General features: G+C 37.8%; 1 protein-coding gene across 4 annotated transcripts; it reads right to left on the bottom strand.

Annotated features, from left to right (window-relative positions):
* Window positions 1–32116: 32116 nt before the first annotated feature.
* On the bottom strand, window positions 32117–112429 carry MECOM (MDS1 and EVI1 complex locus). Of its 4 annotated transcripts, XM_070946486.1 has the most exons (16): window positions 112400–112429; window positions 109166–109300; window positions 85718–85820; window positions 85379–85595; window positions 81515–81662; window positions 78106–78262; window positions 57879–59241; window positions 54494–54581; window positions 51494–51520; window positions 43340–43506; window positions 41972–42049; window positions 39630–39799; window positions 38370–38499; window positions 34443–34679; window positions 33513–33699; window positions 32117–32815 (listed from the first exon to the last, which is right to left on the bottom strand). In XM_070946486.1, exons 3-16 carry the CDS (start codon window positions 85764–85766, stop codon window positions 32693–32695), a joined length of 3141 nt encoding a protein of 1046 aa, XP_070802587.1. In that variant the 5' UTR covers window positions 85767–85820; window positions 109166–109300; window positions 112400–112429; the 3' UTR covers window positions 32117–32692. The 4 variants fall into 4 exon arrangements, with proteins under 4 accessions (XP_070802587.1, XP_070802585.1, XP_070802586.1 ...); XM_070946484.1 differs by lacking the exon at window positions 112400–112429 and having other exon boundaries at window positions 78106–78259; window positions 109166–109263; XM_070946485.1 differs by lacking the exons at window positions 51494–51520; window positions 112400–112429 and having other exon boundaries at window positions 78106–78259; window positions 109166–109263.
* Window positions 112430–144179: the final 31750 nt, after the last annotated feature.

Here is a 144179-nt window from a genome sequence, read left to right as displayed (position 1 = left end):
TAAGGCTGGAAGGCACCTTGGAGGTCTTCTAATCCAACCCCTTGCCCAAGGTCTTTATCAGGGGTGGGCTGATGTAGGTTCGCAGGGGTTCAGAAGAACCTCTAGCTAAAATTCTGTGCAGTTCGGAGAACCCCCAAATCCCACTTCTGCCTGGCCCCACCCTCCCCTCCCAGGAGTCCCCATGTGGCCCGTTTTGGATGCAGGTAAGTGCAGGGCACGCACGGAGGCTTGGGGAGGGTGGAAGCCTGGGGAGGCCGTTTTCGCCCTCCTGGAGGCTGGAAAAAAGCCTCCAGAGCCCGGGGAGGACAAAAATGTCCCCCCTATCACCACCATGGTGCAGGAGTCCTATTAGGCGACACCCTCCACGGCCATGCCCGCCCAGCAACTGGGCAGAGAACTCCTTGCTAAAATTTTTGAAGCCCACCCCTTGGTCTTTATACCATCTTGGACAAATGAAAGTCCCATCTTTTCTTGAAAATGTCCAGTGATGGAGTATCCACAACTCCAGAAGGCAAGCTGTTCTCATTGTCAGGAAATTTCTCCTTACTTCCAGGTTGGACCTGTCTCTGAGGAGATTCCACAGATTCTTGACCTGCTCTCAGGTGCTTTGGGGAGCAAATCAACCCCCTTTTCTTTGTGACTACCCTTAAATACTGGAAGATAGCTTCATGTCACCCCTAAATCTTCTCTTCCTTAGGCTAAACATGCCTAGTTTCCTTAGGCATTGATCCAGGGGTGAGATGCTCCCAGTTCGGACCGGATCAGGTGATCTGGTGGCAATTGTGACAGGTTTGGAGAACCGGTAGCGAGAGTGGCGCAAGGCTCCGCCCACCCACCCGGGTATCGTTACTTCCTCCTTTTAAAAGGTTAAAAAAAAGGCTCTGACAATCGCGCACCATAGCTGTGATCGTCAGAGCCTTTTTTTTAACCTTTTAAAAGCATTTTTTACAACCTAATTGTCCAAAATAAAAAAAATGCTTTAAAAAACTAGGGGAAAAAAGTTGGCCATGCCCACCCAGTCATATTACCCCCCCACACACCAAGCCACGCCCAGAGAACTGGTAGTAACAAATTTTACATTTCACCACTGCATTAATCATACCTAATTCAGCCTGATCATCTTGATTACTTTTCTCTGCATTCTTTCTAGGACCCTATAGCATCTTTTTTTGCATCATGACAGCCAAAGGTTTCAGTATGTTGACATTTTATGGGGGAGAAAATCTGTAATAATATTGCATAGTCCTAGGATATACAAGGTAGTCCTCAATTTACGACCACAATTGAGCCCAGAATTTCTGTTGCTAAGCGAAACATTTGTTAAGTGAGTTTTTTGCCCCATTTTACAACTTTCCTTTGCACAGTTGTTAAGTGAATCACTGCAGTGCAGTGGTGGGTTCCTCCCGGTTCCGCCCTGTTCTGCTGAGCTGGTAGCGGTGACAATATGACATCACCAAACCGGTTCTGCGCCCCCCGCGCCCCCCACCCACTGCCCGCGTTATTCTTACCTTTTATTTGGCCCCACCCCCAATCTATTGCTGCCTTCTGAGTCCCAGCTGATGGCTAGAGGGAAAAAAACTGTTTAAACTCTTGCTGTGGGGCTTCAAAGGGCCGCCCTACAGCTGATCAGTGTTAAAAGAAAACAAATGAGTAGACCGGTACCTGCAAAAATGAATGGGTAGACCAGTGCCTGCAAAAATAAATGGGTAGACCAGTGCCTGCAAAAATAAATGGGTAGACCGGTACATCTCTGCAAGCAGTTAAAAGCCTGGTAGACCAGGACCTCTGCTAAATCCTAAAGAATTGTCCCATCACTATCAAGCCACGCCCACAAAATAAGCCACGCCCACAGAACCAGTAGTAAAAAAATTTAGAACCCACCCCTGCTGCAGTGGGTAAATTAGTAGCATGGAGGTTAAGTGAAACTCGTTTCCCCATTGACTTTGCGTGTCAGAAGTTCGCAAAAAGTGATGACGTGACCCCTGGACACTGCAACTGTCATAAATATGAGTCAGTTGCTAAACATCTGAATTTTGATCTTGTGACCATGGGGATGCTGCAACATTCGTAAGGGTGAAAAACGGTCATAAGTCACTTCTTTTCAGTGATGTTGTAACTTTGAATGGTCACTAAATGAACTGTTGTAAGTTGAGAACTACCTGTATTTGCATAGATCACACAACAGCTTCTCAAAGACCTGTAACACTAATGAGCTCTGTCTATTTTTTCTCTTAGTATTCATAATTGCCCGTCTCTTCTTATATGCAATCTAGAGCTTTCCATCCTGTTTCTATCCCATCATTCAGATCAAAAATAATAGCTCACAAAAAGCAGGAAGCATAGCCTTCTAAATAATCAAACAGACCCCGAGGATTTCCACACTAGCAATTTATAGCTTTGTCCACCCCCTGCTTGGATGCTACATCACTAATATGGACAGGATTTATATCATCCCAGCAATGGGTGACTCTATAAATCATTACCCTGGAAGGTCTCAAAGTACTAAAGCTGCAACAGCAGGCATCACATTAGATCACTAAGCAGCTCTCTCTATGAAAATAATTTTATTTACTTTTTCAAATGTCAAATTTGGATTAGTTTTCTTGAAGAAAGAGTTCCATAGTATTGAAAGCATATCAATCTACTTTCTTCTGTTAATGCACAAGTTTGGCCTACAAGATGGTTTGTTCTGCTGTTTCATGCTCTCTCTGCTTCAATAATTTGATGATGATGATGATGATGATGATGATGATGATGATGATGATGACGATGATGATGTAGCTATTAAGGTGGGCATCTGTGGGAAAAAGTATCAAGATGTTGGTAAAATGATTGAAGCCCTCTGTCCTTTTGTATGTGCATCAAGGTCACAGAAAGGTCAGGGCTTTGCTCACACAGTTGTGACCGCCATCTTGATTTTTCTCCAGATTAAGGCCTCCAGATTAACAGAGTTGGAAGGAACCTTGTAGGTCATCTAGTCCAACCCGCCACCCAAGTAGGAGACCCTACATAGTTTCTGACAAATGGCAAATCTCTTCTTGAAAGCCTCCAGTGATGAAGCTCCCACAACTTCCAAAGGCAACTTATGTTCCATTGGTTGATTGTTCTCACTGACAGAAAATTTCTCCTTATTTCTAGGTTGAATCTCTCCTTGATCAGTTTCCATCCATTTTTCCTTGTCTGGCCTTCAGGTGCCTTGGAAAATAGCTTGATCCCTTCCTCTCTGTGGCAGCCCCTCAAATATTGGAAGACTGCTATCATGTCTCCCCTGGTCCTTCTCTTCACTAGACTAGCCATGCCCAGTCCCTGTAACCGTTCTTCATATGTTTTAGTTTCCAGTCCCCTAATCATCCTGGTTGCTCTTTGCACTTTTTCTAGAGTTTCAACATCTTTTTTATAATATGGTGGCCAAAACTGGCTGCAGTATTCTAGGTGCGGTCTTACTAAGGCTTTATAGACTGGTATAGACCACATAAAATAGTGGTTTCTCTTTTAACCACCCACTCCCCTTCATGAATAATCCTGAATAAACAGAAGGTGCCCAGCCTAGCCTCACCATCTCTATGGCATCTAGTTTTGGATGTGAGGAATGTTTTTCTATGGCAAACTATTCAGGACATATTAAGTGTAGCTCGAAGTGGAGAAATTTGTGGTGACCATTCAACTGGATTTTTATTGAAAACTCTGATTTTTTTTTAAAGTTGGGCTGAGGTTAATTGCTTCCATTATTTGCCACTTGTCACATGAAGAGCTACTGAGTGAGGCATCTGCAGGTTCTAGATCTTTCCTCAAAGTGATGGAGGTGGCATAACTGGGTCTTAATGCAAGCTCTGCCCTTTTGTATATGTATACAATGTGACAAGTCCCCTATTGAGCTTGCTTTGCATGGACCCAACCTTACATTCATCATTCTCTCCCCTGTAACCTCCCATCCTACCCCGAAAAGACAACTGGAGGATCTGACCTTCAGTTCTTTGATTGCTTCTTTTCTTGGTCTCTTCTCTGGGCTGATGAGAAGCAATGAAATCAAATGGCTGTTAAATCATCTTCAGTTGGAAATGAGATAGCCTCTCCTATGTTTGACTCCTCCTATTTATTTATTTATCTATTGTATTTATTTTGCTAGTTGTATATGAGCTTGTCGATCGAAAGGTCGGCAGTTCAGCGGTTCGAATTCCTTCTGCCAACCTAGCAGTTCAAAAGCACGTAAAAAATGCAAGTAGAAAAATAGGGACCAAAATTGGAAACAAAAAAAATGTACCCTCAGATGAAACAGTAATTAGGAAAATTCTAGAATGCGCAGAAATGGATAAAATAACTATGGAGTGGAAAGAGAGAGAAGATTCGGAATATTATGAAATATGGAATGAAATGTACAGCTGGCTCGAAAATAGAAATTAGAACAAGAAATGTTTAACTTAATATTGATGAAACTTAAAGTAACTGAACAACATTAAATAAAGAGATGTAAACATAAACGAATACAAATGTGTAGATAAGAACAATGAATATTATAATGTGTGTATATATATATGTTGGAGTAATGTGATTATCCTACTATTGAGTAGTAAATAGTAATGATGGAATAAAGTACTACAAAAGCAAAATACGTAAGTCGATACGAAATGCTGTAAAATTACCGTTAATGTTATGTAATATTCAATACGTTATGTCTTGACATGTTTTGTTTTTATATGTGTGTGATTGTTTTTTGTGTTGTTTTTAAAGACAAACTGTTTAATAAAAATTATTTTAAAAAAGAGAAAAAAAAGAAAAATAGGGACAACCTTTGGTGGGAAGGTAACAGCGCTCCATGCACCTTTGGCATTTAGTCATGTCGGCCACATGACCACGGAGACGTCTTCGGACCGCACTGGCTCTTCGGCTTTGAAACGGAGATGAGCACTGCCCCCTAGAGTCAGGAACGACTAACGCATATGTGTGAGGGGAACCTTTACCTTTATCTTATATGTTGCTTCTACCAGATCTGACTCTGGGTGACTACAGACCTTCAGAACAGTAAGAAGATTAAAAGTAAAAATGATAAATTAAATGTAACACTACATTCAATTATATCAAGAGCTAAAGAACGACCAAAACACTGCATCCAGTAGAGAATAAGAATATCCCTTTAGACCAGAGGGGAAATGCTCCCGGTTCGGACTGGTTCAGCCAAACCAGTAGCAATGGTGGCCGGTGGTTCGGAGAACCAGTAGCGATGGTGGCACAAGGCTCCTCCCACCCACCCGGTCATTGTTACGTCCTGGTTTTAACCTGTTTTTTTACCCTCTGGGTATATGCAGAAGGATTGCGCACACGCAGAGGGTCCAAGCGTGCACGTGATGCGCATGAGTGCACTTCCGAACCAGTTGGGAAGGTAAGTAGATTTCACCCCTGCTTTAGACCTCAGTGTCACTTTGAAACAACCGAGTCTTAATGGCTTTCTGAAACATTAACAACAAGCAGACAAAAGCCGTTCAGGGGAAACCCATACAGGAAAGGACGAGAAAATATGGGACCTATCAACACCTCATCTTTTCAGAATTTCTCTGAAGGGATGAGGTTAAGAAGTGTAGTTCTCCCTCTGTATTTTGTTAGTGGAGGGCCAAGTGGGTTTCTTGGATCTCACAAACTCTGAAGATACCCAATTTATTCAATCAGAATAGATCTGGAAGGGACCTTGAAGGTCTTTTAGTCCAAGCCTCTGCTCAAGCAGGAGACCTTATGCCATTTCAGGCAAGTGGCTGTCCAGTCTCTTCTTAAAAACTTCCAGTGATGAAGCACCCACAACTTCTGAAGGCAAGCTGTTCCACTGGTTAATTCTTCTCACTGTTAGGAAGTTTCTCCTTAATTCCAGTTGCTTCTCTCCTTGATTAGTTTCAATCCATTGTTTCTTGTTTTGCCTTCTGGTGGTTTGGAAAATAAGTTGACCCCCTCTTCTTTGTGGCAGCCGCTCAAATACTGGAATACTGCTATCATGTCCCCCCTCCCTAGTCTGCCTCTTCTATAGACTACTCCATAACCCTCTCCCCAAATGTTGCCAAAATAAGGTCCTGGCCCTGCCCAACTTTGACAGGGCATCTCTCAACAAGATGACGCTGATATGGCATTTGATCCAATAGAAAATGCACTTAGACCGGGGTGAAATGCTCCCGGTTCAGACCAGATCACCCGATCCGGTAGCGATGGCGGCTGGTTCAGAGAACCGATAGCAAAAATCCCTGTGCCCCCCCCCCCATGCCCAGCTGAGCTGCACAATCATCAGAGGCTTTTTTTTTTTTTTTACTTTTAAAAGCATTTTTTCTACAACCTCTTCCGATGAAAAAATGCTTTTAAAAGTAAAAAAAAAAGCCTCTGATGATCCCGCAGCTCAGCTGGGATCGTCAAAGGCTTTTCAAAGCATTTTTTTCTGCAATCTCTTGGCCGAAGAGGTGGTAAAAAATTGCTTTGAAAAGCCTCTGATGATCCCAGCTGAGTTGCCTGATCAGCAGAGATGCATTTTTTAAAAAGCCTCTCTGACGATCCCAGCTCAGTTGCCTGATCGTCAGAGAGGCTTTTCAAAGCATTAGAAAAAAAATGCTTTGAAAAGTTAAAAAAAAAAAGTTGGCCACGCCCACCCAGTCACATTACCCACCACCACCAAGCCACGCCCACAGAACCGATAGTAACAAATTTTACATTTCACCCCTGACTTAGACCCAGTGTAATGAATATGTTTAGGATTGTTGTTTTGGGGCAGAAGGAGAAGAAGGGAGCTCATGGCTTCAAACTGATTGCCTGAGAGGATTTACTTTATGTTTGCCCACCTCTTCCTCTTTAGGGCTCATTTCATTGGAGCACATTTTAACTGATTACTGTTTCATTTGTTTGCGGCATTGACTGTTTCAAGAAAAATATCTTGCAATTTCTGAAATGCAAAAATGTGCTAGCTTTAGCTAGCAGAGGAAAAGTTTTCCATAAACTTTCATTTTTGACAAAAGAGTGAGATATTGGTCTGATTTATTCTCATTGCCCCAACAGTCCCAGGGTGGAGTGGACTCGGAGACAATGTTAATTCACAAGAAAAAACTTAAGCCATTTAAGTGATTTAATGAATAGCAAAAGCTTGTACTCCTGCTTAACCCTAATCTTACAAAATAGCCGAAATGTGTCTTTTGGTTTTTCCCACCCACTAATTTTGCTGTATAACTAAACCACAAAGTCTTTAAAACAGCTGCTGGGGTCCCAGAACACAGCCTGGCGCTCACTTTCAGCAGGAGGTGATATATACTGCCCCCTAGTGGTTAGGAAAAGTTTGGGAAAGGATCATATTGAAAATCAAGTGGTTCATATAACCCAATGGATTTGACACAAATGCTTAGTAGCCAATCAGGCTACTCTGTTTTTCCTTGACTACTTTAAACTATTAGAACTTGGACTTTTGAAAACCACATTAGCAACTTTACTTGCTAAATCGCACGTTAAGCTGATCCTTAAGGGACATTCTTCATGAATGAATCCTTCTCTTTTTAGTTAACACCTTCCTCCGACTTTCAATACCGAAGAACTTAATGTGTTTTTTTTTAAATTCAACAAATATAGATGCAGCCACTGAGTTTCCTTTTCCTGCTATCATCTCTTCACAACAGCAACATTAGGAGAAGATCCACTTACTGGATTTACAAAGTAGATTTCGCCCCGCCACACACACTTTCTCTCATACTGAAATGCAGATTCAATAAAATGAGCTGTCACTCAATTAAGATGTGGTAATAAAACAAGTAAACTCTCTAGGAGCACAACTCCCCGAAACTGTATAAGCATTCCCATGCAGTTCTTATTGGCATATTCTGCAACTTTTTAAAAAACCTTCAAGTCTAGTCTACCAAAACTTTATTTTTTTCCCCTGAAGTTCCCCACCCAAGATTGTCCCTGCTTTGCTTCTAAACCCAGATAAGGTTAGCCAGATCCTGCTACTTGCTGAGGCTATGTAGTAGTTTAAAAGGCAATATCCTTTAAACAAACACTTGAAATAATAGACATTAAGAGCTAAGGATTAGTATCCAAATGTAATATATCTTTGTGTAATAAATCCACAGACTTCACAAGAGGCATGTGATGGTTTCCACTGAGTATTTGGACACAATACATCTGGTCCATTAGGAGGTATGGATTAGGTTTTGTGACACTTTTCTGAGGTTGCATAAATAATATTTTTATAAAGTAAGTTGCTTGGTGTGTTTATGTGTGTGTATCACCAAAAAAGAAAAAGAAAACACTGATGGACTAACCACAGGAACTTCCAGACTTTAAAAAGCCAGAAACTTAGCCAGGATTCAGAGTGATTTCCTAACTATGAATCAACCTACAGACAATGAATCACACATACTGGAGAAGAATGCCAAAGCAAATAAACCATCATATTTAGTTTGTATAGAACAGCTTATGGAAAACCCTTTGATTCACTCCACTAAAACTGCATGAGCGAAGGAAATAAAAAAAAAGGAAAAGAATGAAAGAATCCTAAACCACATCTATGAATAGTGTGACAGTTAAATCTGACAAAGATTAAAGAGAACAAGGCAAAGCAAAATGGTCTTTTGCAAGAAGAAGTCATTTTTGTGGGGGCGGGAAAAATATTTGTCTTTTGAGTGGCTTCCAAGGAGGGGGGGAAAAAAACCCAAAATGTTGACAAGCTGACATTAAAGGACACCTTGTTTAAAATGGCTAAATCTTTAATCTTGAAAATAGCTATGTCTGTGTCTTGAAAACCATCCTACCTTGATAAAATTCTGCAGCTATGTAGTATTTGGGATTCTGGAAGTATTTAGGTGTTCCCATTGCACCAATAAGCATGGAAACACCAGATTATTCCCTTTCATCATAACCTTTTTAAGCAGCCCTATCTTTGTGCAGGTTAAATTGCAATGCAATAGGTTAAATTTAGAAAGAGAACTTAGTCTATAGACAGGGATGCAGAAAATCAATAGGTATTGTAAAGGATCTGTTTCTGGGCATTAATTTTTTTTTAATTTATTTTTCACACTTCTGAACCTCCCATGTCCCTCAAAGAGAGACTCTTTAACTAAATTAGTAAAACTTGAACCATGGACTCAATAGATAACCATTGGCAAAAAATATCTTGGTGACTGCTGCTCTAGTTATTGAAACAATAATACCCAATTGGTTAAATATGTGAGTTTATAGCAGTGAAAGCCTGTTTGGTCTAGAGGTTAAAAACCAGGAGACTGTGAGTTCTAGTCCTGCTTCAGGTATGAAAGGTGGTGGGTGATCTTGGGCCAGTCATATTCTCAGCCCGAACCACCTCACAGGGTTGTTGTCATGGGTAAGGTCTTTAAGATTGAATGTTAACCTCTGTATTTGTTGACTTCTGTCCAGGGTGAACACCAGTGGTGGAATTCAGCCGGTTCTATCTGTTTGAGCGAACCGGGAAGCTCCGCCGACCCGCCTGGATGTCATCACGTCCCGTTTTTTACTCTCTGTGCATGCGTGGAAGGATCTGTGATGTGCATTTACATTTGCGAACCAGTAACAAAGGTAATGCCACCCCTGGTAAACACATCTCCAAGAAGGCAACACCCTTCAACAGAGAACTGGTAGTGGAAATTTTGAGTAGTTCAGAGAACTGGCAAATACCACCTGTGGCTGGAACCAGAGTGGGGTGGGAATGGAGATTTTGCAATATCCTTCCCCTGCCATGCCCACCAAGCCACACCCACCAAGCCACACCACGCCCACCACGCCACACCCACAGAACCGGTAGTAAAAAAATTTGGATTTCACCACTGGGCGGGCGGGTGGGCCCAGCTGATCGTCAGAGCTACCAGTTTGCCTGAACCAGTCTGAACCGGTAGAATCTCACCCCTGGACTGAGCACAGTGGCATATTGAATACATAACTGATCTGCTTTCCCATACACATCATATCAGCATTGGGGCAGCAACCAATGCTGCAGTTGGTCCTTCCCACTTACACAGTCCTTTTGCTGCATGATTATGGTAGAAGCAGTCATCCTATACCCTTTTAATTTTAAAATACTCAAGTGTTTCCTTAGTAGAATGGGGGAAATTCCAAATTCCATATTCCAAAACTAGGAGTCAAGCAGAGATGTAATTGATATTCATCCCTAAAGATCTTACTGGGTTGGGTCCACCACTCAGAAGCCAACCTATCTTCAGTATGCATTTTAAATATTATTTTTAAATGTGAAATGCATTGTGCTTCATTTGTGCAGTAGGCAACTGATTGTCACCACAATACAAAAAAAGATGTTGAGACCCTAGAAAAAGGCATAGAGGAACAGCAGAGATGATAAGGGGTCTTATCATATGATGAACAATTGAGAGAATTAAGTATGTCTAGTCCAACAAAAAGAAGGAGCAGGGGTGATATGATAGCAGTCTTCCAGTACTTGAGGGCCATCACAGAGAAGAAGGAGTCTGTTGTGGTCCGCCAGCAGTCTGCAAAGCTGGCAAAGGAGTCAGACAGTGAGGAGGCTGGGGAGGAACATGGGCCAGTCCTGGAGTCTGGGGAAGGCCCAGATGAGGGCTCTGCATCAGAGGCAGAGATGGGGCCAGGGCCATCTGGGAGTGATGCGCAGACTCCGGAGCTCCCAGAGTCGGACAGCAGAGAGGCAGAGGAACAGGAGGAGCCTGTTACTAGTGCACTCATGCGCAAAGCTGCCAGAAGGCAAGAGCAGCTAAAGCAAAAGGGACGATTCGGGAGTAAGGCCAGGAGATGATTGGCCCCTCCCATAAGGCTTAAAAGAGAAACAAAGGCACTTGGGCCTTTTTGCAGGAAAGCAACGTTGCTAACTCTGTTTCCAGTTGGCATCTCTTGTTTATTTCTGAACTTTGTGGGGCTTTGCCAAGTAAAGCCTTTGGCAGGGTGTCAAAGAAGATAAAGGTTGGTGATTATCCCGAAGGACTTCTTCCAAAGGACTTGTTTCGCAACTAATTAGGACTCAGCTGGGAATGAATGTAATTCTTAGCTGTTACAATAAAATAGGTTTGTTTGGGACTAATTGGGTCTTGTAATGACTCAGTAAGCCTAGGTCACAACAGAGTCAACTTATTCTTTAAAGCACCTGAGGCCAGTACAAGAAGAAACAGGTGGAAGATCCTTAAAGAAAGATCCAACTTAGAACTCATGAGAAATTTCCTGACAGTGAGACTGATTAGTCAGTGAAATGGTTGACCTCTGGAAGTTGTGGGTGCTCCATCACTGGAGATTTTCAAGAAGAGTTTGGACAGCTATTTGTCCGGAATGGTATTGGATCTCCTGCCCTGGGTAGCAGGTTGGACTAGAAGAGCTCCAAGATCCCTTTCAATCCTATTATTCTATGTTCTACATCTCCAGCTGTAGGTCTCACAAGGTTTCAATCTGCATCTTATGGTACCTCTGTAATGTTCAGATTTAATTTCTAAGGCCTTTTACATGTTTTAACTTTTGAGATTTTTCTCCTAAAAGTTCTATTTCACTTTCCCTCTGAATGGCCTGGGCATTCCAAGTTTAAAGGTACTTTTTATTCTCTTTGAAATACCTGAATATTCATTTTCACCATTAAGGTGAAGCTATGTGTAGTTCTTGCAAGTCACCACAAGAGTGCATTAGGAAACAAAAACTGAGAACGCAACTCAAATTCCCTGGGTGGATTGTTTGGAAGCCTCTTGAGGGAAAAAAGGCAAAGCAGATGGGGAGTAGACTTGCCTTAAATCAAACCGAAGCAAGGAAAACAATCTCGAACTGATAAAACCGATAAACAATTCGGACAGTAGGGATTCTGATTTTCCCATTGCACCAGTATCTTTATTTCTGTTTATTTTTAGTAATTATTTTCCAATGCTAAAGATGGAGAAAGTGATTAATTATACAAATAACAGTGGCTCACTGTGTCAACAGTCATAAAAAATTGCAAAATAGGGAACTTTGTTTCAGACCTTTGACTTTATGTCCAGGGCAGATTAATGAGGGAGGGCTTAGGGATGCCGCAGGACCACAATTCCATTCCCAGGGGACAGTTGGACATCATGTGAATTGAAACAGTCATCAAAATGTCAGACCTCTTCAAATGTGTATGCAGCACTCCCACTCATTTCCTGGTATGTCACCAAGAAAAAGTCATCATCTAGCACTCTCTCCCTCCATTAAGGGCTACAAATAAACCAAAATCCAAAAAGTCATGAATGGGAAGCTATGCAGTTTGAGGAGTCCTACATATCCCACCGTCAGTTTGGGGAAGAGGCCAAATTCTTAACTATGTACGGGTTATAGGTATGAATGATGGCATCAGGCAACTTCATCTTTGAAACTTATCTTAGTCAATTCGTAATACAATTTTAGCATGATTCGAGATGTATTTCAGAAGAGCCCTGGTGGTGCAGTAGTTAAAATGCAGCAGTATTGCAAGCTAACTCTGCCCACTGCCAGAAGTTCAATCCTCATCAGTTCAAGGTTGACTCAGCCTTCCATCCTTCTAAAGTCAGTAAAATGAGGACCCAGATTGTTGAGGGCAATATGCTGATTCTGTAAACCACTTAGAGAGGGCTGTAGAGCACTATGAAGCAGTATATTTATTTATTTATTTATTTTATTAGTTTGTCAAACATGTACAAGATAGCAGGTGTAAGTATGAACATGGACATGAACGAAGGGATGAATACAAATAAATGGGGACAGTAGGACATGGACGGTAGGCATGCTGGTACACTTATGCACGTCCCCTTTACGGATCTCTTATGAATGGCATGAGGTCCACGGTAGACAGTTTGAGGTTGAAGCTGTGGGGGTTTGAGGATGTAACAATGGAGTCGGGTAGATCATTCCATGCATTGATCACTCTGTTGCTGAAGTCATATTTTCTGCAATCGAATTTGGAGTGGTTTACCTTGAGTTTGTATCGATTGTTTGCCTGTGTATTATTGAGGTTGAAGCTGAAGTAGTCGTTGACAGGTAAGACATTGTAGCAGACAATTTTGTGTACTATGCTTAGATGGTGGCGCAGTTCCAGATTGTCCAAGCCCAAAATTTCAAGTCTAAGTGCTATTCTTATTGCTATTTCATCTTTTGTTTTTGTTTTCAGTGACACTTCGATGAATACATTACAAAGGTGTGCAGTTGGGGTAACCTAGATAAATTACTGAATTATCCAAACACTTTGAAACTTCAAAAGTGAGTAATGTTAAGTCACCCATGCTAATTACTCTGAAAAAAAAAACTATCCAGTCTTTTATTTTAGATAAAGACTTCAAAAACTAAACCGATATTAAAAAATAACAACAGCAGCAATGAATTAGAGAACATGATCTAACACCAGTTTTACCGAACATTAATTGCTTTGATAAAAGTATTGGCCTGGCAAGAAGCTTTGAAAAGGAGCCTTCCAAATTTGAGGTTCCACCACTAAATTGCTCCTTTCCTACTACATTCACTTGACAATTTTCAAGAAATTTTAACAAACAGACAAATTTTGGGGGGAGCATATAGTCCATTCTAAACTTGTGTAAATCTGTTGATAAATATTTATTGTGGTAAATATTTGTTTTTCATTGTTGGTTGTGTTTTTGTTTGCCAGCAGAAGAGAGTGAGAGTACTCTGTGTAGAGACAGATAAAGAAAAATTGTATGAATTATGCTTTAGCTCAGTGGTAGGTTGCTCCCGGTTCGGGTGAATCGGTAGAGGCGGTGGCAGGAGGCTCCGCCCACCCGTCAGACCTCATCAAAAATGCTTGCGCCCACACACTATCAATAGCGAAACGGTAGGACCTGGATTTGAAACCCACTATTGCTTTAGTTGAACCTATTTCCCTAGTAAACACTTTCTAGCAGTGGGAATGAAAAAGAAAAAGGTTCATCAAAGACCGGTCTCATATCTCACAATGCACATTCATGGAAGATACTTGTTGATGGGGTCCATAACTCTCATACTTTTTACTGATCATTTAAAAACAAAAACAAAAAACAGACCATGATTGCTTATTAGTATCCTATAACTATCACTAAGTGTTGTATCTTTTGATTCTTGATGAATATATTTTATTTTTTCTTTATGTACACTGAGATCATATGCACCAAAGACAAATTCCTTGTGTGTCCAATCACACGGACCAATAAAGAATTCTATTCTGATTCTATTCTATTCTGATTTAAGTGGCCTGATTTTAGATAGACCATTCCTCTGATCCATTAACTCTATGTTTTTATTGAATGTCATTAGACTATTAACATCACTAATAACTTGCAATAGCAACAGACAGTGAATACATAGTATATCAATCATAACCACAATGCAAACTGAAAATCAGTTGAAAAGGTGTGAAATAAGGAAATGAGCTTGATACACTGAGTTTCAATTGGGATCTATTAAAACATAATCCAGATCAAAATCTATATTGTTTCATCAAAACTGCTGCTTTGCAAAATTATTTCAGAACATCCCTTGCATCTAGTTTACTGAGATTTATTTTGGGGTGTGATTGCACAGAACTTTACCTGTCAAGACATAAATGATCCAGCTATAATTATTTTTAAAAGAAGGTTTTTCTCTTAAAGTTTATTCTTACAGTTTTCTTTACTTTTAATAATGACCGTATATTTTAAAACCATCAGTAACAGTCAACTAAAATGTGAATTCAAGTATTCTCTGGGCTGCAAAGACACTATGTTGTGTAGGGTTTCATGCCTAAGCAGGGGGCTGGACTAGAAGACCTCCAAGGTCCCTTCCAACTCTGTTATTATTCTATTCTAAGTCTAACTAAATATATTTGCACCAATCATTTCATAATAGCTTTTCCTTCCACTGTATTTTCAGCCAAAATGTTCTTTCTTTCCTAAATTCATACATTCTACCCTGTCTGGTTTGTATAGCTATATACACTTGTAACAAGGAAAACAAGAATAAAACCAAAAATGTTATCTCAAGATACTGAAATCTCTGCCTGGACCTTGTTTGTTGGTATAATGTTTGTTTGTTTGTTTGTATAATGTTTGTTTAGCCATAGGCTAACTAAACCTGTAGATTTTTGGCCATTCGTCTAGTTAATGAATCTCCCCTATAAGAAAGAGTCTGCAAGCAAACAATATGAAGAACCAACTATTGTTAAGCCCTTTCTTGTGCATTGTGTTGTAAGAATTAGCCCATAAATGATCTCATATCCCCAAAATGCTGTCACTAGCTATCTGATAAGGGGCCCGGTTTCTTTACCACAACTTAGAATGGAGGTGGACATCCTTGAATGACCACTTTCCACTGTGAGAGTGAGAGGTGACAATGAATCACCTCCATTATATTGCTGATTTATACTTGTGGAAACATGAGCAATAGCGAATCTGGGCCCCTCAAACCAAAAACTTTCCAATGCAGTAAAAGGCATGTTTATAAGAACAAACAATTTAAACACCCTTAAGGTTCCTGCGTGCTTTTGTTTGAGGCACCCTGCTGCTGAGACAATCTGGCTCCAGAAATGTGAGCGGTTTCCTATGATTTGACTTCACAATGAAACAAAAGCACAACTTTTTGCTTGGCCTAAATAAAGAGTTGATTGCGCTACGGAGGTTTAGGCTGAGAGGGCCGCTCTTGAAAGAAAGGTTTTATTTTGTTTTTAAGGACTGAAGAAAAAGTTCTCAGCATAGCAGCTCTGACTTGTTACATGGTTGGTCTATGCCTCTATGGTCATCTAAATATTCTCTTGGATGAGACTAAATTATTCTAAATGACTTTGTCCATTGTGATTCCATTGTAACAATCCATCTAGTGCATTGTTCACCTCAGCAACTTTTTTCTTCCTGGGGAAGAGAATTCCAGGAATAGATATATGTGGGATTTCCTGCTTGGGAAATCCATTGAAAAGCTGAAGACCTTAGGAGTGGAATTGTCCTACCTAATAAATATTCTCACAGAGTAACTTCCAGTCCAGCTATCTTCATGTTTGAATTTGGGAGCATCCATGGCTAGGTTTTTCTTAATTATAGGAGAATAAACCTTAAGCAAAGCTCTAGTAGCAGCCATTGTGTGAAAGCTGAAGGAAAAAAACATTATGAGGGCCTGAGATAGCTCTGTTACTTTGAACATAAAGAGCTTTCCAAGAAAGTGTAAAATCAAACTATCTTGGCAATCTGTTTTGCAGTGCATGTCTCTGATCTTTCAAAAGCCCTGGCACTTGTTTATATTTCAAAAGATGTTGGCAATCAAGAGAGAACATAAATGTCACCATATAAAAACAAAGGATAAGAAGAGGTTTGTTGGTTCACACCAAATGCTTGTCTGGCCCAGTTATTCTGTTTTCACAATGGCAAGGAGATGTTTTCACAAAGCCACAAGTTTAACTCTGCAGTAGTTCCACAGTTTAACTATGCCTTGTTTGAAATGTTTCCACCCAGTGGCTTATCCTGTGGCCAAATTTGAAAAAAAAAAATCATTAAAGCAGTAACAATTTACTACTGGTTATTACTAGCCTTTTTGGCTTAAAAAGTACTCAAGATGACTGATGCTAGTTAAGTTTCACATCAGCTTCCAGTCCAACTATAGGTAATGTCTTCAAATGTGTGTTATTGCCCTGAAAACTAAATTATGGGGAGGACTAAGGGCAGCCAGTAGAGAGTTAAGGTTCCATATCAGGCATATTGTTTGTTTCCCTTTCTATACAGTGTCCTGAATGAACAATTTCCCATGAAATTTACAGCACTTCATTATCTTGAACCATTCTCCACTAGTTTAAGATCTCGCAGTGAGTTATTTAGTAACAGTAGGTAAAGGTTCCCCTCGCACATATGTGCTAGTCATTCCCGACTAATAGGGACAAAGGTGGTCCCTATTTTTCTACTTGCATTTTTTACGTGCTTTCTAACTGCTATGTTGGCAGAAGCTGGGACAAGTAATGGGAGCTCACCCCGTTACATGGCACTAGGGATTCAAACCGCTGAACTGCCGACCTTTCAATCGACAAGCTCAGAGTCTTAGCCACTCAGCCACCGCATCCCTTTTAGTAACAATAAAATTAAATAAATAAAAAATAACTCATAATAATAATAATAATAATAATAATAATAATAATAATAATAGGATTCAGTAAGCGGACAAAAATGTCAAAATCAGTCTGAACATCTGGCTGACTATGTGATGAATCATAAAAGCTAAAATCTCACTCTCAGGCTGGAAATAGGCTACCATTCATTTAGGAACCTAGTATTATGCAAATATGTTGCCTGGAATTTGAAACACAGGGCATCCTTAAAGCAAAAAATGATTTCAAGATCATTACAACCCTTTGAACATAACAGGCCACCGGCTGTTCCCATTCCATTATAAAATGCCATGCCATGCTAAATGTTCTGCTATTTTAACATTAGCATTAGATCTTCCCATATCAGGTAGCAATTAGTCTTCTGCATGCAACGATGTTATGTAATTTGCAGGAGAAACTCTTTTGGAGCACTTCATTAGTAACATGGTCAAAATAATGAATCTTTAGGATTTGGCGAAGGGCTTCTCTGTTGGAAGTCGTCAAGTTTTTTGTTAATACTCACTGAGGTCTATGTAACAATTTCTTTTTTCCCGCCATACCCTAGTCCCAAATCCTTCCAAGTAGCTTGCGAACAGGGCAATAGGCATTAATCCCCAATTACTATTGCTTCCCGATACCCATAATTTTGTAGCATTTTTCTTCTGCTCTCAAAGGGTCTCCTTATCCAGATACCTTATCCAGATTACAAAATTAATTCATTCAGAATTAAAATTAAGGAAATAGTCATGATTGTGCTTGAGGTCATGAGAACGTCTTCCAGCACTGTTGTTCCATGGATCAGTCTTCTAAAATAAGTGAAAATATAACTGGATATAACTGGAAGGACCTTTTCTTCAAGGGGCTACGGAGCATATGCAAAGCTGTAAAAGAAGGTAGACATAAATTACTTTGAATCATTTGTATTGGTCTCAGTGGACTTCCTTCAAGCCTGTCATTTAATTCAAATTACTACATAAGCAGGAATGGTGTTTTTGCCTGTACTTCTTTTATTACATGAGCCAAAGGGCAGGGAAAACTCTGTATTTTTTAAAATGAAAAAAAAAAAGTAAATATATTTATCTGGCAGAACTAGCTATTACAATTTACACCAGATGCCAAAAATAAGGTGCTTTGAACATCTTTGAAAAAGACAAGTGATGGGGAAAGGAATAATTCTTAAGTGAAACATTTAATATTTTGGTGCTCCTGCATAATAAGGTTTTCTGTTTCTTTAAAATGATTCATTTCATTATTGATTGCTAACAAGGGTCCTATCTTGATGTCCAAGTTGATCACCTGACAATTGATTTTTAAAAAAATCTCATCTTTTCATCTTTTGTGTTTGATCATCTTTAAGTGTTTTCAGAAGTTGGACACTGCCTTGTATGATGTCTTCTGTACATTATGTTTATATCAACTGTAAACAGACCTTTGGCAAATCTGTAAAATTAATGCTTTAAGAACAGCTAAACAAAAATAATCATTGCAACTAGTATTTTAGACAAAACTGAGCTCCAGGCCTAAGCCATATTTGAGTGATGGCAGCTGACAGTCAGATCATTCAAAACCCTTTCTGGATTTGCTTTAAGAAGTGCATATTAATGACTATCACAATAAACAGAGAAATTAAAGGCCTGTGGTGAAAAGGGATATTTCATTTCACTCATGACACATTTATTTTACTCACTATAGTTGATTCTGTAACACCATACAGTCTTTGTTTCGGTTTATTATTTTTCAGCATCTTATGCTTACAGCATTAGATAATTACAATGTTAAGGTTTTGTTAGTTTTTAAAACTTGGACCATGAAGAAAAATTAATGTATAGTTTAATCTCTGCTGGACTTTTCTATACATTTGGGAAAGGAGCTGAAAATAACTGAAGCTGAAGTAAGCACCTATAAAATGGGCCAAACAGAGGGACATCTGTAGGAAAGAATAAAATAAAAAATCAAGATGGCCAGGACTCATAAATTCCTGCTCTTTTTAAACATGTCTTGTGTGTGCAATGCATGTAAGAAAAGGTGTGGGGTTTCCATCATATACTTACAATGATTTCCTGTCATCATTGTCAGGGGAACACTTAGTGAACCTTGCAGTGTATTGTTGTGTTGTTGTTGAATGTCTCATCTAAGCACCTAACAGAAACAGGAATCCTATAAGTAGAGTTCCAATGCATGTGGCAATTATCGCTTTACTAGCTAATGCAGCAACTTTTTTTAACTGCCTACAAAATACTCAGCTGAATTATAATAAACTAGGCAGTTTATGATTGTTACATGTTCAATGGTGTACAAGGTTTCCCAAATAAATCCTTGAGCATTGACTCACTTTGATTGAGAAAGTCTTCCAGAGACCACATTTTGATAAAACAAGACTGATGGGGGGAAGAATGAAGAAGGTATGTTAGATTGAGGTGATAGGGCCTCTTTTGATAAGTTAAGATGTGCAATCAGATGCTAAAGAGTGGTCTACAAAGGCATGAAATGAGACTTGTACATGGGTCTATACAACTGCAGAATTCACAATTCCATAATCATGTTTTAAATACTAATTTCCGGGAGAAGAAGGAACACTTCGCTAGGAAGACAAAAAAAGAGACAAAAAGTTGTCTTGGTTGACGATGTTTTTGGAGAAAAAAAGATAGAATCAGGAGTTTACATTTTTTTTTTTTTGGTTGATTTTACGCAAGGGTGCATTAAAGATTCATTCTTTCCATACTTCCATCCATCCAGCTAGATGTGATAATCCATTCCGGATCTTGTCAACAAATTCAGATGATAATATAGAACACCACTCTATCCTAGCATTGTGTGATCTCTAGTCTGAGCACCCCTCTGTAGCATTCTGCTGCCTTCCCTACTTTTCCACTCTAGACAGCTGTCAACTGGGTAAAATATATATTGTGAAATGGGTGAAGCTGCATACAAAGCAGACTAACAGAACAGAACAAAATAATAGAGTTGGAAGGGACCTTGGAGGTCTTCTAGTCCAACCCCCTGCTCAAGCAAGAGACCATACAATTTCAGACAAATGGTTGTTCAATCTCTTCTTAAAAACCTCTAGTTCTGGAGTACCTACAACTTCTGGAGGCAAGTCGTTCTACTGATTAATTGTTCTCCCTGTCAGGAAATTTCTACTTAGTTCTAGGTTCCTTCTCTCCTTGATTAGTTTCCATCCATTACTTCTTGCCCTGCCTTCAATTGCTTTGATTAGATTAGATTAGATCAGATTAGACTAGATTACTATAAAATGAAGAACCGGCAGATGACAAATGAATCAGATAAATTGCAAGTCACTACAGATGATTCGTTTAGAGACAGTTTGATCAACTCACTTATTTCTCTCCTTCAGAATTCTTATTCATGTTTGATTTCTGGGACTGGTCTTTTTTAAAAATGCTTTTTTTTATTTTACAATCTTACTGTATTTTAAAGAGCACCAAAATGTAGCTGAGAGAATGGCTATTGGAGTTTTACTTCAAGGTTTGTTGAAAACTGTAAATGCTGAAAAATACTATGCAAGCAAAATATTGTACATTTTTTATGGGAAGTGAAAAGTATATCATGGACTTTTCTTGGAAGCAAGTAGATATCTGATTCCTATAATGATTTTGAGCCATGCTTTCCTATTAACCTTTTCCTCATTTCCCTGAGAAGTGCCAGCAGTCAGACTGCATGATTTTTGAAGGGTTATATCAATAGTTGACTAACAATGCACATTTATATTTTTTTAAAACAAAAAACAAAAATATAGAAACAAATTGTTTGTTCTGAGATATATTTAGAGGGCATTCTTATTGTTCAGGGTCTTAAGGAACATTTTGGAACAATCATCAGAAGCGTGTCATTTGGGTATTGTTAGCTGAGTGCTTTTCTATTGAATTTTCAAGATGTTGTAAAATGAGATTATGTGAGTAGCACCTCTGGACACTTTTTCCCATCATTGTGTTGGTATCAATCGCTGACTTCCACTGTTTCTCATGGTATTAAATAGAAATGTTGTTTCCCACTGTTCTGATTGGATAATTTATAATGCATGACATAACTGATAACCCTTAGGAGGGTAGGCATTGTAGAGTTTGCTAAGAAAGCTGGACAACTGGCTTAAGGGACCTTTTGGCTTGAAAGCCATAGTTTGAGACCGCTGGTTAAAATAAATCTTCCTGTTCAAATGCTATGAAACCTGTCTAAGTGATCTTATTTATGGAGTTTTAATTGGATGGGCAGCAGGAAGTGGGGGGGGGAGAGAAACTATTTCAGTTTTGGTCATGGGGAAATTGAGTCAAGGATATTCTATCAGCCAACAAGACTTTGGCCAGTTTCCAAGTGCCCTTTTGAGAAAGCCAGATCAAAGCTGGATCTCACATTTTCCCAAAGACTACAGATATTTTCCTGTGATAAACTGGAGGTGAAGAAAATGCGGTGCTCAGAAAGTAACAGTGGTTTGAGGAGGCCAGATTTTGATCTGATATATGCACTGAAAACAATAGGTAGCTTTCAGCTCAGTTCTGTGTTATCTAAAATGCCAGAGTCTGGGGGATGTGAAAGTTTCAACGTTGGGTGTTTCTTTCTACTGTCTCTAGGAGGCATGAGACAGGATGAACTTTCTTGTTCTTGACCTAACTCTTATAGTCCGTGTGTGCCTCTGTGAGTGTGTTTGCCTGTGCATGAGAGGGGGATTTGGCAGATTGCCATTAGTTGTTCATGCACTCATTCCCACTGCTGTTTTTAACTAAGCCTGATTGTGTGTCCAAATTAATTTATGTTCTTTATTACTTGATCCTATTCATAGACAGGCAGTACATGTTTCAATCACATTTCATTGAACTTACAGGAGGAGAACTGTTGGTCTATGATGGCAAAAAACCCAAAGGTAGTAGCATCTGAGATGCAGCCCACAAAGCTGATTTTTTTTTTTTGTAAAGTTATACATGAACTGTAGAGAGAATTATACCATTCTCCAAAGTCCAAAGTTTCCAATCTTTGGAAAGTATGACCAAACCTTCCTATCTAGACTTGCTTGGTCATCTTCTCAACCTAATATAGAAGAAGGTGTAAAAAAAGATGTGGAGACTCTAGAAAGAGTGCAGAGAAGAGCAACAAAGATGATTAGGGGACTGGAGGCTAAAACATATGAAGAAAGGTTGCAGGAACTGGGTATGTCTAGTTTGATGAAAAGAAGAACTAGGAGAGACATGATAGCAGTGTTCCAATATCTCAGGGGCTGCCACAAAGAAGAGGGAGTCAAGCTATTCTCCAAAGCAGCTGAGGTAGGACAAGAAGCAATGGGTGGAAACTAATCAAGGAGAGAAGCAACTTAGAACTAAGGAGAAATTTCCTGACAGTTAGAACAATTAATAAGTGGAACAACTTGCCTCCAGAAGTTATGAATGCTCCAACACTGGAAGTTTTTAAGAAGATGTTGGATAACCATTTGTCTGAAGTGTTGTAGGGTTTCCTGCCTACGCAGGGGGTTGGACTAGAAGACCTCCAAGGTCCCTTCCAACTCTGTTATTCTAATGCCAGAGGGAATATAATTAATCTGGAGAAAAATGGATACAGGCAATTATATAACTGATAGAAGAAAGATAAATAATATTGATCTCGAAACTCAACTCAACTACATAGACATTAAATAACATTAGGTTATTCTCTCACCTTCGTTACCTGTTCCATTTGTATAATAAAAAAGTTTGAATTTTTTTCACTTTATTTGGACAGGGGTGACTACTCATTAGCTACAGAAGCGATATTTTGGGTTCTGGTATGACATGGACTTACAATAACCCCATTGTGCTACACTTTCAGCTTCCAGACAGGGGCTGCAGAGTTGTGTTCATAACATTCACTTCACAACAAGATGTCTTCTTCAAATCTGAGTAGCTATTATGACATGGTGTTAGACATACAAGGCTATTCCAAGCCTTGCGTGAAAAATATGCTTTTGACAGATATTTGGCACTTGTAACACCATTACTACATGAACCTGTATTACCAGGTTCCCTTTGTATTTCCAGGTCCAATTCAAGGTACTTATCATCTTTAAAGCCCTTCATGGCTTGGGACTAGGATGCCAAAGATACTGTCTTCTCCCAGTGGTCCAATTCAATCCCGCAAGTTGGACTCACTACAGGTTCCACCAGACAAGGAATGTTGACTGGTGGATGCTACAAGACATGCCTTCTCTGCCATAGCCCCTGCCCTCTGGAACATTCTCTCCTCAGGATTGAGGATGACTCTGACCCTGTTGGCCTTTCATAAAGTCTTAAAGATTTGGCTTTTTGTCCAGATCGAGGGCCCCAAGAATATGAAGGGTCTTTTTTCTTGTCTAAATTGAGATCTATAGAGATTTTTTTCTTGGCTGCCATATATATTTAATTTGCAATTGTTTATTATTATGTTCACAGCCTTGCTTGAGATGGGCCACTATAGAAATGGAATAAATAAACAAACAATTATAACATAACATCATGGGTCTGTAAGATGAATAAAGTTGTTCTAGATATGAGTTTGTTTAGAAACATTAGAAAACTCAGAATCTTTTGGGTCAAAGATAAATAAATTTATGTAGTATACTGTTCATGTTGCTCTATTCTACTGATTTATTCCTGCAGTTATTTAAGAATTAGAGGATATTGATCATCAAGGCTTTAGACTGAACCAAATTGTTTACCCACAAATTAATCATCAGAGGTAGATTTGGTTGGTACTTGGATGGGAGGTAACTCTGGATAGACCGGGAAATCAAAAACATATGGTAGAAGTCAATGATAAACTATACTGTTGTTAAAAAAACTACATGGACATGACCCCCAATGTTATATGAGTCAAGTTCAGTTCAAATGAACTTAGAGTTGGCTTGTTGATCATGAAAGCATTTTCATTGCATTGCATTCAAAAACTACCATTCTTTATTTTTTCACGAGGCCAAACTTTACTGACTCTATCATTATAACAAATGATCCATACGATATGAACTAAATAAGAATAGCACTCTAATGTACATTTCTTAGGATAATTTTGATTCTAACTCTGTTTGGTCTTTCCAAAAACAAAGGGAATAATGGACCATACCTATACTCATATCACTATCATATAAATGAGAGAAGGAACTCAAATGAAGTCAGTAATTTACATATCCATGTAAAAACCAGGGAGACTGAATGAGATGTTCATCCCGCCACAAATGGAAATGTGTGAATTGGGATGTGTGAACTCTGGCTAGGGTATATCAATTGTATACCCTCCTTATATTGCAATTGTATGTTTTTAATGTTAGAGAAAAAATATTTTGGTTTACGCCAAGTGATTTGTGTGGTCTATAAGAATAAATGAATTAATGAGTAAGTCAGCAAGCTTGTCACATGTTTTGAAATTGTTTTTAACAGTGAAGATTTAAGATAAACATTAAATAAACAAATGTGACTATTTTCCATTCACTTTTACCTTAAAGGTTGACCATTATCACAAACTGAACTTATCACCAGCTTTATTTGAAGTCCATGGATCTACAACCACAGCATTGGCAACCTTTTGGAAATGTGAATTTTACAAAGTTTAACGTCTGTAGAGATTCCCAATCATCCAGGTCATGGTTGTCCCAAAGGTCCTTTTTCAAAAGATAACAGGACTTTCTTTGGTTTTTCTTGAAGACATTTCGCTTCTCATCCAAGCAGCTTCTTCCAAGCTTCCAAACTTGTTTCTTCAAGGAAAACCAAAGAAAGACCCGTTATCTTTTGAAAAAGCACCTTTGGGATTTACAAAATTTAGCCTCTCAGAGTATCATGAATTATTAACTGGAGGCAGAGTAGCCATCTTTCCTTTCTCCTTTCCCTTCCTTTTTCCATTCGTGTGTTTGGGTGTTTAGAGTCAGGTGAAGGAAAAAATGCATTATTTCTTATTTTGTCCTGGATGCTAGGATTTTTTCCCTCCTCCTCACACTTCATTTTCCTCCCCAAAGTGTTCATGTTGTTTCCTTCCCACTTAAACAGAATTTTTTAGCCATCATGGTCTCAGAAATGTTTTCACCTTAATACTCTGTTCCTGTTTCCAAGACAAAATTACAGTTTAACAAGTTTGTTTCTTGGTCCTCTCCAAGCACTTGGCAGAGTATCTTATCAGATTTCCTTTAAATTGATGAAACTAGTTTTCTGTCCTTTCCTTCTGTCACACCACCCAAGCAAAGGCAAAATATATCCTAGGCTTGGAAGGGTGGGGGAGGCTGGGGAGAAAATCCTAGCATCTGAGACAAAAGCATCTTTACTCCAGAACAAAGGCAGGCCCTTTAGCTCTTACATGCAAACCTTTACAAGGGGCACAGTCTGACTCAATGGCTGCTTTATGCTGCTACAAAAGTCCTAATAATTAGTCTATCTTTCTATGGATTAAATTAGGTCTGACATATGCCTGTTTGAAGGGTTCCCCAGGAATTAAACAACTACTTCCATCAGTTGACTTGGACAGCCGTAGGAAACTCGACACGATGTTGAGAATTTTCTGCACTTAGCCATGAAACAAATCTGCTACAGGTATCAAGTGGGCGTCTGTTTTGCTTTTGGGTGCCCCCTCCTCTTTTCTCCCCTTGGTGGTGTAATCAGATTACAAATTGAACATTTCCATATGTGCAAGCCGGCAGGTCTGTCGCCTGCTATCTCATCTTTGGCTGCCCTCAAAGTATGGGGCGGGGCGGGTGGTAATATTGATGTGGAATACTGGAGCTGCGATATGTAATAATGCATGTCTCTCACCTTGTGTGAGTCTGTGATGCTCAGAGTTAGAATTCCAGAGAAGCAGCTGGAAGGACATCATCATCTTCTTAGTAAGCAATAACCTAATAAACATGATCGATATAAGTAGTCCCCTGAAATATGAACAACGTTAAATTTTAGGAGCATTTGGGTCAAGAACATTCACTTTCAAGGAATCCATTAACAATAGCAATATCCTTTAAATTCATAGTAGCTCCACAGTGCTTTACAGCACTCTCTGGATGGTTTACAATGTCAGCATATTACTCCCAACAATCTGGGTCCTCATTTTACCAACCTCAGAAGGATGGAAGGCTGAGCCAGCCTTAAATCCACCAGGATTTAAGTCCACCTTTGTCCTGGGTGGGGGGAGAAATTGTCCCCTTCAGAACAGGCTTGCAATCTGGGTGTCCTCCTAGACTCACAGCTAAGATTGGAACAACATCTGACAGCTGTGGCTTGGGGGACCTTTGCACAGGTTCGCCTGGTGCACCAATTGTGATCCGACTTGGATCAGGAGGCTCTCCTCACAGTCACTCATGCCCTTGTCACCTCACGGTTGGATTATTGCAACGCGCTCTACATGGGGCTACCCTTGAAAAATATTCGGAGACTACAGTTGGTCTAGAATGCCGCCACACGAGCTATTGTGGGTACACCTAGATACACCCACATTACACCAATTCTCTGCGAGCTGCATTGGCTCCCTATTGTCTCTGGACGCAATTCCAGGTGTTGGTTATTACCTTTAAAGCCCTACATGGCTCAGGGCCAGACTATCTTCGAGACCGCCATCTACTGCATAGCTCCCATTGACCGGTAAGATCCCACAGAGTTGGTCTCCTCCGGGTCCCATCAGCTAAACAATGTCAGTTGGTGGGCCCGTGGGGGAGGACCTTCTCTGTGGCTGCCCCAGCTCTCTGGAACCAATTACCTCCTGAGGTCCGGACCGCCCCCACCCTATTGGCCTTCTAGAAAGCAGTGAAGACCTGGCTTTTCCGGCAGGCCTGGGGCCGTTGATCTCGCTACGGCGATCTTGCGAGACCCGGCCATGGAATGGAGTATATGGGTTTTTAATGTTCTTTTAAAAATTTTACGGGATATTGTTTTTTTTTGCTGTAAGCCGCCCAGAGTGCCTTGGGAGTTGGGCAGCATAGAAATGCGACTAATAAATAATAATAATAATAATAATAATAATAATAATAATAATAATAATAATAATAATAGGATTGAACTCCAGGCCATGGGCAGTTAGCCTGCAATACTGCATTCTAACTGCTGTGCCACCATTAGGGTGTCCAAGCAACTAAAGCAAAAATAACAACAGGCAAGACAATGAATTTAGGCAAGTAGGCATATTATATACAAAATACATAAATATGTCAACATTAGAAGCATACAGCTATAGTATAGGAACAATTCAGAATAAGTAAAAGCTTAGTTTTTAACAATTGAGAGTGTTGACTTGACAGGTGTAAGTGATATTCAAGAGATAGCATGGCATCTGTGACTTCAACTTCAACCTCAATAATACCCAGGCAAACAATCAATACAAACTCAAGGTAAACCACTCTAAACTCGATTGCAGAAAATACGACTTCAGCAACAGAGTGGTCAATGCCTGGAATGCTCTACCTGACTCCATTGTTACATCCTCAAACTGTCACAGCTTCAACCTTAAACTGTCTACCGTGGACCTCACCCCATTTCTAAGAGCTCTGTAAGGGCTGTGCATAAATGCACCAGCGTGCCTACCGTCCCTGTCGTAATGTCCCCACTTATTTGTATTCATCCCTTCGTTCATGTCCATGTTCATACTTATACCTGCTATCTTGTACATGTTTGACAAACTAATAAATAAATAAATAAATTTCAGCTAGGTGACTTTCAGACAGTCTTTCTCTCTCAGTCATAGTAAGAAGGAAATGGTTAACAACTTTCAGAAACGTTGCCAAGAAATTTCAGGCAGTCCCTAGGAGTCAAAACTGATTTGAAGGCAACTTTCTCCCCCGCAAAAAACCTTGCTTCATTTCTTTATTATCACAGAATAGCCTCAAACTAGGATTGTACCCTTGAGCAGTCAGATTAACTTCTTGTCTTTCTCCTAACATGGTTCTCTTGCTTCTATTCCTAGAGCTATTCAGAAGCGAAGGAAACCCTCCAGGATACAAATGGAGAGACCACCTGAAGGCTATCTTATTGAGAGCTAGAAACCATCCAGCCTGGCAGAAATTCTCCATAGCCATCAGGTATCTCAAGTGGACATTCTTAATGGATACTTCAGTGGTTAGAATGCAGTATTGCAGGCTAACTTTGCCCACTGCCAGCAGTTCAATCCTGACAGGCTCAAGGTTGACTCAGCCTTCCATCCTTCTGAGGCTGGTAAAATGAGGACCCAGATTGGTGGGGGCCATAGGCTGACTCTATAAATTGCTTAGAGAGGGCTGTAAAGCCCTGTGTAGCGGCATATAAGTCTATATTACTATTGCTATTCTCACTGGCTCAAAGTTAACTCAGCCTTCCATCCTTCCAAGGTTGGTAAAATGAGGACCAAGATTGTTGGGGGCCCATAGGCTGACTCTGTACACCTCTTAGAGAGGGCTGTAAAGCCCTGTGAAGTGGCATATAAATCTAAGTGCTATTGCTAGTCAGCCATGCAGAGATTCCTGGTGGCAGTCAACCTCAACTGAAACAGGTGATTCAACTGAGAATCAGTTGAATGACTGTGGGTTATCATCAGTTATGCTATATTCTCTTCTGTGTTTTAGGCTTTTAAGGTTTCCATCCTATGTTAGTCACCCAAAGGTGCCCTATCAATTGATGACATAAACAAGGAAGGATCTGACCATGTAAATGGGTTAAATGCAATGCTCTCCTTATCCAGAGCACCCAAGTGGTGGTAGCTTACAGGGCAAGCAATATACTATACACTGTTTGCTATTGGAGCCACTGGCTATCTAATATAGCAGCAACTTTATCTTACCTGCCTTCTTTAATAGCAACAGGCTGCACTGCATCTGCTACCTGGATAGGAAGAGTTCTTCCTTGGCCATCTAGCCTAGAACATCGGACAAGATGGGTAGGATGCTGAGCTCAAAACTAGAGCAAGCCACAACTATGGGCTGGGCCTTATAGAATTGTAGAGCCCTACAATTGTATGTGTGTCAGAGAGAGGGGGAAGGAGGGGGAGAGGAGGGGAGGGTAGAAGGAAGAGGGGAGGGGGAGAGGGGGAGGGGGAGAGAGAGAGAGAGAGAGAGAGAGAGAGAGGGAGAGAGAGAGAGAGAGAGAGAGAGAGAGAGAGAGACTAGGCTAAGGGTCTCTTCTTCTTTCAGGACCTGGATGATAGGAGGTCTAGGGCTACTTCTGAGGTGAGAGTCTGGAATACTTACCTACCAGTTAAACTCCCAGTTTAATGCTTTTTCCTCTTTGAGTGGAATTATTATTTATTATTTTTAATATTTATTGGCTGTCCATCTTACCATAAGGTAACTGTGGGTGGCTCTCAAACAAAAAAAAATACATCTATATTAAAACCTGAATAAATTAAAACCAACAATTAAAATCAAAGACACATGGGGGGGGGAGGCAAAATGGAGGGAGATGGGATCTGTTGTTACTTGACAGAACCACCTCCATTCTGCTGTGGGAGCCCCAGTCCAACTGGCAGAGCCTTTAGGCCATTATGAAACAATAGGAGGGCTAACATGGTTGGGCTATCAAGGATAGAAGGGGGTCAACCCTCCTATCCTTGGTGGCCCAGCCGTGGTTGTAGGTTTTTAAAGAAAAATCTCTAGTACTCAGAAATGACCTAGTAAAATTAATTGAACAGCAAATGTTGTCTTTCCATGTCAATGTTAGATAACCATTTAGCAGTACGCTTTGCCTTTGAATGCGAGAGGTAGGAAAAAGAGGAGGTCAAGGTTGTTTTCTGGCCACAGACTCCTTGCTTTTTATTTGTTGGGCTCCATTAAGACTTTATATTTAGAGTTTGTTTTTTTATGCTGCATAAAATCTCTCTCCCCACACCACCAATGAGCAACTGCAACTAAATCAGACTTGCTGTCAATTTGTTTCCACAATCGGTTCTACTGAGATAATGAATGCCAAAGACATTTTGATCTGTTCTAGCAAATAATTAATCAAAGAAAATGTGAAAGGAAGGAAAGAAACAAGGGATAATTAGGAGTGTTTCACTCGCCTGTGCTTCACGCAGGGATAAATGATTGTGCAAGTAAATGGGCATTCTTTTGGATAAACATAAAGGTTTAATGTTCAGAATGCACTAAAAGCAAAGGGTGGCTGGCTGGTCAGAGGCAGTTTGGCGAAAATATCCTGCTGGCATATAAATGGTCAGGTGATTTATGACAACAATAAATTCCAAATATTCTGAATTGCTAGTGATGGTGAAACATGTCCAGTTCATGCATCTGAACCGAATGGCAGCAAAAGACCCCAATCTCCTGCACACACCGAAGCATCCAGAGCAAGGGTGTCAAATTCACGTCATCATGGCATTGTCACATAACTTTTTTCCCTTTTGCTAAACCGGGCGTGGCTGTGGCCAGCGTGAGACACATCCATCCCGCAGGCTGCGAGATTGACAGCCCTGATCCAGAGCAAAACATTTTGTCATGATGACACAGTAGATATCATGCAATAACACAAGTATTAAAAAAGCAGGATTTTAAGCACTGTTTTACCTCTCGCCTCCCAAATTCTGTATCTGTAGGGTTCTGTTAGGAGCAAAAGATCAGGTCCACAAATTAAGGTCCACAGAAACTGATTTACTGCTACTCCTGCCTATGCCCAGAAATATTCTCAACTCAACTATTAGAGAATACACATTCCAGTAGAGAGAAGTTCCCATGAAAATGAGCTCCAGCACAAGTCCAAAAGCTTGAAAGACTAAAACTTCTGGTCCTGGTGACTGATCCAGATTGGATCCTGCAACATTACCCTGGGACATGTATATTTGTTTTCATTTGTCAACTGTTAGCACCTGCTTGGAATTAGATAAAGTTCAATGGAACTTAAGGGAGGTTGGATTTACTGTGGCTCACTTGTGGCTATGTAGGGATTCTGATCTGATCCCTCTTTTAACTCTGCCCTCAAGTTCTGCCACACCTTCTACAGGTTCAATGGATAACTGATGGATTTAGTTTAGAGTTGATAAATGTTATCAACTTATTTCCTAGATAAGGACATATCTAGGAAAAAATATTATTGACAGGTCCAAGCTCAATAGATGTGCCATTCTACAGAAGAAAAAGGAGGCCATGAAAACAATGCCCTCATTTCAATAATCTTTTATTTTTTAAATTTGATCCTCCCATAATAATGTACTGAAATGCATAACAGTTACATTGTACAAAGCATTTAAGGAAAGTACCTTGACTTGCTGGTTATTTCAAAATGAGATAATAAACAAAAGGAAAGTAAAATCTGGCCCCTTACCAAAAAGGCAAAATACAGCCCCCCCTCCCTATCCCGTCCCGAAAATAACAGAATACAGTTAATCATTTATTTATTGGGGTTTTTTTCCTTTTTAAACATAACTTTGGAACACTTCATTTTACAAATAGGATTAACATGAACATAACATCACATAGCTCGCAGACAACCAGCATAAAATATTGGGTACAATTTTCTTTTTCTTTACCAGAAGAATCATGCTTTCATGAAGAAAAAAAATTAGAATGCTTTATACATTTGAATCATTTTGCTTTATTACAAAAAAAAAAAAAAATCTCTAAATTGCCTCTATTCATTATTTAATTTCAGTAAAATGGAAAACAAGGATAGTAAAAGAGGAATGTAAGACTTTTTTTTTCAAACAGAGTTTGCACGCCGATATATGCAGATCAGTTCGCCTCCCTTTTTTCTTTTGAAGTTCATGGGTTCCCAGAAAAATGATAGTGGGGGGTTTTGGGGGGAAACTGGACCAGTGCTATTGATTTCATATCAACAGTGCTATATTTAGCAAGAGTGCTTTTCTACTTAACCCACCAACAACTCTTTGCCAACAAATAAATACATGGTACGAGCAACATCAAAAAAGAAGAGGAAGGGGAGGAAGAAGAAATAATCAAAAGCAAAAAATAAACACGAACAAGACAAAAACAAGCAATGACATGATTGTCTAAAATTAAAAATGCCTTTACAATAATAGGGGAAGCATTCGTTGAATTATAGTGGTATGTTTAATGACCATGGTCCATCATAAGTAAGATGGTGGAAGATTCACTTCCTAGGATTACTGAATATCCAGATTTTTGTGTGTGGTTTTTTTTTTTTTTACAATATACACAGACGTCTTACATTGTCATCTCCTGTGACTCTCTATATTCAATTTATTTTTATAGTGTAATTCAGAAGGCAAAAATTAAAGAGAGGACAAGATATTGCCACTAAGTTCTAGTTTAATGGCTGGGGTCCAAAAGCTTTGTCTTCCTCTGTGGCTTGAAATGCATGAAGCAAAAATGAGGTGGACTGTATAGAAAAGCCCACCTCCAACTGCTCTATAAGAAAACAGAACAATCCCTTCCCCCCAATGAATGAAACCATTTTTGTAGTTGAGTGAAGTGCTCATGAGTATGTAGCAATAGAATCTTAACCCCTAAGTCCCTTCCCGAACAGGTGGAGTGGAAGACACATATTTCCCATTAAGGTCTATTTGATCCATCTTTTCTGAATGTCGCATTGATCCTCAAAATGTCAGCAGCTGCCTTCACTGTGCAAAACAAAATATTGAGAATAAATAGTTTTTTTCTTCTTCTTCTTTTTCTTCTTTTAAATCATTGAGTTTAAGGTCACCTGACTTTAAATGTGACCTGTCAGATTTCTAAGGCATTCTGCTCTGCAGTCTTTTTAGTCATTAGTCTTCTAGCAAAGAGCCTTGTTGCTAGTTCGGACTTAGTCCCAATCCAGTTAACGATTGACAGGGTCATACGTGACTAATGGACTGGATGGCACCAGATTCCGCAGCAGCTCTAGCCATACTGTGCCACATGCTGGACGAAGAGTGTAGAGAGTCCTTGTCGGAGAGTGAAAGCATCATAGCGTAAGCCTAGGTCAATGAGAAATGAGAAAATAATTCTAAAAGTTAATAATAATGATGATGTGTAGATCCACAATTTTGTCATTAATAGCAATTCAAATCAAATCAATCTTTGATCTGTCATAGACCAGAAAATAAAACACAATAGTCACAGTTAACACTATGGTACCACAGTACTTGGCTGTGGTCAATGAAATAAAATCAGGTTGGTATGACAATAATATCTTGAGATAAAACAAACTGGAATGATTAGGATATTTAATAATGAATGAAAATAAGAATTCCTGGTGAGCATCTGCATAGACAGATCCATAGAGAATAATGTGTTCCATCAATTCAATTATTAGTAACTATTAAGCATTACAAAAGGACGGTTTGAAACCTATGGCTAAAATGTTTTCAGATTGTGTGGTTTAGCAAACATCAGAATTAATGCTGATGCTAAACTAGGGATATTTTTTTTCCTGCAAAAGAAAGGGCCAAGGAAAGAAGACCCCTATATTCCTATGATTTACATTTATAAAGTCAGTACTGTCAAACCCACAAGAGTCCCTAATCAGTTGAATTTGGAGATGGACAAGATACTTGGCTGTTTATTATCATACATTCCTTATTCTCAGCCTCAATGTTTTGATTTCATCTGGATTAGGCTGCTAATTGCATTTCCTTAGTTGTTCATCTTTTGCATTTCCCAAAGGACTTTTACCTGGGATTTGGACTTGCGATGCAATGGCTGTTTTAAGTCTTCTGGCAAATGGGAGGTGGTGAATGCCGCCAATTCAGTTTCATTGAACTGGTTTTCTTCTAATTTCCTCACTTTGAGACTATCAGTGAAGTGCCTTATATGGTCCAAAGCAGAAAGTCCAGTTTTATTAAACTCATCTTCCTTATACCTATAAAAAAGATGTTGAGATGAGATAGAACTGGGGAAAAGTCAATGATCGTATTTATCATATGTTTAAACATAACACTGATTTCAATAAAATTAAATATAGGTCCTAGAACAGACTCACTTCTTGGAACATTCTTTTGTTACGTATTGTACACATTTCTCTTTTCCAAGCCTTTGTGCAAATTGACAAATAATAGTTAGCAAACATAATGTAGTCATGGGTTCATGGCTAGCAACACAAGTCAGTGTTTGTATACTCAAGGCTAAGACCCTTTCATGTTAAAAAATGTATTTAACAATTGCAATCCAGATCCTGAAAACTGTGTCTTGTAGATTTCCAAGAAGTCCCTCCATGAAGACCTTTATACTCCCTCTTTCAGTTAATTTCCCACTGTTACACTGCACATTGTTGACTTCATTCACTGATTGAGAATCACTGTTTTATATATTGCCATATATTTATGGGCTGCCTTCTGGACAAAGTGTTTGAAAGGCAGGTAATAATAAGAAAAGAATGTGTGCATTATGGGTTCCTTGGTGCTCTCTTGGTTGTTTACTTGCAGACGTTTCATTACCAAACTAGGTAACATTATCAGAGCACCAAGGAACCCACAGTTCAATCCTGAGCTAATATTCTCATCTACATGCAATAATATCCAGATATTTTCTGGGTACTTCTGGGTCTCACCTACCCCACATTCTGCTGCTGCCATGTTTGACTCTATCATCGAGATAAGTACCTACCTCTCAGGAGAGGATTTGCAATTTATTTCCAATGCATTTGCTTCTTCAAAATCACCCTCTGTGGGCTCTTCACATATGCTGCTTGTTGCAAGTTCTTTAGCTGACTTCCCTGTTATTTCACTTTCTTCATCTTCCTCATCCATCATTACTTCATCTTCTGCTTCTTCATCTTCCAATAGGTTTGAATTCTGCCTTACTACTGGGGTCTTTTCATCCTTAAAGTGACTTCCATTCATTCTTTTAAAAAGTAAGAATGAACAGTCAACACAAAATGAACTGTAGGGAGTTTTAGATATAAAGTCTTTGTTTTCCTTAATTCTTTTGCAGAAGTAATAAGTCTGCTATAATTAAAATCCACACTATTCAACCTCATTCATTAAGGTGTCAGCATTTCTTTGAAATTTAATTCATACCTGAACAGAATTTACAATTGTGATATTAACACTGAGGAAAATTAGATTAGATTTAGATTCAATTCGATTGATAGACTATTTTTTAAAATTACTATATTCTTCAAATAAGAATTTATATCCTATTCAGCACTATCTTAAGGAAGAAATTATTCATTTCATATCTTGTCTGATACTGCCTTGTTTCCCACATAAAAATGCTTAAAACAATTTATGCAGACTGCTGAACAACAGTACTGTCAAAAGAGGATAATTATATTCTAGTTGTTGAGTCATGAAAAAACCATGAATTATGGCTCTGGTGTCTTCAAGGAAGGGAAGACATTTCTGTGGAGTGAAGGGCTGAAATTAATTTAGTGAGATTTTGGATGGAGACACCCTTGTTTTTAACTGCAATATCTCCATTTTAGGTCTTCTATTTGCTTTCTATCTGACATAGCAGATAGACAATCTTGACAATCGTAGAGGGCCACAAAAAATGAATTGCTGTAGAAGAATAGCATGTGATTTTTCCACTAATGGCAGTATTATACATTATAATATTACTATTATAACATCATTTATATTTGTATGAAGGACTTCTCATTTAAAATCTTTCCATACAGGAATCAGCAATGTCCATTGTGTTGAGGCAGTGAAGTACATTTAAATATTTTGACATTAAAATGGAATTAATAATCTTAAACACATTATATTCCAAAATGGATTGGAGAAACAACCACATGAATTGTTGACATTGTTTAATATTACACCATAAGAATTTAATTATTTGGTTGTATGAATCATTCTCTGTCGTTTTCCTCAGAGATAAGTTCTGATTAGCCTTACTTCATTTAAACTTAAATATGTAAATAAACAGTCAAGCCGGAGTCTACAGGCCTACCCAACCTATTCCCTAGAACCAAATTCTTCTTTTGAAATGTAAAAAGAATGTTATTTCTCTTGTGACTATGTTCAGTTTTCTCTATAACTGGTCTTTTTCGCAAAAGAGAATGAAATCACATAAGAAGTTATCTCATCATTGTCAAAATCATGTAGCCCTGCCCACAATTAAGTTTAGAAACTTTTAGAAAGTTTGTATCTTCATGGCTATTCCTTAATTTATAGCATAGAAGAAAAATAATCAGTCAGAAATTAACCAATAGCCAGTAATAATACAAGAGCTACAAAGCATATAGAAATCACAATGGAAAGATCAGCAATAACTGGTCACTTTATAGTAGAGAATATTCTTAGCATGTTTTGTCAAAGTGCCGTGCTTAGTATGTTTTGGGTAATCAAAAGAATTATGAGTCATAAATCAGGGATTGCCAGACGGGAAATTTCAACAGTTGGAGAATATTTGTTGTGAAAAGTACTTGGATTTAAATCAAACTAATGAAAACCATATGATTAAAAAAAAGCCAGATTTACTAATTACATTTTATATGCCCTAATTCCCCAAGAATGAATATCTTTTAAATATTATGTAAAAATGATACATTTTAAAAGAAAACAGTGAAAGATGCACTGTTTTCTTCTTGTAAAATCTTCCTACATAAGGGTATCTTGAAACCAGATGTGAAACATACTAAAACATGGCCATGATATGAGAACAAAATTTCAATATGCATGTAATGTACAAAGACTTGTCTTCGTTAATATAGGCCTGTATAGTTTTGATCCCAGCATTAAAATAAGCAAGAAACATGAAAAGGGAATCATGGCATGCAGTAGCTATTTTTGTAGTGAAAACTACACTGACATAGTCACACTAATTTATTAAAGATAAACATTTTTTATAGACATTTAACCAATTACATCAAAAATTTTGGTAGACAAGGGTCACACTTGATCTCTGAATGATTTGCTGTGGGTTACTTTAAAAAAAAATAAATAAACAGGGCCAGAGCAAACATAGGCCTGAGGCCAAGACAAAACTGAACTATGAAACATGATACAAATTAAATTAACCAAGCAGAGTTAATCAAACATAGTTTAACTCCCCCTTCTGTCCCTTTAAAATTTACAAATTTCACAGAATTTCTAAAAATCTCCAAAAGCTGTTTGGGAAGTCAAGACCATGTCCTTATGATCTCAGTTACCCATCTGTGAATACATATCTGTTTGAAAGACTACAATTTGATTTAATACTCTGCTTGCATTGTGATCATGTTGTTACAAATCTGTAAGTAAGAATGGTGAAAAGTTTCCTATATTATTATTATTATACTGAGGTCAGGAATTAATATGAGTATTTAAGCATGCATGATTGATACATTATTTAGAAAGAACTGAGGTATATATTTTCATTTGTGTGAAATAATTGTTTATTAGTGATGTGTCTTTGCCTTCAGCAGTTGTAGGTGCTCCACCACTGGAGGCTTTTAAGAAGAGACTGGACAGTCATTTGTCTGAAATGGTATAGGGTCTCCTGTTTCAACAGGGAGTTGGATTAGAAGACCTCCTTCCAACCCTTTTATTTTGTATTGTTTTCAGAACATAAGGCAACCACCAAAAGTTCAGCCTGATAATCATACTTCAGGAAGCTGTTTTAATATTCTGCTTTTTTAAGAAATCAAGCGCCTTATTAAAGATATATTGCCTTCTTCAGCAATGTTTCTAGAGATACTGAGGTAGGTATTGTAAGGAATGATGGCTGTGAACAGAGTCTGTTATATCAAGGAGGAGAAAAATCTTTGTAAAATAACTATTTCAGCCTATCATTTCATAAAATCTGCAGTTGAAATTTTGTGGGGTGAGATTATGTTGTCCACATTAGGTGTTACAAATATCTCCCTACTTTTTATATGATCCAAAACAATTTCTAATTCCTGGATCCGATGTGCAAAACTAAGTGAAAACTGAAAATGTGATGCAAATTTTAGAAAGACTAAGCAACATGCATAGAAGCCCATTCAATAGCCAAATATTGTGAAGACATTGTTAATTTTAACCCCAATTCTCAATTTGGGGGGGGGGGAACTGTAAACCTCTCTCATATTAAGATAATTTGAAAATTAAACAGTTCAAAGTTGTTGATATATTTTGATACTCCTTGTCAGAATACCAGATTTTGATTTGTAATTTAACAGTTTTGGTTATGCTAATGTCATTACATTTTTCTTTGATAACCATCAAGCAGATCCAAATTTACATCCAAGTTGTATATTGGGAATGTCACATCAGAACATATTGTTTTGACTACGTAGAAAACACAACAAAAGAACAAAAAGCTTAAATTAATTTGTTCTACATGTTTCAAATTATAAAAGAAAGGTTGATGAAATGTTTTGAATAACACAAAGTTTTGAGAGTTCAAGTTTATAATGGAAGAACAATAATGTATAGTTTATATTAATAGGCACATTTTATTTATAAAGTTTGTGTAATCAGCCCAATGAAACTATGTCTGTTACTCCAGCATCTTTAAAGTGAAACTTAGTTTTGCCCAATTATTAAAAAAAATGAGCTGGAAAAAACAGTCAGAAAAAGACTGCCATTGATTGAGTCCAGCAATAGTAAAAGGACACCTTACCTTTCCTCTGAATTATTGTGACTGCTATTCCCAATAAAATTCCGAATTTCTGTAAAATATGAGTCTTCTTTATCATCTAAGATAGCCCCTGTGCTTTCAAGTTCAGAGTGAGGTGAAGATGTAGCAGTACCTTTAAAAAAAAAAAGAAGGCAAATATATAGATTAATAGATAGATAAAATAAATTTTTGAGGAGGAAGAAGATGCATAATTTTTGTAAGCTTGAATGACAGGTTAAAGATTGTACTTCAAAAATTACCAGGGCCAGGGCCAGTCCTGGGTCATGTCTGGAAGTTTTATGACATGCATGTTTTGTTTCTTAATCCTAAAAAAAACCAACAAGCACCCAACATGCAGTGGGGGGGGGAGGAAAATATTTACACACTTTGGAAGAATTACGGGGTCCACAAAATGGATGTTAACATCTCTAACATAAATATAATAGTCCTTGTTTAACTGTCAAGTCATCTTAGGGACAGCTCACATACTAACAGCATAATACCCACATTTCACTGAAGTTTTTAGACATCATTAAGGGTCTACTTATAACTGTGAACATTTGATACTGATACATGTATCTGATATTTGTGTGTTCAAATTCCTTTCTCTATACAAAGTTCCATGCCTATTTAATAATACCCAAATGACTTGACTCTGCTGGCGATGTCTTCATAATAGTACTTATTCTTGCATATAGCAATCTACATAGTTGGTAGGTAAAAAAAAAAAATCAGGCTATTAGTTCTTACTAGGAGGAAACTCTAGGCTAGGTTTTGGGGCTGTACCCAAAGCTTTTGGGTGCCATGTACAACTCCAATCTCACGGTTTACTTTTTTTTTTTTGTTTATTAAATTTATATGACACCAATATCACTGCCAAGCAATATAAAAACATAACATAAAACAATAAGAACAGTAAAACATTAAAATATTCAATATTAAGTGTTAAAACAATTACATTAAAATCAACCAAGAACTAGATACAACAGAACCAATATGTAAACATGATGGAGGCATACTTTTCCTAATCTACTAACCTTGTTTTAACTTTAGGGTGAAAATCTAAAGACTGAACATTTTTATCTTAACTACATAACAGTGTGAGGGTGGAATTCTTTTTCTAGCATTTTTTAAAAAACTGAAAATTATTGCAGTTATATTGAATGAAAGGGATCCAATATAATTAAAATGCTACTGGTAATTTCTTTGTAATCATGAAATTCAGTAAGTAGTTTGGTATTAAAAGGGAAGGTAGTTACATACCAGACATGTTGCCGTTTTCATGTTTTTTGAGATGTCTGTCTAAGTTAGTTTGTTGACCAAAGCACCTATCACATAAATGACATTTAAAGGGCTTCTCCTTGTTGTGGATATTCCGGACATGCCTCTGCAGATTAGATGATATGCTGAAAGACCTGTCACAGTATTTGCATCTGAAAACAAATATCAAATATGGAAGGATATATAACTAATCCAGCAATACTCTACTGATATAAAAATAGAAGTTTTCAAAAAAAATGTTATTTCCAGTTACCAACAATTTCTTGACCAATTTCTTCTTGTTCAATTTCTTGACCCTGCAATTCATCATTTTGCTTTATTCTAATAAATCTGGATACAGTGATAGCGCCTGAACACCAAATGGTTTGAATATTTTATCCTGCTGGAACCTACTCTCATCGGAAAGGGAAATGTTGGAGGAATGTACTCCTTCTTTTCCTTCATACCAATGCAAGTAACAGCCCTGATGGATCTTATGCAAGCATTTTGTTTCTCAAGTGGCCAGCCAGATGTCCCAGCCAGATGCCTGACCCATAGCAAAGGCAACTGAGTCTTCAAGACTAATGGACCTCGAATGATCTATTTGCTATGAATTTATTCAATACTTTTTTTAAAGCCATTCATTCAAGGTTAATATTGTGTGAGCTGTTTTTGTTTGTTTGTTTATTGTTGTTGTTCTACAGAAAATGCTTTATTGGATGACACAAAACAAAGTTTTGAAAGAGAGAGAAAAATCCATTTTTTCATCCGTTTTTCACACCCATCCATTTTTGATATTCTGCTGTTCCCAAATAGGTCTGTAATCCACTTGTGGGATATTATATCCAGACCAGACCCCACATCTCATGAAGCGTTGCTGGAAATATTTCCAATAACTTTAGGCAAATAATGTCTCTCCAACGTCCCTTTTTTAAACACATATACACACGTATGTAGAAAGTTCATAAAAATGTTTTTCAGTTTAACATAAATGAAGTAACACTGTATTTTAGCATTAAAAATCTATAATTTATGAAATAATATATTTCCTTTGTATATGTTAAAAAGCATAGTACCAAAGTTTTGAATGTACAAAGAAACATGAGATTTTCGTTTCAAGTCATTGTCAATATGATAAAGCTAAACAGTTGGAAAAGAAAACTTGAAACTTCTAAGATTAAGGAGGCATGGCACTCTTTTCCCCATTCAATGTTATACTGTGTGAAAAAAAATCTCCCTTGAAGAATTAGCTTTTTTCAATGGCTAATCCTGAAGGAAATACAGTTATCTCCCCAAATGTAGAAATAAACAATGCAAATCTTAATCTTTCCAAAATGAGAAGTTTAGTCTATCTCTTGGGTACTAGAGGCATCAATTTTCATATTCTGCAGTGATTTGAAATCCCCAAAGCCTTTACTGCATTGCTCTTTAAGCCATTACTAAGACATACTATAACTATTCTAAATTGTTTAGCTGGCACCTGGCCCACAGGCTACATCAACATCATCCTCTCCCTCCTCCAATCGTCTATTTTTCCTGTACTTCAAAACATCTCTGCATTAAGTCAATTATTGAAGGAAGAAATTATGCATTACATGCATTAATTGTTTCTGGCTGTTAGGTAGAAGACGCATATAACAGATTTTAAGACGTTATTTAAAACATGAATTAAATTACATGAAAGACGACTTCTCAAATAAATTCAGGACTAAGGAAAATCAACCAATGTACTTTTTCTTCTTTCTTTGTAAGACAAAATGTATAACAATATATTTTGTTTGTTTAGAACTGGGGATGAGTTCCTTCCCAGTGATTTCATGAAATAGAATTTCAGTACAATTAACTTTTTTTTTTCATTTCAATAAATGAAGAGTATCCATATGTCTTATTTTCATGAGGTCTCCTGATTAAGCTCCATAGAGATTGATAGAATTTACCAACAGAGATAAAGGATAAAGACATGATGCTAAACAATAAACAATAGGAACCATTTTGGAAAGCTTGCTTGCTCTCCTGCTGTTTGATAAGATTTGCTAATATTCCATAAAATTTTGTTGAAGTACCCTGGAATCATTCCAAAACTTTGATTAACTTGTATTAGGTAGTGAGTTTTGGTGGTCAAAGGCTGAAGAAGCAAATCTAATATCAAATACTGACAATAATCTTTCTCAAATTTATTTATTTATTATTTATTTATTTATTTAATTTTTTATACCGCCCTTCTCCCGAAGGACTCAGGGCGGTGAACAGTCAAAATAAACATATATATAAGAATGTGAATAGAAGCACATGGTTATTTCTGTCTCCACATCTGCCAAATCTACACCAATTCATTTATATTGTACCTGTATGGCTGTTCTCCAGTGTGTGTCCTCAGATGCCGAGTTAGATTTGCAGATCTTGGAAAAATCTTGCCACAGTATCTATTATTGAAAGTAATTAATAATAATTTATTTTACGTTATGTAAAGAAATTGCTGGTTTAGATATCATTTCAAACAAATCTTCAACAGAAAAATTTCTAGGATATTTTAAAATTTCTGAAAACAGGCATGATAAATAAATTACCTTTAAAAATTTACAGAATGAAGTAGCAATTTACGAAAGTATCTATGCACAAAATCTGATAAACAAGTTTTCAATTTAATATTCACTTTATTAAAATAATCTAGATAACGGATTAGAAATATATTTTTAAGGGGCTCAGAATTTAGATTGATGGAAACTTATCTTAAATTATATACTGGCTGAGTCACAGTGTATGAGATGAGAAGCCATATACATTTTACAAATAAATGCATTTCACAAGGCCACATTATAAATGTGAATCATTTTACACATGTAAAATCTCTCTCACTCTCTGTAACAGTGGCACATCTCTGAAAAAAAGTACTATTCATTGTTCTTTCTTTTAAAATGGTACCTTGAATGGTTATATACAGATGTTTCCATATATTTAAAAAATGTCCAAACACTTAAAATTGTTCCAGACAGGGTGAGTGGAAACTTTGTAACTTGTCAAGAGCATTACTGGATTATTCACTCCTTAAATTCTGACCAATTTTGAAATTCAAATTTGCACTATAATGAGCTGTGAAACTCATGAAATTTAGAGGTCAAGAAAAAAGCTCCTTTTTAAGTTAGCAAATGGTTTTCCACTTAGGGCCTAAGAGACTGCAGATATCTGTATGCTTGATCCAACTCTGAGACAAAACTTCCATTGATTTCTTTTAGGAAGATGTTGATTTGAGCTAAAAGATTTGCAGTGAGAACTTTGTTTTTTTTCTCACATCTCCTAATCATTCACAGATCTTATGAACTTTGCCTTCTTGCATTATCAAAGGGGGAAAAAAAACAAGCGGAAAACAGTCTTGCAATTCATGATCAGGGGAAAAAAATGATGAGGGAAAAGATCAACATTAATATAAAGGTGACAAGGAAATTTTGGAACACACTTGTGTATGAAATGTTTTGGCCTCATTTATCAAGCTCTCAGTAATGTAGGACAAAATTCCTCCTGTAATTGCAAACAAACACAAAATCAAGCCCTGTGCCCATATCTTGCTGAAGAAAGAACCTTTTAAAATGCCAGTGACCCACCATCATTCCTATTAATCATCTGATTTTGAATAGTTTCTAAAGTAAACTGCTGCTTGCAAGGGAAAAGAGACTTTAAGGGAGAAAATGTTGAGGTAATTAGGAGGCAGAAATTACCTGCAGGTATAACGTTCCTTCCCCTTACGAAGAAGATTCTCAGGCAAGGTGTTGGGAGGGGCTCTGAAGTTGAACATGGAAGGAACAGACTGAATGAGGTCACCTGCATCTGGTTTCAAGCTGCTGAAGCTTTCCAGCTTTTCGGCCATGTTTTCTATGGCAGACATCTGTAAAATGGGAAAGATAAGATAAGTGCAAATTCTTAGACATCCAGTATAATATAGGAAAGTTAAAGATTATAGGTAGTCTTCGACTTAAAACCATTCACTTAGTGACCATTTGAAATTACAACAGCTCTGAAAAAAGTGACTCATGACAAGTCTTTGCACTTCAGACCTTCGTGGCATCCTCACAGTCATATAAGGAAAATTCAGGCAGTTGCCAATTAGCATTGCAGAGTCATAAGATCACCATTTTTGATCTTCCTTCCGACGAACAAAGTCAACGGGAGAAATCTGGATTCATTTAACAACTGCATGATTCACTTCACCAACCTATGGTTAGAATGCAGTACTGCAGGCTAACTCACTAGCAGTCTAGGAGTTTGATTTTCAATGGCTCAAGGTTGACTCAGCCTTCCATCTTTCTGAGGTCAGTAAAAATGAGAACCCAGATTGTTGGGGGGCAATATATTGACTCTGTAAACCACTTAGAGAGGACTGTAAAGCACCTTGAAGCGGTATATAAGTCTAGGTGCTATTGCTGTTGCTATTAACAACTGAAGCGATTTATTTAGCAATCATGGCAAAAAAAATAATAAAATCAGGTGTGACTCCCTTAACAAAGCATCTTGCTTAGAAATGTGAACTGTGGTCCCAATTATGGTTATAAATTGAGGACTACCTGTACTCCAAAGTTTTCATTTTTTAGAATAGCATATCATATTACTTAAATCTCTTGAAAATTAGAAACTGGGTTTTCGTGTCAGAAGAAAGTTAAGATTTCCATTTAATGACAAGTAATCTTATATTTCTTTCGTGCATGTTTCTTTACTATAATACTGATACAGGGAATACTAGATCTGATCCAACTAAATGGATCAGAATAAGTTTCCTTAAATGAAATGAATAAATGCAGTGCAACTTATTTCTTAGTAAACTTGGACTGTCTATCCCTAAAATGAAAAACTGCAGAGGAGACCCAAACTGACCAATAATAAAGAAGAAGGGAATACCAAGTGCTACCAGATGTGATAATCCATAATGGAATGTTAAAAGGCACAATTATGCCCTACAGCATAATGTGATAAAAAAATACATCACACTGCTGGAAACAATTCTACATAAAGTAGCATTCCATTAAGTCAAGAATTAATGCATATCATGATTCAACTTCACAATTCATGTTAAATAGTCATAACATTTTCTTATGTATTTTTTTAATCACTACCGTTCACCAAAACATTATCTAACTGCAGTGAAGCTGTAAAATCACACCCTTTGCTCTAAAGGATTGCTGAATTGGCCTCAGAGAAGGCTTCTGTTCACAAAACCACGGGTGGCAATGAGAAAATAAAGATGGCTGCTTGCAAATCTGATTTGCTTTTCTCTTATTTGCTTTTCACAAAAACTCCAACTTTACTTAGCACTGAGAGAAAGTTACATGGAAAAAAGATTATTTCACTTCTATATTCAAAATAAGATACAAAGCGATTTGGATAATTTGGATGGTGCTGTTTTTTCCCCCCGAGTTGCTTTGTTGAATGATTATTCATATTTGCTAGCACTAATATTTTTCCCTCTTTTGCCCGTAGTCTATCTTCTCATTTCATGCTCAGATTTCCAACACCTAGTACAAATTGTGTTGTACAGAGTACCACTGCCAATTTACCAAATGTCTTTCATCAAACATCATGCAAAAGGAGAAAAAAAAATCTCAGAGGCAAGTCAAGATACATTTACTTGTCAGGAGACAAATGGGAAAGCAGAGGGAAGCAGTGAGGGCTCAAAACTCTGTGGTTTGATTCATAATTACTCAGCTGCTAAAACATTCTCCAGAGGTGGAAGTGGGCATTTGTCAATATGAAGCGTTTTGATGGGTACTGATCGTAGGGCCAATGATGATGGTACGTCAGGATAGAAGGTAATGCCATCCTAATAGAGCATGCTCATTCTTGGCCCACAGAGTTTTCCATTATCATAGCATTTTTCACCCATTCCTATTTTTCCTTCCAGAATCAATTGCAGTTATGTTTCCCACTGCATTTAAACCCTTCTAATTGTTAGTGAGATAACAATTTGTACCAATGACTTACAAACTAATCCTTGACTTACAACCATTTGTGTAGTGACTATTTGAAGTTACAACAGCACTGAAAAAGGTACTTATGACCAATCTTTGCAGTTATAACTTTGCAGCATTCCCATGGTCACAAGATCAAAATTCAGGTGTTTCCAAAACCAGCATGTATTTGTGATGATTAAAGCATCAGAGGTCATGTAATACCCATTTATGACTTCCCAGTTTGCTTCCAAGAAAAATCAGTGGGTGAAGCCAAATTCATTTATTGATCGTGTGATTCATGGAACAACTGGGGCAAGAATTGTGGTCACAAAATCAGCTTAGCAATAGAAATTCTGATCTCAATTATGGTTGTAAGAGGAGGAATACCTGTATGTTTAGGCCTAGGCAGATATTCTTTCTTCCTACAGATTCCAGTAATAATAGTTTAACTCATTCTCTTCCTGTAAAGGTTTAATTCACCAATTATTATAGTGGATTTATGAAGTTATAAACTTGGTTCTGTTCTATCCAATGGCATGTATGCCATTTTTTGTTAACACAAATTAGTGCAGATTTAATTATTTCTCCGCTTCCATGGGTCAACAGAAACTTAACTTGCAGTGACTGCTCTGATCCTAACATCCCTTTACTCGGGTTCTAATAGACATTATATAGCCATACCTAACTCTCCCATTTTCTGTTTCTTTATGAATTTCAATACTGATCTGTTGCATTAGTTGAAATTCACAAAGCAATTCATGTGGAAAGTAAAAAAGCAAACATGCAGCTCAAAATAAAACAGCCCACTAAGTTAAAATATATAATATCTAACAAACAATCCAGCCAGTTATAGCATTCTAATAGCATTCCAGCAATCTGGGCATAGAAAAGATGTTATAAAAAGTGGAAGCCTCCATTGGTGGTGAAAAAGAAAAAATGAAGTAGTATTATAGAAGGTAGTATTAGTGGCACAATGGAGAGAGCTAACATACTCTTCCAAGTTCTCATCTTTTACTTCTATAGGAAGAATATAAGAGCCTCATAAGAGCCTCGGTGGTGCAGCAGACTAAAGTGCTGTTAAGTGCTAGCACTTAGCTGCCAGCTGCCTGCAATTAGTGCAAGTTTGAATCTCACCAGGCTCAAGGTTGACTCAGCCTTCCATCCTTTCGAGGTAGGTAAATTGAGGAACCGGATTGTGGGGCAATAAGCCAACTTTGTATAGAACAACACCGCTTAGGGGAGGCTGAAAGCCCTAATAAGCAGGTATATACAAAAAGGTATGCAGGCTATTGCTATAATGCATTGTAAGCCGCCCTGAGTCTACAGAAAAGAGCGGCATATAAATTGGACTAATAAATAAATAAAATATGAAATAGATGTACTTTATAAATCTAAGGGCAGAGGGAGATAACCATAGTAAGTGGCATTCTTTAAGGTTCATGTGAAGTTTAAATATAGTGGTTTAACCATGGTAATTTTATGAAATTTTATTATATGGTTCTGAAATGTCTGATATGATGTCAGAAATAATGGCAGTGAAACAGGAAACTAAGATAGAAACACACAACCTCAGGCTACCTGTTCAACATTTCATCAACATGAATAAAACAAATTAGCTTTCTGCCTTAGTTGTGGAGAATCACCTCGCATCAGGATGCCAGAGTAAGGAGTAGTATATTTGACGTTCAATAAGAAAATAAAAGTTAATATGGGCTTCTATTTTTAGTAGAAACCCCATATTTTTCCTAATTTTCCCATTTCTTTAAGTAGCTCCATGAGAATGAGATATTTTACTTTTGAATTAATCCACCTTGGAATAAGATAAAAATGAATGAAAGAACTGAAAGGAACATAGAAAGATGCTAATATGGAGCTGCTGGATCACTAATCTAGTGACGTCCATCTTATCAATATCAATTGATTCCAGGATAACAGGCAAGGATTTTCCCATCTCTATCTATAGAGTAGAACTTGATTGTTTCTCTCCCTTCCCTACTGCCCAGCTGAGAGCCTTTGTACCAATTTGTATTCTCTTGTGTTATTGCTGAGAATCACTAGAGCAGGATGAAAGCTATCTGGGCAGCCTTTCTTTAATCTCCTCTAGACTTGGTAGAGTAGCTCTTTGCCTCACTTCAGGTCAAAGGTCATAGTTTCCCCATTGGAACAGATGTTCTCAGACAAAGAAAATCAAAGGAAGGCTGTTGAGGCAGAACTCAAGTATAGAGGGCATATCAGCAATTGAAGGGAAGGAAACCTTACAAGATTGTCATCACTATAACAATGACAGCTCACAAAAACTCAGAACTGTTCAGAATGGGAATATCTCTATCCATAGTTTCTAAAAACAGAAGTGCAGGCAGCTGAGCACTCCTTAAGAAGTATATATTTTGACCAGGATTTCTGCTCGGCATTTATCCAGTATTTGATCACTGGTTAACGTACTTTATCTTCGTTATTTCATCTAAGTACCAATTTAGTAGTGTCTGTCAGCTATCAATATTCCACATAACCGATGGCAGTAATGGCTTTGCTATGTTTAAAGCGTACATAGTTATGTCTTGAATTTGAGTCAGATTATAAATGTTGCTTCAGTGTGAAAAAAAGATTATGGCACTTCATTTTCATTTTGAAAGAGTTTAGGCTATTGGAGCAGAGAATAGAATAAACAGAATCTTTATTATGGTCACTGACTAGAATTCTAGAAATAAACAAATAAACAAACAGTTTTTATTTCAAATAAAATAAGACAACATAAAACTGTAGGTAGGGTTACTGGTTGATCAGACCATGTCAAGTTTCACAGAGAGTGTTACAAAATTTAGCCACTTCAAGAAAGCAAGAAGTTTTATCTGATAAAAGTAACCATACATGGAATAAATCAGAATTCGTTGGTATTTCATCAGATAGATGAAGCAAGATTCCAGTTCCTTGTCACAGGTAAAGAATGACAGGATATGAGTGATAGATTCAACAGAAAGTTTTCCAAAAGCCACTGTCTTGACTTATAATAATTTGTTTTACAATTTGCAATCAAGAAAAGCTGATAGGTAGACATTTAAATGTGCTAATGTTTGGCCTCTTTAAAGCTTAGGGACAGATATTTAAATAGAAAATAGATGTAATTTTTAGCTGGGCAGGATTGGTGTGCCCCTTAGTCAATGAGTCCTAATCTGCAGGAAATAGTAATCATGTAAGAAGATGATTTATTTGATATTTATTTATTATACAACACATTAAATTGTAGATCAGACCTCTAGTATTTGCAATAGAATTCTCTCTCTCTCTCTCTCTCTCTCTCTCTCTCTTTATCTCATCTCATCTCATCTCATCTCATCTCATCTCATCTCATCTCATCTCATGGAAAGATTATTGTCCATCCACTGATTAATGGTAGCTCTTTAGGAATTTTGGCAAGAATTCTTTCCTGTTCAATTCTTTGTTCTCTTATTCTTGGAATGTGAATTTATATATTTAGAAGATGTGTAATTGGAACTTTTTAGTTTGGAAAAGTGCCTAACAGAGATGTATAAATCTTTCGATACTGTGGTGACATTTCAGGTTTCAGATATTCTCTGTATCACCTTTGAAACATTTTTCAAAGGCCATGCAGAAAAAAAAAACAGAAATAAAGAAAACTGCTTTTCTTCACTTTTAAACCAGCATTGTTGTTGTTGTTTTAAAAAAATATCCAATAATATATCTCTGGGGATGGACAACAACCCTTGTACTTTCACAAAATGCGGGAAATTATGTCTATAAATAGATATATAGACTGAGAAGTTAGAACAAACTTTCATATTTAGTACCTACAATTAGTACCTACCTACCTACCTACAATTATCAGGACATGGGAACAAGCTACAAGCTGCATCTCTTAAGCAGCACTTGCAAAGCTACTGTTGCATTTCTACCAAAAAATAATCTAAATAAATCTCTATTGTTTCAATAAACCCCAAAAGACTCCCAAACTTTTGTGGACTTGAGATAGTTTTAAGAAGCAAGAAAAATATAAGAAATAATTTAGAGTTACAGAGCAAAGAAAACAGGCTAAAGGACTAATATCTGTAGTTGTCCTCTTTATCTCATGTATATCTCCGACATGAGTAATTGCAACAGAGGATCCAAAATATCAAGAAACAAGATTCGCCCCACTACATGCTTCTGAAATTATAGGAAATTCAGAGAAAATAATGGCATTTTATCTAAGATTTTATCTTATGAATGATATATGATGGAAAAAAGGTGGCAGGAAAGATTTTAATTCCCCCCCCCCGCGGCCATATTATGAAGCTATCTCTACTCCTAATCTGTATTTAGTGATTTTTTTTAAAAAAAAGTATACATTATGCAACATTATAATTTTGATTAACCAAATAAAGAGTTGATTGTATCTGCACCCAAATGTTTAGAAAAGGAAGTGCTCTGCATTTCTATTTCCCTTTTAATCCCTAAGAGACCATAAATAGCTGGGTGACGCAAATCTATATGGATTCTCATTCACTCCCACTACTGAGCACCCAAAAAAAGCAGACATTGCTGTAATTAAAGGTAGGAAACTTGTTTATATTTGTTTGGCTCTCAGAAATCAGGTTGGATACTATCAACATTGTATCCAACATTCATATTAGAATTTATTTTAAAGGCATAGAAACCCCCCGATGGACATCAAGGGCAAATAGCCTGTGAAATACAAAAATAATTTAACACTGTTTTGCAAGCTATGGTTCACACTGTATGATCCTAAGATTTTATTTATGCTAAGGCATGCTTGGATCACAAAAAGGTTGAGCTTCCTAATTCATGAGAAAGGAAAACCTCTTCTTTGTCAAAGAAATGAAGAAGAATTATATGGGTAAATGAAGATGTGTTTATTCATGCAAATGGGACCTGATACAAGAGATTCAGTTGGCATTTTGTTTATATTTTATTTTAAATTTCAAACCTGTAAATGCAAAGAACATCTGATTGCCAATTAAGGCATAAGGTGGCTAGCAGGGTTACAATGGTGCTTTATAAAATGTTTTCACTGTGTTTGTCAAATAGCAGTTTTATTTGAAATGTTTTTTCCTCCCCTGCAATAGAGTATTTGACTGTATGATTTCCTATCTAAGGTGAGAGCCTCTGATGTTATAATGTGGTAGCACATATAATCAAGGAGAAAAGCAATCTAAAACTAAGGAGAAATGTCTGAACGGTGAGTGCAATCGACCAATGGAATAGCTTGCCTTTTGAAGCTGTGGGTGCTCCATCATTGGAGGCTTTCAAAAACAGACTAGATGATCTGAAATGGTATAGGGTCTCCTGCTTGAGCAGGGGGTTGGACTAGAAGACCTCCAAGGTCCCTTCACTCTCTGGCAAATTTTGAATTTGGAAAATTTTATAAAACTCTTTATGACAAATATTATCATAATACAAAATGTCATAAAACATTTCCTGTGATGACTTTGACTGTTTACCAATTTTTTTCAGTGAAGGCAGTACATTAGAAGCTCTGTCAATGTTGAAGTTTTTGAGAAATCTAGTAAGAAAATTTTGCTAGAAGTCATGTTAGGTTGATTGTAACCAACCATCAATGGAAGTTTTCTTTTTATTTAATCTTAATACAGAACATAATATCATGTATAACTAAGACTGCTATAAGCAAAGGGCTTTGGATAGTTTTGTAGCTCAACAAATCTATCTGGAAAAAAATCTATAATAGAAAAATCTATTTCATGTACAGTATTTTGTAGTAAATGTCCTTTTATTAGAATTTACAATTAATTAAAAATTGAGTAATTTGATGAAAATTAAAACAAATCTCTGCTATTATTTAAGAGAGTTAAAATCATTAATGAGGACATTGCATGGAGCAGATTATTACTTGTGTTGTATTGTCTAATGCAATTTTGTTTATAGTATTTAAATTGAATAAATAAATAACAAACTTACCCAAGTTCTTTGATCAGGCATTTGGAACTGGGAGCAAAATTGAAACAGAAACAACAGATTATTCCTGCACTTGGATTCATTATTGCATTTAATGCATTGTTCATGCCACAGTAAATATGACTTTCAGGTGTTAAAATTCTTTGTTTTTTCTACAGGGACTAACATGGTCACCCTTCTAGCAAAGGTTACTTACAATCTGCAGAGAAATTAGCTGTCATGCATCAGCAATAACCATGATGAGGATTCTCTAAAGCAGATGAGGGAAATTTGGTTCACAAAAAGAGGATAACTGGGTGAAAGAGGAAGCTATAACAAAAATGACCACTTTTAAAATCTACTTGTGATTTGAAATCTAAAGCTCATGCTTTTCTTTTAAACTCTGTTCTTTTAAACTCTAACCTCTCTGTTCAAATAATTTTCTTTTTTATATATTTTTAATAAAAGTTTTAGCTGTAACAGTAAAAGATATTACAAATTAAGCTAACTGTTTAGTTCTAACAATTACATGGTATAAACATTGGCGCAATGGGGCGATTGTTTAGCAAAAGAATCCACCTTTACATCTGTGAATGTGCATTATTAAATAGATCTTAATATATCTATGTATATTATCATACTATCCAAACACTGACCCTCCCTCCAGACAAATTATTTCCTGAAATGAAAAATAAGATGTTATCTGCTCCCACCATGCAATCAACATTCCAATTAGCTTAGAAGACCCAGGATAAACCAAGTGTAGTAATAGTTTTGTCTTCCGTTGGTATTCTGAATACCACAGCAAAAGAAATGCTACTTGAAGCCAATGCTAATAGTAGAGATGATTAAAATAAACACTGGGAGAAATTCTCTCTTTTCAACCAGCAATAATCTCAATGTACTCACACTATACTCTACCAGGAGAAGATAGACAGAGGCAAACAATTTGACAATTATTATAAGAATGGATAATGGAATGGTGTATTTTCTTCCATGCTTTCTGTTTGTTCCCCTTCTCCCAAATAGTCATCCAATTAGAGTGAACTAATCACAATTTTTGGTTTCTCTGGGTTTTTTTTCCCACTGATAAACAAACTAGCAAATCTAGATTTGTATTAAAGACTTATTTTCTGACATATTCTGACTTATTTTCACCTCAATCCCAATTCAACCCATCAACTGCTTGTGACAATTCCCTAACTTTGCAAATGTTTTATTTGCATCCTGTATTTTATTCTGCCAAGTGCTAAACAATGCAAGGCGGCTTTATAGAATGTGAGTTGAAAAGAGGTAAAGCAGAAGAGCAGATATATAAAAAGCTCCAAGTGCTTATGCAGAAAAAGAATGCAGGCAAATGGATACCAAAAATATCAGGAATTAGGACCAGGAAAAAGCCTGAAAACTTAATACAGTATAATAAGTCATTTACAGAGGAAGTTATTTTATTACCATTTGATTAGCTTCTCATGTTGTGGGGTAACTTTTTCCCAGAACAGTGAGGAATCACATGTATGTTTTATAATGTGGTAAGAGAGACTGTGAATGCTTTAAAATGATTTTTTTCACAGTTGCTATTGTGCATAAAATAATCCTAATGGGAAAAGAAAAGGTCCAAAACAATTTGGTTAAGAGATGAGGCTCCAGGTCAAAACACTTCAAGGAGATGACACACCCTGTCTCTAATGCAAAATCAAATACAATGCATCATGGCTTACTGCGATCAAAGAATCCATTCTTACATTTAATTGTCACACTTAAAATGTTTATCTTACTGCATTACCCATTTGTCAAAAGTATGATTGTAGAAGCAACAGTTTTTGTATACAATATTTTTCTACAAACAGTACAAAATGGGACTTTGATTGGCAACTATAGAAATGAGAGGAAAGAGAAATACCTATAAAGAATCCTTCATTTTATCTATATGCTACCTTTCTCAAAGCATTGGTTACTGAACATTTCAAATTCATTTAATTCAATGGTTATTTCTGTCTTGGTTACCTTAGGCCAGAATTCTGGAAGAAAGTATGAATTTTTCTTTAATCATCTACCCATTACTAAGTTTAGATCTAAGTCATTATCTACTTACAGCCAATAAGTGTGAAAGGAAATTTGAGTATCAAGCTGTACAACTTTTCATAATATTAAATGGTACAACTTGCTGAAGTCTACCGTTGATGGAAACCTGACTCAGTTCAGTCTGATAACTATGGCTCTGATTTTAAATCTTAAAAAATCTAATTCTTTTGCTAGGCTGCTACATTAATGCAGTCCAGAAGTAGCGATATCAACCTAATCAGACAAAAAGATGCAAATTTACAGCAATACAAGATTGTATAAGATGCACAAGGATTTAATAGATAAAAGCTAAATACAGTACTGTTTTTTAAAATACAGGACACAGAAGCAGAATAGCAGATCATGGTTTATGTCTAAATTGATGTATCTGCTTATGACAAAGCTGCCTTCCAATTTTTATTCCTTAGAAAGTGCAACAACATCAAATACAGAATTGATTCACTATTCCAGGATCTGAGACTTGATCTAACTTTGCAAAATCATAGGAGGTGCAAACATAACATGGTATAGATTCTAACTTTAAAGACTTTGAGAAACAAGGACGATTATAGAAGCATTTAAAGGCTGGCTAATGCCTAATGTGGTTTTGAATTTTTTTTCTTATAATTTTTTTAAGTCCAACAAAATACATATTTGGGTACAATCTAAATGACAGGGTGTTTTAGAGAGAACAGCTGCTATTTAGCCAAATCATGACACCGAGTATACACAGGCATTTGACAGTTGTCTAAATTATGTTTGTTGTAATCTTCCTGCAAAAACATCATGAAGATTAAAACAATGCTACATGAAAGGGTTTTGTTTGTCTCGAGTCATTAAAAATTGCCTTTTAGGAAATCTGACCTTGAGTAAAATTCCAGTTGTTCCTGTGCACCTGCGCCTGTGAATCAACATGTTTGTTTACAATCTTAATACTTTAATTATATTATAAAAAATACTTACTTGTGGATGAAATAAAAACCCTGGAGATGGTCTCAAATACTTTTCCTTTAAAGCTTCAAGTGGATCAGTTAACTTTCTTTTCTCTACTCTGCAAACATTAAAATGAAAATGATCTTGTCATGATTCAATCAAGATGGATAAATATTGGATGACAGACCAGATTTTTTAGTGCCGCAGATGAAAGATAAAGAGGAATAATTTTTTGTCAACACAAGTTTATTGCAGGTAGTTCTTGACTTAGGACCACAATAGAGACCAACATTTCTGTTGCTAAGCAAGGCAGTTGTTAAATGAGTTTTGCCCCATTTTTGACCTTTTTTGCCAAGCTGTTAAACAAATCATGAGATCTTTAAACAAATCCAGTTCCGCCCATTGACTTTGCTTGCTGGAAGCCAGCTGGGAAGGCTATAAATAGTGATCACATGACACCAGGACAGTGCAACTGTCATAAATACATGCCTGTTGCCAAGTGCCCAAATTTTGATCACGTGACCACGAGGATGCTGAAATTGTCACGGTGTGAAACCAGTCATAAGTCTCTTTTTTAAAAATGCTGTTGTAACTTTGAATGGTCACTAAATGGTTGGTTGTAAGTCAAGGACTACCTATATAACAAATAAATGGATAGTGAGCACCCAGGCTCTCCACACATGTGAAGGGCAGAAGGCTGCTTTAATTTACAATGAAATTTTGACACCTGCAATTTTATATATACATATAAGAAATTGGAACTGAGCATAATTTAAAGATGGCAATTATATTATTAAATTATAGAGCTTAGCAGGATACTTTTTTATGAAATAACCTTCATAACTGAAACCAAAGGAAAACTAGATTGATCCCTTATTTTTATCATCATCATCACACCCAATTCTGAGATACTCAAGGAGTATTCTGAATATATCCCACTCAATTGAATAAAGACTCAACTACCAGTCACATTGTTTTCCTCCAGACAAAATAATTAATTCACCACACAGTTCTTCCAAGCTTTGCTAATCATTTACAGAGTAAGAAAAAATTAATGTTGCCAGATTTTGATTACAGTTAAACGATTAAACAATAAACACCACTGTAACCAACACCTACAAGTGCTATGTTACGGAAATAAAGGGACTGATGGAAGGAACATAACTAATTTCACTGGCATGCTATTTAGAAATTAGGTCTGAATTCCCTGAATAAATATCTAAAGATTTGAAAACAACAAGTGTAGAGACTATTCATAATTTCAGGTTAAAGTGAAGGAAGATAGATAGATAGATAGATAGATAGATAGATAGATAGATAGATAGATAGATAGACAGACAGACAGACAGACAGACAGATGATGGATGGATGGATGGATGGATGGATGGATGGATGGAGAAATTAAACCATTCCAACAAATCATGCAGTAGACAACCTTCTCTGATTTTTAAGGATATAATTAAAAGTGTCATTGCACTAAGGTGTCAACATGAAGACCTCTCAAACTGTAATTCTTTGCATTAGAAATCAGCTTCTTCATCTGCTGCTTCCTTTGGGTTATGAAGGAAGAACAGATAGTGTTGCCTGTTTATTTACTGAGGACCATTAAGCAAGTGAAACCAGGTTGAAGAAAAGATGAGCAGCAGGAGTGGGTAAGAAGTCTGTTGCACTGAAAAACACTGATCATAATTTGCAGAGGGGCCTTCCAGATATACAGTAGAGCTAATATTGAATAGCTTACATCCTTTGCTTTACTTCTTATAGTATGCTAGGATGGGCCAAATGTCTATGGAGATTCTCAGTCATCCATTTTCAGACAATCAGGATGTGCCAGCACATTATTTGAAACTAGCTAATATCTTTCAGATTTATTTTTATTTCCTCCTCTCTAGATCTCTGTTTTTCCTCTTTTGTTCATTAATATACATATATGCAAATACATGTAGATTTTTCATAAGTAGATCCCCATTTTTGAAATGGGATACATCCAGCTTGATTTATTATTTATAAAATAGGAAGTATCTTATACTTATACTGAGTATCTATACTCAGTATAAGTATACTATACTTATACTGAGTATCTTATACTCAGCCTTTGCAATGGCAAACCTGGAAGGACAAAATTCATTTTCTTGTATGAAAAAAAACATGGAAAAAATGAAAACATTTAAATTCTACATTGGAAACCGCAAAAAAACTCTAAACCAGAGGTGAAATTCAGCAGGTTCTGACAGGTTCTGGGGAACTGGTAGCAGAAATTTTGAGTAGTTTGGAGAACAGGCAAATACCACCTCTGGCTGGCCCCAGAATGGGGTGGGAATGGAGATTTTGCAATATCCTTCCCCTGGAGTGGGGTGGGAATGGAGATTTTGCAGTATCCTTCCCCTGCCAGGTCCACCAAGCCATGCCCACAGAACTGGTAGGGAAAGATTTTAAATTTCACCCCTGCTCTAAACTGTGATATCAGTTGAATCTTTCTGGAAGTGCTTGGGGAATTTTTCCCACTGTCTACGCTTCTTATGCTTAGGGAGAGTAACTCCCAGAATTGCTAGCCATTATGGGCAGAAGGAATTCTGAGAGTTGTAGTCCCAAATCATCTAGGTAGCATAATGTTGGTGAATGACGTCCAGTGAGATAGATGGATGGATAGATGGGAGGGAGGGAAGGAGGGACAACAAGACAGAGAAAGGGAGAATAAAGAGAAACAGATGATATGATTAAATCCTAAACAGTTGAATAAATGAAAAGTTCAAAATTTTAAAAAAGTGACCCGCAAGGTCTATGCATATTATTGAAATACAGTCAGCACTATATAAATTGACCCAGTTTATAAGTAAAATCCCTTTGTTAACAATTTTAAAAGGAAATCAGAGGAAAATCCATATGTAAATAATCAGCCATTCTGTTTAGGAGATTCTGCATTTCCTTATATATTCTTGGAGTTCAAACTGATTTTAGCACAATAAACAATATTACTATGAAATTTCATTAGAATTGTCATGCAGATTCTTCTGACATCAGCTGTATATTCTGCATAGCAGATGGGGACAAATACTTTCCAATAACTACAAACAAATAAAGACAGAATTTTACCCTTGGTTTCCACGTTGGGTTGCTATGGTACAATGTGTTTTGAGTTCTTGGGTGAAACGCCTTTGATTGCAGTGAAGGTTGACATTTCTAGTTTGCAAACAAAAGCAGAATTTGACTGCCAATTTTTAAACACATTCTTTTTCCGAAAATTATTTTTTTAAAAAAAAAAAACATTAACTTGTACTAAGGTAAGAAATATCTAAGATTCATTTCAATTAGCAACTATTTCCTCAATTTTATGATAATTAAATGACTTGAGGAACCCCGGCCATTTTGACAATGTGAGACTTCAGAAACCAAACAATCCTTACAAGTGGATTACCTGTAAATGGGATCCATAAAGAAAGGCGTAGGTCTTGCATGTTGTAAGGAAATATCAGAGGATTTCCTTGATTCGAGATCCTGATCTCCCTTCTTTCCCCCAAAAATGTGGTTCTTCCGAGGCTCGGTCTGTTTTGTGCCAGAGGCTCGACTTCTGGTGCCCATGCTCAAGTCTAGAGGTTGGTCCTGGCTGGCCACTGATGAAACTGATGTTTTTGAAGTTACAGGAGTAAGTGGTTTCTCTTCCTTACGTTTAGTGGTAAGGTCAAAGGGAGACTCGGAAGTTCCCTTCAAAGTCTTCTTCCCTTCTCCTGGAGATTGGGGTTCCATTTTCAAAGGTAACGATCTCAAGTCTCTATCAGGAAATGGATACATTGACTGAGAGAATGCTGGAAAAAATGGGAGGGGAAACATGGAAGGGTAAGGTAAGGCTCCGACTTTTTTGTCCTGCAGCCCCACAAGTCCTGTCGAACCAAAGTATTTTTCAGCAATAGAGGCAATGGCTTTTATAGAATCATTCACAGCTCCTGACACCGCAGTTTGTTCCTCTAAAGATGGTGAGAAGGTGGAATGATTGCTGTATTCTTTCTTATTATTTACGGAAGCCAAATTCTGCAGAGAGTTTACTTTGTCTTTGAACAGTTTACCATTTTCTTTACATTTCTCTTTATCGCTTTCAAGGTCACTTTCGAGATCAGAGCCAGAGGTGGTCTCCAGGTCACTCCCACTGGGGGTACTGACATCATCAAGGTCACTACTCTCTGACTGGTCACTGATCTTTTCATGTGGCCTCTCTTCAGAAGACCTCTCTGGTTGAAGCTCCAGTGGCTTATTTTCACTTAGGTTAGATGGGTGCTTATTTAGTGCCTTCAGAATCTCCTGGGTAGCTGGCAATGCCTGAGGATGTGTCATGAGGGGACTTTGATTTTTGATTGTTTGATCTGTGCTTGGAAGTCCTTTAACAGGAGAACTAGCAGGTATCAAAGGTGGCCTGTGATACAAGCCTGAAGAAAACAGGCCAGGGAAGCTAAAAGAAAATCCAGGAGCTGTTGGAAAGGTAAGACCAGCAGGATGTCTATTGGCGCCAAAATAGTCAGAAAGGCCTGGATTTGCATGAGTCATATTAACCATGGAAGATTTATCCATAGCTGGGGTTCCAGGAAGTGATATGCCTTGGCCAAAAAATCCTCCTGCAGCAAAATGGTTCTTGCCCTCACAAAACCTCCTGTGCTTATTTAAGGAAGATGTAGTGCTGAACATTTGTCCACAGTCTTTGCACTTGATTTGGGTTCTGCAATCAGCATGCATACGCTTATGACGGCAAAGGTTTGAAAACTGAGTATAGGATTTATGGCAGACCTCACCTGTGTGTAAACAACAACAACAACATATCTCAGGATTGATGGTAATTTTACTCTTCCCTTCACCCAGACATTTTTAATCCCATCCCTCTGCTTTTACCTCAGCATCTGAAAAAGTTTTATGCTTCCAGAGGTCACTAGAGCTCAATCCTACACTTGCTTATTCAGAACTAAGATCAATTATGGAATTTATTACCTACATGCAAGGACAGCTATTGCAGTATTTGGGCTGTAATTTTAGAGAGTTGTCTAAGTAAAAATTCCACTAAGCTCAAGGTATGATTAAACATAACATAAGATTGTGCTATTAGTAAATACTCGGTAGATGAATCTAAGAGCAGATAACCTATCAAAACTAGTCCCAAACTCCAAAAAAACAGAGAATATGGTTAGGCTAAATACAGTGAAAAGCATAATAAAACATCAACTCCAATAAAGAAATGGTATTCACAGCTATTGATTTGCAGAAAAATCTCTGCATACTGTAACCTGGTGCAATCTGGTTATGGCATCTTTTTATATATATTGTAACATATTGTTTACAGTATGACTGAACAAAATGTTTGTAAATTCACAAGTACATTGAGCTTTGCATGATCACCAATGCCTTAAAATATGTTACTATTATATAGAACAGGTTTTGAACAAGACATAGTTGCAGAACAAGATTTTATTTTTATCCATGCTTGCAGATTGCATGAATGGCTCTCTTATTTAATCCATTAATCTGCATATGCAATGAAGCTGTTTTTTACCCATGATGCATAGTTCTATTACTTGTCCCATTCATTTGCATATGTAATGAATCTGATTTTTACCCATGAAAATAGGCATCGGACTGTCATCCTCCCACAAGAATATACAATTCTTATACCACTGCTTTAGTTATCCAATATAAGCACTATCCTACATGATTGAGAAATATATATTAATGCACATTATAACATTAGAAGATTTTCTGTGCTCATGTACCAAAGCTAATTTTTAGAACACCAGGAAATATGAATGGTTAGTAACCTTGAAACTTGGAGTTGACTTCAAAATTTATTTTAAACAATGCCAGCAAGATTTGCACAGAATATTGTAACATGGAATTACATTGTTCAGGGTGCTAGTGATTCCACTTCTCTCCTCTTGGCTTCTGTCCTTCCCCCAATACTTAACTAACCCCCTGTCACTACTCAGATTGCTCAGTCTCAATTGGCCCTGTTCTTCTTTGTTTATATTTTATTCTGTGTATTGCACAGTGCCCTTCTGGTGCATGGATGGCAGCAGTGTGACCAAATGCAAACAAGGACAACATTTAGAAAGGCCTTTTCACCTCATCTAGCATTAAACCAACTACAATGTGGATCAGTAAAAAATTTTCAGGAATAAAGGAATGGGAGTTGTTACTCTTCAGCATGTACGGATGAATAGCAATAGCATAAGACTTACATACTGCCCCATACTTTACAACATTCTCTCAGCAGTTTCCAATCTCAGCATATTTACACCAACAATCTGGGACTACATTTTAACTGATCTCAGAAGGATGGAAGGCTGAATCAACCTTGAGCCCTATCAGGATTGAACTGGCTGTGGGCAGAATTTGCCTGCAATACTGCATTCTAACCACCGCGCAACCAGGGCTCAAGCTAGAAAGCAAGGGAATTCAGGTTGCAATGTTATGCTTACTTACATAGAGCCTCAGTGGTGCAGTGGTTAGAGTGCAGTACTGCAGGCTACTTCTGCTGACTACCGGTTGCCTGCAATTTGGCAGTTCAAATCTCACCAGGCTCAAGGTTGACTCAGCCTTCCAGTCAGACTGACATAATTTACCCGAGGTGGATAAAATGAAGACCCAAATTGTTGGGGGCAATATGCTGACTCTGTAAACCGCTTAGAGAGGGCTGTAAAGTGGTATATAAGTCTAAGTGCTATTGCTTCTATTACTACATAGGAGTAAGACTCACACTACTCAATGAGTGGTGCTTCTTAGGATTGTACTGTCACCATCTCGGCATCAGAAGCAGGGAGAATTATTTTCCTTTGATATTAAAAATCCAACAACTTCCAGCAAAGAAGAACTGGGCAGAGTAAATTTTTTAGCAAACTGCCTACATTAGAGGCTCTTGCCCTTCACACATCAAAGCCACATAACAATGCACATTGTGCATTCCAAGACGCTCTTAACAATTATTTTTGTGGTTTCAGTCAGACTGACATAATTTACAATGGCTCTATTTTAAGCCTGTAAAGGAAACTGAATTGAATGTATCTCATCCTGAACTCTTGGTTCCCATGAACTATAATCACGTCCTCTCACTTCCACTCACCACTGATGCAGATACTAACCTTCCTGCTCTTATAATGCTTACGCTTGAGAACCTGCCTGCTTGTTGTCTGTCTTAAATGTTTATCCGTAGAGCTATCTGTTCCCATCATAACAAGAAAGATATCTATTGTTTGAGAAACTTCTGATTCCACCTGTCTGGCTCAGATGGGCTGCCTTGGCAATCCACATCAGACAACAACCATGGCAACAATTGCACATTGGCTGCAGGCCAACAAAAACGTATAATTCAGGAAAAATGCTATTCCGATTTGTCAGCCAGTGTTCCTGTATTATATCTTTCATTCATGAGGAATACTCTAATTAAAGAGTGCTTCCTTAAATCTTATTTGCATGAAGATTGCAAAAGGACGAGAGATGTTTCTTTTACTCTGGGGGAAAAAAAAACCCCATCGTGGCAAAAGTTCTGGGATTTATCTTAAATTATATTTGTTGGACCAGTGAGTTTACATTGATTGCTTTGGAAACCTAGTGCCCAGTATACTTTACACAAATGGACTTCCATTAGGAATAGTAACCTGAACTGTCAATTCAAGATTGCAATTGCTTTTTATGGCACTAATTCAGGCATATAAATAAAGACATTTGGCTAAAGGCACTTACACTATTGAAATTAGGTAGATCTCAGTCAGGGTTATTTGTGCACAGGATTCCCACTATATCCTGATTTCCTTACTTCTTACCTTTCTAATTTAAAGAGCCAGTGCTAATTTACATACAAAAAATCATTAACAGCATGTAAATATGTAATTGCCTTTATACCCAACAATGGGGGAATAAGCCTAGAACTAACTATAGCAATGTAACTTGTTCCAGTAAATAGTCCTAACAACTTCCACAGGAAGAGAAAATCAATTAGTAACACAAGTATTGCTACATTAATGGCCTTAAAGTCTGTTGCCCAATTAGCAGCTCACTGATGTGAGAGGAGAAGAATGGGGCCTCTTAGAGCTTCCATGAGTAATCTCCAATTGTTTCATATGAAGGAAGCCTCTGACAAATAATTATGTTTTTCTAGTAGTGAAAGAAAAAGGATGGGAGAATTAGTATGCAACGCTACTTTGGTTGTTTGTCATTCCTATTTTTGTCATCTTGCATCTGAACTACTGCAATGTGCTCTGCGTGGGGCTGCCCTTGAAGACTATTCAGAAGCTGTAGATGAAATCCAGAATCCAGCAACAGAGGCAGTTTTGGGCATGCCTTGGTAGGCTCATATAACAACTCTGCACTGGTTAGCAATAGTGCTTACTATTGTGTTTCCCCGAAAATAAGACCCTGTTTTATTTTATTTTTTTGAATCCTGAAATAAGTGCTTGGCCTTATTGCCATGCGCTCAAAAGCCCGATTGGGCTTATTATCAGGGGATGTCTTATTTTGGGGAAAACAGGGTATCTCCTAAAGCCCTTCATGGCATAGGGTCTTGTTATTTGTCTCTATAGTCATATACAATCTGATACCGTTGGTCTATTAGTTAAATAATGCCATCTGAGGATATCCAGAAAATGTGGGGGTTTTGGTCATAATAATTGATTTCTGGAATGAATTCCCTACCCCCAAAGGTTCATATGATATGACCCCCACTTGGATATTATTTAGGTGAGTCATGAAGACTCAGCTCTTTTCTCAAGCCTTTGACTGTAGTGGATATCAAGTTCCTTCTGGGTTGTCTGACTTGTGAGTTGATGATTGTTTTCTCCAGCTGTATTTTGCATAATGCAATGGTTTCATTTTAAATTTCACACATTGTATACCGTTCAGAGTCATAATGGAATTGAGCAACTTATTTATTTTATTTATTTATTTATTTATTATATTATATTTCTATACCGCCCTTCTCCTGCGGGACTCAGGGCGGTGTACAGCCAGGATAAAACATAGCATGTAAAAGTTAAAAACATTTTTAAAAACAATTAAATAATTTTGGCCCAAATTTAAAACAACCCAATTAAAACGGAAATTCGATTAAAAAAAACTGAGAGGATGGGATTAAGCCAGCCCAGCTAGATGGAACAAGTGTGTCTTCAGGGCCCGACGAAAAGTCCGGAGGTCTGATATCGTGCGTATCTCAGGGGGCAGGTCATTCCAGAGGGCAGGTGCTGCCACAGAGAAGGCTCTCTCCCTGGGGGTTGCCAGCCAGCACTGCCTGGCCGAGGGCACCCTGAGGAGGCCCTCTCTGTGCGAGCGAACCGGTCGGTGGGAGGCTATTGGCGGCAGAAGGCGGTCTCGCAAATACCCTGGCCCTAAACCATGGAGCGCTTTAAAGGTGGTCACCAACACCTTGAAGCGCACCCAGAAGACCACAGGAAGCCAGTGCAGCTTGCGCAGGAGTGGTGTTATATGTGAGCGCCCCGTCACTCCCATAATCCCCCGCGCGGCCGCATTCTGGACCAACTGCAGCCTCTGGGTGCACGCCAAGGGGAGCCCCATGTAGAATTTATAAATAAAATAATAACATGCCTGCTGCCCAAGAGCACCTCATGGCTCACAAATATATGTTGTGTATCTGAGAAAGTCAGAGGTTTTTTTGTATGCTAAACAACAGGTACATTGGAATGGGGAGGGCTATCAAAAAAGGGTAGGATGAAGAAATAGCTATATGAGCTCATTCTTACCCTACCTGGGTGCTCTCCTAAAATTCTCCACAATGCTTGTACAGATTAGAAAATTCTGGAAGTAGAAATCCACACGTCTGGAAAGTTGATTGCTTCTTTGTTTACTTTATATTTTATCAACTTCTTGTCTAACAATTGTTCTAACCCATTCTTTACTGCATTTACTGCCTATCATGAAATGAGAGAGCCTGATATATAATTTATTTATATAATGAAAACAAAGACGGTAAGAAAGACTTAAAGCTCAGAACAAAGCCCAAAAAATCGTTTTAGGAAAAAGAGCTTGGGCGCCACAGATTGCCAACTTCTATAAAAGCATTAAGAATTTCTTAAAAGACTCAGACCATATGTCTTAGAAGTTTACAAAGTAATGGTAATTCTTCTTTCTTTATCCTACTCTAGTAACCAGACTCTTGAAAGAAAAAGAAAAAATATAAGATAAGATAAATCTAAACTCCCGCAAATCAAAAAAAAGTTTTGAAGTGGTCATGGGAGCTATATAGGATGGAAATGTCTCAAAGATTTGGAAAAAAAAATGTTGCAATATTTTCAGGATCAGACTCAATAAAGATAATAGAAGTTATAGGTTTAAATATAATTCTCTTTAATCATAATAGGCATTCTATATTCGCTGAATATTCAAGATAGAAGCAAGGAAAATGGGGAGGATGGCTCCTTTTATATACAAGGGGCGGAGCCAGGAATGGGAGTGGTAAAATATGAATACATTAAAGCTCAAGTAATAAGTTAACCCCTGATGTTCCATATATACATTATTTACACATTAGAGAATAAGGCATTTACATCTGACAAATCCCCCTCTAAATGCCGGTTCGTTATACAACACCAGTTACATTCAGATTCAGGACAATATAATACATATAATTTAGAAGTTAAATATTTGTGTTGTTTAGAAGGTAAGGGTTTTGTTAATATGTCAGCTAATTGTTCAGAAGTATCACAATGTATTGCTTTGATGAATCCGTCTTGAGATAGTTGTCTCACGTGCTTAAATTTTATATCAATATGCCTGGACCTTTGTCCAATTGCATCGGATCTAGAAATTTCAATGGCCGCTTTATTATCTTCATGCATAATAAATGGTAAAGTAGGTTTCTTCCAAACATCTGTGATCAAATCATTGAACCATACAAGGTTATTTGCAGCTTTAGACAAGCAAACATATTCTGCTTCTGTGGTAGAGGTGGCTACCAGTTCTTGTTTACCAGTATACCAGTAAACTGGACAATCGTTCAATAGAAAAACATAACCAGAGGTACTCTTTCTGCATGATGTATCACCAGCCCAATCTGCATCAGCATAACAAGTAATTCTTGGTTCTTTGTCATTATTGGGTTCCAATATTAAACAAAAATCTAATGTACTTTTCAGATATCTTAAAATTCTTTTGACAGCTTCCCAATGATACAAGGTTGGTTTGCTAACATATCTTGACAATAAATTGAGAGGTAATGCAATATCTGGCCTAGTCCAATTAGATATATAAAGGAGTGAACCTATAACTGATCTGTAAAATGTGTTGTCTTTAAACTCAGGGGAAGATTCATCATTGTTTCTAAGAAAATCAGTTTGCATAGGTGTGTCACATGTTTTGGCATTATTTAAGTTACATTTGTTTAGGAGTTCAATGATTTTATCTTTTTGAGTAAGTTTGAATCCCCTTTTTGTTTTGTTAATTTGTACACCAAGGTATTTATTCACTCTACCTAGTGATTTCAATGAGAAGTGTTCGTTTAACTTATTTACAAAGATTTCCCTGCTCTCTTTATGCTTTCCAATATATAAAATATCATCCACATAAATTAATACAAATTCAATATGATCATTACTCTTTTTTACAAAGAAACAGTTATCAGCAGTGGTGGCGTTGAAATCCATGGTCTTTAGTACTTTTACCAAACAATCGTACCATCTTTTGCCAGATTGCTTCAATCCGTACAGACTCTTATTTAATAACCAAATTTCGTTCTTATTAGTGTATTGACTGTGTGGTGCTCTTACATATATTTCCTTATCTAATTTCGCATGTAAGTATGCAGTCTGTATGTCGTATTGAAACACGTCTAGATTGAGTGCAGATGCTACTACAAGAGCTGTTTTGACACTCTCTGTTCTCACTGTGGGTGAATATGTGTCAGTATAGTCTTCTGGATATTTTTGTGCATAACCTTGTGCAACTAGTCTGGCCTTGTATAAGGTATTACCTCCTTCTAAATTCTTAATTTTATAAATCCACCTGGTACCTATAATTGTTTTATCCTTAGGTGCGATCGCAGGTGTGAATACATTTAATCCTTGTAAACTTTTCATTTCTTTTTCCATAGCTAGTTCCCATTTTTCTCTTTCTTCACGGGGAAGTTTCAATACTTCCTCATATGTATTAGGTGTTATTTGTTCTCCATCCATATGCATAATATAATCTTTGTATTTATTTGGTATTTGGTTTCTATTATTTCTAATATTTCTTTCAGGTTTGCTATGGTTGTCATGCAAATATCTGGCTTCCTTTTTTGTTAATGTGTCTGTCTTTATTTTATGCTGACTATTTGTCCAAGTTTTGGTTTTGTTCTTACTTTTGTTAATATTTTGATTTTCTGTTGTTCCTTCCTCGCAAGATATATTATCTTTGCTTTTATTAGGGAAAATTTCATTAAGGTGCAACTTAGACCAATTGGCCTGCTCATGAAACACAGCTGTTCTGGATACTATAAATTTGTTATTATTATCGATGAATCTGTACCCTTTGGTTCCAGTTTCGTATCCCATGAATCTTAATCTCCTGGATACGTTTTCTCCCTTTCTCCTCAATTGTTTAGGAATGTGCACGTCTGCAGTAACTCCAAATATGTGCATGTGTGCTAATTTAGGTTTTCTATTGTACATCACCTCATATGGTGTCTTATTCACAATACTGGACCATGTTCTATTTTGAGTGTAATTTGAATAATGTAAGGCTTCTGACCAAAATTGTTTGCCTAAACCAGCATCCTCTAATGTGCATCTAATCATGGTTTGTAGTGTGGAGTTCTTTCTCTCTGCAATCCCATTTTGAAAGGCAGAAAATGGATTGGACGTGAAATGTAGCATCCCTCTATCCTTTAACCATTGGGAGAATTCTTTAGACATGAATTCACATCCCCTATCTGTCATAATTTGTTTTATTCTGATATTATGTTGTGTTTCTATGCGTTTGTAGAATTCCTTAAATTTCTGAAAGGTTTCATCCTTGTGCTTTAATGTGTAAACAAAACCATAGCGACTGTAATCATCCACTATTGTTAGGAAGTAACGTTTTCTATAGGTAATGGATGGAGTTAATGGACCAACTAAGTCCATATGTACCAAATCAAAAATATTGTTAGTTGATCTGTTAGATTTTTTTGGTCTAGGACTGGTTTTTAGTTTGGTGGATTTACATACTGAGCATTCTAAATAATTTTCACAATTTTTTATTTTTACACCTTCTGCGTGTTCAGTCATTTTTTGTACTACAGGAAAGCTTGCATGTCCTAACTTCCTATGTAAGATATGAGCACACTCATCATGAATTGGTTTACCTATTTTTGGTTTCTTCTCATTGTGTGTATTTTTGTTATCATGAGTTATTTTACATTCATCATTGTCACTGTTACTGACATTTTCATCATCTGCTTCAATACAATCTTCCATATTTGAATCAATGTTATGTAACCATCTTTCTTTGGTTATCAGATAGGGTAGACCCCCTTTTATCATCACAGTGCCTACATTTGTTTTGTTCTTTTCTATAGTTGCTTTCCCCTTTGAGAAAACTATATTGATGTCAGATTCTCTGCTTAGTTTTATAGCACTTAGTATGTTGTGAGGTATTTCTGGGATTAATAATACCCCCTCTATTTTCCCTAAACCAGGCAAGGTCACATTTCCTCTGCCTAACACTTGAACCTTTTCTTGATTAGCTACCTTTATCACAAACTTATCTTCTGTAAATGAAGATAATATACTTTTGTTATTAGTGGTGTGATTTGTTGCACCAGAATCAATAAGCCAATTATTGTTCTCATCTTGTTGTGTTTTGGTGCTGTCTTGTTTATTTAGCCCATTTAGTGACCCAGATTTTCTCTCTTTTGAATTTTCTCTACCCCCTCTACTTTCTCTGTAGTTTGGTGGACTTCTATATTTGTGTCTATCTGTGGAAGATTGTCTGTAATTGTATTTGCTCCTATATTCTGGCCTATGTCTCTCCCTTGGGACTTTGGGACAGTCTCTTCTACTGTGTTCCCTGGATCCACAATTGTGGCATCTAAAGGCCTCATTATATTTATCTTGAAAGACTACTTTCCTAAAAGATTTGTGTTCTGTTTGGTTACTGGAACGATTTTTTCTTGAATTGTCTTCTGCTATCAATTTGTTAGATAGACTTTCTATTGACAAATATCCCAAATTAATGGTATCTAAGTGTGACATAAAGCTATCCCATGATGGATCAAGTGAATTGATAATAACACTTTTCATAGTTTGATCTGAAATCACTTCCCCCCTCAATTGCAGCTCAGCTCTTATTTTGTTTAGATTTATCAAATGTTCACTTATAGAAACCCCTGGTTTCACTCTAGAAGAAAAGAAATCCTTAGACATTCTTGTGGTTGTGGCTACGCTATCGCTGTGAAATAGATTAAACATGCATTGAATTATTTCTGATACAGTTAGGTTTGGTTTGATGCTATGATACATTGCAGGAGACACGCTAGATATTGTCAGAAAAAATGCTCTATGGTGTAAGCAATCTATTTTTAAAGTCCAAGGTCTTCTTGGGGGACTGGTGATAAAAAACATTAGGTTTTCTTTCATAAAGGCAACCTGAAGTTGCTGATACCACTCTTGCAAATTAATGCCATCAATTCTAAGTTTTGGAAAATCGCTAGGTAAGTCCCCAGTATTATTATCCCCACTACTTACAACGGAGGGTAGTCCATGGTCTCGTAAGTGTTGAAAGTCACAGGATGGAGTGGGTATGCTGTGCATTAGTCTGAGTGGTTTTTCTTCATCATAATGTCTTCTGTAGTTCTCTGAATGCATCTGCGCATGTGCATAGTTTGTATTTCTGTCGAAGTTGTCATAGGGAGCCTCTGTCGCTGCAGTTTCTTCGTAAGGTTCTTCCTCCGACGATTCGGTCTCCATTTCTATCTTGATCTTCTTGCCGATGGCTGATGCTTGCTTCTTTTCGCCAAAGCCGCTCCGCTTGAAGCTCTCCACCTCCGGAACCGTCTGCGGTGTGGGAAAAAAACTGCAGGGTCCTCTGGGCTCAGGTGTCGTCATCCTTTCTGTACGAGTTGAATTGGATATGTTCTGGTTTTTCCTTTTGCTTGCTTGTCTTTTTACTTTTAGGTCATTGGCTTCCGTTGATTTTTTTGCCATTTTTAAATTTGGATCAGAAGTTCTAAATAGTTGTTTCTTTATCGCTTCAACTTTCAGTTCAATAGATGTTTCTTTTGTGTCCGTGTTTGATCCTTCTGAAGAATAAAGGTTTTCTTTACTATTTTTTGTATTGTTTGATTCTTTTCGCGCCAGAGATTTTGAATGGTGTATCGTGATTGGCTCTGCTTTGCTTGTCTCAGTGGCCGGTTGAAGACAAGATGGCTGCCATTCGAAATTTTGAGCGGGATCTCTGTTCTTTCTTCTCGTTATTTTCTCTTTTATAGATGGGTTGCTCACCGTCTTTGTTTCTTTGAATTCAGCTGTCTCGATGCTATTTTCTCTCGCTGCTTCGTTTTCTTTCAAGAAGTTTTGAAGGTTCGCGATGAGATCGTAGTCATCCTTTTGTATTTTTATTATTCTCAGTATCTCTGATCTGAGATCGTTGCTTTCTATTTCTTTCTTATACATGTTTATTTTATTGAGTCAATTAACCATCCTCTGCTACCAGCTTGTTGCAATATTTTCAGGATCAGACTCAATAAAGATAATAGAAGTTATAGGTTTAAATATAATTCTCTTTAATCATAATAGGCATTCTATATTCGCTGAATATTCAAGATAGAAGCAAGGAAAATGGGGAGGATGGCTCCTTTTATATACAAGGGGCGGAGCCAGGAATGGGAGTGGTAAAATATGAATACATTAAAGCTCAAGTAATAAGTTAACCCCTGATGTTCCATATATACATTATTTACACATTAGAGAATAAGGCATTTACATCTGACAAAAAAAATAAGGATAGAATGATAGATGTAATCAATTATCTCCTTTTCCAGATTAGTGCATACATTCTAGTACATAAAGACCTTCTGCACTTCTATTTTTGCTCTTATAATTTTATTTTTTAACATAAATCATTCTGAGTTGTTATAATCCATTAATATCAATGGGATGTTCTGATTTACTTCCTATTCTGACAAAATCTGGATCCATTTAGTTATAAAGCATTACTTTTTAACTAAAACCATGAACTAATTCCTATATTCAATCTATAATTTTATATTCTCCCTGAATAAACTTCTCTATTCCTTCTGCGTGGCTTTAGTTTTAATTTCCAAGTCAGTTTATTTATTGTTATTTTTTAAAAAAATTATCTCAATTCCACAACTCTTTTACCATTATCTTTTCCCTACCATCTACTCAGTATGATTTATACTGTCTTGGGAGTAAGAACTCAGTGCAAGGTGATATTTGCATATTTTCTGTTTATTAAACAAATGAACACTAAGTGTTGTTTTTAAGGTGTTCCAGTGAATTCCACCATGTGGTTTCTATTTGAGCGAGCTGCAGAGTTTTTGAACATAGGCGGTGTGTAATTGTATTGGTGAACTGGTGCTGGGGAGCTTTGCTCCGAAGTCAGGCTAGCATACAGTAATGAGAGACAGTTGCCATAAACAGACAGAATAGCAAGGCATACTGTGTGGCCTTTTTGTTAGGAATTAGATATCTCTATTTGAGGTGACCCTGTACCCCAGCCACAAATGCTCAGAAAATCCTGTCCTGACATGCAATCTTTAAATTCTTTTGTTCTGTAATTACATGGCAATTATTCATAATTGTACTGAGCAGTTTCTTTTCCCTTGTCCATCATCCCCTGCATTTGAAAAATCACAGCCACTCTTTTAGTTACATCAGTAGTGGCAAAGGACACATTATTGAAGATTAAAAAAAGAAAAGGAAAAAAAAAAAGGAAGAAGTCTTTTCCAAGTGATTTAATTTGAAAAGCTTGTCTTTTCTTTTTTAAAAAACGCAATTGGAACTGCAGGGTATAAGTGCTCCCTATATGGCTAGAAGCTATTGTTCACCTAATTCTTTTATTTTTACAAATATTAAAAAGACAACCCTGTGATCTCAGGCAAAGGAACACAAATCTTTAAGCAGCAGTCATAACTGGCTCCAGTTAATTACGTTTTTGCTAGCTTAAATAAACCCGGCAGAAATAAATAAAAAAGGAACCATTTCAGGAGCAGGCCAAAAACCTCAGAGGGATTCTTTTAAGCCATTAAAAATCATGTTGATATATTATTGAGACTTAAGGCTCACACAGATTTGTTCAACTGCTCCCTTGATGAATATATGGCGTATGTTCTCGTATACTAAAGAAGTGAATTCATGAGCTTCAGGAAGCTGAATGTTGGCTCTCAAGAGTTTGAACCTCAAGTCCCCATGGGTTGATCTGAAATTGCAAGTTGGCCTCTCATTTATAAAACCGGCTTCCTGTTTGACCCTACACCTTCACGCAGACCGCTTTTGCATTTTCTGGCCCATCCACACAATGTAGCCAGCCTCAAATTTTGTTAACTGAGCCTGGCTCGGAGGTTGAAAGATCTGGACATTAAGTAAAAACCACAGCATGCTGTTCAATTTGATGATGGAACAAAAGGAGCCAAGGTAGGGATTAGTAAGGATTCACATGATTGAAAAACCAACTTAAACTTCCCCATGGTGAGGTACATAAAACTCTAGAAATAAGGTTGAGTCACTCTCTTCCACATTGGATAGATCTGGGAAATTTCTCTTGATACGCTACCGCAAAACATTTTGTAATTTTCTTTTTGTTACTAAAAAAACAACCCCAAATCAAACTTGTAAGCCAATCAAACTTTTGTTACTGCTTCTTTTCAAGTCTAAATATTTTACTCCACTGACATTCCAACAATATGTAATATTTGTACAGTTCTACTGGCTGGGGAATTCTGGGAATTGAAGTCCAGACATATTAAAGCAACCAAGGTTGAAAAAAAAAAAACCCACTGGCCTAAAAAACTAGCCTGCTAAATCAGGGATATCAAACTTGATTCCTTTGATGGCCACATCAGGGTTGTGTTTGACTTCGTGGGGGGTGGGGGACATGACCACAGTGGGCATGGCCAGCTCAACGTCACTCATGTCGGGGGCACCTGTGGTGGCCCAAGAGCTCCTCCAGCAAAAATGGAGCTCAGGAGGGCCACGTGCGGCCCAAGTTCCTGTGCCTCACTTCCAGAGACTGGAAATGGTAAAATTTCAGTTTCTCACACTTTACTTGGCTCTTCCTTTCTTGAGAACCATATTTCTAGTACTCAATATTGTTGCTATCAACTTCCATATCTCACTTTCTTTAAATTCTTTCTTTAAACCAGAACTAAAGAGACACTTTCTGTCTCTTTAGTTCTGGTTTCCCAATAGCAGGAGGTTCTTCAACATTCAAAGCCTTCTATTTGTTTATTTTATTTTTAGATCTCTACTCTTCACAAGGCCACAACAATATAAAAACCACAACTGTCCAAAACAATAAAGACAAAATTCCAGGTACAAAAGAGCATTGTTAAAGTTAAATATTAACACCATCAAGTGTTAGAATATCACTCCCATAATACCAAAGACATACTGAACACCCAGACTTAACTTCTAAAAATATATCCTTTTGATGCAATCTCTTTTCATCTCTGTCCTTTTCTTTAAACCAAAATGGACGGTCTTCTGACCCCTGAAAGCTCCACAGATCATAAAATTCTGAACACAAAAGTTCAGAACTAAGATCCAAGCCTGAAAGTAGCCATGTCTCATTTAAAAATCCTTCAAAATCCAACCTAAACCCAGACTCACCTAATTGTTGGATATGACCCAACCTATTTTCTGACCTTCCCCCATAACAAAAATGTTAAGTGTGGTTGCTTTACTTTTCTGATTCCTTTTTCTTTACACAATGCTGCACAACTTACATTATTTAAAGCTTCCCTGAACTCAGAGGTTTTCCTCAACTGTAAAATATTTTGCTCAGGAAGAATACTGCCCTCAAGATTTAGAAGTGACATGATGTTTAGAATGATCCATTTTCAACAGAATGAGTATGTCGGTAGTATTTCAGGTAATACTCAACATATGACCTCAGTCGGGACCAGAATTTCCTTTGTAAGTTAGGATGTTTGTAAAGTGAGTCATCATGTAACTGAACCCAATGTTACAACAATTTTTACCATGCTTGTTAAGTAAATCAAGCTTTCCTAATTGACGGTTTTTGTGGGAACCTGGCTGGGAAGGTTGCAAATCGTGATTGATGGATTTTGTAATGGTTTGATAAAAGGGAGCCAGTTGCCAAGCACCCAAATTGTGGTCACATGACTGCAGATATGATTCAACATTCATAAGTGGTCATAAATCACTTTTTCTGACGCCACTGTAATTTTGAATCCTTGTTAAATGATGGTCGTAAGTTGAAGTATGCACTATAAACTGAAAACGTTCCATCTTCTCATTCTCTGTGCTTCCTCCTTGTCAGAAATGATAGAAGGAATCTAGACCATCTTACAGTCTTTTCCAAACTGTGTCACTTCTAGATGCTTTGGGTTCCAGCTTCAGGAATATCTACCTGGGCTGGAAGCTGCTAGAATTGTAGCTAGAATTTCCTCCCAACTGTATAAGATGACAAGGCTGAGCCTGAGGGAGAAGTCAAATGCATCTCAGTCTCAAGTCCCTTCATGCTCACAAGAGATTTACCATAAGTGCAGCCAACCTTGAATTTTGTTGACTCTTAACTAGCACTTATTTACTTTGACCATTAGGAGTTCAGATTCTTGTAGAGAGCATTAGAATACAATAAAAGTATATTCATTTGAACTGCCTGGACTCCTGATTTCCTGCACCTGACCCAACACATTTGAAGGGTTTAAGCTTCATCAAAGGCGAAAAGATACTCAATTTGTACTGAAGACCCACTGATGGACATGACATTGACACTAAAAGTCATATGGTCCACTATATCATTGTGTCGTTGCACACATGGCAACAGCCATCTTCTCCCTTCAGTCACTCAGTTGTTTCAAATTAGAGCATAATTTGCCTTACTGTCTTATCAATCGATATTATATATTTCTCCTTTGTGGCCAGTAAAGCCATCCTATTACACGACAAAGAAGTCATTTCTATGTTCTCACTGAAAACTTTTTGGAGGCCAAACCTGGCAGTCTTACTCCATTGGTTTCTCCTTCTTCAGCCTATTCATCTCTTGGTTTAGCCAGCCTCAATATCAACCTTTGCAAAATGTAGCACCATCAAGAAAGGGTGGGGAGCCTGTGGTCTCCCAAAATTACTGAGAGACCGTTCCCAGTCTACCTCACTTCGGCCATGCTGGCTGGAATAGTTGGGAACTGTAATTTGTCTCAGCAGCTGCCTACTTTTCATTTATGTATTTATGTATTTTCTTGAATAAGAAAATGCCGATTTTTTTTAAATTGACTTATGCAACAAATTAAAATGGAAGCTCTTAAATGGTAAGGATTTTATATCACCCTTACTCTCAATGTGAACAGCCAGTGAAAAGCTCTCATTTGATGAAGATTCACTTTTTCTTTAGGAAAAGACTGCCAGAGGCTCTTCGAGCTTTGTGAAATTAGTAATAGCCTGGAGCCAGTCCAGAGTTTTCACTGGTTTGCTAAAGAGAAACTCACTTGGTGGAATCTTCTAACACTTTATTAGTCACATCCACCAGTAGCTCTCTTCTTCTTCCTGGAGCTACATTAAGAACAATAAATAAACTTACAAAAGGTTCAAAGCACAATTAGACTTAGATCCAGGGAAGGGTGCCAGAGCACACAATATAAAATGAGGTTATAAAAGTATTTCCAAAATTGCCCAAGGAATTTCAGATACTAAGAAGCTTCTGAACATGAAGCCAACAGAGAAGTGCAACAGAGTTCTCTCTTCCATAAATGAGGACCGCTAAAAATACCCTGGGGTGAATTCTCACTCCCCTCCTCCCCATCTATAACACAAAATGTAGCCATCACTGGCAGCTTCTCCTCACCTTGTGTTTTCCAGATGTCAACTGGGAATTTTGCAAGTGTGTGACTAGCAAAACTGAATAGCCGCAAGTTGGAAAAAAGCAGAGACACTTAATCCACTATGGGGGGTTTTGTGCTCTCCGGGGTAGATTGTTTTCTTGCAGGCGTTTTGATGCCCTGATTATGTTGTCTAGTTTGGTAATGAAATGTCTTTAAGGAAAGCACAGCTCAGAGTGGATTATAAAGAGCCTACAGTTCAATCATTTGTGCTACAAATATTCTCTTCTATTGGTACACTTATTCTAAGCTGCACTGAACAGAGGCATGAAGTGAGGAGTATGTGTGGACTCAATGACAAGGAGAGAGAATTTGTCATGAGAGTATTTAACCTCAGATCTACTCATTTGAAGTTCCTTCTTATGGATTCTTTCTCTTTTTTCCTTCATACTATGCCTTACCCTTCACTACTAATGCTGCTGCTATCCCCACATAAGTTACTCAGCACAATCTCACTTCATAGCTTTTGAGCATCTTGAATTTCAAAAGAAAAGACTTGAGGTAGATTGTAAAAACAAAGAAACAGACTGCAAACATCCCATTAACTGGGATAGCCCTTTGGAACATTGTACCCTCTAATGTGTAATCCACACCCAGCCTTTTGACCTTCCATAAGGGCCTGAAGACCTGTCTCTGCCAGCTGGCCTGGGACCCCAACAAGAGTTCACCATTCTGGAGGTGGTTACTGAATTAGGAAAGACCCCCCCAATCTCTCCCCATGCATTTTGTGCTACTGCCCATCGTTTAATAGTATTGATTATGTTGTTATTTTTTGCCTTATTATTTTAATTGTGTAGTAGTTTTAATGCTTGTAGGCAGCTGGGAGTTGTCTCTGGACAAGATAGGGCAGCACATAAATTTAATGAATGAATAAATAAACAAACTACAGTACTGTATCTCTTTGAGAGTGATAAATACTTCTGATAGCCAAGTGCAAATGAAGCCAAAAGCCAATTCACCTAATTCTTGTAGCACAAAGAAACTGATTAATTTTTTCCCCCTTCAATGGATATTGTCAACACATACCACTCAACAGCTTTGGCATAAATTCAATTTATAAAAAAATACAAATGCATGTGTTTGTGTTCAATTCTGTGATAAAAAAATGTGCAGAGAAATAAAAACAACACTTTGCAGGAAGGCAGAAAATTAAAATGACATAGAACTAATGTGCTGATTCTATATAGATAACAAAATTGCCGTTAAGTAGCTCCAGATTCTCCACAAGTAACATGTTTACCCATCACAGTGTGCTATTTGTGATTTTAATCATGGTGTGTTTGAAAAAGCTGGAGAGAGTTTTAGAGAGGAATAAAGTAATCATGAATCACTGGACCGATTCCTGATTTATTTTCCTCTCTTTTTAGTTGCTCTCATTTTGTAACTGAGCAGATTAGTTAGGGCTTGAGTGGGATAGAAAAACAAATTAGGAATAAGCAAACTTCATTGCATTGATCAGGTCACAGGGGTGTCAATCAAATAAACAAACCACACAACTTCACCTGTACAGCATGATAGTCTACAGTTACAGTCCAGCTACAAATGATAGATTTTAAACTGATTTACTGCACTAAAATAAATTATGGCTTATTAACTATTTGCACATTAACAAATATATCCATTTATCACCTAGCATTATGTATGAACCTTGACAAAATCAAGTTATTTTTCAAACCACCACTATCTAACTGTATGTCCATTCAGTCACACAAATACTTCATTGGATTGAAGAGAGAATGGTATGTGAAGGGAATGTCAAAAAGGAGTTAGCTGACCTAGAATCCAGAGAATTAAATTTAACTCAAAACAAATCCAATTTGCATAGGATTAATTTAGTTGGATCCATCATAGGAACCACTTAAACCCAATCAAATAAGCTGTTTTGGAAACACAGTTCTCCAAGAAATAAACTGATGGAAACAATAGCTCAAATCAAAAAGACTTTTCATTTACAGAATTCAATGCCAAAACCGGAGAGCACAGAACATACATCCCAAATTTTGATTGGCTAAATGCAATCTACTGCTACCCAGATAGCCAATAGGATAAAAGACATAGGAATGCCTAGAGACTTGCCAATGCTTTCCTAACGAATGGCTTCATTAGGCCAGAGGTTAATCTTCAGAGAGAAGTAATTGGCTATTTTAGTTATTTATTTTGGGTATTTATGAGCCAAGGTGGCGCAGTGGTTAGAGTGCAGTACTGCAGGCTACGTCTGCTGACTGCCGGCTGACTGCAATTTGGCAGTTCAAATCTCAAGGTTGACTCAGCCTTCCATCCTTCCATCCTTCTAAAATGAGGACCCAGGTTGTTGGGGGAAAATATGCTGATTCTGTAAACCACTTAGAGAGGGCTGTAAAGCACTGTAAAGCGGTATATAAGTCTAAGTGCTATTGCTATATGGGTCAGACACCAGTTCGTAACTAACAACAATAAACCCAACTCCACCCCCAAATCTGTTCCCCAAATGATTTCTTCTGACCCAGTTAGTGGGACTGTGTACTGCCTGAACTGCTGGGAAAGAGAACTGACCAGGTTAATGCTGCTGGGTTTAAATATGTTGTAGGAATAGAGCCCATATTTTGCTCAAGGACAGAAGAACAGTAGATGCTGAGCAAAGACTTACATATAAAAGGCTTGACACTGCTGTGGATATGTTTGTGCTGTTTGAGGCCTGAAGAAGTGGCAAATGTTTTACCGCACTCTGGACAAGCATGTGCACGAGCCCCAACATGCTGCGAACGAATGTGCCTCTGGAGGTTGCTGGGGTCTGTGAAAACCTGCTAGGAAATGAGTACTGATTAAATTTGAATGAGATTTGAATGCAAACAGTTGCAAAAAAACAAACAAACAAAAAATCACATTTGATCTAAGACCCTTCTGGAACCAAGAGACGTTTAATGAGGGAGAAAGGGAAAGGGTTGTTTTGTGAATTCAGTTAAATCAACAAGTCAGAAAATGGGAAAGGTGACCTTGAGGGCATGTCTATAGTTATTCATTTAAAGTCGCGTCAAGACCATTTAAAAGTCATGGCTCCCATCCAAGAAAATCCTGGAAACTCATTCTGTAATAGAACTAGGGCCTTCTTGCAGCAAATTGTCAATCTTCACAAATCTACTGTATAGCTCTCTGGGTCCTTAACAGGACCTGCAAATAATTAAATTAATACTCAGGAGATCTCACCCACCTCCATGGATCGACTTTACTTCCTCTCTTTTGTTAAGCAGAGAAACTGGAATACAGGTAGTCTTCAATTTACAACCACAACTGAGCCCAAAATTTATGTTGCTAAGTGAGAAATTTGTTAAGTGACCATTTTACGACCTTTCTTGTCACAGCTGTGGACTGTGGTTGTTAAATTAGTAACACAGTTGTTGAGTGAATCTGGTTTCCCCATTGACTTTGCTTGTCAGAAGGTTGCAAAAGGTGTTCAGAGGACCCCGGGACACTGCAACCATCATAAATGTGAGTTAGTTGTCAAACATCCGAATGTAAATCACATGACCATGGGGATGCTACAATGGTCATAAGTGTGAAAAATAGTCCTGAGTCACTTTTTTCCGTGTCGTTGTAATTTCGAACGGTTAGTAAGCAAACTGTTGTAAGTTGAGGATTAGCTGTACTGGAAGATCAGCAGTCTTTTCTATCATTTGGACTGTGGTTCCCTTAGGCACAAGGAGATTTGGCCCTAGAGATTATCCCAACTATCCTTTACAGTCTTAAGCGTTTGTTTCTCTTTCACTGAATTAGAAAGCATTATCCAAAGTTATCTTCAACAGTCCCAGTTCTAATCAAGTGTCCTGATCTGATGAGATTTCTCTCTTGTGGATTTGGGACCTCAACTGTAATCATCTCCTCTTTCTCATGCTCTTCCTCAATTTATCTTTTTTTAAAAATGATTCATAATGACGATTCATTAAAAGTTAAGGCGCCGTCATTTATGTATAGTATCCTTAATATATATGGAATTCTAATTTTCTTTTTGTAACACCACACATTAATTAACTTAATTAGCCTCAATATCCTTATTAAAAAAATGTTATGCCAGACTATGTCAAGAAGCCATATACAGTATGTGAGTTTCAGTTTTGACACCAATGGTTTTGACATCCATACTGTGGCACTTCTGTTGATATAATTACTTCTTTGTTAGGAATTAAGCATTCGTTTGTCTAAAGTACTATCACTAAATTTCATAAATTAACAGGGCCTCACTTATGATTGTAATTGAATTTGGAATTATAGTTATCAGTTATGTCTGCAGTTAAACAAGTCCTTGTGTGACTGTTATAGACTTCACAATCTTTACTGAGGTGATTGTTAAGCTAGTGTGACAGTTGTAAAATGAATACTGTGGATGTTAAGTGAACATCATGGTAGTTAAATGAACTCATTGTCAGCAATGGCCATTTTTTGCAGGAACTAAACTACCACTCTCCAGGGGGAAAAAGCATTGTAAATCATGGTTAATTTGACTGTGGGATGCTGCAAACATCTATTAATATGGGCCAAGTGCTAAATGACTACCGAGGGGGGAGGGACGACAAACATTGGAACTTCGAATTTGGGAGTAAATATCTTTTTGGGGTCCACTGTAACTTTGAACAGTCACTAAGTGGCTGGTCGTAAGTTAAGGATATCTTACATACATGGTATCCTTTTAGCAAACTGAATTAAAGGCTATTGAACTGGATAGGCTTCAGATGAATACTGTCCCATTTACAAAAAAAATGAATAACACATCAGATACAAAATTTGTATCATCAAGGAGAAACCTGAGTCACAGATCTTTTAAGGGCATTTCACCTTTTATTATGTAGCCATGGATCATTTATACATAATGAAGCATTTCAACTCTACACTCTTAAAACGAAAGTGGGATAGATTTTGCATCTCTTTTATCTCATATGCTAACCAGAACAAGAAGTATATTTTAATATCCATTTTTATTAAATTCTGAGATTCTTTATTGTTTTAAACCTGCTAAATATTTAATATCTGTACATCAGAAAAGTGCATGTGTTTTATTTTAAAACACATATGAATTTTCCTGCATAATAAATAAAAGAAGAAATGGAACAAAGCTACAGTGAACATAAAATCAGTGAATAATGTTGAACTATCTTAACTTGAAGCCATCATATTGCCAAGAAAGTTGCGGATTGGTCTATGAGTTGCGCTCAAAAGGACACTTTATAGATTAAGATAGAGGATTTTTTTTAAAATAATGTAATCAAGTATTTGATACATCAATGAGGTTGTTGACCATGCATTTCAGAGCTAAAGGCTATGCTGTCCCAAAGGTGTTTTTTTTCCTTGAAGACATTTCAATTCTCATCCAAGTTTCTTCAATTCTGACTGAATGGTGGAGGATGGAAGGACTTATATTCCTTACAGTCATCTGGTCATTAGCACTCCTTCTGAGAGTTGTTGAGGCCATCTGGAGGTTTATCTGTGCCCTCAGGGTCACCTGAATAGTGCAAATGGTTGTGGAATCTTCTTGGAACAGCTGAAAGGACAGTGTTGTAAACAGGAGATAGGTGGAGTTATATCCCTTTCCCTCTCTTGAGAGAGGGCTGTTCAGTCTTAATGTAGATGGCCTCTTTGACCCCTTTTTCAAAACAGAGGTCCTCTCTGCCCAGAATGCAGACTTTTCCATCTTCAAAAGAGTGGTCTATGGTCCACTTGACCAAAAGAGGGGAAGTCAGCAGTTCCAAGAAGGTTGCATACCCATTTGTTTTATTCAGGTGATCCAGAAGGCACAAATAAACCTCCAAGTGGCCTCAACAACCCTCAGAAAGAGTACTAATGACCAGATGACTGCAAGGAATATAAATCCTTACATCCTCCACCATTCAGTCAAAACTGAAGAAGTTCTTCAAAGAAAAACAGTCTAGTTGCTTTTGGAAAAAAAAGCACTTTTGGGACAACCATGACCTGGATGCCTGAGAATCTCCACAGACATAAAGATTATGCTGTTATTCTAAATACCGCAAAACAGAAAACCTCCCACGTATCCTTCAAATTCACTGTACCTTGGCGCAGTTTTCACATTCGTAGTGCTTCCCGCTATCATGGGACATCTGGTGACGTATCAAGTTTGATTTCCAGTTAAAGGCCTTGGGACATTGGTCACATTTATATTCCCGCTCTTCTGTGTGGGACAGCATGTGCTTTTCCAAGCTGTAGAGGTATAACCAAAAGCCTCTATAAGATTGAATCAGGATAGGGATATTTTTCTCTATTACACCCAAGAAATTAGATACGCAGAATAAAAGTTAATTCAGTTCAGAGAACTGGGGAAAAAAATCAATCAGAAAATAATTAGAACTATCTTTTCTGTGGGCGGTATAATGAACCTTAATAATTTTATTGGGAAGTCTCTGACATCTTTATTTTTTAAAAAGACACATTTTTATTTATGATTTTAGTTTAAAATAAAGGGGGAAATGAAGAAATATTAAACAAAAGAGAAGGAAGACATTCTTGGAGCATCTGTTTAAAGATTAAACAGGACACCTTTTTTAAATTGTTTGAATCACATCTTTAATTCTACATCCTTGGAAGCTTTTTTGTGTCTTGGATAGAAGTCAGTTTGGAGTAATGGTTAAAATGGTCTGGACTTGGTCTGGAAACACCCAAATTTCTGTTCACCCCAGCCACGGAAGTTCACTGAATAACTTTGGGCTAGTCAAGTCTGTCAATCCAAATTGGCTCACAGGACTTCTGTTAGGGAGTTTAAATGAAAACAGATCCCCAATGAAGCTACCTTGAGATCCTCAAGAAAGAACAGGAGAAAGATGCCATACATTCAACCAGTCAATCATCCCATATGGGAAAAAGAAATGTTTGTTATTTTTTATTTCTTTTCTTCACATGAACATGTTTTAATTAACAGGAGGCGGTCATAAAGACAGCCTCTAAAAGATGTCATACCATTTTTATCATACCTCTCCTGATTTCCTTTATCCAATCAATCCAGAAAAAAAATAACATCTTTATATCAACATGTAAAGACCAAGCCTCTTCATCTTATTTTTACTTTTTAGATTGTGTTTTATTTTAGATTGGCATTAGAATACCTTGGCACACTCTGGTTTTTATTTTATCTGTTTTAGTGCTCTCAATCATTGTTTACTGTTTCAAAAATCTTTTTTTGTGTGTGTGGAAAATGAATATGCTCTTAACAACCTAATAAACAAAGGGCCTTTTCTTGCTTTTATATTCATTCACGTCTCAAGACTCCAATCGGTTATATTTAGTTACAAGTCAGGATTCTCACCTTATTTACTATTACTGTTGTTTTCTTTTAAAATCAATCATCTGAAATTTATTGTCACCTACTCCTTATTATTCCATTGCTAACTCATGATATGTTCAAGGATCTTTCTTATTAATTACAAATGCCCCCAAGCATATGTGCTTGTCCCAGCAATTCCATCTGTGGCTCAATTTTTTTTTAAATAGAATATTTTCTTCATACCTTTCTGTCTTGAATTGTTTCTGTCATGTATTGGCTTTTAAATAATTTAAACGTTTTTCAAAGGAGCTGCCCTGTTTCTCATTTCTCCCTTTTTCCTTATGGGAAAAGTATGATTTCTCTTCTTCTGATTTTTTTTCTCCCGCTGGCCTTTGTTCTGAGCCTTTAATACCCTCACTGGCTTTCCCAAAAGAAGAGAGGGCTTTTAAGCACAAGAAATGTACAATAATCATCCATCTGTTCTGCAAAGTCCAGACGTCTTTCCTCAAGGTTGCATTTCTGTTAGCAATATGCAATTTCTAGCAGTCAACGTGTTCAGCTGAACACTCAGAAGAGACCCCTCGACTGAAAATCAGATTTCATTTATACTCCAACTCTCATGCCACACTTCGGTTTCAGGATGGACAAGAACCTAAATTACTTCTCAGGTCAACAATACCCCCAAACCTTAAAACCTGGGATGTTATTTATAAATTAACGCAATTGTTGATACTGTTCTATAAGGAAGTCTCCTCAAAAAGTAACTTTTTTCCCTTTCTCCATACATCAACCTTAGATTTTGTCTACAATCCCAAGTACCTATTTGCGGTTGTGCTGCAGCCACAGGAAAAGGGAAAGAATTATGGATTATCTCCAAACATTCTTGAGAATTCTCAGCCCTGTGATCAATTGATCCAATGCCTCTTAAAAGAAAGTAAAGGGGTGAAATATTATGACTATTTCCCATTATATTTTGCAGACTGATCTGTGAGAACCTGCTTTTATATTGCTCAAAGGTATGGTGGTTTACTGGTCCTTCTGAGGTTCTGAGTTAGGATTGCTACAAATGATTTTAAAGAATTATTAGGCCCATCTATTACCCTGAGTTTTCTAAGAAAGGAAGGGCTTAGCATATGTTCAAAATGTTGAGTAGGAAATATTTATTTCCCTCTAGTCTAACTCTGTATTTGGATGGTAATTGCTTACCCAATTATTTCCTTAATCAATAGAACCATTTTTCATAGTAGCTAGTTGTGAGATATCGGATTCACTGTTTTGATAGGACCCATAATATTGTGGACTCATTGCCCACAATAAGTGACTGAATGTTATGACATATTTTTATTATGTTTTTATATCACTAGTCTTTGTAAAGACTAAGTATTTATATAGTTGCTATTAAAATACCATTAATCAGTATTTCAATATTTAATCCATTGTTGTATATAAATGATAGATACAAAAACATGATTTAATTCATCAAAAGGTGCCAATTGTTTTTCTTAATATAGCAATATTTTAGTTATTTCTTAATAAAATTCCACCAAACAAATACCATATTTAAAATATTTACATTATTATGTCTCATTTAAAAATGGAAAAACTGTTTCTGATAGCTCAGGTCTTATTTTTAGCCATGAATATTTATTCCAACACAATGTATAGATTGTTCAGTTAATGACTAAAATGAGATAGGTGTCTGAACTAAGCCCATATTTATCTTGATTAGAATTTAGTATTCTCCACCAAGGTAAACCCTCTTCACAAAAAGAGAGTGCTGAGAAACATACACAAAAAAAAATTAGATATATTTTGTTCTGCTTAATTCTTGTGTCTTTTGGCAATGGCCAAATCCTTTCAATTCACTGATGTTCTTTTTTGCCAAACTCTTATCGCCTTTTGCTTCAGGTATACTTACTAAAAAGTTCACAAAAACACATGAAGGGGTCTTATATTGAATAAGTCCACTAACTTAGATGATTACTGAATCATGTAACTAAGACTTGGGCTACTATATCTGGTTGCATGTATCTGGATAACCACCAGACAGAATATCAGCCTTCCCAAGTGGACCAGACAGAAATTCAACCAGATGAGCTAATTCTACTTTATTGTAAGCCTACATTAACAGAAACCTGGAAATCTAATAGTATAAATCTCCCACCACCCCTTTTATAGTCTGAGAAATTATGGAGGTTCATTTCGGAATCTCTTTCTCTAGCCATTATGCAGCTGCAGGCTATACTTTCTATTATCTGATTATTCCTAGGTAGCATTTCTTCCCTCAATCTCCTATTTCCATACTATTACTTAGAAGGAACTTCAGCAGAGAAAAATATCAGATTTTGCTTTTAAAGCAGACATTCTCTGGATGATAAATTTGATGCCCAATATTATTACACCTCATATTATAGATGTGGAAGCTATCTTAAGGGCCATACAATCCAAACCTGCACAGATACGTAGATGCTCAGTGCAACTTCTTTAACAGGTGACTTCCAACTTCTGTTTGAAAACTTCCAGCGAAGAAGAATGGACCGTTTTCACATAGCAGCAGCTGTCTGTTCATATAGTGTTATAGTGCAAAACTGACTTTTGATCTGTTCGAAAGCTACTGTTTACATATAACTGGTTTAAAAGAAAAATCCCCAGCCCCTACCTTTGCACATCAGAGAATACTTGGTCACACTCTTTGCATTCCTGAATGTCATGCATATCATGGAGATCATTCTCCTTGTCAAGTTTTGCCTGAAATTCTTCATCCACCATTGAAAATGCTGAGTGGGGAGTGCTGCAGGGGAATTTCTGATGGTCTACCAGTTCTGCTTTGGACTCAAATAGCTGGTCACAATCTTCACAGCGATATTGACGCTCCTCTGCAAAGCAAATGAGTTGGCAAATGAATTGTAGTTCACAATGGATTTTTGCCAATTGAAGAGGACAAATTTACTCTAAAGGTTAGGGAGTTTCTGGTGTAAATACTTCAGAATCTGCTAACCATGAATGTCAGGAGCCATCTCTTCATGTAAATAATTGTCGGTCTTCATGAACAGAAGGAGCTCTTCTCCAGCTTCAATGTCTCTTACTACTCTGTAGTATATCTGAAAGACAAAATGGCAGATGAACAACCAAGAAGAACAAGCAAAGAGAAATGGAGAGAGACACCTTTTACAAATTTTTGGTTGCAAGCCTAAACATAAGCAAAAAACAAAAAACGCTATAGCTCAGTATGTCAATTGTAGTTGGTCTTCAGTTATTCCATCAAATAAGCTAGCAAAGTTTGGAGTAACCTTTGGTTGGAAATTACTGGTTGGAAATTAAAAGTGTACCATGGTTCATGCAGAAGTATTTCATTTGGCACACTGTAACTTGAGAGATCATTGAAAAGTAAAAAATAGAAGCCAATGCAAAACAAAATATTATTTTTAAAATATGTCCTGCTATACTGTATCTTCCATAAGGACTCACGGACTCAATTAATACACCTCACCTAGTAAAATATTCCTTTTATGTACAGTTGCTGTTATATCAGTACAAAGTAGTTTCTTTGAAGGTGGCCAAATTTTGTTATACTGTATGCAAAATTAGACAGACTTTACTGCCCACTGATTGTAATACATTATTTTGCCTGTTCTTTAATTTTTCTATTATTGTTTTAAATGCTTTTTTTTTTTTTTGTATTGCTGGTCTGTGATTGTGATAAAGATTGGTTGATTTCTTTAAAATATTCTCATAAGTGGGCTGTGATAATCAGAATATTATGAATGTTCATTAACAAATCAGAAATCTTCCTTTGATAAGAGATATCCAAACAGTTCACTGGAAAAAGCCTACTTTCTGTTTGGTTAGCCAAACAAGGAAACTAATACATTCAAATTCTTCTTATCTGACTAGATAGAAGATAGCATCTAGTCAAGCTTGGCTGCTCCCAGAAAGTTAAGCAACAAATAAAACATAACACGCACACAAACACACACACACACACACACACACACACACACACATACACACACACACACCTCCTAGAAGAAGCCAACTGACAAATGACTTCCATAAAGCCTTTGGAGAAAGATGGTTTATAAATCTTCCTCAAACTATAAGTTACCAAGAAAACTATACCATATAGTTGGATACAAGTGGGCTGGAAACTTTACAACCTCTATAGATGTTGTTGGACTGCATGCCCTAACCACAGGTCTTATTATCTGGGACTGATGTTGAGTTACAGTCCAATAACATTTCGATGTTTTGAAACGTAAGGGTGGGGTGGGGGGGAATGCAAGGCTCCAGTGGCATTACGGATCTCATATCTTCTCAAGGCAAAGTTTCAAGTCCATTTCAGCAAAAGAGCTGCTATACTAGAAAGACACTCTCTTAATGTCTAATAGTTAAGGCACCAGGCTGGAAGCCAGGAGACTGTGAGTTCTAGTCCTGACTTAGGCATTAAAGCCAGACTCTCTCAGCCCAACCCACCTCTTAGGGATTCTGTTGTGCAGGAAAGAAAGGGAGGAAGGAATATTAGGTATGTTCACCGCCTTAAGTTATTTATAAAAATTACAAAAGTGGCATATAAATAAATATATACATGAATAAATTATTCCATTCAACAGAAAACCTTAGGATGACAGCTGTTCTCCACCTTTCTTGTGGTCAGAAATTGCACAAAACCTTTCTAAGCCTAATCGGAGGCACGTTTTGCTCTTATTAAAATGAAATGGAAGCAAGTGCAGGGAGTGGAAGAAACAGACCTAAGGAGAAAAAGTCCTACTTTTCAGAATTCAAGGGGAGGACAGAGGCGTTTTGTTGCCAACACCTATGGCAAAAGTTCAGTTGGAACACAAGGGAAAATAAATCGCACTATATTTCATGTAATTCTTCCAAAGCTCCAGTAGGTGGCTCTAAAACACAATTGTTTATTTTTGAGAAAAAGCCTGACCACAATTATGTTTTTTGGGGGGGAGGGCAATAAGGGAGACCCCAAATCTACATACTGAGCAATGCTTCAGATTTCTTTATTTATCTTTCTTTCTTTCTTTCTCTCTCTCTCTCTTTCTTTCTTTCTCTTTCTTTTCTTTTTCTTTCTTTTTCGTTCCTTCCTTTCCTTACCTTCGTCCCTCCCTCCCTCCTTCCTTCATTCTTTTCCTTACTTTTCTTTTACTTTCCTTACTTTTCTTTTACTTCCCTTCCCTTCCCTTCCCTTCCCTTCCCTTCCCTTCCCTTCCCTTCCCTTTCCTTTCCTTTCCTTTTTTCTTTCTTTCCAGGTCAGCCACCTGAAGATGGAATGGTTAGTATGGAATGATTTTGGGGGAGGAATTTGACTATAAATATCACATTTTCACACAATGACCGCTTTTCAAAAATCAAAAATTATATGAGAAAAAAAGCATTAATCATAGTATAAGCAGTCTGACTACTGTAAGCTATGCATGTTTTCCCAATAAAAACAGAAACCAGGGACTTCTGGACCTTTCACTCCCACTACTGTCAACTCCCTTTTCCTCCCTCAGAGCTATCTTTGCCAAACCATCTTTTGGATTTCTAATATATATATATATATATTTCTCTCCCACCACCACCGCTTTCCGCATGCTCACACAAAAGATAAATGCTTCCAAGTAGTATGTTTCATTCCTGAAATCTATTTCCCCCAAGAACACAATGGCATTCTCTCTACAATCTGAATTACCTCTCTTGTTGGCAGCTCTCAAAGGTTTAAGTTATTAGCTTCCTTTCCAACAGCCTGCTGACATTTGAATGGTGACATATTAGAACTTCACAGCAAGGTCTCACAAAGAAAAAATGCTGCCTTAACACGTACACAAAAAAAGGGTGGGTTTTTTCCCCCTGTTTTGTTTTCTTTTTAAAGGAAAGGAAACACTATGATATTGCACACTTTTAAGGTCTGGTTCTGTTCAACTCTATTACTTACACACACACACACACACACACACACACACACACACACAGAGGAAAGAAGACAAGGCCTTTATGTATCTTTTGCCTTTGACAGCTGGATCTCCTGTGGTGTTTTTTCTCTCTCACACACACACATTCGTGAACTCTGGCTTAATGTAATTTAATCTGAAAGCTGGACAGGCAGGAAGTCAAAGCATCAGGTATTTAGATAAAATAGTAAGTGCATAAATATACTATGCTATGACAGATTTGTGGGATCATCAACAGAAACCACTCACCCGGTGCAATCCACAACAGTGCCAAGGCAGGATTCTGACATCTGATTGCAACTACTCAAAAAATGTTGGAGTCTTTGACAACTACCCAAAGCTAATCTGAACAGTGTTGGGTCAGAATAGCGCTCATAACAGGTTTAGTGTGACTATAAGTCACAGGTCACCTCAGATCCACAAATGCCAAGGGATGAAGAATGTATTAATTGATCCACTGTTTGTTTGGACTGGAGGCTGAAAGTTGAATGACCATCCAGTTTATGTACAACGTTGTAAGCCAAGTTCTGAAGCCTTAACTTTAAACCTCGTTCTTGAGATGAGAAAAGCATAGTGCATCTTTGTATTCGTAACAGAAAGGCTGTGATCCTAATATCATAAAGTCATCCTCTGATAAATACATAAGATTGGCTGCATGGCACTCATTCAATAAATCACTAAGAAAACAGAATAAGCATTTTTCTTCCTCTAGGACCGTGATGGCAAACCTATGGCACGCGGAGCCATATCGGTGGGCATGTGAGCTCAGCTCAGGCGTGCATGTGTGTGCCGGCTAACTGATTTTCGGGCCTTCTGGGCCCACCGGAAGTTGGAAAATGGGCTATTTCTGGCCTCCGGAGGGCCTCCGGGGAGTGGGGAAGGCCATTTTTGCCCTCCCAAGGCTCCTAGAAACCCTCTGGAGCCTGGGGAGGGTGAAAAACAGGCCCACCATTCCATCATGTGGCAAAAGCAGGCATCGCGTGGGGGGATTGCGCATGCATGCACGGCAGGGCGCATAAAATTATGGGTACGGGCACGTGTGCGCACAACCTCCCTGCACTCTCCCCATTTTTGGCACACAATGGCAAAAAGGTTAGCCATCACTGGTCTAGGATAACAAGCCACCACCTCAGCTTGCAATGGAGAATAATATGAATACTAATCACAATCTTCTGTTAGCAGCTGTTTTTATCAGAAACTTGATTTGTATAAATCACTTTGCTCTGTGAGCTCAGTGTCACCTGATACTGTATGCTGTTTCAAACTTCTATTTAAGATATAGCTATAAGGATCATAGCTAAAAGGTTGGCAGCCATGCCCTATCCTACGTATGTCAAGTACTTCATAAAAAGATCCCCATTTTAGAAATCAGTTGCACTTTATGATTAATGGAAACTTAATCTGAACTACTGAATGACCAGTAATTATACTTCAAACCAAAACAGAGTAAATTAATCCAGAATAATTACAAAAACCACGTTTTTCTTCTCATGGATTCATGAGCAGAATTCAACCAGCATTGATAGAAATAACGGATAATTTATCTTTTTATTCATCCTGTATCACATTTAATTGTGCAGAAAAGCGTAATTAAAATGGGCTATAGCAACTCTGCTATTATGACAAGTATGGATCTTTATTTTGAAATCTATTATGTGATCATAAGGCAACGACAAAATAAAGAACAATAAGATTTATATTAAAAGAACCCATTGATCACTAACACTGCCACCGGAATGAACTGGGAATCATATGTGGTATGTACTGATACAGCTTTCAGACATGACTGAAAGATTCCAATAAAAGAGAATATTTGTAGCTCAGAATTGAAATGAGGAGTACTTGGTGCTCTCTGAGCTTGGTTGTTTTCTTTAGATTTTTCATTACCCTAACTAGTAATATCATCAGTGCTAGTCCATCATCACTAACACTGATGAGGTTACCTAATTTGGGAAATGAAACAGCTGCAGGAAAATAACTACACTCAGAGAGCACCAAAAACTCTTGCTGAGGCCCTTCAAACAAGGGTGTTTGTGGAGCAGGTATCACTAAGAGAAGAGAGGTAAGAAAATCTTCCTTCACATCTCATTCAGTTCATGCTATCTGGTAAGAAACTCTACATGCAAACAACCTTCCCCTCCCTCTTTTTCCTTCTTCCCTTAGCCTTCCACTCCAAGAAGCAACCTAGTTAATTCAGGATTTCTCACTTAGCTTTTTCAGACGTGGAAAGATGGATGGTAAGATCCATTGCCCTCATGAGATGATCAGATTTGTCACATCTACGTAGGGAAAGGCCAACGTTTCCCCCCGCAAATTTCCAACTGCTGTAGTTATTTTTATTATTATTATTACTGCTTTTCAAGAGTAATATCCAGAATCCGTTTCCATAATGGATACGAGCCAAAGAAAGAGCAAGCAATGCTTTGAGGTTCACGCACCACATTTTTGCAAAGACAACTGAACACAAAACACATGAGCGCTGTGTTAAATGAGCTCAAAACTCATTCTCAGCTTTAGCCTGGAATTGATTTGGCTTATAAAAAAAATGGGATTCGAATGGAGAAGGCTTGCGAGAGCAAGGAGAGTCCTTGAACATGCGTCCCCATGCACCTCGAGCCAACTCCGCAAAGGCCTAGCTCCTCTAATCATTTTCTGATGAGCAGATACTGCCAATTGTGACAAATGAGGCTGTGAACGGGTGATGTGGACTTTGAGTCACTGGGGGCTAGGTTGGGACGACCACATTCATTTGATCCAAGGCCGAGACAGATTTAAGTAAGGCCAGCTTTCAAGTCTTGAAAATAAATTTGATGTCAACCTTGCATGCGCTGAATATTTGCTTTAAGCAACGCTTGCTTTTCCATTTATTAAGATAAATGTATTTAAATCTGACTTTTCTCCAGAAATCTAATGGCCTCAGTGCATTTGAAAGAGAAAAGTTATGCGCTGATGAGCCGAGGATACGATTGAGTGACTGACTTCCAAAGGTTGGGAGAATGAGGGCAAAATGCACAGGTTGCATACAATAGATCTGATGGCTTCCTTTAGCCCTTCCTGTGGCTTAAAGTCAAGTCCCAAAGGTTAAAAGCCAGAGTTTATAGTGCTGGGTAAATAATTGTGTGCTGAAAGTCATTGTGTTTGGAGCTGACCTTAGGCAAAGAAAAATATCTGTCTATACTGATTATTCATCTATCACAAACCATCTCACATGGTCGTCAGTATGATCATTCCTTGTTGCTACAGCCAATGCTCTTTTGCTTTCTTATTCTTCAGGCTTTAGGAACACAGAAAATGCCCTTAAACCAAATCAGAACACACAATCATCGAGGTTTGTATTTTCAATTCCGGTTGGCAGAACTGCCATGATTTTAGGCAGATATTTCTCAGGTCCATCAAGAATGGACCCTTTGACCTTCCACAAGTGTGTAAAGCAAGTGTTTCACTATTGAACGACTGTATTTCACAACAGTGTTGCTTGTGGACCTTCTGCTATGTTGCTGAGAGTGAAAATTGTAGTTGGCTGCTCTTTTTGGGGCAAAAAACGATGTGAACAGTTCTGGAAGGAATGAGCAAATCCGTAAATTTCTTTTTCAGTTTTTCAGTTGGAGAACAGTTGACATTTTTCAGAATATGTCAAGTTCATTTTGTCATATGTAAGATCACAGTACATTTGTATGTTTTCTGATGCATGTTATTCCATACTCACTTTGTTTGCAATTTTATCAAGTGTACACAATTTTTGCAAGTAATTTTTCTTAACATATGTCTCACTTTATTTTCATGAATATATGCATTTTTATCCAGCCTTTTCCCAAATTAAATTTTAATTACTAACCAAACCGCAATTTTTTTAAAGCTGCAAATTTTTGACTAATAAACTTTTTAAAATGTAAAATCAGAAAAGTAAGTTCAAAAATGTGTTCTTTTTTCTTTATTGTTGAGCCATTTAGAGCTGCACAATAAAATGATCTTCTTCAAACAATACCAGCTAGTGATCTCAGAAGGGACGAACTAGTACGGTGAATGGCAACTTTAAAACGTCTTGAGTTTTAAACATTAAAACAAGTAAGATAGTAAGGAACAATTTCAACTGTGGATCTCACGACAAAATGCTGTGACCCATGTGATTAGTATTAGGAAACAAGAAGGCATCAAATAAAGATTTCATCCTATCAAGAAGATGGAAACAGATAATTTATTCCCTGTTTCCCTTTAAGGACAAAATAGATTTCCATGCTGTCCACAAAAGAATGAAATTTATTTGCTCCGTTACCAGAAAGTAACTCCCAAGATTTACTATTTTTTGACATACAAAATTAAATAAAAATGTATTTAGCATAACTGAATTAAAAAAGACTTTGCCAATTACAACTTAACGCGCCTAAAAACCGTATCAAATAAATCAATACACACATCAGAAAATCAATAGAAAATATACAATACCATACATTCTCTGCCTTTTCTTTTTTTACAGTTCTCTGAAAAGATATTTATCCCTTTTTAGTATTTCTGAATGTTTGAAGAGATTTCTCAGTTAATTTTATCAATGGTTCATCTAAATCACAATAATATATAAAGGGAACCTCGCTGTATAATTAACACTGAAGTATGGTCCTTCTTTTATTTATTTTCATTACTGTAGATGAGCCATCAAACATGTGGTGTTCCAGAGTGAAAAATAAATTACACTTTTAGATTCAACTGATTGCTTTATCTTTAGTTGCAATAGGTTCTATTATATATATATATATATATAATCTATTGCCCATATTGTTGTATAAAAATTCTCATTCTTCAATGCCTTCAACTTTATAATATTTGAAATTTTTCTAGGATGAACTGATCACTGCAGGTTTTGCTAAAATAGGATTTGGACCTGGATTTTGACTTATTTGTTCTAAACAACTGTTTTTTCTCCTTTTTCACTGAATTTTATTTCTGTACATTTCCTTACCTTACTGGGATCACTATCCTGATGTACAACCTACTTGTGCTCCAAATTTGGCTGATGGACGAAAGGCCTGATATTCTCGTGTAGAAATTTCTGATACAAAGCAGATGTCATGTTTTCTTCAGTTATGAGATGTCATTCAGATCTTGAGACTTAAAGTATCGCAAAGTCAAGATATTTCCACCTCCTAAGAGCTGCTAAGAGGTTCTTATTGTGGAACACAATGCTCAGTTTCTACCAGGTAGAATAATGTGACTTGACCATTTCAATATTCATGATCTGTTCCACTGTTGAACAGTGGGTCTCAACCTTCCTAATGCTGCGACCCTTTAATACAGTTTCTCATGTTGTGGTGACCCCCAACCATAAAATTATTCCTAAAACCATTGAAAATATGTGTTTTTGGATGGTCTTAGGCCCATCGGGACTAAGGCCCATAGGGACCCCAAAGGGGTCCCGACCCACAGGTTGAGAACCACTGCTGTAGAAGGATCTGGGTGCTTCTTCCAAAACTTGGGAAGAGAACCAATATTCTTTTTTTTATAAGCAATGGTTTCTTGTGTAGCTATTCTCCCATAAATCCCATTTTTACCCAATTCTAGTCATGAATACATCTAGCCAAAGTAAAATAAGTCTACCAGTCCCTAGATTCTATACTTGATACTTTCAAGAAGAGATTGGACTGCCATTTGTCAGAAATGGTGTAGGGTCTCCTGCTTGGGCAGGGGGTTGGACTAGATGATAAGGGACAAGGTCCCTTCCAACTCTGTTAATCTGTCGTATATTCTGTAATATTATAGGGTTTTTGTCACTTTATGGATAATTTTATTCTCTTCTTTTGGAGAAATATGGACAGAACAGCAATTCTTGAGGTGATTCACTATTGTCCCAAAACTTCTCTATTTCAACACTATCTCTGACTGTGGATAAGTGCAGCTCCAGAATTTTAGAAATTCTTCCATAATCTTCTTTAGACAGGCAGGCATTTACTTTCAGATTTACAAGACATCCAATTTTTAAGATTCCATTTCAAACTTGATTTAAGTACTAGAATCTTGCTTTTGTAAGCAACTTACTCTCTTAAATTTTCAATTAAGAAGCTTAATTTAAGAATTTTGGAGATTCTTTCACATTCTTTTCCAGAATAGCAAGCATTTACTCTCAGTGGGGTCCTTTGGTGTTCTCTGGGCTTGGTTGTTTTCTTGCAGACATTTCATTACCAAACTAGATACATCATCATGCTCAGAGAGCACCAAGGACCCTATAGTTCAAGTCTGAGATACAAATGTTCTACTGAATTTCTGTCAGACTTAATAGACATCCAGTTTCCGGTGTTCCATTTTAAACCTGATTTAAAGATTAGAATCTTGCTTTAAAAAAAAAAAAAGAAGAGGAAGAAGAAGTAGTAGTAGTTTAATTTCCAAAAGTCTGCTTTTGAAGGATGCAATTAATATAACTATTCCTTAAGGACATTCATGTGTAATAATTCTACAGAGTTAAGATGGGGAATACAACAATAAATTATAAATACAGCACAGAGAGGGAGAAGTTTAGAACAAGAAGAAAACAGAGAATACACTTTCTTTACAGGAAAAATTTGGAGCAACCTTTGCAGTTAATTTTTCCTAGTTAAGCTCTGTGAGTTTTGTTTAAGCATCAGTGACTATATTTAGCATGAGCAAAGAAGGACAGAAGCGTGAATTATGAAAGACCTTCAGCCTATCCAGGAAGTTATAATAAATTCAATGGCAGAGAAAATTTATCTTCCTGAACCATCTCAAAGGAGAGAGAAAGGGGAGGATGTACAACCCTGAGACATATACACCAGATTAGAGTGATTTGCTTGTTTTGATATTTTCTGGTAATTTTTTTATTACACTGCTTAAGGAAATTCTACAAAATATTTCTGAATTCTTTTATATACTTTTATCTCACCCTGCTGGCTGGCAATTCTTAGCTGAGCTAAGTGGCAATTCATTTCCGTGTCTCAGGAAAATCCTGCTTAATGTAGCAAAGAATTTCCATGTTCTCTCGTCTAACTCACCCTTTTAATCTTGTTGAGAGAGGTGTTTTTAGAATGCTGGTATGCATCTCTGCCATCTTCAGGAAAATCATGTTATTAGCCTGGGCACCATTTAATGCAGAGCTTGACTGAGTCAAAGCTCAACAGGTCCCAGTTTCCAAATTTCCCTTTCCTTGCACTGGGCTAAACATTTCTTTGCCGTCTTAAAACCATTTTCACTTGATTTGATAGAAAAGCAATTGCTTTTTATTTATTCCCCCCCCCCAAAGGAAGAAAAACATCTTAGGACAGGAGTATGATATTCTGCAAATTATAGTTTAGTCACAAGGTTAGAGGCAGTGGAAGACCAGGGTTCCTGGTGTGCTATGGTCCATGGGGTCACAAAGAGTTGGACACAACTTAGCAACTGAACAACAACAACATGCTTAGGATGGCTGCAAATTTCCTGTCTTTTCATTATTCCATCTCTGTTGATCCATTGATTCCACACCTCAGTTCCTTTCCCAGATATAACATGAGGAACTTCATCCCATCAAGGTTTTTTCAGACCAAGGAGAAAGGGCTAACAAGAAGACTGATGAATGCTGGACCTAACAATAGATAAACTTCTGCCAATAGAGAAAGTTCAAAGGCAATGTTTAATTATCCTTGAAGAGGAGAAAGAAAACAGAAGTGTCCTTTTAAAGAGAAGATGATTTTTAGGAAAGACTTCTGGCCTAGCATCATTAATAATATGCTATTAATAATAAGGAGGGCGTCTGTTCACTTTTTCTTCATCACTGTCTCTTAGTTTGTCAATTACACCAATGGAAACAGTGAGAGGACAACCCTCTCTGGTAGAGATTGAAGCATTCTGCCGGTGCCCATGAACATACCTGAAAGCAGGAATCTGATCTGAGCAAAACACCATTATAACGAAAAAGCCTAGCACCTACCAAAAAAAGAGTGGAAGAGCACATGATTTGTATGTGTATGCCATAAATTTCCTTTGTGTTAGTTATATGAAGCCTGCTTTAGTAATCCTTGCTCAGTTTATATTTCTGGTCTCAGAAATATTCACAGTCAGCCATAGAACACTTTAACTTCTTTCTTTCTTTCTTTCTTTCTTTCTTTCTTTCTTTCTTTCTTTCTTTCTTTCTTTCTTTCTTTCTCTCTCTCTCTCTCTCTCTCTCTCTCTCTCTCTCTCTCTCTCTCTCTCTCTCTCTCCTTTTCTTTCTTTTCTTCCTTTCTCTAAAACACAATTGTTTATTTTCTAAGAAAAAGTCCGACGATAATTCTGTGATTTGGGAGGTGGGGGTAGAAGGCAAGGAAGGTTCCAGTTTTTGAGTCCTTTTTAATTCTTTCAAATATCTCCTTTCTTTTTCCGAGATTACCGTTCAGAATGTAAAACTCTGCTCATGGATATTTAACCTCAGAAAACATAGAGCTGTAATCCTCTATGAACTTCCAACTGATTTTATTAACCTCTAAGATTTTGGAGAATCTGTTCCCATGATTTTTTAGAGCTTCGAGTGGAGAAAACGTAACAAGTCAAAGTGAACTTTAATTTTAAAGAGCTGGTGTGGTATTAAACATTTTCATACCTGGAGCCTATAGCATGCAGCTCCCTTTCATTCTTTTTATGTCTTTCATACAGTATATTGCTCCCTTTCTTTTCCTTTTGGATGTTGTATTTATAATGTAAACACAAACCTAGCAACAATGGGAACACCTCTTGATTCCCGCTGTCTCCCTTGTGACATTTATTTGTGGCTTAAAAGTGGCCATCAGCTTCTCATGAGACGGGGTATGAGACAAAAACAGAGAGAAATGATAATAGTGTTAACGCTCCCACTTCCTTGTCCATTCAAAATGCAAAATTAATTTGAGCTGAGGGAATTGTGTCTTTATGCCTCCCTAGGGCAGCCCATTTTACACTTTACAAATCCTGGACAGGAAAGAAAAAAAAAAAAAGAACTGGCTCGGCAAAACGGGCTAAATTGTTTTCTAGTACATGCTGTTCTCTGGTGCTATCATTAAGAAACAAGGAAACAGGTCTCTGTGGAGAACGAGACCATATTCGATCCTTCCTTTTCCTGAGGTAAGGGAAGAAGAATCAGTCCACCAGACATACAGTCCAGAGGCCTCCTGGGGTCTTAATGTCATCATAGGGATAGGATTTCAACAGCACTGTGACTCCTGCCTGAAACAGAAAGTTGGCACAAGAACTCACAAATATATTGTTTTGATTTAGCTCTGCCCAAACTGGTCCTCTGCTGCATTTGTTCCTAATGTTCAAAATTTAATAAAAGGGGAGAGCATAATTTCTCTCTTACTTAAGCTCACAACTTTCTGTAACAGGTGGGGATGTTAAGCTTCCTTCTCCAACTACTGCAAGTAATCAACTTGGAAGTTAGCTTCCGATATACTCAATGTGTAGTCCTTAATGGAACTACATTGACATGGAGGGAAGTAACCAGTGGGCTACCCCAAGGTTCTGTCTTAGCCCCAGTACTCTTCAATATCTTCATAAATGATTTAAATGAAGGAATAGAAGGGAAACTCATTAAATTTGCAGACGACACTAATAGCAATAGCAACAGCACTTAGATTTATATACCACTTCACGCTGCTTTTACAGTCCTCTCTAAGCAGTTTACAGAGTCAACATATCACCCCCAACAATCTGGATCCTCATTTTACCCACCTTGGAAGGATGGAAGGCTGAGTCAACCCTGAGCTGCTTAGATTCAATCTGCCAAATTGCAGGTAGCCAGCAGGCAGCAGGAGTGTCCTAGTGGACAATCAAATATGATGCAAAATTGTCCTAGTGGACAATTAAATATGATGCAAAAAACTAATGTAATTCTAGGCTGCATTAATAGAGGATAGAATCAAGATCATGTGAAGTGTTTGTACCAATTTATACTGCCTTGGTAAGATCACACTTGGAATATTGCATCCAATTTTGGTCATAATATAAAAAAGATGTTGAGATGCTGGAAAGAGTGCATAGACAAACAACAAAGATGGCTAGGGGACTGGAGGCTAAAACATATGAAGTTGGATATGTCTAGTCTAATGAAAAGAAGGACTGGGGTGACACGATAGCAGTGTTCAGATATCTGAAGGGCTGCCACAAAGAAGAGGGAGTCAAGCTATTCTCCAAAATACCAGAAGGCAGGACAAAACGCAATGGATGGAAATGAATCAAGGAGAGAACCAACCTAGGACTAAGGAGAAATTTCCCGACAGTGAGAACAATTTACTAGTGGAACCGCTTTCCTTCAAAAGTTGTGGGTCCTCTATCACTAAAAGTTTTAAAGAAGAGATTGGACGGCGATTTGTCCAGAGTAGTAGGGTCTCTTGCTTGTGCAAGGGGTTGGACTAGAAGACCTCCCAGGTCCCTGCCAATTCTGTTGTTCTGTTCTATTCTGTTGTGTTCTGAGACATGAATATTGTTGGGGCAAATCACACAAAGAAAAAAAGCAGTGAGCAAACAAATATGAATTCATATCATTCATGCTCACCTTTTGTTTTATTTTTTAAACTCTGAAGATATTCCCTCTGATGTTGTTGAAGGAAAATCAATATTTAAAAACCTCAGGCTGCAGTTCTGAATTCCTTTTATCATATGTGTTTGAGAGCAAATTGGCCTTTATAGAATTTTGCCACCACTGTATCTACTTTACAACTCCTAAATTACTTTATGCCTTCACATGCAAAAGGACACTGTCCCAGTGCTGAAGAAAGGCTGTTTTTGGGGGGAGATGGCATACCTTCTCCTTTACTAGTGCAAGGAGATATTTAGGTTTCTTCTATCCCCAGGAGGAATGATACAGATTTTCCAAAGATATTCTGTGAAATCCAAAGAATACATAATGTTTGTTTTCCCACCTGCAGCAGGGAATTCTGAATGCCAAGCCAAGCGGACTGCATGTACAACATGGGATGCTAACATCTTTCAAATCTCATGTTCAAAACAGCATTTAGAGCTGAATCAAAGCAATATAAAAAAAACAAGAAGAAAAAAGAATATATAAGATTCGTTCAGAATTATTTCCCAAAATTGATCCCTTATTGCAAGCAACGGATGGAAGCCTAGACTGGATCTTAATTGATGCCCTAAGTTATAAAGCTCCATTTCTATATTTTCTCCAGATAGAGATACCATAACTCATCAAGATACGATAACGATACACAGGTAGTCCTCAACTTACAACCACAATTGAGCCCAAAATTTCTGTTGCTAAGTGAGACATTTATTAAGTGACACTTCCTCCATTTTACAACCTTTCTTGCCACGTTTCTTAAGTGAATCATAACAGGTGTTAAGTTAGGAACATGATTATTAATGGCTTCCCCATTAACTTTGCTTGTCAGAAGTTTGCAAAAGGTGATCATATGACCCTGGGACACTGCAACTGTCATAAATATGGACTAATTGCCAAGCATCCAAATTTTGTTCATGTGACCATGGGGATGTTGCAACAGACTTAAGTGTGAAAAAAGGTCATATTGGCACATTTTTCAGTTGCCATTGTAACTTTGAACAATCACTAAATGAACTGTTGTAAGTTGAGAACTACCTGTATGTTTAATTTTGGAATGACAAGTTCAGTTGTGTGATCTGCAAGCCATGGTTTATACTTAGTACATTCTGGGTAAGTCCAGCCATTGTGGTTGTTTCAACAAAATATAATTAAATGCAATGTGTGAATCAGGTCTTTGCTTTTGTTTGTGCTTTGATTACTTCTTTGCTTATGAATCTCCAAAGGGGTTAGGCAGGCTGGCTGGCATTGTAAAATGAATGTTGAATTATCTAGCAAACCAGTGGATTCTGTTGTTTTACTCATATACAGGGCACAGAATGAGGAGGAACATTGTCCTAAGTCAATAAAGTTCTACATGTACTCATCACAGTCTCAGAATGTAAAATTTTGCTGCGATCACTTTTCTGAGCATGATCAGACTGGATTATATCTGCACTGTAGCTCATTGTCTAGAAATTGTATAGGAGGAAGAGAAAACTTTCCTCTCAGTTACAATATGACATTGGCATATTTATGCATCAAATTGGCCCCAATAGCTGCCATCTAATCTGCTTTGAATGCACTGTGCACAGGTAAACACTTGGCCAGATACATATCTACAGCCATTAACAGTTTCTAAACCACACCTTCTCCCAACGTGGCTGTTAAGTTCTTTGAAAAACAGTTTACTCTGCTTTAAAAACTCAGTATAATCAAAACAGCAAGATAAAACATTTAAACTATAAACGGCTACAAATTGAAAACCAGATGAGAATTTCCACCATAACAGCTGAACAAAGTAAATATTTTTAAGAAAAACTGAGAATTTTATAATTCTCCAGTGGATATTGGTAACACTGCAAGGCAATACCATACATTTTTCAAAAGGCCCTTTTTTGGGATTTAGTGAAATAAATGTTTTAGTCAGTGATATGCTTTTGTTTGATTGAGACATCATAAAGCGGCAGAAAGCACCAGGGGAGACATGATAACCGTCTTCCAATAATTGAGGGGCTACCACAAAGAGGAGGGGGTCAAGCTGTTTTCCAAAGCCCTTGAAGGCCAGACAAGGAATAATGGATGGAAATTGACCAAGGAGAGATACAACCTAGAAATGAGGAGGAACTTTCTGACAGTGAGAACAATCAACCAATGGAACAGCTTGCCTTTGGAAGCTGTGGGAGCTTCATCACTTGAGACTTTCAAGAAAAGATTGGACTGCCATTTGTGAGAAATGGTGAGGGTTTCCTGCTTGAGCAGGGGGTTGGACTAGATGACCTATAAGGTCCCTTCTAACTCTGTTAATCTGTTATCTGTAAATGGAAAAGATGATCTTCTCTTCAGTAATAAGCAATGTAGTGTTTTATACCCCATTTTCCACAATGACTTACCACCAAACCTGTCCAATATAGTTGACAGGAGCTAAAGTTTAAAACCATTGGAAGCTTACTTAAAGTCTGTAGAATCTAGGAGTTCAGGAATGACCAATCACAGGTAGAGTTGGGGCTGTCAGATATTACTTAATGTAATGAAAACAATACAATGTATGATTTTCTATTTCTTTGTTCTGATTGCACTTCTGGATATGATTCATGAGCTTGTTATAAATTTTCTTTTAATGATTTCCTCTTTTCAGTTTTTAATATTTATATTCCACACATTCAGAGCCAATTAATCTTCACAACAATCCTGAATAATCGCTGGACTAAGAAACAGTTGCACAAGCAAACTTTGCAGAGAATCTAAACAAAGATATCCCATGCCAAAGATAGCATTTGTTGTATCATAAAGGCTTTAATTGTTTTTAATTGTGCTGGGAAAATTAATATTTGGAAATATTTATTCCTTCTTTGTTAAACAGTTCTAGGATACAATCCTTTGGTCTCCTACTTTGCTACTTACTAAATATAACTGTAGTAGCTAAGGCCATACTCCTATGCACGCTTAAATGGACGACAAATAAGGCTGACCTCTAAATTCACATGTGTACAGCTATTCCATTCCTTTGGAAGTGTAGACTTCAACTCCCCAGCCAGCATGTCCATTGGTGAAAATTCTGGAAATTGAGATCTACATATGGATGATGATCAGATTGGAGATGGCTATTTTATATGTTTATTCAGAGATTAGCCTTGCTCGCCTTTGTGTGCTGAGGAAAGCACAGATTCACATTTTTAAATCACCATAGATGGATTCCTTTCTAATTCTTCTCCATCTCTTTCCTCTAAACTTACCTATCCACAACCTGAAGTTCCCCCACATGTGTTATGACTTGATGTGAGTCACTTGCTAAATTTTTGAGAAACAATACAGTGAATAGTAATTGTGGCTTTTGCTATTTGTGACACAGATATCCATCTTTATGTAGTATGATAAAGCTCAGTGAACAAACTTTCCCTCAAGAAAAAGGGAGTGTTTAAGAAAGGGAGTGCTTATCAATTAGATTTTCTTGGAAGTCTTTAGTGACACAATGCAACCTTGGGTGGAATTCAAAGTGAATTTTCCTCTGTTATTCTAGTCATGTTTTCAAAAAGGAAAGGAAAGAGTTTGCCAGAAACCCGTAAGTGAATTACAGTTTACCAGTTCCACTTCAGGTGTTTTTAATCTCTATAAATCCTAAATGTTTACAAGATTTTTAGATAACTTCCCATCAACACATTTCTTAATACTTATATCAGCATTAAGCCTATATGGCTATGCTTATTGAAACTTAGCTCTCCAAATATTCTTAATGTGTATTAGCAGGATTTGTGATTACATAATTTTTTTGAAAAAATAATTCCATTTTAGAAATGGAGTGTTTCCTCAAAAATAGCCAATACAAGACCTGTGAACTTGATCCTCAAAAACCTCTATAACAAGGGTGTCAAATTCAAGGTCTGCAGGTCATATCCGGCCTGCTTAGATCTGACCCATGAGGCCAACCTGGAAACAGCAAAGGATCAACCCAGCAAAAACAGAGCTGGCAGAGGGTTGCAGGAGGCCGTCACAGCAGAAAACAGAGCTCAGGAGCCCATTTTTGCTTGTAGAGCACTTGGGCCACCAAACAGTTGCCCTGACATGAGTGACATTGCACTGGCCAGGCCCCCCCTGGCCACGCCCCCCCTGGCCCCCCTGAGGTCAAGCACAACCCTGATGCAGGCCCTCAATGAAATGGACTTTGACACCTCTGCTCTATAAATCAGGAGTAAAATATATGGTTTCCTCTATATGTCTTAATATAAAATTCTGGACAATGTTGTCAAGGATTATAATTACTAAAGTCCAAAATATTTGGAAGGCACAAGATAATCTAGCCTTTCACTGAAGTATGAAGGGTCTGCTTTCACTTGTATCAACTGCATGCATGTTTCAGTCAGTAACGGGTAGGATTTTCACTACTCCACTTTTTAGGGCCATAAAATTGACCAATACAAGAAAGAAAGGTAGCTTTTTCTGTAGTTGGGTACGGCCTCTGGAATTGGTTGACATCTGGTGTCCTTCAGCTCTCATCTCTGCCAGATTTCTAGAAAGCTTGCTTTGGCTCTCCATGAGTAAAGAAACATTGTTGGTAATTAAGAAAATATTGCTATATATGTGCATAATTCAAAGAACCAGGGAAGAAGCAACTTGGTAGCCAATTCCAGTCTTAAATTTTTGTGTCACCTTCTTCCAAATCATGTTTGGCTTGGTAAACAATGAACATTTGTAGCTCTGTTTCTTTACACAAAGAAAACAGTATTTCTGCCAAATAATTTAAGAGAATGAACACGCCAATGTAGAGCTAAATTTTCTAGGGTCAGTCCCAGAGTTAAGAGAATTTTATTGGCAAGGTAAATCCTATGGCTCACATTCCCTCTCTAGGTCCTTATAGCACCTTTCAGGGAAGTAAAAAGGAAGTGGAAGATCATGTTTGATTTCCTCATCCGGTTCTTATTCAGAGGATAGAAGGTATAAAACAAGAACAGCAAGGAAAAGCCAAACTCACAAATTTGAGAAAGTGAGCAGTAGAATGTGGATCTCTGTAGGTTCTTATTGATTTCTAAACATGGAGCCCCTGTTGATTGCTACACCCCATGAGAGTTACTTTAAAAAGCAGCAATGAAAGTATCAACTTCTATAAGAATAATACTGGAAAAGCATTGAAAGCTATCCTCCACTAAGCAAGTACAATAGCACTATTTAAAAATAAAAACTGTACAATGTATCTTATTTTATTTAAGGGGCTATAAAAATTGGAATCTTCTGTCTTAATGCATCCTTTATCAGAAAGACTGCCCATCCATAACTTTGTCATCTTCTTATATATGTTATAAATTAAAATGTAATAATAGTTCTTTCTAAATTTATAACTCTTGTGTATATTTAAATATACAATTCTCTGTTTTTGAATTCTTGTAAGAGGTATATCAATGGTTCTCAGTCTAAACTATAAAACAGTTAAAACAGTTTGAGAACTGCAGAATTGTCAGGTCCTAAATCAGTGTTAGCAGTTATTAAATCAACTGAAATAAACGGGTTTAAATAACAACAAAAACACTAGCAAAAAAAAAAAATTTTTTAATGGACTTCACTGAAAAAGATTGGATGTAAAAAATGTTTGACAGACCTGAACTCTAAAGGAAATTGATATCAATGTAAATTCACCAAGTTAAACTTTAGTGTATCTTCAGTAACATGAAAATAATTAGTTAGGCCCTGTTGCTGAGCTTGTATACTTATAAAAAACATTTTAAAAAATTTGATGAATATTTATATATTTTAAAAGGCCTAGGAAAGTTTGTTTGATTTTTTTTATATATATAGTAGATGCTGTATGCTTGGATAAATATATAATTATTATTGTGTTTATTTCCAGAGTATAGTATGCTATAGTAAAACATGACTTTTGTAATGCAAATCAGACAAAAGTTCCTAAAGTAATCTAATTCTGGCATAAGCACTAAAGATGCACCCTCTGTTTTACGACAAAATGCAGCCCTAAGTACATATATAATGCATATGTTTTTAATATGTAAAACATAATGTCCTCTGTTTCAAAAACTAATCATCTGTTGATTATGTTGATGAAACATACTGATATCTTTTTAAAAGAGGTTGCTATCATTGTTACATTTATATGGCATCTAACAATTTACTGAGAAGTAGGCTCTTTCTGCTGCATTCGGTAAGAATTATTCCCTAGTAAGCACATTTACAATTGCACAGTTCTGGAATTCAGTGGATTTTCTCCAACCTAAAGCTGATTAAGCATGCATATATTCAAGATGTACCAGAGATTTCTTATTAATAAACAATTTTTCACTTAACATCAGTTCTTTTGAATCTGCACTTTTGTGCTTGTCACATCAACGTTGTATTTGTTTCACGTGCTGGATAGCAACAGTTTTGTTTTAATAAATAAATGAGAGATATCTACTTGCAAAATGCATGGTGATTATTGAATGTCCTTATAAAAACCTGTAAACTTCAATAACCATGTTTCCCTAACATTGGAGAAGCAGATATCTTACATTTAAATGCAATATATATGAACATTCTCACTATGCCAGACAAAACAGGTTCTCAATATTATAATTTCCCAAATATCAAAATTTAGCTAATAATATAGCTGCCTTCAATTAGTTTTTAAAACATGCACTTATATATATAGAAACACAAGCATTTGCATTATCTCACTGATTTACAACTCCTGTTAGATATTAATTTGTTATAAACTATTAGCAGCAATAGGATCTTGAAAAGAAAGGCACAGACATATCTTAAATCTTGGTATGAAACCAAATGGGCCAAATTTCTTCCTGTATCCAATAAAAGAAAAAGAAAAATTCTAGCAAATTGCTGAACTGCCTATCAATTCCAAACTGATTTCAGATTGGAAAATATAAATATAACTGATAAAACCCCTTTAAAGTACATTATTAGAATTTCTGATATCCTATCAGGGGTTTTATGCAGAGAAAAACAGCAATAACCAGTTGCACAGAGTTTGGAATTCATTATTTGTTAGCATCTTGAATTACACTCTTTTAAAAGTTATTAGACATGACAGGAGATAATACGACAGACCTGGGAAATTCTAGATCAACTTTACTGCAAAGGGAGAATGAATCTCCCCCATTCAGTCTTAAAAGTCCTGCTCTACTTCCAATCAAATGAAATATGAGTTGTTTTCAGTATACATATTTTGACTGCATTGCATTATTCTGAAGTTGTTCATCTTGGTACAGCTTATTTATACAGTTATAAGAAGGAACCCTGTTCTTTTGTAAAGTTGATCCAAAGTGATGAAATATAACCTCAGACAAGAGTGGCAAAGAACTTTGACAAATAAAGTCCAAAAGTAATGTTTAAGCACAAACAGAACACAAAATTTTCCTTCCTTCCTTCCTTCCTTCCTTCCTTCCTTCCTTCCTTCCTTCCTTCCTTCCTTCCTTCCTTCCTTCCTTCCCTCCCTCCCCCCCCTCCCTCCCTCCCTCCCTTCTTTCTTTCTTTCTCCCTCCCTCCCTCCTTCCTTTTCCTTCCTTCCTTCCTTCCTTTTCTTTCCTCTAGATTTTGAGGCACATTTTGAAAGTCATGTCACCAACACCCTTACAAGTCACATTTGCCATGCGGTCTCTCCAACTTTCAGTCCAGTAAAATAGTGTTCATACTATTGATTAGGCCTGGTAAAGAAGAGTATTTCCCTACTAATTTTATAGGTTAATTTGAGCTAATTAGACATTAACACAGTTACCGCTAATCATGTATCCCTGCTTGGTCTCAGCAGTTAATGAATGCCCCCGTTGCTTGAGATATATTATTAAGTGATCAGGAGAGCTAATTCACCAGTTGGCAGCCGTTCTTCCTTATGGAGGAATGGGGAGAGTGACAACATGGCAAATAGTACCCTCAGCTGCTTTAGCAGACATTTCATTGTATAAAATCAAATTCACAGCACGTTTCATGATAGTTTACTAAATTCCCATCCATATTTGAGTTGGAACGCAGTAATAAAAATGGATTAACCCTGTATGCTGCCTGACTCTCGACGTCTCTTAACAGAAGGAGAAGCTCATGTTATGGACAATCATTTAGCTTAAAAAAGGATCCTCCAATCTGCTTAATATATGAATATGTTGGTTTGAAATATTTTGTGTCACATGTTAAATGTATGTGTAATTGTTAACTGCATGTGATTTGCGTGATGTGACTGTCATTTTTTTTTCTTTTAATCACTGCATGCTACCTAAAGAACAAGTAGCTATTTATTTAAAGGTCTGAAGAAAGATCAGTTACCTAAATATGAACTACAAGTGGCACAAGACAAAATAAACACGATTTAAAAAAAAAAAAGAGTTGTTGGCAAGAGTACAAATGCCATTACCAAATGTGAAAAATGTAAACATCAAAAAATAATGAGTTCCATGGTGTCCACTCCCAACCCGGTGAAGCTGCTGGAGCGACTGTTCCATATTCTAGATGTGTTTCTCCTTCAGTCTGCCATATGTTTTGTTATTTTTAGTCCATGATCAAGATGCAGGCCTTAAGCCAGCCATTTTCCCCCCTCCCCCCACTTCTTAAATCCATTTGGATTTATTTATTATATTTTCCTTCTTCTTTTTTTCCCCCACAGCTAAACCCTTTACTATAGGTAAAAATAAATTGAGCACAACACTGCCGTTTCCTTTCTGAATTGCCTGCACAATCTCAGGACGGATCATTTTTCTTTGCCAACCAGACAGCAACATTCTAAATGTATATTTCATTTGCTAATGGCCTTTTATTGCTTCTTTACTTGAACCATGTGGTCGGCAAGAAAACTGATAGGGAGGGCCCAGTTTTTCTGTTTGTTCAACCTTCCTCTACATATTTAGTGGAGGGGGGGGGCTTAAGAGGTCACTGCTTAAAAAGATAGATGGCCACAAATTTAAAAGAATGCATATGTTATTTTGCCCTGTGAATTTGTGGGATGCTGTAAACAGCGGAGAAGATAAGAACAAACTGACTATAGTAAGGATCTGATTGGCAAGAACTGTTATCTATTGAAGATTTGTACCTACTTGTGATTTTATTTACCGTGTTATATAAAGGTAATTAAATAAAATAACAAGTGTGAAAACTACACCTGATTTACAGAGCAATTCTCTATATTGAAAAGCATGTTCCATTGAATTCACTGATACTGCCTTGCAGGTATGTAAGCACGTACTAAGAAATGCATAGTGAGAATTGTAGACTCAATTTTTTAAATATAAAAATGGATCAGGTTGTTTTCTACTATAAGAAATGGTAGTTTATTAATATGAAAAATACCGATACAATTTTTAAGAAAATGAGTCAACCTCAAATATTTCATCCTACTAATTTTTAAAAGGGCAAAATTATAAAATTACTTTGTATTCCCAGTTTAAATTGTGTATTTGAAGCAAAGACACAAAGACAAATACTATTCCAAAACAAAACAAAACCACTCAGGAATTCCTATCCCTCAGAATTTAAAAAGAATAAATATAATTATATTTTAGTTCCTATTATGCTTGACGAGCCTAAATTAGCAAGAAAAAAGTGAAACCAATTTTGTTTAATAATGGAGAGCAAAATTATCCATGTCCACAAAACAAAAATGCCTCAAAACTGATAGGTAGCAGATATCTGAATCATATTGGTAAAGTTATTCTTTTTTTAAAAAAGGTTTCCATTTCAGAGATGTGTGCCAAATATTTCTAAAATTTAAAACTAAGAATTAAATATTCTGGTTAACCACATATTAATTTGCAAATATTAAAAGCACAGAAAAGCAGATAACTTTATCTGGAGATAACTGTATAAATAATATGTATCCCGTGTTTCATTCTTAAAATAAATGTAGCCAAAAGTGTATTAACTTGGGTAGCAATGCTTTTATAAACATATCTTTTGCTTTTAAATTGTTTCATCTCCTTCACACCTCTATTCAATAATTACACTAGCACACATCGACAACTTGAGGTTGGCTATTTTGTTTTCTCCCATGGAAAGCTGCTAAAAATAAGTTCAGAAAATGTTCACTACATACCTGATCACTTATTTGACATGCAACAAGATTAGGCTGATAGTAGCATCCAGCAAATTTGATATACTTTAGCCAATTTCCTACATCTGGCTGGCTGGCATCAATACAGAATTTCACATTGTAATGTTCATCCAAGATCTAGAGAGAAAATAGAAAACAAGACATCTTTGTTGTTGCTTTGGTCTCATTCAGCTAGTTTGAAAATAAATCACAGTCCTTCAAATAAACAAACAGAAAAGAACTTAAGTGTGTTTTATAATGAAGTATGCTTCTTCAGTGGACTTCACAAAAACAATTACTGGTAAATAGGCCCCAGTAATTAAAAGAACAATTTCTCTGTCACAGATATACCTCTTGCAATATATTTGTCTATAATCCAAATGCAGTGGGAAAAATCCTAAGAGTTCTTTAATGAAAACTCATATGAATAGTCCTGACTTTTTACAAAATGTTAGGTTTGGTTATTGGCAAACAAATGCAAAATTGGCTAGCGTCATATCCGTAAGTTGCCTCTTAACAGTTTACATTTAATATATCTTTTCCAATACATAATTTCATGGGTTAGAAAAAGACTAGGTTTAGAAGAAGTAATTGTTCTTTAAGTTTTATGTAATACCCAGTCAAGGGATATAACTGCAAGAATTGCCTAATAACAGGGGCCCTTTTATACCACACCAAAGAAAATAAATACAGTGAAGTGTAAACACTTGTACAGAATGTAGCTGCTTTTGGCATATGCCCTTAAATTGATTCAGATGAAAAATTTGCAAACTTAATGTGATTGCTACAAGTTATGTTAGAAGTAATACACCATAAGAATATTATGATAAAAGCCTAAATATTATAATGCAACATCACAATTTGCCTGTCTAAAGGCCTCATCTGAGATTTCAGTTAAGAATGTCAAAATGTACATTTAAGACTCAAGATTTTCCATGTTGGATTTTAAACAAAAATCCCATGGTAAAATTGCAAAAATGAAACAAAACTACCACCACTACCAATAACAACAAAACATAGACAAAATCCAAATCAAAATAGGCTTATGAGAAAGTGTAGAAGGGGCGAGATTGTGCAAAGACTGAAATGTAAAATGGATGTTTAGATTCATAGCAATTCTTGTTTTGGAACTGTATGTCTTAAGAATCCTGGTACCGTTTGTCATCTCATCTAATGAAATCCTAAATTAAGTTTCCTCTGAAAGAATAGGTCCAATCTCAGGTCCTAGCTCCAATTCAGCAATTAAACGAACCTAGTGGATAAAGCTACGTTATTCTGGCTCACCTGAGGTTAAAGTAAAAAATTGGAGGGCAATATGTTCCTAGCCCGAAAGCATTTTTTCACCAAGAGTTCAGGTAATCACCCAGAAGCAGTTTTAGATCATTAACTCTTCACAAAACTTCAAGAGGCACAAAAGCCCAGGGCACAAGGCAACGGAGCACTAAGAAAGTGCCTCTTGTATGTTTTGTTAAGCAGCAGGCACTTAAACCAACAAGGGTGCCACCAATTTTTAATGTTTAATGCATGCCCTGAAAAGAGGGGCCTGCCAGGGGTGAAAACCCACTTCAAAGTCAATTTCAGGGAAAGAATTAAGCCTTGGAATCTTTTTACACATGGGGCTTTATGCATTTGGCCCAGCGCCTCCACTGCACACAGAAAGAAAAGTTGAGCTTTCAGCTTCCAGAGCAAATTACTTCCACCTCCCTCCAGAAGAAACCCCACTAACCTCATCAAGTCCCCTGAGACTTTGGCTGGATCATTAGGGAGGCAACCAATAAACAAAATGAAGCAAAGTCAAAATAAAATAAAAATCAGTTCTTTGGGTGAGAATGCCCAAGGAACAAACCAGTGTGCTTCAAATCAGCTTCCTTGTGTTCAGAGAAATGGCTTGTGGACACAGGACAGAGGGATACTTGCACACATATAGAAAAAGACTTGATGCAGGAGGCCAATCCAGATTTATCTGGGCCTCTTCCTGACGCCCAGGAAGAATTGGGCAGGAGTGTATTGAGAATGGATAGATGAGTTATGCCGCCTTTCAAGCACTTATCCTTTTCCTTAAGGACACCCTCTGAATTGTCCCCACCCCATCCCACTTTTCAGAGGTGCCACACTTTTCAAATTTCCATTCAAGGTTCAGAAGTTCTATGAATCAAGAGAAATCTAGGCAGCGAAAAGGAGGACACGCTGAAAAGCCTTCTAATCCCACACCTTGAATAATTCATTTTTCATTTAGACTTCTTCAACTCAACTATTTCTGAAGCATGAATCCAGCAACCAATGCCTAAAGTTCAAGAGCAGAGTTTGGGGGTTGGTTTGCTCCTTCCCTCCCCCCTTCCAGTTGCTGCATTTGAACAAACTGGTGCCTTTTTGGTAGGGAAAAAAAAAAGTAAAACTGCTTCAGTCGCGACCGTTCACTTTCTCTGCCTTTCCCCTACTCCGCCGAATGCCACTGATTGATTATTTCCTTTCTCTTTCTTTCTTTCTTTCCTTCATTCATGCGTGGCATACCCTATACTTAATTCAAGTTCTTTATTTCAAAAGATCAAGAGAAGCCTTCTGCCCAGTGGATTAAATCAATCAGAACTGCCAAACTTTCTCCCCAAAACACATTTAGAAGCAAAAAAAAAAAAACCAAAAACAAAACCAAAAACAAAGCCCGAGAAGAGAAAAACCGCTCCAAGAACCGCGCGCCCTTTAATTCTTTTTAACTTTTCACCGAATCAATGCAATCCACCGCTTGGCTTCCAACCTGCAATATAGTACGGTCGCGTTTCCCGGTGGCTCGAGGAATTCGGATCCCACATTAGAGGTTTTTTACCTGTTCCCTAATTTCCCGCGTGGGCTTCCTTAAGCAAGAACCGAAATGCGGGGGAGATGGACAGGCGTCACATCCACCTCCCACCCTTTTTCCCGCCCCACACCTCTCGCTCTGGCTTCTCCCCCCCAACCTTCGAAGCCTTTTTTGGCCCCAGAGACAGATGACAACAGGCTGCAGGATCGAGCGTTGGGGGGTGTGGGAAGCAGCGGAGGAGGAAAAGAAACAAAGTTCTTATCTTAGGCTTTGGGGTGACATTTTTTGAGGAGAGAAACCCACAAACCGGACGGTGGGAGGAGGAAGAGAGCGAAAGTTGTCCTGGCCTCGTGGAAACAACACCGCCCCCCCACTCCACCCCGCGCGCGCTCCTTCTTCTTCTTCTTCTTCTCCTGAGGAGACGGCGCGTGCGATCGTCTTACCTTGCCCAGCTCAGATCGCAGCAGGTCCGACGTTTCTCCCCCAAAAATCCTTCCTTTCCTCGGAAAGGGGGAGGGGGCGAGGCGTTGGAGAGAAGGGGGGGAAGGGAGGATTGCAAAATAAAAAACAATAATAATAATAATAACGCCAATCAATCCTTCAAACAGCTGTCAGCAACGTCTCCCGAGGAGATTCCTCTCTCTTCCCCCCCCCCTCCCCAGCTGCCTTTACGCGCCCTCCCTTCTTCCTAGGAGCTTTCGCAGTCCTCGCTGGCCAAAGAAAGGCGTCTAGGAAACCCGGCGCAGTCCCGCCGGCTCGGCTTCCTGAAGTGCTCGAATTCCTTCTCCGGCATTTGGGGCGGGCTACGGACTCTTGGGTGGGGGGGGGAGTTGTTGAGGGAGAGACTTTCTTCGCCTCGCTTGAAAACTTCTCAGGGTCCTCGGGCGGCGTGGGGCGTGGAGGAAAAAAAAAGGGGGGGAGGAAACGTTGCGGAGAATTGGGGGGGGGGAGGACACCTCGAGTTCTTCGCCGAGAAAGCGAGACTCAGGCAGGGGGCTGTCGGTGGCGGGCAGGCGCGGGGTCGAGAAGACGCGCGGCGATCGCTTTAATTGTCCCCATTGATTCCGAGCCGGCGTGTTAATTTCTTCCCTTCGCCCGGCGTGCCCTCTGGCTGGCTGGTTGAGCGCGCGGAAGGGGTGGGGAGCGAGGCTGGGGGGGTGGGGGGGGAGAGGAACGGGACGGACAGACGGACGAGCCTCTGAAGTGGGTGGCTGTGGGTGCGCGCGCGCGAGGTGGGGGGAGGTTGGATCTGAGTGGAGTTGAGAGAAAAGTTACCCAGGCGGAGGGAGGGCGCGTGCCTGCGGCCGCGCGCGGGCGCGCCCCCGCGCGAGGAGGGGAAAAAATAACTTCCTTTTCACTTCGCCGCCGCCGCCGCTTGATCACAAGGGAGGAGAAAAAGCGTGTGAGCCAGGGAGAAAAGGGGGAGGAGGAGGAGGAGGGGGAAAATTCCCCGGGTGTCTCCTCCCCGCGCTGTGCCCCGCTTCCGAAGAGCTCTGGGGACAGCCCCCCCTCCTTCTTCCCCTCCCCCCCTCCTCTTCTCTCGCCGGCCGAGGGGCGTCTTTGCCCCGCGAGTTGCCTCTTGAAGCAGAAGTTGCTGAGGGAGAGAAAGGAGCAGGCTGGGGTGGAGGGGGGGGTTGACGAGGAGCGGGTGAGCCCCAGAAGAGGTATCTCTTTTCCCTTCCCCACCTCGTCGCCTCCGCGGCCGCTCGGAAGCCAGACAGAGGCTCCTCTTTCAGTCAATTTTTAAAGTGACAGCCGCCTCCTCTGGCGAGAGAGGTCACAAAAAGGTCGCCCAGGCAGAAGCCCTCGCCCGGCAGACTGATTACGGATGCGCTCGGCCCCGGGAAACGTGTCAGTCCCATCCAGGTCACTGGCGGCCAATAGGGAGATCTGCCTTGGCTGGGATTCGGGGTGGGGGGGGAGCTTTAAGGGGTGGGGGGCAAGCCCTCCCTCGACCTTTTTTTTTATTTATTTGCAGGGAAGGCTGAAAGGGGGCAGTGGGGGGCGGGAGACGTCCAATCGTCCCCCCCCCTCATTCTGCTCCAGTGGCGTCTAAGAAAGTGCAGCGCTCTGCCTCGCTATGTTGATTTAAGGCGAGTTTTACGCACGCCGGCCGCGCTTTAAGTTTAGTTTTCGAACGGGCAGCCTCGGTTATAAGCGAGGAGGCAAGGAGGTGAATTTGCAGCCGCTGGTATCTGGGGCTGCTTTTATTGCCGCGGGTTTTTGGCGGCTTTCGACTAAACCAATAGCAAAAACTTGGCAAATGGAACCGCTGGCGATGGAACGCGCATTTAAGGCAAGCGATCCGCGCCTGTCTCTTTAAAGACTGTTAATGACACCAGTAGCCTTTGCAAAGGCTTATATTTGACACTTTTTCACTCTGTCTCTTTCACTTCGTAAACTACAGGAATTTTGACATTTAGAGCTTTCGAGCGAAAAAGCGCAGCGGCATTTTTAGGCGGGTTGGCTGGACAGATCTTTAAAAACCGTCGGTGCAAAATTATCATTCAGCTTTTCGTATAAACATATGGAAGCCTATAAAAAACATACGAAGCAAATTGTCGACTTTTCGACAAAGCAGTATTGTCGACTTTTCTTGAGACGTAGACGATCACCAAGTTTTGCTGCTGCCGTTCTTTGCAGAATACAGGCGCATTAAACCAGCATTTCATGTTATAAAAAAAAAAGAAAAAAGAAAGAAAAGTAAAAAACCCAGACAGAAGAGAGTCCTGGATTTCGGATTAACAACTTCACCCTCTCTCACAGGCGTTCTTCGGCTCTCTATTCGCGACACTGTCTCTTTCCCCCTGTTTAACCGAGTTAGTGGGACTGCAAACTGGGCTTTGTTCTGGTCACAGAACAAAGTAGAACGATTCCCAACGAATTGAATTTAGCGATGACTGCCATCCAAATGCCATCCAAATTCAGAAGCGTTAACAATAAATGGGGAATTGCTTTGGAATTTTACACGCGCGCGGGCATCCCTTCAGATCATGCGAGGAGCCTCGCGTTGGAAGGGAGGCCGTGAGAAAGTTACAGGGCTTGAGTGTGTGCCACTCAATATGGATGCCAATAAATATAGGGGAGGATTTGGGGGTTCGGCTCTGTGCGCCACCCCACTGATCTTTTTTTGACCTTTGCTTTAAGGCTGCTCGGCTAATTTCTTAGCGAACCTTCAAATGTGGAGGACCAGAGCCTTCAACAGCTGGAGAAATGATGGTGGATAGGGCCCGAAGCAGCTAGGGAATGTCGGGGGTGGGAGGGAAGGGAAGGGGAGAGGGCAGGTCACCAGGGGCCAGTGGCACAAGTGACAAAAGATGCTGATTAATTCGTCTGAGCGGCCTGTTATCGGTGACACTGAACGGTTATTTTGGAGAATGCCCATTGTTCCGAAAGGGGAGGCCGAGAGAAGTGGGCAACGAGCGCGCCCGGCGTTCATGGCCCACTCGCCAAGGGCGGAAGGAAGGCGTGGGGTGGGAAGAGATACCTCGGTGACTAACCCGAGATAATTTAAAAAAACAAAACAAAAACAAAATCCCCTTTGGGCCCTTTCCAACGGAGTTGAAGTTTGGGAGGTTTCTACAGACCCCCGCCTCCCCTCTTTCGATTTCTTGCCACTTTGGATGCCTCGTTCTCTCTCCTTTTTTTCTTTTTCTTTTTTCTAATTTAGCCATAAATTGGAGCAGTTCGAGCTCTGAGCTGTTCTATTTTCTCCCTGTCAGAATGAGGGATTTGCTTTATGATGCATTGTGTATTAAATACAAGTAATCTGGGAAACTGATGGCTCCAGAGCCCCCAAACGCGGACCAGAGCCGAGGTTCCTTTTCTAACCCGGGCGACGCCGAAGTTCACACACCTTCCAGCCCGCCCCCTCTGCCGCCGCCGTTTGGGTTGAGCCCCGCGTAGAAGCACTTTCGCCGCGTAACAAGGAGGAGGAGGAGGAGGAACCGGCCAAGAAAGGAAAAGCCTCGGGTGGAAAGACAAGAATTGCGCGGGAGAAAAAGGCTCCGGCGGTGTTTGCCCCGCGATACCCGGGCGAGGAACCGCGCGGAATCCCTGGCACCGATTTTCGTCCCCGGATTGGAAAGGCGAGACGCCAAGAAAGAGCAATGGCGGCTCCCGGCCGGTAGATGGCGTTGCGGGCTGGTCTTCAATCGGCCTTTTGCCTTTTCGGCCAAACCTCGCAGCCGAAGCGCTGAGCGCTGCTGGGGTCGCCCAAAAGTGCAGTCGAAACCCAGTTCAAACAAGGGGAGCTTTACCCCCGGCTGCTTGCAAGGAGGACACGGATTGGAGGTCAGAGGGACACTCCACAGTGTCCCTTAATAGTGCTTATGGACTACACATCCAGTTATCCAGTTATCCCCATAGCAATTTCTCTATGTCGTTCCCTTCACAGTACTTGGACTACAATTCCAGTTATCCCCAGCAAATACAGGCTGTACTGGCCAAGAATAATTGAAGCTGTTTGGGCAATTTGTCTGAAGAATGCCAAGTCTATGTGGGCATAGAGTTTTTATCCTTTTTGTTTTCAGTAGCACTCAAGAAGTCTGGGAAATAAAATAGCATAAAATGATCATCTCTTCTGCACATGTTTTTACTGTATACCTAACATCTACTCAAAAGTAGGCAGACATCTCAGAAAATGCTAACAATACAACCATGCCCAGAATAAAGAACTACCTACCCAAACCTGTGAAAAACATAGAATGAAAATAGGACAGTCACTATTCCCAACATGATTGAATTCATAAAATCTGAAATCCAGACTTTGTAGATCTCAACACTTCTATATGAAAGACCAATCAGCTATCGATATACTAGTGTCTGTTGTAAACTTCAGTGGCATTAAAAATACAAACATCCACGGCACATATTATAACACTATTTCTTGTATATGTAAGACTTCATTACTCCATGATGGTCAATTGGATTGACTTCTGCCTCCAGATTTTGAAATTAGAAATACTTCGATATCTCTTGGAAACATTGTAAATAGGTGGATGGTAAGGCAATGTTTCTTAACCTTGCAACTATAAGATGTCTGGACTTCAACTCCCATAATTCCTCAGCCATATGGCTGGCTGGGGAATTCTGGGAGTCGAAGTACATACATTTTAAACATGTGAAAGTTGAGAAGCAGTGCTTTTAACCTTAGGGCAGAGAAAAGGGCTAGGCCTAACGAATAGGCTCATATGACCCTGGAAAATGTGTGGGGATTTTTAATCCAACAATTTTGCAATTCCACACAATAGACTGTTCATAATATTCTTCATTTAGGGGATAGAGATATTTGACAATGCATATCTCAGCTCCCACCAGAAGGCTGTTTGGCAACTATATATCTTGCAAAATATTTGAGGATATTTTAATGCTGAGGAGACAATGCCAGAGAGAGAGATGTTATAGATGCATTAAAGACCTACCAGATGCATTCAGTGCTACTTGACTATCTTTAACATAGGTTAGGGTTATTCAGTGCATGTGGTTTAATAAATTGTATAAACCTATAGGTGACATTAGGATCCCAGGCATGAGCAAGTTCAGAAAATGTATTAATTGTTTCTATTAGATTTTTATCCCACCTTTTTATATATAACTCAAAGCAGCAAACTTACTTTTTGCCTCCGTGATAATAAACTGTTCAGTATTATTAACTTTATAGTAAAATGAAAATTAAGTGGTTGTGTTAAACAAAGACGAGGCTCCAACTGCAGACATCATCTTGCAATATAATCTGTCTAAATCCAGTAAAGAGCAGTGGTGGCTATCATCACTCTAGCCAATGCCAGCACATGAGAAGTGGAAGAGATTGGCAGGAGATACATAATGTGACATCATTCAAATCATTATCATCATCATCGATCATCCAAGAGCAACACATTTATGAGTAACGTGATATAGCACACCAACTGATTGCCTATGGATATTCTCAATCATCCAGGTCACTGTTGTCCCAAAGTTGCATTTTTCTCAAGAGGCAACTGGACTTTCTGATTTTTCTTTGAGAACGTTTCTCTTTCATCCAAGAAGCTTCTTCAGAAAGTCCAGTTGCCTCTTGGGAAAAAAAAACACCTTTGGGACCCCAACTGATTATTTCTCTTGTCTCTGTTTGTGGGTACTTGTTAAGAAGATGTAGCCATTACTTACTCCTTGTATTCCCCACCTTCCCCATTCTCTGTTGCTGGTCCAAAGCTCCCCTCTTTTTCCCCCAATGGGAAAAATAATCCCAACAATACCAGAAAAACATGGACATCAAACTGCACTATAGATGTGCTGACCCCTGGACATATAGAGAAGTCTTATTACTAGGGAACTGCATAGTATTGCAATTAGAATTGGGGAGTTCCTCAATTATTTGTATTTATTTGTATTTCACCATTATTATTTTACAAATAACTCAAGGTGGCAAACATATCCAATACACCTTCCCCACAATGATAACCCTGTGAGGTGAGTTGGGCTAGGAGAGAGTAACGTAGCAGGCTTTCATGGCTACGGCAGGACTTGAACTCACAGTCTTCCATTTTCTAGCCTGGTGCCTTAACCATTAGACCAAACTGATTCTTACCCAGTGATTATATGGAATGAGAGGAAAACACTTTTTTAGGCCCAGTCTCTCTCTCAGAAATGTCCAAGGAATACCTGGGAGAAAGTTGACTTTACTTTCAGGTAAGTCTTTTAGCATATAATATAGAGAACTGGCAATATATAAGATAAAAGGGGCTCATGTTATTGATTGTACTCTGATCTCCTAAATAAAAGCTGCAAAGAAATGCCTTGTATTACTCAAGTTTCCTTTCTGCTTCAAAAACAAGATAGAAACCCACCCTCAAATTCTTCTTTATCTGTGATTTGTCCAGAGTGCCACCATTTCTCACAAAAGCTAGTGGCTATAACTCCCAGAGTTTTTTAAGCAACTGTTTATTTAAAATAAGCCTCCATAATAGTGGCAGTGAGACATAAGTACAGCAGTCTGGTAGCTATTCCCACCAGAGTGTAAACTGATGCCTCTTTTAAGCTTTTAAACTCCAGGGCTGTCCCCAAAGTAAAAGTTCCTCTAATGGAGACCCTATGGAAACAGCACATTCCAGCACATCGTTAAAAGAAAAGAAAAAAGAAGAAAAGAAAAGAAGGCAGGGAAAGTAAGACAAAATAACTGTCCACTGCTAATAGGCTTCCTGGGGAGGGCAGCAGCTCTGCGAGAGACAGTGCTAAAAGGGGGGAAAGGATGCAGGCAGGGGAGGGGGTGAGGGGTGAACAGACAAGAAGCTAATGGCATAATTATTTCTTTTTAAAAATATGTCTTTGGATCAGTAGCACATATTTGCTGCCTTTTCTGCACAGCTGGTTAATAAGCCAAGTTTATAAGAAAAAGAGAGAGAGAGAGAGAGAGAGAGAGATTTCATGACCTTTCACTTTTTCAAAGTTATTAATTAAAAACATATGATCTAATTTTTAAAAACATTAGCTCATTTGCCAGTTTTATTGTGCTTATAAGAAATTCATTCAGGTAAGATTTTAAAAAAGCAAAACCGTTTAACAAAATGCGAGATCAATATTCCGTTCCATATTTAGTTCTTATTATATCTCTGTTTGCACCCCTAACTCTACTCTTTAAGGAATGCTAACTTACTTATAAAACTGGAGTTGATTCTTTTTGCTGTTCAGTCCCAAAGACAGAAGGAAAGCAAAAGAAATTAAAGGGCTTTTTTTGGGGGGGGGGGCATAAATAATAATAATAATTTTTTTAAAAATCTCCCCCGGTCTGGAAATGCGCCCGACTGAAAGCATGTTAATCTCCACCTCAATAATTTGGTTCTTCTGAAGAAGACAGAAGCCCCTGCTGCTCTGCCCTGCACTTCATAAATCACATCTTTATGTGGACAAGGTCAGGGCACCTAACAGCTCAGACATGGGCCCTTTGCAGTGGCTCGAAGGACTTCGGCATGTTTATTCTCTCGCTTAGATCTCTGAGGAGTAATCCAGCACGCTTCTAATTACTTTTGATTATTTTCATTTGCCGGGGTCAGTCTGAGCTTGGCCAGGAGTGCTGGAGGCTTGATTTTCTGCAATATCTTTTTTTTTTTTCCAGGACAGTGGTGTAGGCTTTCAAAATTAGCACCCCATTATTGTCCAGGCATCTGATATGCTAGTAAGTAGCAGATCCCTTGATGCTCTGTTGCCAACTACCTTGTTTCTTGGATTTAATTAAATGCAAATTATCGATGTGGGATATGAGAATTGAGATTTGGATCAGTTAATTTTTTGTGTGTGTGTTTTTCTTTAAAGAAAAACAATGATACTTCCGCACAATACTCAGAGGCAAAACAATTATTTGTTTAGAAGATAACATTTTCTCTTTTGCTTTTAGCTAAAAATAAGAGTTAATAATAACAATACAGGCATGAAAGCCTCAAATGACATTTTTGAAAATATATTTTTGTTTCCTTTAAAAAAAGTCTTTGTCCAAGAAACGAGACTATAAATAAGGAGTTAAAATAATAATAATACAGGCATGAAAGCCCCCAAAAGCATTTTTGAAAATATATTTTTGCTTCCTTAAAAGAAAGACTTTGCCCAAGAAACAGAATTATTTAAAAATGATTTGTTTTGTTAAATTCATTGTTCCTGTAAACAGAAAAGTGACTTGAAGCAGAAATCTTTTAACAGTAGCCTTAGAGTTGTAAATCATTTGTATATACTTATAAAAAGAATGTTCTTTTCTAGGTACAAAATTTTTAACAATGAAATATTAACTGGTCAGATTTGTAAAATCTAAATATTGTGCACATTGTTTTCATAAGGATATAAAATACATGTGCACAAATAGGATTTCTAGCACAGGATTTGCTTGGGTAAATATCCAGTGGAATTATTCTGCAGTTGCAAATTTATACGCTAAGAGTTCAAGTTCAATTGTTATCCCAATTATTTTCTATATAAAGTCTTCCTAAATACATGTAAAAAGCTTTCATCAGAATCCTATGAGTAGAAGCAGAAAATAGATACAATGACACTGAAGTTGCATATCTCAATTGCCCCGCACAACACAGTATATCTCTTTTAAACATCTGGCACTTTCCAAATTAGTGTGTATTGTCACATAAGAGACAGAAGGAAAGAAGGAAAAGCAAAGAGAATGAGTGATACCTCCAAATTTTAAGATGAATATTTCCAGTTGAAAATATTCAGGGAAAAAAAAAACATATTGTGGACTTTTTTTCCAGGTACCTAAAGAATCCAGTCCTTGCAAATACTGATGTAAGTTAAGTGACCCAATAAACTGTACTCAAATAATAATATTTGCCCTTTTGTTTTTCCCTAAATATTATTTTATATTTGTAATTCAGTAATAGACCAAAATAGATTTTAAAACCACATATTGAGAGTGGTTAAAATTATTTATGGAGTTGTGCAAAGCATTTGAAAAAGATATTTGACAAAATGTGTTAGCCTGAGCATAGAAAATATTAAAGTACCATATTTTTCAGAGTATATAAGACGCACCTTTTTCCCCTCTAAAAGGGGGTGAAAATTTAGGTGCGTCTTATACACCGAATGTAGCCACACTCACCCACTGCCCCCCACCCTTTGGCCTCTGACTCGCAGCAGTTACCTCTTTGCAAGCAAACAGCAAGAAAAAACAGCTCCTTTCAGCTTCAGCACAGCCTAATTAGCACAAGTTGATTAGATCCGCCTCCCGACTCTCAGCTGATTTGCTCTCAGCTGTTTTGCGCAGGGCTCTGCTGCTTGCTGCAAAGAGGTAAATTACTGGAGCAGATTTTTTTTTTTCCCTTGTGCTAATCAAGCTATGCTGAAAACAAAAATGAAAATAAAGCAGGCTGTTTGCTGTAACGAGGCAAAATTGCTCAGAGGCAGAGGGAGATTTCTTTTTCTTCTTTTTCTCACCAAAAAAAGTAGGTGCGTCTTATACTCAGATGTGTCTTATACTCCGAAAAATACGGTAGTTGAATTTGCAGCTGCTTAAAAGATAACATCTCCCTGTATGTGACTGAGCTGAATTTCATCACTTTGTTGGTGGCCCTAGCAGAAATATAATCTGTCCGGGTCCAGAAATATACAGGCAACCAGGGACAGGCAGCTGTGTGAGCTGCTTTGCTTTACTGCTTTCAGGATCGTTTAGTGCATGTAGTGCTACTCTTAAGATGGCATTCAAAATCAAACACAAGTGAACATAAGTGGCAACGATGCCAAAACAATGATGCACATGGTGTCTTGCAAATATTGCCATTATGTATTTAGCACCTAGGACTTGATGCAAATAGATAAGTCATAGCAGTTCTTTAATGTCACGTATGTGGTTTCATTCCCTCCCTTCTTGGTAACCGTGACAATGCAAGGATCATAAGTGTTTTAATAAAGGCAAACAATAAACACAAACTTGCCATACGAGGTTTGCTCAGATAATAAAAGTAAAAATCCAACAAGCAGAGGCAGTAAACGGTAGTCCTTGATCTATAACTACAATTGAGACCAGAATTTCCATTGCTGAGCAAGGAGGTTATTAATTGAGTGTTGCCTAATTTTGCAACCTTTTTTTTTTTGCCATGGTTCAGTGAAACACTGCAGTTGGTTATTTATTTATTTATTTATTTATTTATTTATTTATTTATTTATTTATTTATTAAATTTATATACCGCCCTATTCCTAAGGGACTCAGGGCGGTGAACAGCGAACGATAAAAATACATGTAATACAAACGTTAATAAAAAACCAATTAAAATATACTAAACACTCTGGTCCTAGATAATTCAAGACATCCCAGTTTAAAATAAAATCAAAAAGCAATATAAAGGGAAAGTTAGGCCAGGCCGGCCTGCTGAAACAGGAATGTTTTGAGGGCACGGCGAAAAGTGCGCAGATCCGGAATCTTCTGTATCTCTGGGGGGAGCTCATTCCAAATGATAGGTGCCCCCACAGAGAAGGCTCTCCCCCTGGGGGCCGCCAGTCGACACTGTTTGGCTGACGGCACCCTGAGAAGCCCCTCTCTATGGGAGCGTACTGGGCGGTGAGAGGCTATTGGTGGCAGAAGGCGGTCTCGTAAGTACCCCAGTCCTAAGCCATGGAGTGCTCTAAAGGTGGTAACTAAGACCTTGAAGCGCACCCGGAAGACCACAGGGAGCCAGTGCAGCTCGCGCAGGAGGGGAGCCACATGGGAGCGCCATGCTGCTCCCATAACTACCCGCGCGGCCGCATTCTGGACCAGCTGGAGCCTCCGGGTGCTCCTCAAGGGGAGCCCCATGTAGAGAGCATTACAGTAGTCCAGGCGTGAAGTGACGAGGGCATGAGTGACCGTATTTAACGAGTCCCGATCCAGAAAGGGGCGCAACTGGCGAATCAGGCGAACCTGATAAAAAGACCTCCCGGCCACAGCCATCAAGTGTTCTTCTAAAGACAGCCGTGAGTCCAAGAGGACGCCTAAGTTGCGAACCCTCTCCATGGGGGGCAATGACTCATCCCCAATAGTCAGTGATGGCACCAATTGACTATATTGGGACGTCGGAAACCACAGCCACTCAGTCTTGGATGGGTTGAGCCTGAGTCTGTTCCTCCCCACCCAGATCCGTACAGCCTCCAGGCACTGGGACATCACTTTAAGGGCATCATTGGGGTGGTCCGGGGTGGAGATGTAAAGCTGAGTATCATCAGCATACTGATGATACTTCACCCCAAAACCACGGATGATCTCACCCAGCAGCTTCACATAAATGTTGAACAGAAGGGGTGAGAGAACTGACCCCTGTGGCACCCCACATACAAGGGGCCTCGGGGTCGACCTCTGCCCCCCTATCAACACAGACTGCGACCAATCAGTGAGAAAGGAGGAGAAACACCGCAACACGGTGCCCCCCACCCCTAACTCTTCCAACCGGTGCAGCATGATACCATGGTCGATGGTATCAAAAGTAAGTGATTAAGTGAATCACGTGGTCATTAATTGAATCTGGCTTTCCTCAGATTCTCGCATGTTCCTTGATGCAAGCTGGATGGGAAGGTCACAAATTGCACTCAGATGACCCCAAGATTCTGCACCTGGCGTAAATATGTGCCCTTGTAAAATGAACTAAATTTTTATTAAGTGCCCATGGAGAAGCTGCACTTTTTCTGAGCTGTTTTAGCTCTGAATGGTTGCTAAACTAATGGTTATAAGAGAACTTCCTGTACTCTCCAATAATAATCCAATAAAGCAGAATTCAAGAAGAAAGTACAAAGAACAAACTGGCTTTCCTGAATGGTTAATAATAACGCAAGCCCGCAAACAGTAATCAATAATGTTCCAAGATGAGGGGCCAGCACAGAAAATACATTGCCATGCATTCCTGCCATTCTTCAAAAGTGAGCAGAAGAAAGGCACAGCTCTTGATATGAAGACCTGAACAGGTGGGAAAACTGCAGGGTCTGTCTCCCTAAGCTTATCTGGGACGGGGAAAAAAATCAATGCATATAACGAGACTTCAGATTTTATAATACATCATTTGAGATACATATCTTAAAAGACTCCTATGAGTCCCTTGGACTGCAAGGCGATCAAACCAGTCAGTCCTAGAGGAGATCAACCCTGACTGCTCTTTAGAAGGCCAGATCCTGAAGATGAAACTCAAATACTTTGGCCACCTAATGAGAAGGAAGGACTCACTGGAGAAGAGCCTAATGCTGGGAAAGATTGAGGGCAAAAGAAGAAAGGGACGACAGAGAACGAGGTGGCTGGATGGAGTCATTGAAGCAGTCGGCGTCACCTCTACCATCTGGGGGATGGTAGAGGACAGGAAGTCCTGGAGGAACATTGTCCATGGGGTTGCGATGGGTCAGACACGACTTTGCAACTAACAACAATAACAACAACCTTAAAAGATAATTTCCTTAGTTTCTGAAGTACAAGTGGAAATTGTGAGAATTTTCCCGTAAAGTAGAAATTGTATCTTCATAAATGATTTAAATAACGGATAGAAGGAGACTTCATCAAATTTTCAGATGTCACCAAGCTAGCACAAGTAGCCAACATCCCAGAAGATAGGCTCAAGATCCAGACAGATCTCAACAGACTTGAATACGGGGCCCTATCTAACAAAATGATATTCAATGATGAGAAATGTAAAGGTCTACACTTAAGCAAGAAAAAACAAATGCAAAGGTATAGAATAGCTGATACCTGGTTTAATAGTAATAACTGGGGGTAATCTGAGAGTCCTAAGGGACAGTCACTTAAATATGAGTCAGCAGTGCTGCAGCTGCCAAAAAAAAACCTAGCACAGTCCTAGATTGCATTAACAGAGGACAGAATCAAGATCATGTGAAGTGTTAATACCACTTTATAATTTTTTGGTAAGACCACACTTGGGGAATATTGCATCCAGTTTTGGACATCTCAATATAAAAAGGATATTTAGAAAGAGTGCAAAGAAGAGCAACAAAGATGATTAGAATACTTGAGGCTAAAACAGATGAAGAATAGTTATGTCTAGTTTAATGAAAAGAAGGACTGAGGTGACATGGTAGCAGTGTTCCAAAATCTAAGGACTCCCACAAAGAAGAGGGAGTCAATATATTATCCAAAGCACCTGAAGGCAGGATAAGAAGCAATGGATGGAAATTAAATAAGGAGAGGACCAACCTAGAACTAAGGAGAAATTTCTTGACAATTAGAACAATTAATCAGTGGAATGGCTTACCTCCAGAAATTGAGGGTGCTCCATCACTAGAAGTTATTAAGAAGAGGTTGGACAACCATTTGTCTGAAATGATATAGGGTCTCCTGCTTGAGCAGGAAGTTAAGTTAGAAGACCTCAAGGTCCCTTCCAATTTATTACTCTGTTATTCTGGTGTGGGCTTTTTAAATTCATCTTAAGACAATGTTGGATGTATATCTGTACATGTATAATCCTTGTCACTTGAACAGGTGAAGCAGGTGGTTGGCCTTGTCTAGTTCAGATGATAAGCCTGATCAGATCTGGTTCAGAAACCTATTCCAGGGATATAATTGGGAAATCAACCTGCCTCAAAGGCAAATGTAATAGCCCTAGTCAAGAACAGGAGTTCACATATGAAGGGTCTCACAAAATCAAATAGGTGATGCAGGAAATGTATTCATCTCCTTGTTGCTTTATTACATAATCACCATCTAAACCAGGTGGCCATCTACATTCCTACTGCAACTCCCAAATATCAACTTTTTGTAGTCTTCAGAGCTCTCTATGACCACCCAACATGGTTTCCCAAAAAGGAAATACATGAAAACTCCAATTTAAGCTCTCAAATAGATTTAAAACATTTTTTAGATTCACCCCTGTCCCCCAGTTAAGTCTAATAAATCCATAAAATTCTAATGCCTTCCTGTTATCTAGAAGTCACCCGCATTTTTGCAGCCCAGATACTCTTGCCTCACAACAGGAAAAGTAATGAAAAATGCCTGCCCTTTCCAAAGGAATTACAGAGCCCTATCCACTTAATATTTACTACATCTTTGATCCCATTTAAAAAAGGGAGGCCTCTGAAAGCTTCCGATTGAAAACATGACTGTGTGAATCAGTCTACAGAATGATTTGAATTTGGTTCTTTATCCCCATATTTCAAACCCAGGCCCCAAAAGTCATGAAAACAAAGTTTGCATTTTATGTTATAGTCAGTTAATATATACAGATAGTGCTAACTTTTATGAAAGAAGATGTTTAATACACATTGAAATTCTACTTAAAAAAAAAAGTCACAATAAAGAAATGGATATTTACCTAACCAGCACTCCACGGCTAAGAAAGACTGCCTCGGAATAGTTGATCACCGATGCTCTATTCTTCATGTAGTTAATTTTTCTCGGGGATCTGTGGTTTTTATGTATCCCAAAGATCCATTTATCATCCAACAAATGTCAAATATAGGTAGTCCTCAATTTATGACTATATTTGAGCCCAAAATTTCTGTTGCTCAGTGAGACATTTATTTAGTGAGATTTGCCCCATTTTACAACCTTTTTTGTCACAGCTGTTAAGTGAATCCCATGTTACTCATACAGTTGTTAAGTGAATCTGGCTTTCCCATTGATTCTGCTTGTCAGAAGGTCGCAAAAGGGAATCACGTGATCCTGGGACACTGCAACCGTCATAATATGAGTCAGGTGCCAAGCATCCAAATGATCAAGCACATTGATCATGTGACTATGGGGATGCTGCAATGGTTGTAAGTGTGAAAACGGCCATATTTCACTTTCTTCAGTACCATTATAACTTTGAACGGTCACTAAATGAACTGTTGTAAGTTGAGAACTACCTGTACTTTTTTTAAAATATAATTTTCAGGTGTTTCTTTTAAAATTGTAGGTGTGCTTCTTAAGGACTTTATAGGTTGCTTTCCGAAACTTGTAAATCCATTTCAAATTTTCAGAGAATGCCCAAAAATGTTTGCATTGTAAGTCAAATATTGGCAGGAAGCTCACTTTGTGTATGCAAGCTTTCTACCTTTTCCAAACAATTCATTAGCAAAGTTACTTTTAATCTGACTTGGTGGATTGATAATAAATAGACATTAAATTCAGAGTTATTGGAAATTATACTGGAATTAGATTAAGGTCAGCAACAAAGACATAAACAATAACAAAGGCATTCTTTTGCCCATAAACCAAATCTTCTCAGGAAGCTGAACCTTTCAGCGAAACAGAGCCATCCAATTCTTTTCTAGAGAGAATTCTAATTATAATGATTAATTCTTTGCCATAGAGGCTGTGGCCTAAAACTTGATAAAAAGCCTTGCTAAAGGCAACATAAGGATCAGCCTTGTCTGCAGAATTATGACCTCACAGCCAAGTTGTGACAATGGTGCTAAATATCATTTATATTTAGCAGTGAAATATGAGAGGGATTGTTGCAGATTTGTTAAGTCAGGCCGTGTGAGCTAAAACTTTATCAGCTAGGAAGATATTCTTGAGAACAAACAAGCCCAAAGTTTCACACTGGCAAGTGTATGTTGGCATCACCAATACTGAATTGTTACTGTGTCTAAGGTTCCACCTTTCTGTATTTCATTTTCATTTTATTTATTTATTTGTATCCCATCCTTATTAATTTTACAAATTACTCAAGGTGGAGAGAGTCAAAGACACTCATCTGATTTTCATGGCTAAACCAGGCTTGAAATCAGAGTCTCTGACTTTCTAGCAGGTTGCCTTAACCACTAGACCAAAATGCTGAATTGGGGGTAAATGTGATTCAATCTTTAGGGGTGTGAGGTTGCTCAAAAATCCACTTGGTTTTTGTGTCTGTTTTGGTAGTGGAGTTTTCAGTCTATTTATTTTTTCAGACTAAAATAAAAATAAAAATAGAGACACCCCCAAGAACTGGGGAGGTGAAAGTGCAAATGGATATGAAAGACCCATTGTGGCACAGTGGTTAGAAAGCAGTAGTGGACGAAAGGACTGAACATCAAAGAACTGATGCTTTCAAATTGTGGTGTTGGAGAAGTCTCTTGAGAGTCCCTTGGACTTCAAGGAGAACAAATTAGTCAATCCTAAAGGAAATCAACCTTGACTTTCCTTTGGAAGGACAGATACTGAAGCTGAAGCTCAAATACTTTGGCTACCAAATGAGAAGAGGGGACTCATTGGAAAAGACCCTGATGTTAGGAAAGATTGAAGGCCAAAGGAGAAGGGGATAGGCAGGGCAGAGGATGAGATGGTTAGATAGTATTATCAACAAAATGATCGTAAATATGAACAAACCCCAGGAGACAGTGGAGAACCGGGGTGATAGTGGTGTTTTGTGGTCCATGGGGTCATGAAGAGTTGGACACAACTTGGTGACTGAACAACAACAAAAAAAAAAAAAGACTGAAATTTACATTGAGTTATAATGTTAAATAAAATATAACAGCAGATAAATTATCAAAGATGTAAAAGGCTGTTTTGAATGTTTGCTGGAAATATAAGTGCAAGGAGGGTACTTTTTATCATATCTGGTGGATTGTGATAAGGCAAAGAAATATTGAGAAGAGATTCATGGTTTAATTTAGAAGATTTTCAGAAATGGACTTACAATGGAAACCAGAAACTTTATTTCTATGGTAATTAGATAAAGAAATGGGGTGGGGGGGAGAATGGAATTTTGTTGCTATTTATGTTGACAGCTGCAAGAATCCTATATGTCCAGAAATGCAAAGAAGCGCTAAATCCCACAATGGAGGAAAGGAATTAAAAGATGATGGAGCTGGCGGAGAGGGAGAAATTGGCTCCATTAATAAGGGACAAGAATGGAAACAGCTTTGTGGTTACTTGGAAAACACTTCTGGACTTTCTGCATGAAAGAGGGGGGGAAATGAAATTTTGACTTTAAGTTTTGATCGTTAAGTGGGCAACTAAAAACATTCCTGTTTCAGCAGGCCGGCCTGGCCTAACTTTCCCTTTATATTACTTTTTGATTTTATTTTAAACTGGGATGTCTTGAATTATCTAGGACCAGAATGTTTAGTATATTTTAATTGGTTTTTTTTTATTATTAACGTTTGTATTACATGTATTTTTATCGTTCGCTGTTCACCGCCCTGAGTCCCTTAGGAATAGGGCGGTATATAAATTTAATAAATAAATAAATAAATAAATAAATAAATAAATAAACAAATAAATAAATAAATAAATAAATAAACTACTATAGAAACTATAAGTAGTTATTAATATTACCTTTTCTTTTCTTTTTCCTTCTTCTCTCACTTTAATCCTTCTATCTCCTTTCCATCCATTGTCTTTATTTCTATTTTATATTAAGAAAAAAACTTTTAATAAAAAATATATTGTAAAAATAGTCAAGAAGAATAGTAATGGACCTTCTCTGATTAAGAAATGCTGGGAATATTACAGGTGATTCTACTTTCACACTGAATGTTGGAGTTAACAAGTTAAAAATGCTTAAAGTTAAAAATGCATGAAACAGAAAATAAATAAATGGTCAATAGTGCTGTGGGGCATGTTTTAAATTCACTAGGATTCAATACATTATGGGTTTAGCCCCAAGGGGATTAGTTAACTACACCTCTTTTTGTCTATTTCAAGAGAATCTTATTGTTTTTCTGGATTACATTTACCCATTCCAGTCCAGCAGCTATTAGATGTATACCGTTTTCTTCTCCTTTGTCTCGTCTAAAAGTGCTGCACCACTGTTACCATTATTGCTTGTTGGCTAATAATATCTTTTCCTCTAAGATTTAGTTCCTTTCTATGTTCTTCTTTTTCTTCCAGGATTTTACTGATGGCAAGTAAGGAGATATGAGTGAAGCTCACGCCAAGCTATGTGTGTGTATGTTTGGAGAAGAGAAGGGAGAATGGCAGGACTGCAGGGAACCCTTTTCATATTTTTATACACAAGTCATGTTGCAGATTTCATATGATTCATAAAGAAAATATCTCCAAGAAACAAGAAATGCATCAATATTAATGATGCAAAAATGATTTGCAACCTGAAAATGAAGGCTGAAGCCAAAGCACATCTCATCAATATATCAAGCCTATATAGCTGCAGGTGCTGGCCTGCGGTCACCCATTTACTGCTAGCAGAAGCAGCATTAGCAGCCTCATGTGGGCTACGATGCAATGAAGGGAAGCGTCATGTCTGAAAAATAGGCCATACAATTTTGCTTGACTTGTCAGCTTTCCAATTCTGGGGGTTTCTGATGGGGCGCGTTTTCTAACAAGTAACCCCCTTTCCTTTTCAACAAATCTGAAGATGGGACTTAAAGGACTATACTTAAAGGACTATACCAAGAACAGCATGTCTGCACTTAGTCCTTTTTCTTCTTCTTCAAAATAAGAATTTTGATGCGTCGAAGCTTCATCACTCTTAATTTCCAACAAATGTTATGATTTCTAAAGACTTCTTTTAGCCTTCCAGTTCCTTTAACTATTTAAAGGTTCTAAACATGGGCCAACATTTTACAGTTATGTCACAATCTGGACCTTTTCTTTTTTGAACTGTTTCTATTCCAAAGAGTCTCAAAAATGCTCCCTGAAAGGCAACTGGACTGTCTTTTCCTTGAGGAAGAAGAAGGAGAAAATGTTTCGCTTCTCATCCAAGAAGCTTCATCAATTCCTTTTGAAGAAGTACCTTTGAGACAACTATGATCTGGATCAGGGGACTCCAACCTTGGCAACTTTAAGCCTGGAGGACTTCAACTCCCAGAATTCCCCAGCCAGTTTTGCTTTGCTGGCTGGGGAATTCTGGGAGTTGAAGTCTGCCAGGCTTAAAGTTGCCAAGGTTGGAGACCCCTGATCTGGATGACCGAGAATCTCCACAGATATTCCAAAGAGTCCTGAAATCAACAACAGCAGCTTTTGAGGTATATGGCTATATTACAGCTGGATTATATCTGCTCCTTTTCAGTGTGTTCATCTGGATATTGGACAGTTTGCAAGAGACTTGACTTCAGGCACACTGGTTCTACCTCACTTCTCTCTAATTTTCAAGTGCTCAATAGGAACTTTAAAAATGTATATACAGTCACTCGGATATGAGCACATGTAATCCAGGATCTTAGCTTTATTAAGATTCAAAATAGCTTGGTTAGCTCTTCTTCAGACCTCATGCTAAATGTGTTGAACACTAGGGACAGTAGAGTTGGTGCTATGTCTATGTTTCAAATTCAAAAAGAATTGTGATTTTTATAAAATGATTGTAATACTAAGGATGTATGCATTTTTATTATTTTTCCTTAACTAGGCTATTCCTTTTCCCTTTTATGTTTTTTTTAAATATCAGGTTCTGGCCAGCAATGGTCTCTGTAAATGTATCTATATTGACTGATAAATTATCTATATAAGATGCCCAAAGTGCCTTGACAGTGTGATGGGTGGCATATTAATTGATTAAACGGGTCTGGGGTCTTTCCATCTGAGGTGCAGAATATAAATACACTAAATAAATAGAGAGATAAACATATAAATAGAAGAAGTAATGTCCATGAAGTAGTTGTAAATAATTAGAGTTTTACTTTGGAGGAGGAATGAAAACCTGCTATTCCTTATCTCTAAAACTTTATTCAGAGAGCTCCAGTCCAAGACGGATTTTAGTGAAGTCCGTAAAATAAATATATGCACTTGCCACTGAGTGCTTAACCAAACATTAAGGACCACTTGAGTGAGCTTTCAAGTTACCACCATCAAATCTGAAATCAGTCTAGACTCTAGAAACAAGCAGCATTTGGTATTCAAATGCATTTCTCGGGATTACAAATAGACTAGACTGTTCACTTTTACCCTTTGGGATTCTATTAGCCATAATTTCAATCATATATTTTAAGGTGTTCTTACAGCTCTGTTTGTTCATCATCACAAAAACGTCTATATAAAGTACTTTTTGCTGTCTATCTAGCTCTGCAAACAGAAGTGGAGCATCTGTCATCTTGCAATTGAACTGCAATTGAGGACAATTCAACCAGTATGATAGAGTCAAGCAATATAGAGAAAACTAAGGGCATCTTGTCTCTTCTTTGAAGAACAGACATATTTAGTCGTTGCCATTTTGTTTCAAAAGAGTAAGTTCTTTTAATTTTTGACCTGTTAAATAATCTTATCAATGAGCCATAATGAGCCTGTTCTGCTTGGAGTTATTTCTATTAACTCTTGAGCAAGGGACAAGTTAAATTTCTAAGCTACAGTTATTCACAAGATATATAAAGATATATATATTTATCAAACCTTTCCCACCACCTTGAAGTGTAGCCAGAATTTACTCAGGCACTTGAAATCAAATGTCTATTCTCTCTTTCTTAATGATTAGCTTTATTTTCTTTGCCAAATATTTGCCTTTCAGAGGTCAAACACACTTATTTACACCTAAGACTTGCTGACGTCAACGGCAATCTGAGAGTGTCACAATGAGATGTATATGAAAACTCTTTGGAATATCAAGTTTTACCTAGCTAACTTTAACATCTCAATCTTTTTCCAATGGCAAAATTTAAAAAAATTCTTGGAATTATTCAGGACGAGAGAGTGATTATCAGGATACATCAGGTTTCACTCATACACCAAAGATTTCCAATGCTGATCCTAAATCATGATCTTTATACATGCGAAACACTGCCTAGAAACTTCTGAGTATCTATGAAAAACATATAGTATCATATCACTATTTGTGTCTTAAGTGATTAGAGTTATAGAATAACAGAATTGGAAAGGACCTTGGAGGTCTTCTAATACATTCCTTGCTCAAGCAGGAAACCTATATCATTTCAGACACAACTTCTGGAGGCAAGTTGTTCCACTAATTAATTGTTCTGTCAGGAAATCCCTCCTTAGTTCTAAATTTCTTCTCTCCTTGATTAGTTTCCATCCATTGCTTCTTGTCCTGCCCTCAGGTGCTTTGGAGAATAGCTTGACTCCCTCTTCTCTGTGGCAGCCCCTCAAATATTGGAACACTGCTATCATGTCACCCCTAGTCCTTCTTTTCATTAAGCTAGATATATCCAATTCCAGCAACTGTTCTTTATATGTTTTAGTGATAGAAGAATATCTGAAACAATACTAAGTAACATCAACAGCTGTCAACCAACATAGCCTATACTTTCTAATTAATGCCATGTAAAAAAACAAATGACTTTAGTAATAGCCATATAGAGATCATGTTAAAAGCACCTTTGGGAACTGGACAAAGTTGTACAAAATGCAAAAGATCTAAAGAGTATTACACACCTATTATATCTACAAAGCTGGTTCTTTTATATTTTTGAAGTAAGTACACATGATACAGCAAGACCAAGCAGTTTTATATACCGTAAGAAATTCGAAACATGATGTTTAATGTTCAGAAGATAAAGTTAACAAAACTACATATCCATGACTTTTTTATTTCACTATTTTATGGGCTTTCAAGAACGTAAAGATAAAGGAAGCACAAGACTCAAGCAAATAACCATATGTTCTTTCTTGTTTCTTTCTAAATGCAATAATAACTGTGTTGATTGGAGCCTGAGGCAAAAATTGCTATAATATACTTGGGAGGGTTTTTTGAAAAAAGAAAAATGTTTACATAGAAGTTTTCCAAAGGCTGCCAAATACAAAGTGTTTGAGAGGAAAAACATTTGTTCTTTTTGTAGATTTATATTATATTATTTGCTGTGTTTCTCCTGTTAATGTGTTTTTTACACACTGGCCTTAAATACAGATTTAGTCAGAGATTATCCAATAAAAGACAAAGCAAAACAAAACACTGTTTTCAGACACTTTTTAAAGAGAGCTTCTGGATATGGCTTTTAGAACAAATTCACACAACCATAAAGCAATTTTCGCTCCCTTTTTGTGGTCAGGCTAGGATTGGTTAAATTTGTTATTTTTTTTTTATCCCGCCATTATGATTTTTATAAATTAATCAAGGTGGCAAACATACCTAATATTAATTCCACTTCATATTTTCTCACAGCAACAACCTTGTGAGGTGGGTTAGGCTGAGAAAGAGTGATTGCCCCAAAGTCAGTGGGACTAGAATTTGCAGTCTCCTGGATTCTAGCCTGGTGCCTTAACTAGATTTTCAATATCAGTTGGGAATTCTAGAAGTTGTATTTTTCCACATGGAAAATACCATATAAAAGAGGTTGTTTCGGACTGTATTTAAACTGTGAAATATTGATCCATGGAAATGTATCTTCTATAGATAATATATCAGCATTTTTTGGGGGTTGCATGACCACACTTGTTTTAGACTCCATTTTTCCTTACAATCAAGCCTGTCATCCATCCATCCATCCATCCATCCATCCATCCATCCTTCCTTCCTTCCTCCCTCCCTCCCTTTAAAAACAAGATGCCAAAGAGAAAGACAGACAAAATGAGAAATTAAACTGTGTTCCTGACATGATGCACCACAGAAATACCACTGGGATTTGCCACAGATTATAAACCAAGTTCCATATTTAAACAAGAATTATAATTTTGTTTTCCAACCATGAATAATTCTTGCATATTGTACTGTCACCAATTATAATATTTAAAAATACCAAAAAATGTTTCTAATCATTTTACATTGCAAATGTTTGAATCTAATACTGTGTGGCTGTTCATCGGATCTTCCATAATCTAAACAATACATGCATCTTTAAACATATTTCTCCTAATTGCTGTGTCCTATACGTTTTACTCCACCCTATTAGAGGCACACACATAGTAAATCAATACATAGCCTTGAATTATTTCCAGCTTTGGTGATGTAAAAAAAATTGCACATTTTCCATTTTTGTTTCACACACAATAACCCACAATTCGGTTTGCATATTGCACCAAACCTCCATTTAATTTATTTTTGGTTAATTAATAAGTTAAGTTGGTAGAGTTTTTACAACACACTAACTCGAAAGCAAGCAAACCCAAACAATGGATTGGTGTGTTGTATGTTGCATGGCAGAGTGTATTATGTCTAATGATGAGGCTGATTTCCAGCAAAAGAAAAAAATCAATATTTTCAAATCAGGAATCGATAATTACTTTTCTGTTTTATTTTGTTTTTTCATCCCACAGCCCTTTCACATTCCATCTTAAGACTTTAAGATTCTGATCATAGAGTTCCCCCCCCCCTCTTCTGGCGACCCCCTTTGCCTACAGTAGATATCTGGACATTTCAATAGCTTGCCTGCCTTTTGGGTGAAACTGCCCTTGAAGTTGGCTTAGCAATGACTGCCAACGTGGAGTATTTCTTACAGCCAACAAGACTCTATCTTTCCTCCTTGTCTGATTTCCCTTCTTTCTCTTCTTAGCAGTGGAAGAGGAAAAAAAAACAAACAAAGAAACGAAGTGTCTGAATATTAGCAGTTCATTTGGCACGCAGAAAGAATTCTCTTTCCAGCATTATTCCATCCAGCAAGAGCAAGGCTGGGAGAAGTTAAAGTAGCTGCTGGTTTCCCTTGCTCGGTCCAACTTCCTCTGTCTTATCTGATGTTTATCTCAGCAAACAGACCAGAGCGGGGGCAGAGACAGACCAAGTGCACCCGGTGTTCTATTCTCGTCTGGAACCAGAGCACGGCTGCCTGGTTTCATGAGAAAGACTAAAATGTCATCTAGCGCAAACACAAAGGACAAGATGGTATCTTGGTACTTGCTTAATGAAGTCATGCTTGGAGGTGGGAGATAGCGGGCGGAGGGCGGAAAACTATTCACCAATTTAATAGTGGCACTAAAATCTCTGGGGATATCTGTGAGAGACTCTTAAGGCCGACCCAAAGCTGGGTGAACTATCCATGTGAAATCTTTCACAAGTTCAGGGTGGGGCTGTATTCCCAACATCAAAGTTTCTATTTGGACACCCAAGTCCTCAGCTAATATTCCCCAGAGATCCTCTTGCAAAAATCCATACAATCCTTATTGTCAAGCAGTCTGGGTGTGGGACTGAGATGTAGGGTTTAGAGGACTTAGGAGAGGGGAAGCATAGGTCCTGTTCCTGACTCCAATGAGAATTGTCAGCTGAGGTTACACCATGATGTTTTTTTTTTCCCCTGGGAATAAAATGCCTGGAGTAAAAGTGTAAAAGGTTGACCCAGAAAGAAACGCAAAGAGCAAAACAACAAAATAATATGCGTAAGTCTAAGGCTTAATGATCCCTGCAGAATTCCCAGAAATTCATATGCAACATTGAATATATCAAGACCATGAGTTCACAAGAAACTCAGTGCCGTAACTCATGACACTTAAGGTTAGAAAACTGCCTAAAATTTGATTTGAACCAGCAAGGACATGATATTATGCAGGGACATGAGGAGTGTCAAAAAGAAAAAGAAAAATCAGGACGGTGATCATAACTCATAACTTAAAGCTCCTTGTATATAAAAAGAGATCAGACTTTGATTGCATGATTATAGCCATCTTGACTTTTCTTTCCTTCCCATCTCCTGTCACCCGTAACTTTTCTACAAACCAGTGTAGACAGATTCAACGTAAAATATAATGGGTCAGGAACTTGGTTGGTCAGAGACAGAGGTAAATCAGAAAGGTCTGCCTTTTCTAGATCTCAGGATCTAGATCTCATTTCTTGACAGATCACAGTATCTTGGAACCTCCATCTTAGATATATTAATGGTATATTAATGACTCTGTCTGTTATGTATATGTCACAGGCTACTACCCTGTTTATCTTCTGATAATTGAACTATAGGCTTGAAAAAAAAAGACCGAAAATTCCAAAATAGAGGGGCATTCACTTACTTAACAGTTTTTGGCATCTCATTTAAAGATCTTAGCCCTTGATTCTATTGTAAGAAAGAAGAAAAGGTATAATGAAAGACTTAAAAATATTCATACCAAAGAAAAATCAAAGTGCAATCAAAAATATTCCAAAGTTTCTAAAATGGGGTCTTTTAGCAGAGGAATTATAAATTCAATATAGGTACATTTATTGAAAAAATGGAAAAGAGCAGAAATATTTGTCTTTTTTTCCCCCAATGATAAAGACAACTTTTTAAAAAATCAGATAATTTCTATTAAAAAACTGTTCATTCAGATATTTATTTATCATACCGTGTTTCCCCGAAAATAAGACCGTCTTATATTTTTTTTGAACCCTGAAATAAGCCATTATTTATTCAATAATGCGTTCAAAAGTCCAATTGGGCTTATTATCAGGGGATGTCTTATTTTGGGGAAAACAGGGTAGTTTGATATCCATGGTATTTATAAAATATGTTATTTTAACATATTTCATAATGACTATTTTATTATATGCTAAGCTACTAAAGTGTGAGTCTCATTAGTCAATGTGAATCAGTAACAAGATGAAATAAACACATTTATTTACCATGTTAACCTTGGTTAGGCTATTTCCAGCTTAGCTCGCTTTGTAAACTTGACTCATTTAGTTTATTTAAATGTCAGTGAATTATGCAACTAAGAAAACTGACTAATCCAGATCCTGTAATTCAGGTAACCTTGTTGTGTGATTGCAGCCCATAACTTTGGTGTTTCACATAGAACATTTTGGTTTTAGGGCATAAACCAGGGGCAATAACCATTTTTCAGACAGAATTACATTTACCAAAATCAATAACCATAGATTTAACACATTTATTTGAAGACTTACTTTTTTTAAAATGAAAAAATATGCTGTTGAAAAGCAAAAGTATGACTGAATTTTGGTGGTGAAATTCCCCTCCTTGAATTGCCCCTCCTTGACACATACATTCAGAAGACGCTCTACTTATTTTAAAGATCACAAAGCTATGACAAGTTCAGACTGTCTGCTGGAAATCATCCTATCATAGCCCTATCATTCCCTATCACAGTCCTATTATTTTATCTATTGCCCTCAATATTTCTGAAAACCCAGGAATTCTTCTACCACTCAGAGTTCTGATGGAGTTGGAGAAGCCCATAAATCCTAGGAAACAGGCAAAATGTCATCAATGAGCCTTTCAGGTTTGGGCCTATAGATACCTACAGTACCATCTTCTCCAATCCCTTTTGGCCCAATCTGTTAGATTTAGCTGGGAGAAGCTGCTGAAAATCCCATGCTTTAGGGAGATTTAGAAGCTGAGGCAAGGATGTGCTGCTTTTCTGTTGCAGCACCAGCATTCTAGAATAACTTCCCAAGGACTCCTTCTTTGGTAGTTGTCTGGAGGCATCTAAAAACCAAACTTTTTCAGACAGCCTTCCCTGGTTTGATTTGATGACACCATCTGTTTGATTCTACCTTCTTTACATTGTTGTAATACTGTTGTGTTTTTGTTCATGTCTATGTTTTGACAGTGACAGCATAGAAATATGTTAGATAGATAGATAGATAGATAGATAGATAGATAGATAGATAGATAGATAGATAGAAAGATAGATAGATAGACAGACAGACAGACAGACAGACAGACAGACAGACAGACCTATCAGAGCAATCTTGCTGACAGAGTCATACTATGGATTTTTCACCTGGATTCATCAGACAGTTAATGAGCATACCTTTTACAGATGTTCTGCTAAAAATAACAATAGCAATAGCACTTAGACTTATATACCGCTTCATGGTGCTTTACATCCCTCTCTAAGCAATTTTATAGTCAATATATTGCCCCCAACCATTTGAGTCCTCATTTTACCAACTTTGGAAGGATGGAAGGCTGAGTTAACCTTGAGCCGGTCAGGTTCAAACTGGTGGCAGTTGGTAGAGTTAGCCTGCAATACTGCACTCTAACCACTGTGCCACCAGGGCTCATGATAAAATGATATCAGGAAAAGAATTTCAACAACTAACTCCTTTTATTTGAGGAAGGAGGAGCTCAATTTCTCATCTAAGAAAAAATGGCTTTAAAATACACACACACACACACACACACACACACACACACACACACACACACAATTGCAAATGTATCCCAGACTAAAATTACATTACTGAATTCCCCAGGACTCTAAATTGTACTTTCTTCCCTATTTTTATTTTATTTTTATAGCTTCTTCCCTTCCCCCTGCTATGACTGATTTTCCATTGTCTAGCAATTACAATGTGCTTATATAGCCTCTTGAAATATAGGAGCTTGATGCTGTTTCCATTTGGAAAAATAGTTGTACAAGCCATTTATAAACCTTTACAAGTCGATGTGTGCCAACATCTCTCAAATTCCCAATTTATTGTGACTAAGTCTAGCTGGCACTAATATTGAAGTAGCTTAACTGTCATACACAAAATTCCAAAGTGCATACGACAGAGAGAGAGAGGGGGGGAGGAAAGAACTAATACCTAAGAATAAAATGTAAAATGAAGAGCTGGTTACTCTTCTCTTAAAATACAGAAACACGATTTACAGAGGTTTATAGAATTTTTCAAACTATTCCTTTAAACAGGAAGTGTGATGGCAGTCCAATGGCGCTGCTGGAGAGACAGTGCCAGAATTTTTCCAGTTTGGGGAGTCTTAAGCAACAATAACAAAGTTTAAAGGTGCTATAAATCAAAGGGAGATGTAAAGCACCCATTTATTCTTCTTTCTGAGAAAAGTTAGAAAATTGCCCTGCTATCACTTGACGATTTGACCCTAGATTTCATTGGCACAATCATGGAGTTTGTGGGAGCCATAAAAATGGTCTGGAAGAGTCTGTATGTCACATTTATGTCTGGAAAAGTTTCTCTAATGTAGGCAGTAACTGTTTTGAGATCATGGTGAGGGAACATGCGAAGTTTATTGTCAATTCCCCCCCCCCAAAAAAGTTTCCCAGAGTTAACAAGAGGTAATCAGTTAAATAAAGTTGAAAATTCTTTAAAACTGTAGTGTTTTCATCCTTATATTTCATATCAATGACAGTAGAGGATTAGTTCTGACCCACAATACATACATGATTTATATGGATGTATCTGGATGTATAGAAAGAAATGTTCTATACACGTTCAAATAAACATTTGTTTATTTGTATCACAGTGCTTCACATCAGCTTATCACTTACTATATTTCCATGGACACTTTTATTCATAATGATACTCAAATAAATATAATATCAATTATATAACCAAGCCAGATAGCCTTGTTCTTATACCAATGCATTGCAGTTATTTTTGCCCCAAGTGAAGAATTTCAAATTTGCCTCTATTAAAATTCATTCTGTTATTTTCAGCCCACTTCTCTAATCCAAGAATAGTTTTCATTTTTTTTAACCTATTCATTTATTGATTGTTTGATTGATTGGTGTTCTGAAGAATTAGCCATCTCACACAATATTGTATCACCAGTAAGTGGAATAAGCATTCCTTCTACCTTTTTATATAAATTGTTATTGAAAAATACAGAATGAAATGCTGTGCTACCCCACCAAATACTTCACTTATGTTTGAGAAAAAGGTGAAGTGAATTTTTGAATGCGGTTTTCAAGACAGTTACATATCTATCTAACAGATACGCTATCTAGTTCATAATTCAAAATCTCATGACATGGATTATTTGTCAGACATTTTGCTGTCAAGAATTATTATCTCACTGACATTATTGCGACCTGCTGAATGAAATAAGATTACAATGACTTTTTATTGACAAATTCATACCGACTTTTAATAATCATTACCATTTTTGTCAATTCTTATAGACAGATCACTTTATTTCCTGCACTAAAATCTTTCAAGATATCCATAATAGGTTGACTGATAGGAGTGATATGATAACCCCTGGATCTTTCTTTTCTTTGTTTTTTTCGTGGTGGGGTTTGTTAGAAAGATGTTTCTTCTTCTATTCATCTTGCACTTCACCCTTTCTTCAGGATTTCTCAAATGGGCAGATCTTCAGACAGTTATCTATCTATCTATCTATCTATCTATCTATCTATCTATCTATCTATCTATCTATATCTATCAAACATCAAATCTGTATAGCTGCCATCTCAACAGAAGTTACTCTGGGCAACGCACAAGTTCCTTCAAGGTCTAAGAGAGTGATCCATTGATTTTTGAGATTTGAACCCCTCAAGAATAAGAGGTATTTTCTTACTCTTTGTGTCAGTAGTTTTTAGACTGTTTGACCCAATTATCCTTTTCCACAGTCTTCAATAATGTTATTACCCCCATAAAACAAAACAAAACACAACAAAACATTCTCCTGTTTTACACAGATGTCTTGTTTGTGGATCCTTGGCTCAGAAACAAGCCATTACCAATTGTTCTTATTTACCCACAGAATATCCCCAAATTATCCAATTGAAGAACCACTGCTCGATGTCACAATTTATCTGGAATCCGCACTTTCAATTAGCTCCTCACAGTGGTATGGTGTGAGTGCCTTCTTCTCAGAGAAGCCTGACAGAAAAGATTATGGGCTTTATTAACAAATTCTGCCTCAAATTACTTTCCTTTTCTTTTGGTTTGCCCTAATTTCCTACCACCCAGCTTCATTAAATGTTCTCATATTTCAGTATTGCAAGAAAGGAAAAAAACTATTCCTCCCCGTCTGTCTTCTCAAAACCGTATGGTTTCTTGTTCTTGTTGTTAATATCTCTAACATAGTCTCTCAGAAGACAGTAGCATCTGGTTGATTTTATGGGAAATTAAAAGAGAGATGGGGCTATATATCGAGAATAGACAGACAGAGGATAGATAGATTGGGGGATAGATAGATGGGAGGGAGGGAGGGAGGGAGGGAGGGAGGGAGGGAGGGAGAGAGAGAGAGAGAGAGAGAGAGAGAGAGAGAGAGAGAGAGAGAGAGAGAGAGAGAGAGAGAGAGAGAGGGAGAAGATGGGTTAGTCATTATGGATGGGGTACCTTAGCAGCATGCCAAGGTCATAAAGTAATACTTGACTTCAGCATAACATTTCTCCTAGCATAACATCTACCATTTTCAATATTGCAAACTTCCCCCATAAGCGAATTCCATCAACACCTTCTTCATCCTCACTGCTCTTTTCTGCAGTTCTGTAGCTCTACTATCTCTTTATAAGGATTAGCACCTTAGATTTGTACAGGCTTTTCCCAATATGGTACATGCTACATGCAAAATTTGCTTGCACGGAGTAGCTTGTTTTCTCTTCCCACAACTTTTATTCACCCCCACAACCAAAAATGTTTTGAAATCTAATCTCAATGCTATTTATTCTCTATTTCACATTGCACTACAGCTTATTTAGCTGTGCTATGCTGTGAAGAATAGATAACAATGTTTTTTTTAGGAACAGAGGGCACATTTAGTCTTACTAACATACTGGAGAATCATAGTCATTACATGTGGAAAAAGAATAAAATGATGGCAGCATTGGATTTCATTTAAAATTAAAAATTATATGCAATAAATACAATTATTCCAAATATATTTAAAGATGTTGTTTTTCTTATCATGTTAAAAATTACATCATGGCAACAGCTTCTATTACCTGGAAAATAAAGCATTTTAAAAAGAAAAAGGTGGATGAGCCCCCCCCCCAAAGTTCTAAAAATCATAGTATCAAATGCAGGAGCTAGAAAATAGAAAGAAGGGAAATTAGAGCAGTTGTGTTGTTGGGTAATTTTGCACTATAGACTCAATTATTTTGATGATTCATTGGGGAACACTTTTGTATAGAAATGATTTATTTTTAGAAAGAGGCCAATCAGCATTTGGTGCTGATTTTTTAAAGTGAGACCCTGGACATTGTCTCAGAGTTCTACCTTGATCACACCCCTGGATTAGAGAGGAGGAAAACAGATGTTTTAAATGTTCAGCTTCTTACAGGTGCCAGCCATAATAAAAAGAGAAATCTTAGACTGGTTCTACTCGGTGCACCTGAATGGGTCAAGTGTTTGTAAACTGAAAAAGAAAAGAAGAATATATAAGATTTGGGAAAATGCAAACAGACGTAAGGCTCTCACCTAAGAAGTCTAACAACACCAAAATGAATAACGGCTTGGCACAAGTTTGAAATGAAAGCAAATATTTCAAGATTAGAAGTTCTTGAGAAATGTTCTTATCACTGACTCTTCGATATGACAAGTATCTGGCATTCCTAGTAGATTCTTTCCCATAACCAATTCAGACCCAACCTTCAGTGGAGGACTTTGATTTTTTGGAGACATTTCTTATTAGAAATAAGAACTGATTCCAAGAGGATGTCAGCCTATGGAATTGGAACTGTCAGGAAAGACCAAATATGTAGTGAAAGTCCACTGAATTGTGTCTTGATGTCTTGGTTTTGAGTCAATCAAAGCTTAAAAGTGGGGGAAAGAACAATATTCCCTTCTCAGATGCCAGACTGTTAGTCCAGCCCACTGAATTCTCTTGGTTCTTTCTAATCTGATTTATTTATGACTACTTAGATACAAGCCTGCAATTTCTAGATGAATTCAACTATTTTACACTTGACTATACTCAACTGGCTTCTAGGGATTGCAAGAGAAGGGAATGGATCTGGAAATAGAGTGAGTAGAGAGCATGATGCCGCCTCTTGTGAAAGAGGCAGCTTTGTGTTCCTGTTCCAAAGGCCATCCTTTGACCCTGTCATCCATGGCAACTATTGACCCATCTTCAACTTCCTTCAGGGTGGGGAGGTTATTGAAAGGGCAAATGGATTACCTGGATCCCTACTAGTCTGGGTTCAAGGACGGACGTGGGACAGAGATTGTATTGAGCACTGTTTTGATTTACTCGGTGGTGATCCCCTCCTTTCTGCATTTAGAAAGCTTGTGGAATCTATCCTTTTTCAGAGAGCTTTCAGAACGGATCGTGCAACATGGATGGTGGCAATTGTTTGAATAGGAAGTTGAAGTGTTTTGTGTCCTGCTTTTTTTTAATGTGTTTATTTATGGTTTATATTTTATATAAGT

This window comes from Pituophis catenifer, unplaced genomic scaffold (genome assembly GCF_029215685.1).
Source record: "Pituophis catenifer annectens isolate HBS135680 unplaced genomic scaffold, rPitCat1.0.hap2 SCAF_6, whole genome shotgun sequence".
Classification (NCBI taxonomy): Eukaryota; Metazoa; Chordata; class Lepidosauria; order Squamata; family Colubridae; genus Pituophis; species Pituophis catenifer.
Note: the sequence above shows the minus strand (reverse complement) of the source record. Positions and strands in the feature narration are given on the sequence as shown.

Coding starts and splice junctions, on each gene's coding strand:
- MECOM (XM_070946486.1), bottom strand. CDS start 85,766: ATGAAGACCGACAATTATTTACATGAAGAGATGGCTCCTGACATTCAT. Junction 78,263..81,514: donor AATGTGAAAACTGCGCCAAG/GTACAGTGAATT, acceptor CTCATTTCCTAG/CAGGTTTTCACAGACCCCAG. Junction 51,521..54,493: donor GGTTTTTATTTCATCCACAA/GTAAGTATTTTT, acceptor TTTTGCTCCCAG/TTCCAAATGCCTGATCAAAG.